Source organism: Ceratotherium simum, chromosome 20, assembly GCF_057802395.1.
Source record: "Ceratotherium simum simum isolate JZ-2026a chromosome 20, ASM5780239v1, whole genome shotgun sequence".
Lineage (NCBI taxonomy): Eukaryota > Metazoa > Chordata > Mammalia > Perissodactyla > Rhinocerotidae > Ceratotherium > Ceratotherium simum.
In genome coordinates, this window is record NC_141919.1 from 7,474,565 (window position 1) to 7,579,527 (window position 104,963).

Consider the following 104,963-nt stretch of genomic DNA (forward strand, 5'->3'; position numbering starts at 1 on the left):
AGCATTTACAATCAATAGACTTGAGTAAAGCAGTGACACTCCGTAACATGGTTGGGCCTCATTCAATCAGCTGAAGGCCTTAAGAGCAAAGTCTGAGGTCTCCAGAAGAAGAAACAACTCTGCTTCAAGATTTAAACACAGAAACCCTGCCTGAGTTTCCCACTTGCTGGCCTGCCCTGCAGATTTTAGACTCAAGCCTATAACATCAACTCTTATCTGAATTTTCAGTTTTTGCTAACTTGCCCTACAGATTTTGGACTTGCCAGCTCCCACAATCACACAAGCAAATTCCTTAAAATAAATCTCTCTCTCTAGGTGGATGGATGGATAGATAGACAGATAGATAGGTAGAGATTATAGGTCTGTTACCAAAGCAGGCTAGTTTTGCCCACCACACAATATGCCAGTTGTGGAGACAAGTTTGCAGCAGAGAAATGGTTTATTCCCAAGGCAGCCAAATGAGGAGATGGGAGAACAAATCTCAAATCCATGTCCCCAAAAATGGGGATTAAGGATATTTATGGGATAAAGGGGCAGGGTGGTCTGAAGTGGGAATAGATGATTGGAGGTAAGGAGACGTGAGGTAAGGAGATGATCTGCACAAGCATAGTCAAACTTCATGGTTCTTCATAGGAGGCATGTTCACAAAATAGCGACATTAGCACAATATGAGGGTGGAGTTTTCAGACTCCTGATGTCAAAGGGTCATCTATTGGTCATCCACATAGGCCCAGTTGATGAGTCGGTGGTGTTAACCTGCCTGAATTGGACAAGGAGTTGGCTCTCGATACCACGGTGACTGAAGCATCAGAGAGGTTATCTATAGGGTGGGCTTTAGTAATGCATTATCTAACTACTTTTGCAAACAGACAACTAACTGAGTATAGTTAAAGCAAGTTGGCTGCTGGTTTCAAGTCTATAGATAGATCTATATCTATATCTATCTCTCTCGATATGTTCTATTGGTTCTGTTTCTCTGGAGAACCTTAATACAGGTATGAATAAATAATATGGCAAAATACCTTTTGTCTAACTCAGGAATGTTGAATATAAAATAAAAAATAAATGTATGGTGGGACTAAATAACTTGTAAGATTCTTTTCAGATATAAAATTCACTGACTAAAATAAATGCAAGTTTGGAGAAATATATCATTGTGGCATTCAGCTGATTAAGTTTCTCTTTTCCCCATACACTACATTCCTTCTTTTCTTTTTCCTTTCTGTTTTGATTTCTCTCATTGGGTTAAGCATATTTTAGTTTTAAGTGAAAGAAACCAGACTGAAACTAGCTTAATGAAAAAGAAAACGTAATGATCAAAAAAAAAAAAAAAGATAAGTCCAGAGAAAGAGCTGGCTTTAGCCATACCTAGTTATGGTCCAGGGATTAAAATGCACAAAGACCACACCTTGTTTTTCTTTTTGCTCTGTTGGAAGAGATGACTCTAATAGTTCGTGATTCCAGCCAACAGAGTGCAAATCTTGACCAATAGCCCAAGCAAAAATCTTGGGCTTGCCCAATGAGTCTGGCGAGTTCCAGGCTCCCCTCCTCCCCATGGCCTGGGGCAAGGCCAAGTGATTGGCTGGCCTACCAGGTGGAGCAGGAGCCTTCTTAAAGAAACAGAGGAGGTCTGCTTATAGAAAAGAAAAGGAATGGTAGGCAGCCAAAACTACCTTGTCTTCTACACCTTTGTGTGTTCAGAATTCTGCAGCAGTTGGGGATCATTTCAAGTTGGGAACTGCTGAAAAAGAGCTGGGAAAAGGGTAAGGATACATTCTGACTTGGTCCAAAGAAAGAACTAATTCAATTTCCTGTCTGGAGGTGGGAAAAACCCATAACTCTCTCCCTTCCTTCACCATTCCTATTTCAACATTCTCAGGATAGACTAAGGGTTGGTTAGCATATGAATTGATCAGTATTCTTTGGTTGCAGGAATGGAATTCAATTATTAAGGCTCAATAACCATGATGAAGCCTGAGGTAAAAATGAAAGGAAACAATAGGTCACAATGCCATTTAATAAGTCTAGAAATACATACTTTAAGGAGTGAAAATGGTATTTAGAAAGCAAATAAAAAATATAAAAATCTATGAGTTCATAATCACACACACCCCCAACTCCAAAAAAAGAAACTGTATTGGTTGAATCTGAAGTTTGGTGGGGACCAATTCATTATTCTCAAAATTGATGAATAAAAGGGGAAAAAATCAAGCATGTATCCCGCCATTCCTGTACTAACTGTATTTCAGGATAACCTGATGAGGGGAAGCTCTTCTTTATAGAACAATTCCAGCTAATAAATGCAAAAAGGAATATTAGAATTAGAACATTATTGTTTTGGAATCCCTAATGATATAATAGATCTGGACAATGACCATCAATGGCTGTTAAAGCCATTACGTAAAATGTTGATGAGGAACTTTTTTAATGGATGTATTATGTTGAAAACACCTGAACTCACTAATAATCTTAAAATCATGAAAAGTGGGATATGCAGACATTATGCGCCTCCTAGTGTGTTGCAATAGGAAGTACACAGCCCCATCTATGAATTATTCTTGCCAGAAAAATTGAACCTGAATCTAATCAAGAATCTAGATCTAACTACTAGTTTACAGGAAATGTAGGAAATAGAGGAACAAGTTAAATGATAACACAAAGATGTGATCACCAAATCTAGAATGTGAGACATTCTAGAGGATAAATGGCACCATTTCTTCAAAAAATAAATGATGAACAAACAAAAAAAAGGTGGGGAATGGTGAGGATGTGGAAAAATGGGAACCCTTTCACACTGTTGGTGGGAAGGTAAAAGTGGTGCAGCCACTATGGAAAACAGTGTGGCAGTTCCTCAATTAATTAAAAATAGGATTACCATACGATCCAGCAATTCCACTTTTGGGTACACACCCAAAAGAAATGAAAACAAGATCTTAAAGAGATATTTACACACCCTTGTTCATAGCAGCATTAATCACAATAGCCAAAACTTGGAAGCAACCCAAGTGTCCAATGAGAGATGAATGGATAAACAAAATGTGGTATATCCATACAATGGAATATTAGTCTTAAAAAGGAAGGAGATTCTGACATGTCACAACATGGATGAACCTTGAAAACACTATGCTATGTGAAATAAGCCAATCACAAAAGGACAAATACTGTACGATTCTACTTCTATGACATACCTAAAATAGTCAAATTCATAGAGCCAGAAAGTAGAAGGTCAGTTGTCAGGTTCTGGGGAAAGGAGCGAATGGGGAATTGTCGTTTAATGGGTATAGAGTTTCAGTTTTGCAAGATAAAAAGAGGTTCTGGAGATCGGCTGCACAACAATGTGAATGTACTTAACACTATTGAACTGCATACTTATTAATGGTTAAGATGGTAAATTTTGTGTTATGTGTATTTTACCACAATTTTCAAAAAGGTGAAGGGTAACTGTTATTGATTAAAAGAGAATTAAGGGACATATCAACCAGAAGCTACACGTGGAGCATGTTCGGATCCTGACTTGAGCAAAAAACTGTTAGAGAGAGAGAGAGGAAGGGGGAGAGAGAGAGAGAGGGGTGGCACTGTGTAGAAAGCTATCCTTCAGCTCAGTCTCTGGGAGGCAGTGCTGACTTTGTCGTCTGACACACATAGGCTTCAGTCTCACATTTGCCACTTAGCAACCATGTAGCCTTGAGCAAATTACTTGTTTTCTGGGTTTTTTTATTTCCATAAACATTTACTGAATCTCTGCAATGAGCTTAAGATTTACTATGTATTAAACAGTGACTATGCTCAACAATGGGGACATAAAAATAAATAATATATTGTCTGCTGATGCTGGAGAATAAAATATGAGGCAAGAAATAGCAGGGATGAGTCTGGAAAGGTAGGCAAAAACTAGATTATGGAAGGCCTTGTATGCCATGTAAAGAAGATTGGACTTTATCATAAAGAGACATTTTATCTTTATCAGAAAGAGCTATGAAGCTCTTACTTTTAAAAATTTGTCCTTTATGTTTATAAAAATAATATATTTATAAATTTTAAAAGATTTAAATGCAATCCCAATAAAAAACTCAATGGAACTTTCTTCTGGAAATTGTCAAACTGATTCAAAAGTTCTGGAAGAGAAATGCCAAGAATAGTAAAAAAAAAAGAAATAGAACAGTGAGGAAGGGCTTGCCCTATCAGCAAAATATCACAGAAAGCTATAGTAATTGGAGCAGTGTGGTATTGGTAAAGGAATAAATAAATTGATGGATGCAAAAGAGTTGAGGCCCCCTCAAATAAACACATGAGTATATAGGAGAATGTCCTATTTCATTGATTTTAAGACATAATTTTTTTCACATTTCACTTCAAGTTATAGGAGCTGAAGTATATTTTCTTATTCAAGATAATCTGACTTGGGGTTTCTATTACTTGTAACATAAAACACTTTATTGATAAACTTTTCAACAAAGTCTTCTTTTTTTTTCTTAAGTAGTCCAGAGTTAGTTTCCGTTCCTTGGAACCAAGATCCTAATTGAGTCAACTGTAGAAAGGACCTGTAACCCAGTGTTGATGATGGTTATCATTCTGGTGAACTTTGTCGAATATTTTTACTATCTTGTTTTTATATGTAAGAGAATTGAGAAAATTATCATCATCATTCTAGCTACCTAATAACTTTTGAGTACTTACTTTATACTTGAGTATAAAGCACAATAATTATGTGCTTTATAATTATTTCCTCTTTCAAACCTCACAACAACCCTATGAAGTAGGGACAATTTTTATCCCAATTCCTCAAGTGAGAAAACTAGATACTATTTTGTACCCTTAATTTGTAAGCATTCTCCTATACCAAATTTTTGTAAACATGAGTTTCAATGAGTACATAATATTCCCTTTTATAAATGTACCATTGTTAATTTATCAATCACTTTCATTGAACATTGTCGGGGAAGAGGGAGAATCCCCCTCCACCCTTTCCCTCAAGGTTCTTGTGGCTGGCCAAATAATTAACAAGACAGGTTAGCAGGAGAAAATAATACCAAGTTTAATAACATGTGTACATGGGAGAAACCAGGGAAACTGAGTTTCTCAACACAATAGCAGAGATTCTCATCTTAAATACTATCTTCAGCTAAAGACAAAGGAGGATGTTGTGGGTGGGTGGTGTTTTGGGATTTCAGAGGGGAATTAGACAATTTACATGAAGAGGAAAATGTAAACGTTTGTCAGACAATGCTTTGCAGGGCCACCTATAGAGAATGTGGCCGGAGAGACAGGAATTATAGTAATCAAGAGTATGTAGATTTAAGTCTTCTTCTTCTGTCCTGATAAGAGTTTTCACAGATAAGGTCTTCCCCCACTCTTCCCACTACACAGAGAGAGACACCTTTACAAATGTAAATATTTGGTAAACAGAACTTTGTTAAGAATGTGCTTATCGAGGATGCTGCCAGTCTGTCTACACCCAGAGTTAAATTCCTTTAGACAGTTTTGGGGGCGGTCAAATGTCCATCAGAGAAAATAATCAAGGTAAAGAGATATATTTCAGGGTGGCCAATTTTGATCTCCCATAACATATATGCAACTTCCAAGTTTTTGCTATTACAAATAATACCATAACGAACTTCCTTGTACGTGATTCTTTATCCATATCTCTATCTTCTTAGGAGAGATGACAAGAGGTAGGATTATGTATAAAGCTGTCTGTCTCACTGAATGCTTGCTGGTATTACATTATGAAAAGTTGTTGCCAATTTTGTAGGTGAAAATGGTTTATCATTTTAATTTGCATTGCTTGGTTTATTAGTGAAAGAAAACATAATTGACGTGCAAGCCAGACTTCAGCTTTCTTCTAATCCTCTGCCTTCATGGTCAGTCTCTGGTTTTGTCCAGCACCAGACTGGACTTGGGGACAGGCACATCTTTAAATTTCTACAAGTAATCCTCTGTCACAAATGCTTTGGTTAGCAACGTAGGCTTTACTGAAGATTTTGCAGGGGAGAGAAAGGAAGGGGTATACACTGCACACCTCACAGCATACATCCTAAAGATCTCCATTAGCCATTTCCCTTGTCCCTGGAATTCTCTTATCATCCATCCTCTCCCTCCTCTCTGATTCAGAGTCCTCCCAACACCTTCCCCTTCCTCCATCTTCCTCATTCATTCTCAAGAGCAGTCAAATAACTCTTCTCCTGGTCTCATACGAGCAACACCATCCTCTTTTCTGAAGCCTAGGTACCAACCAAATCAAACCCAGGAGGCTTAGCTTCTACCTGGGTGTTGGCTAGCAATGCATCTTCTCAGCAAAATTGCGTCTCTCATACATGGGTTTCTCATTCCAGCTGCTAAGTAATATTCTCCAAGACGTTACTGAAAAGTTACAGGCAAAGGACTGATTTATGGTCAGATTTGTGTCCTAGATAGATCCCTACGGCAGGTGTGGTGGATGGATTTGTGAGGGCAAGATTGGAGACAAGGGAAGATCACAGGTTCTTGCCCTGCCATAGGGTGGGAGTGCAGGCTGCTCCTCTCCAGGGCCCTTTCTGCACTGCCATTCAATTGCTCTGCTTCAGTCTACAGAGGCAAAGAAGAAGATCAGCCAGCCTCTTCCCCACCAGAAGGCCATTTTCTTCTCAGTGCTGCTCTCCTAGGCTCTCTGGGTCACTCTTAGAGCCTCCTTTGACTTAGGAGAGAAGCCTCTTACTTGTGAACCCTCTATTTCCCACCCCACAAGGCCCAAGAACCCATGACTCTCTCCCTTAGCAACCCCAAGTTCCTCTTATAAGAAAGACTTTAAACAGAGATAGGGTTGGAGTTGGAATGGAATTAGCTTTGTTCTGCTGTAAATACTGGGAGTAGGTGACAATGACTGGTGTCCACTTCACAATGTGGGGAACTTAAGTGACCCCTTCTCTTCAACTTTGGACTCAAGACACCAATTGTTGCTGGGGGCAACAGGAAATGTCCCATTCCAATCTTGTTATGCGTTTACTGACCTCCTCTGCAAACATCTGGCCTCCTGAGACCTGCTGCAGAGACTTCCTGGGAATTCTCCAATCTAAATTGTTACTGTTATTCATTGAGGTTTTGTCAGCAGGCCAGTCTGACTTATCAATTTACAGTCACCAAAGGCAACTTTTTTTTTTGAGTTCTAAAAATGCACCATAATTAACAAATTCATATGTTTGGATTTTTAAAATTCAAAATAATTCAGCTTAATAACTAAGCAGTTATTAAATTCACCTTCACTCCTAAGTTTCATGAGAGACAGAACGCTTTGTGAAGATGTTTACATTGTGCTACCCACATGTCCATCAACTGATGAATGGATAAATAAAATGTGATATGTCCATATAATGTAATATTATTCAGTCACAAACAGGAATAAAAAGTACTGATACATGCTACAACATGGGTGAACCTAGAAAACATGGTTTAGCAAAAAAAGACAGACACAAAAGGCCAGATTGTATGATTCCATGAATACAAAATGCCCAGAACAGGTAAATCCATAGGGACAGAAAGCAAATTAGTGGTTGCCAGGAGCTGGGGGAGCTGGGAATGGGAGTGACTGCTAACTGGTACAGGGATTTCCTTTCCACGTGATGAAAATGTTTTGGAACCAGAGAGAGGTGATGGTTGCACAACACTGTGAATGTCTAAAACGCCACTGAATTGTACACTTTAAAATGGTTCATTTTATGTTATGCGAACTTAAAAAAAAAACTGAATTGGTAGGTAAAATAATAAAACGCGTTGTGAACCTTTCTCACATTCATTTTACAAACCCGTAGGGAGTTACTTCGGCTCAGCACTCCGATAGGGGTCCCTGGGCGACGGTTTTGTAATCACGCTTGGGGGAGGACCTCTGGGCTGCCGGCGCTCCGCTCCTCCGCGGCGCGGCGGGGCGGGGCGGGACGCCGGGTCGGGAGCTGCGCGTCAGCGGCGGGCTTCGCGGGTTGCCCGGAGAACCCGAGACAACAAAAGGCGCGGGCGGCGGCGGCGGCGGCGCGAAGCTGAGGAGTACTGCGCTGCGCTCGCCGCCGGACTCCGGGGCTTTCTCGAGCCAGTCAGTGGATGGCCGGCGGGCCTGGCCGGGCTGGCGGGGCCGGGTGCGGGGCGGTGCTTTCCTGCCCTCCCGCCGGCTGCGCCCGCGCCCCCTTCCAGCCGTTGGGAGGAGGGCGCGTCGGCCGGGGAGTCGGGGGCCGCCGCGGCGTGGACTTGGGGGCACCTGGGGCGCCAGCGAGGCCGAGGAGGGCGTCCGAGGGGTTCTGGGGTGGGTGCTGGGACCCCGGGCGAGCGGCCGGCGGAAGTTGGTCTCCTTTGAGGTAGAAGGGCCGCAGGACTAGGGACGCGCGGGAACGCTGGGCCGGCGGCCACTGGGTCGGGTCCTGTGTATTTCTCGTGTTCGTGCTTCCATCTGCGGGGGCTGAACGGGGATGGGAAGGCCCACCCTCAGCGGGGGTTTCGTTTTGTGGCAGGCCTCCTTTTCCATTGCGGATGTTGAAACTTGGCTGCATTCTAAGCGCTGTAGGAGTCTGAAAGCCCCTCCCTCAGAGGCAGGTGATAATTGAGAAAGAAAGTGTGCCCAAATTCTTTCTTTGAAACACCTTTTAAATAACACTTCGCCCCTTCCGAGTTTTTAAATATTTGTTTACTTACCGTCTTTATTCTTTAATTCCTATCTTCTCTACTTCTTTATGCGTTTGGGGCCTTTACTGAGCTCCTTATGCAATCCACTATCCATTTGCTGGGAAATTTCTTACGAAAATATTAACAAACCACAATTTTTAGACAACCACTACTTTTGAAAAACCAAGGGCACAGGATGGCAACGGTATTTGGAGACGCTTCTTTCTGATCGGTGACATGGCATCACTGATGAAATATTTCTGTTGCCTTTGCTCATATTTCAAAACTCCGTTGAGTATACCTAAATATTACCAGCCAATTAGATTTCGCCTTTCTTTACATTTCTTGGTGACGTGATACACAGGCTTCTGATGACTGTAATTGATGAGAATCTGAAGTATAAGTGCTATGAATTTTTTTAAACTTAAATTCTTGTATATTAATGTTTTGCAAGCCATATATTTATGGGCCCTTATTGTTTATTGATTAAAATAGGTGAATTTCGATTGCCTTTGTAGCCAAATTGTTTATAGATATTCCTATTATAAAAAACAAGAAAGTGAAAATATCCCAGTTACATTTTTTTTTTTTATAAAAACGAGAAAGTGAAAATATCCCAGTTACATTTGGCACCTTTTATCAGGAGTTTCGTTGGAAGTAATTAGATTTAACATAGACCCTGACTTTTGTTTTAATGTGATGGCATAAGAAAAAGAAAGAAACTAGTCTGATAAAAACTTAATATGTAGGTATTCAGAGACATTTGGAAGAACCAGCTCTTACAGCATCTCTGTAGTTTCTTTGGAAAAGTTACCGGTGTGGTATGATTGTAGAGTGCTTTAGGATCCAAGAAAAGATTTGCCATACATATGAGTGTTTGTTTTTTCAGTGCAAATTTCACTACAGTGATTAAACTGCCAAGGTTGGGTGCATTTCTTTGTTTTGCCACTAAAAATAGTTTGTTGACTCTGTTTTGGGATTTTACAGCTCAAGGGAGCTGATATTTTTTTTTTACTCTCATGGGCTCTTTGTAGAGTGATATAAATGTTTTTTGTTATTGTGATCCTTTTCAGACTCTCCACTCACAAAATTATAAATGCAGAGTGCTGCTGCAGAGTTTTTTAAAGTCTAATGAATGTTAAATATGTCTTCATTAACATTTCCATAGCAGGTAGTGCTGAAAATGTTATTTTGGTCCATTGGTCTATAGATTACTTAATAATAGTGTTCAAGACTTGTCTTCTCCAAAGACCCAGCCCCACCCCAAACTGATTATTTTTCATCATCTGCACTTAAAAATTACTATAAATTACTTGTTACATTCGTTTTTAGCTTTTATATGATGTAAGCTTTATCCTACGAACATTCGTGTACAAATTTTTACGCGAACATGTGTTTTCATTTCTCTTGGGTATATACCTGAGTGGAGTTGTTGGGTCAGATGATAACTCTCTGTTTAATTTCTTGAGAAACTGCCAGACTGTTTTCCAAAGTGGTTGCATCATTTTACATTCCCATCAGGAGTGTATGAAGGTTCTGTATTCTCTACATTCTTGCCAACACTAACTATGATCTGTCTTTTTGATTATAGCTGTGTTAGTGGGAGTGAAGTGGTATCTCGTGGTTTTATTGCATTTCCCTGATGGCTAATGATGTTAAGCATCTTTGCATGTGCTTATTGGCCATTTTTATATCTTCTTTGAAGAACTGTCTTTTCAGATGCTTTGCTCATTTTTAAATTGGGTTGTCTTTGTACTACTGAGTTGTAATAGTTCTTTATATATTCTAAGTACAAATCCTTTTTTCTTTTTTTTTGAAGTGTTTTTTTGTTTTTCCTGAGGAAGATTCCCCCTGAGCTAACATCTGTGCCAATCTTTCTCTATTTTGTATGTGGATCGCCACCACAGCATGGCCGCTGACGAGTGGTCTAGGTCCACGCCTGAGAACCGAACCTGGGCTGCCGAAGCAGAGCATGCGGAACTTAACCACTAGGCTACGGGGCCAGCCCCCCCTTCTTAATTTGCTAACTCCCCAATTATTCAATATTTAGATGAATAAGCTGGGGAAAGTATTACCACTATAGAATGAATGCCACAATGGAATCTCATGTACTTATCACTTATCTTCATCATTTGCCAGCTCATGGCCCCCGCCTCCTAGATTATTTTGCAGCAAATCCAGACATCATATCATTTCATCTATAAATTATAAGTGTACTTTTACAAGGTGGATTTACTCTTTGTAGCTATCTTATGTTGGAACAAAACCTGCTCTAATTGACTTTGCTTTAGAAGGTGGTTAGATTATTAGGATAGAGGAGTCAGTAATTAAATTTTGTTTTTGTTTGTTACACAGGAGTCCAGGTCTTACGTAAAATGGATGTTTCTCACACTAAATACTGAATGTTAAGTAGAAAATCTATTTAGTAAAATCTAAGCTGCCATGGAAGAAATACCAGTAAAAGTTGCTGTAAGAATTAGACCTCTGCTGTACAAAGAAGTTCTGCATAATCATCAAGCTTGTGTGAGAGTTATTCCAAACACTCAGCAGATTATCATTGGGAGAGATAGAGTCTTTACTTTTGATTTTGTTTTTGGCAAAAATTCCACTCAAGATGAAGTTTATAATACGTGTATAAAGCCACTGGTGTTGTCACTCATTGAGGGCTATAATGCAACCGTTTTTGCCTATGGACAAACTGGATCTGGGAAGACGTACACCATTGGAGGAGGCCATGTTGGTAAGATTCTCATACTCTTTGACTTATTTGAGACACTAGAAAGAAGCTAAAATGTGACAGTACCTGACACACAGGTGCTAAGCAAAGTGATTGAATGAAGTAATGAATAAGATAATCAGATGTATTCCTAAGATCATCATCTTTGAAAGATTTGTTTTTAAATATTGAAGTTTTATTAAACAGTTTAATTTATGATTATGTTTGCTTGAGGAAAGAAGTTTGAGTGTTTAGTGTTCAGCCCTTTGCCTCGTTTTCAGTTTTATTGAGATATAATTGACTAATAACGTTGTATTAGTCCAAGTTGTACAACATAATGATTTGATATATGTATGTATTGCAAAATGATCACCCCGGTAAGTTTAATTAACATCCATCACCTCACATAGTTACAAAATTTTTTTTTCTTGTGATGAGAACTTTTAAGATCTATTCTCTTATAGCAACTTTCAAGTATATAATACAACATTGTTAACTACAGTCACCATGCTGTACATCACATCCCCACAACTTATTTATCTGATAACTGGAAGTTTTCATCTTTTGACCACCTTCACCCACTTCCCCCACCCACGCCTCTGGCAATGCTTTGTCATTTTGAACAGAATTTAAAATAGAGAGAAATGAGTTAACATGATCAGATTTTGCATCTTTTAATAGTCCACTTGTAAATATTAAGAGTCCCACAACCAGGACTTAGAGGCAGGGGGAGAAATTTATTATGTAGTTTAAAGTGTCTTTTTAAAAAATTTCTAGCCGGATTTCTATTTTTTGTTTTAGCTTTATTGAGGCATAATTGACAAATACAGTTGTAAGATATTTAAAGTGTACATCGTGATGATTTGATAAGTGTATCCATTGTGAAAGAATTCCTCTCATCTAGTTAACACATCCATCACTTCACATATATTTACAGATTTCTATTTAAAATACTGAATATTTTAGGATATAATTTCTTCTGCTTGTAATTCTAGTTTGGAAAAGGTAGAATCAGAAGATTTCTTTTTTTTTTTTTTAATTTTTTGTTTATTGCAGTAACATTGGTTTATGACATTGTAAAAATTTCAGGTGTACATCATTGTACTTCTATTTCTGCATAGATTACATCATGTTCACCACCAAAATACTAATTACAACCCATCACCACACACATGTACCGAATTATCCCTTTCACCCTCCTCCCTCCCCCCTTCCCCTCTGGTAACCACCAATCCAATCTCTGTCCCTATGTGTTTGTTTATTGTTGTTATTATCTACTACTTAATGAAGGAAATCATACAGTATTTGACCTTCTCCCTCTGACTTATTTCACTTTGCATTATACCCTCAATGTCCATCCATGTTGTCACAAATGGCTGGATTTCATCGTTTCTTATGGCTGAGTAGTATTCCATTGTGTATATATACCACAGCTTCTTTATCCATTTGTCCCTTGATGAGCACTTAGGTTGCTTCCAAGTCTTGGCTATTGTGAATAACGCTGCAATGAACACAGGGGTGCATGTACCTTTACAAATTGGTGTTTTCAGAAGATTTCTTTTAGAGCCGGAAGGAACCTTGAAAATCATTTCTCTTCATCCTTAAGTGAGGAGCTCCAGCTGTAGAGTGATGAAGGGCTTGTTCAGTTAGGTGGCTAGTGACAGAGCTGCCACTGAAAGCCAAGTCCTCTGTTGAGCTTGTTTACTGTATTGGTATTTTTCTGCTAAAAGCAAACTTTTGAATGTTGTGTATATGTATCATTGTCTAAAATGATCATTAGTATTCTCTATAATGACTCAGTATGTTTTCTACTTGCACACTTCTCAAATATAGAATCTATGACTTTCAGAAACATCTCTCATTATATGCAGGGATTGGGGGCAGGGAGGGTTGGAGGGTGCCTCTGTGGTTTGAGGAAGACCTCGTTCCAAAGATTACAGGGAAGGGCCGTAAGTGCCCAATATCTCCCATTCCCCATTTTTTAGAATCACTATTATACACTATTAGGAGATTAAAGATACTAGATTATTTTAGGGTCTCACAATTTAAAAAAATTCAATTTTTGACTATAAGTTGTGGTTTTTCTTGAGGATTGTAGCGCTTTTTTTGTTTTTGATTGGCAAATGTTTTATAATCTTTTAAGACTCACTATGTGCTTTGTACTAATAGGAGTTATAAATGTTCAGAGCTTGGTAACTTAATTATAGCTCTATTGTTTTTTATTAAGAGGCCATGAATACAGTTTTAATTCTTTAAAGGAAAACATTATTAAAGTTATCTATTGTCCTAAAATATTTTAACTGCTCTAAAATACTTAGTACCAGAAGTAATAGACCACCACTAGGAACAGTTTTTGATATTTTTTCCCCTAGTTTTTTTAAAAAATTAATGTTCATTGTAAAAAGAATTGCAAGTGATGCTTAAGAAATTAAATTAAATTAAAGCTCCTCTCATCCTCACGGAATAACGGTTTGATGTATACTATTCTAGAGTCCTCTAGACATTTTTCTAGGCATATTACAAATACACATGTAGTTTTTGTTTGTTTAATGAGATATTATACTTGTGGTTCTGTAACTTTCTTTTTGCACTTAACAATATAAAATGTCATTTCATTTCTTCCCATTTGGGTCATAGAATTTCACCTCATATTTTTTGGCTCTGTAATATTCCATAGTTTGAATGGATCATAGTTCATCCATTCCAGTATTAATGGATGTTTAGGTTGTTTCTGATTTTTACTATTATAAAAAAGTTGCAGTGTATATCTTTGTACATTTAACTTTGCACCCATGTGTTAGTATTTCTGTAGAATAGATTCCTAGAAGTGGATTTGTTGAGTCAAAGGGTATGCACGTTTAAAATGTGGATAGATACTGACAAGTTACCCTCCAAAAAGGCTGTACCAGTTTATCTTTCCATCACCAATATATGAAAGCCATTTGCTCATATCCTTGCCACTTACTGGATATTATAAATCCCAAATATATATTTTTTGCCATCTTATAGGTGAAAAATTGTACTCTGTTGTTTGAAGTTACATTTCTTGGTGTGTTAGTGAAATTAGTGAGCATTTTCAGTTTCTCATGCTATCTCTGTAGGACACCAATTCTGGGTTAGTCATCTGCTGTTTGATTATTGACTATGCAAATAATGTTGTTTTTTCCCCCATTAAAATTTTATTGAGCATTTGTAGTGTCTAGGCTACCATGCTAGGCACTATGGCAGAGTGAAAATCTCTTATTTTCTATATTATGCTTATTTGTACTAATATTCATTTTCCCTGCTTTTCAGAACCTTGGATTTACTGACTTAATCAGGCTTAATCTTTGAAAACTTTTATTTGTGTACTCTTTAAATAGTGTATAATAGCTAAATGATACAGTTTTCTCTCTGAAGTAGTCTAGTTCAGGAGTATAAGCGTAATATTGAAAATGTGATATTTAGGTTACTGAGATTTGAAGCTTTATTATAAATATTATTTGAAATTCAACTTTTTGATGTCTTTTGAATTATTGTGCTTTGTTATCTGTTGAAGTGGGAAATGAATGAGCTATTTCTTTTTTTTTTTTTAAAGATTTTATTTATTTTATTTTTTCCCCCCAAAGCCCCAGTGGATAGTTGTATGTCGTAGCTGCACATCCTTCTAGTTGCTGTATGTGGGACTCGGCCTCAGGATGAACGGAGAAGTGGTGCCTCGATGCGCACCCGGGATCCGAACCCAGGCCACCAGCATCGCAGCGCGCGCACTTAACCACCAAGCCACAGGGCCGGCCCGAATGAGCTATTTCTGATCAGCCTTATATTCTGGCTAATCTAGAATGCATATGTATACTGTATATTTATAGATAGTACTATTGGCTACTGCCTGGAAGCTCTCAGAAGGGAGTCTTCACTTTTTCCCTTGTATTTGAAAAACCTACAGCTTCCTTTTACTTGCCACATGATGGCAGTCTTACATCTTAAATTAGGTGAAAGGCAGCCCAAGTTAATAGAAGTTCAGATTTTCAGGATGTTTGTTGCCAAAATCTGAACATTGGGAATCTTCAACTTGGAAGCAAGTTTGGTTTTTTTTTGTTTTTTTTCCTGAGGAAGATTCGCCCTGAGCTAACATCTGTTGCCAGTCTTCCTCTATATTGTATGTGGGTCACTGCCACAGCATGGCCACTGATGAGTGGTATAGGTCTGTGCCCAGGAACCGAACCCGGGCTGCCGAAACAGAGCGCACTGAACTTAACCACTAGGCCACTGGGCTGGCCCCAGAAGCAAGTTGTTTTTAAGGTTCATTTGTAAGCCAACTTTTTGTGGCTTGGAATATATTTTCCATGGAACAATACTAAAAATGATAAGCAGGTTTCTTTTTTTTTCTTAATTTTTTTTTTAAATTAATTTATTTTTTCCCCCAAAGCCCCAGTAGATAGTTGTATGTCATAGTTGCACATCCTTATAGTTGCTGTATGTGGGACGCGGCCTCAGCATGGCCGGAGAAGCGGTGCATCGGTGCGCGCCCGGGATCCGAACCCGGGCCGCCAGCAGCGGAGTGCGCGCACTTAACCGCTAAGCCACGGGGCTGGCCTGATAAGCAGGTTTCTAAATTGACCTACAGAAAATTTTTTAACCTTAAGTCCCCATTTATTCTTTCACTTATTTTAAATTTTATCTTGTACATTTTTTTTTACTGTTTTTAAATTGTGGGTAAATAAATAAGTAAAAAAATAAAATTTGCCATTTTAACCATTTTTCTTTTTTTTGTGTGTGTGTGTAAAGGAGATCAGCCCTGAGCTAACATCCATGCTAATCCTCCTCTTTTTGCTGAGGAAGACCGGCTCTGAGCTAACATCTATTGCCAATCCTCCTCCTTTTTTTTTTTCCCCCAAAGCCCCAGTAGATAGTTGTATGTTATAATTGCACATCCTGCTAGTAGCCATATGTGGGACGCGGGCTCAGCATGGCTGGAGAAGCAGTGCGTCGGTGCGCGCCCGGGATCCGAACCCGGGCCGCCAGTAGCGGAGCGCGCACACTTAACCGCTAAGCCATGGGGCCGGCTCCCATTTTAACCATTTTTAAGAGTATAATTCTGTGACATTAAGTACATTCACAGTGTTTTGCAGCCATCACCACTGTTTCCAAAATTTTTCATCACCCCAAATAGAAAATTTGTACCCATTAAACAATAACTTTCCTCCCTCCATCCCCTGGTAACCTCTAATTTACTTTCTTTCACAGTGAATTTGCCTCTTCTAGATGTTTCATAGAAGTGGAATCATACATTATTTATCCTCCTGTGTCGGGCTTTTTTCACTTAGCATAATGTTTCCAAGGGTATCTTCCATGTTGTAGCCCGTATCAGAACTTCATTCCTTTTTATGCCTGAATAATATTCCATTGTATGTATGTGTCACATTTTGTTTATCCATTTGTCTGTTGATGGACACTTGACTTGTTTCTCCCTTTCGGCTATCGTGAATAATAATGAACACTGGTGTTCAAGTATCTGAGTCCTTCGTATGCATTTCTGTTCATTCATAATGTTATTGTGCTGATCTGTGTTCTGGGTTCTGGAAGTGATGGAGGGAAGAGGTGTAGTGATGTTCCCTTCCTCGTTCCTGGACTGAAGTCTAGCCGGGAGCAGAACTGGCCTTTCTTTACCTCTCTTCTGCACACGTGTCTTCTGTTGCCTTTGGATTCTGGCTTGTTCCCCTGTCCCTTTCTTATGCCTTTCCACCCTCAAGCTACCTGCACCTATCTACCCCACCCAGAAAAAGTGAGTTGAATTCCAGTGATTGGGAGTCTACCCAGACCGTAATACATGATCTAAGGAGAGAATTTTAGTGCAATTGCATTCCTGGGGCTTTCAATAGTATATTTTCTTATTAAATCTTTTATTTTTACCTTAAACTGTTATATAAATATCATTTAGTTTTGCTGATTGTCTTGTCATTTGATTGTAAGCTTCTTTGCTTTATGCTTCCTCCAATTCTATACATATATTTACTTTATTTTTAAGCTATCTACATTTAAAATTTTAACTTTATTTTTAGAATACATGTATTTTTCAAAATTATTTCTAATGTTAAAAATTCAAATAGTACGACTATAAGATAAAAGTAAAAGTTTTTCTTTCTTTTTCTCTCCCTATTCTGACTCTGCAGAGGTAACCATTGTTTTTGTGTACTTTTTCAGAAGTATTCTTTACATAGATATGTATGTTTTCTTTTACCCAAACGAGATTTGCTCTGCAATTGCTTTTTTTACTTCACAGATCTTAGACATCTGTTTAACAGTAGGTGCATGGTATACCATTGTTAACTATTCATTCTCCTACTAATAGATTTATTAGATTATTTGGAATTTTTTCACAATTACAAGCAATCTTTATTGATCCTTATACAACATCTTTGGCTATGCGCATATGTATTTCTTTAGGACTATATCTGAGTCAAAGGGTGATCACATTTAAACTTTTGATATTATTGATACTAATGGTTCTCCAAAAAGGCTATACCACTTTACATTCTCATAGTGGTTTAGAGGACCAATTTGCTCACCTTGAGGAAAGAGCGCATTATCAAATTTAAAAATCTTTGCTCAGATGGTATTTATTTTATTTTATTTTATTTTTATTTTTATTAATTTATTTTTTGTGAGGAAGATCAGCCCTGAGCTAACATCCAGTGCCGACCCTCCTCTTTTTTGTGGAGGAAGATTGGCCCTGAGCTAACATCCATGCCCATCTTCCTCTACTTTATATGGGATGCCGCCACAGCATGGCATGACAAACGGTGCATCGGTGTGTGCCCAGGATCCGAACCCACGAACCCTGGGCTGCCGAAGCAGAGTGCGTGCACCCAACTGCTTGCGCCACCGGGCCAGCCCCAGATGGTATTTTAAATAGTGAATAATCATAAATAGTGATCAGATCATTGTGAATGTAATTTTCATCAATTACAATGATGTGATTTTTTAATAGTATTTTAGTGTTAATAATTGAGAGAATGCTGGATAAATCAACTTTTACTGAATCTTAAAATAATTAATAACCTTTTTTTTACCCACTTCCCCTGCCATCTACTATCCCACTTCTCTTTGCAGCAGAACCCTGAAGGTGTCATTTGTGACTCGCTGTGTCATTTCTTCTCCCAGTCTTTCTTAAACCCACTCCGTTCAGACTTTCACCTTCACTACCATTGAAACTGCGTTTGTCAAGATGTCTTAAATGACCTTCCCTTTACTAAATTCCGTGGTCACTTCTCATTTCTCATTGTTCTAGCCTTTCAGCAAATTAGATACACGTTCTCCGCTTGGTTTCCAGGCCACCATGTTCTCGGTTTTCTTCCTACTTAACTGGCTGCTCCTCAGACTCTCTTGCTGGTTCCTTATAAGTGAACTAATAAATGATGAAGTGCCCAGGCCTCAGTCTTTGGTGCTCTTCTCTTCTGACTCTCTTTTTTTCCCCTTGATCTTGTCCAGCCTTGTGGTATTAAATACCATCTATGTATAGCTAACTTTCAATTTTTTATCTCCAGTCCAGACTACTGTCTTGAACTCTGGACTCATATATCCAACTGCCTATTCAACCTTCGCAGTTGGATGCCTAATAGACATCTCAAACTTAATAGGTCAAAAAATGAACTTCTGCCATTTTCCCCTTAAACCAACTCAACAATCACTCTTCCCCATATCAGTTGATGGCAGCTTCAGTGGCTCAAGACAAAACCATGGAGTCATCCTTGACTCATTGCTTTCTCACACATTCCACATCCCATCTGTCAGAGAATCTTAATGGCTCTCCCTTCAACATAAATCCAGAATCTGGTCACTTCTCACTCTTCTCTGTTATCAGCCTTGTATGAACCATCATCACCTACCCCCAACCCCCTCGACTCCTGGATTACTGCGCTGGTCTCCTAAGTGGTCTTCCCACTTCTGCCCCTGCCCTTCTATGACACATGTTAAACACAGCAGCCAGAGTGATCTCTTTTAAATCCCAAGTTACTGCTCTGTTCCAGTGGCTCTCATCTCACTCAGAATAAAACCCAAAGTCTACCGTGGTCTACAAGGACCTACATGCTCTGGCCTCTGTCACCTCTCTGACCCATTACTCTCCCCTTGCTCCTTCTGCTCCAGCCATGCTGGCCTCCTCGTTTATGGATCACACCAGTTTAGCGCCTTTGTACTGGCTATTTCCTCTGCCTGGCGGGAAATTCTTCCCTGAAATACCCCCATGGCTCCTCCACCACCTCTTTCAAGTCTTTGCTCAAATGTCAGCTTCTCAGTGATGCCCACCATGACTTTCCTACTTAAAGTTGCAAGCACCTCCCACCTAAATAGACTCACACTTCCAGTTTCCCCACTCTGCCCTATTTTTTTCTCCACACGTACTTATCACTTTTAAAATACCATATAATTCACTGATCAGTTATTCTACTTTGCTATTGTCTGTCTGTCCTCAGTACAGTCCCGTAAGGGCAGAGATTTTTTCCCCCTGTTTTGTTCACTACTGGTTCCCAGGGTCTTAGAATACTGCCTGGCACGTAACAGGTACTAAATAAATATTTGTTGAATGAATGCATGAATGAATTTTGAATAAGGGCATGCATGTGCAAACTTTTACCTATGAATTTTATAGTTAAGGGTTTTTAAAAATTTTATAATCTAAAGAAATATAAGAAAATAAATTTATTGATTGTAAATTTTGGGTTGTAGCTTTTCTTGTATTTTAAGTTTCAGATGTGCTTTCTTTTTCTAAATTTTCAGCTTCAGTTGTGGAGGGTCAAAAGGGTATCATTCCTCGAGCTATCCAAGAAATATTTCAAAATATCTCTGAAAATCCTAGCATTGACTTTAATATAAAAGTGTCTTATATAGAAGTATACAAGGAAGACCTAAGAGATCTTCTAGAACTGGAGACATCTGTAAAGGATCTTCACATCCGAGAAGATGAAAAAGGAAACACAGGTAAAGTAGCCTACTTAATCGATAGCTTTCATTAGCAAATAGGTATGATTTAATTCAGTTTCTGGGTATAATCCAAAAATCTTTAAAAACAGACATAGAAGCAAAATGAATTTGTTTTTACTTTAAAATTGAATAGCTTATTGATTACCAGTATCAGTTAAATCACCCAGGTGAAAAGTAGAAGTTCAGACTGGTTGGTAAGATGAAGTTATTAAGTTGTAATTCAAAATACTTATTTCCTGTAGTTGTGCCCCTCCCCCCCCCCCCAGCTGAACTTAAGCGAGACTGTGAAATAGGCTAAATTAGTTTTTATATATTTTTTTCTCCCAGAGGTACCCCAAGATTGGGGATGGCTTCTCCCTTTGCTGTTCATTCAGGTTGATCCAGAACTCTCCTTTCTTCCTCTTTGATTTTTGTCCTAGCACACCTATTGCTTCTTTTTTTTTTTAAATTTAGAGAGTTTATGTGTTTGCTTCCCCATATTGACATTTACCTGTCTTTTGTTGTGCTTCTCAAGGTCTGACTTTCTGTGCTGCTAACCTGTTAATCTCATTAAATATCCATTTATTTGGAAATGGGAAAAGGTTAGAATGGTAGGGTCAAAATGCAAGTATTTTAAGAAATGATACTTTCTGCTTTTCTGATTTAAAAGGTAATATGTCCAACTTAGAACATTTTGAAAAAATAGAAAAGTATAAGGAAGAAAGTTAAAGATCATCTTTAATCCCAGAACCCAGAAATAGCAACTTTTCTTTTTGGTGTGTTTCCTTCGAGACTTCTTTTTCTGTGCACATATAATTTTTTTTAGTATACTTGCAGCTCCACATATAGTATTGTATCTTATTTTTTCACTTAACATTTATATTGTGAGCATTTTCATACGTCATTATTTTTCAAGCTTATCCATGTCATGTGGTAGTTTGTTTTCTGAATGTATTATAATAATTTATTTAGCTAATAGTCCATTGTTGGACATTTAGGCTGTTTCCTGATTTTCACTGTTATTAATAACAATGACTGTTCTTAGATGTCTTCCTCTCCTAGAAAACACATTTAGTAGAACCATCCTGGAGATACAGGATCCTGTCAGAGGAGTGACTCCCTGGAGGACTTGACTAGCAGTTAGGAAAGATGGCAGTCATCCTTCAAACAGCAGCCTGCAGAGGGCAGTAAAGCTTGCCTCCTTATAGGCCCTGTCCTGGCAGCCCTGGCATTCCTGGGTGTTGGAAGAAATTGGTTTCTGTTTTGTTTTTTAGAAAGAAAGCATACATGGTAGTTTATGGTCTTATTAGGTAATTCACTGTAGTTTTATCTTTTCTGGACAGAATTCAGACTGATGTTTTGATCTTCTGTATCTTATGAAATGTAATTATTGAATGCTTTTATCTTTTATTAAAAGTTACAAAAATAATACGTTTATTATAAAATAGTCAAACAATGCAGAAGTATACACTGTCACTCCCGATAAACTTAATGATCAAAATATGCCATGGCTGATATCAATTCTGCAAAAATTTTGGAAGGATGTAACAAATTGTCTTAAGACAAATTGCCAAATATCTTATATAATGTTCCACTCACAACAAAACGCATTTATTTGATATATTTATTTAGTTCCTCTGTGTGAAGCAGTGGTTGGTATCCAACGTGGATGCTGCACAATTAGCCTCACCCTGGAAGCTTTTTAAGAAATATTGATTTCTGGGCCCCACTTTTCAGAAATTCTGATGAATTAGTCTGGGATGGGGCCTTGGCATTGGTACTTTCTTTTTTATACAGCTACCAGGTGATTTGCAGGTGGGTTTGAGGACCACAGATAGTGCTCAGCTATAGCCTAACGTTAGAAAGATTTTAGAAAAGTTAATACTATGATTTACAGTTACATCGTCATATTTTATAATTGCTGATATTTTAGCACTCTCTGTTTTTAGTACAGGTACTTGAGAACTTTAAGTGAACTAGGTTTGTTAAAAAAGGTGTCATGATGGAAGTAATGCAAGCAAAATGATTATTTTTGAAAGAAACAGTGACATGACAGGACCTGATTAAACAGGAAGCATGGCACTGTAATTCAAGCACAGAATCAGGAGCTTTACTGCTCTGATTCAAATCCCAAATCCACCTACTCCTTTCTGAAATATTTTTGGATATGAAAAAATACTGTGGGTATTAAACTTAGGTTATTTTTAGTTCTTATTCTGCCATTGAAATAGAAACTTTTTTTGAATTGCCATCTCATTTGTTTTACTCTGATAGTATACCTACATTTCTGTTTTTAAAATGAATAACCAACTTTATTTTACTACTGTAATTTTCATTTTATCATTGGTTATGACCCCACAATACCAAAAACCTTAAACCTAAGATGGCTTGAGTATTAACAAAACTCAAACGAAACTAATTTCTTTTAAGTAATCTACTCCTGATTAAGTCATCTGAATTATATGTTTAATTAACCTATTATTTTTTAATTAATCTGTTAAACTGTACAAATAAAAATACTGGTATAAAGAGTTTTTCTTTTGTCAGCCATCTTAAAGAATTGAATGTGATATGTAACTTTAGAGAAACCAGGTTGTTTAAAAAATATATATATATTACATCTTTTAGAATTTAAACATCAAAATGAGTGCTTTCCATTAAAATAGTTCCTTTGGGAGATTATCTAAAATTATTTAATGATGTTGCTGATGTTATTGTATTTGAAATGCTATTGATTTTTTTTGAAGGGACTGTCTTACCTAGGCAGTTTAGCAAATAGTACCTGTTGTGTGGTTAATTTAACTGTACTGGATTTTGATTAAAACTTGCTTAAAAACTTGCTATTTTAAGTGATTGTTGGGGCCAAGGAGTGCCAGGTGGAGAGTGCAGATGAAGTGATGAGTCTCCTGGAGATGGGGAATGCAGCCAGGCATACAGGTACCACCCAAGTGAACGAGCACTCCAGTAGATCACATGCAATTTTTACTATCAGCATTTGTCAAGTGGAGAAAAATGTAGAGGCGGCTGAAGATGGATCGTGCTATTCCCATCGGCATATTGTCTCAAAGTTCCACTTTGTGGATTTGGCTGGATCAGAAAGAGTAACCAAAACGGGGAATACTGGTGAACGGTTCAAAGAATCCATTCAAATCAACAGTGGGCTGCTGGCTTTAGGAAACGTAATAAGCGCTCTTGGGGACCCACGCAGGAAGAGTTCACATATTCCATATAGGGATGCCAAAATTACCCGGCTTCTGAAAGATTCTCTGGGAGGCAGTGCCAAGACTGTCATGATCACTTGTGTCAGCCCATCCTCCTTGGATTTTGATGAGTCCTTAAATTCTCTCAAATATGCCAACAGAGCACGCAACATTAGAAACAAACCCACCTTAAACTTCAGCCCTGAGTCAGACCGTATGGACGAAATGGAATTTGAGATTAAGTTGCTTCGAGAAGCTTTGCAAAGCCAGCAGGCTAGTATCAGCCAAACCAGCCTGATCCATCGAGAGGAGACTCCTGATAAAAATAGGATCCATTCTCTTGAGGAGCAAGTAGCTCAGCTACAAGGAGAATGTCTGGGTTACCAAAATTGTATAGAGGAAGCCTTTACGTTCCTGGTGGACTTAAAAGATGCTGTGAGACTAAACCAAAAGCAGCAACACAAACTACAGGAGTGGTTTAACATGACTCAGGATGTCAGGAAGGCGATTCTCACCTCCTTCAGAGGAAACCAAGGCAGTGGAAACCTGGGAGAGGAACCACAGCATATTACAGTTCTCCAGCTGAAACGAGAGCTTAAGAAATGCCAGGTACTTAGACACCCCTTTCATAAGTTAACTTGCTTAAGGACTGAATTTATGTGGGCAAGTGTCATTTTGGAATTTCAGAAGCTTTTTTTTAAAAGGATGATATGTAAAATCTCGTTTGCCTTTACTCTGCTTCTCTCTCCCTTCTCTTTCCTATTGCTTTCTCCTCATAATTTATACCTTTCTTGGCTCCTCCTCCTTTCTCCTTTAGTTAAAATGTATTTAATTTGTTATATTTATTAAACAGAATTTTGTGGATCCTGTCAGAGGATGAAAAGAAACACAATTTCAGAAACAAAATTAAGTTATACTTTAATGAGTTTTTATCCTTCTATGGGTCAGTGGTTCTTGAAAGAAAAAAATACTTCATCCCTTGAGTTTAGAGTATTGATTTTTTAAAAAAACAAACAAATCATATATTTGATAATATTTAAGGAATGTAGATATGTACATGTGTATGTATTGCATATATGTATATTGAGTTCAGAATTACATTTCCCCACTTTTCATTCAAAAGACATTCATTGAGTGAAGATTATGTGTCACGGAAGAAATAGTGGAGAACAAGACATACCTAGTTCTGCTTATGTGGAGTTTGCAATGTGGTGGGCAAATGGGTGTTCTGCCTGGTTTTTAAAATAGGAAAACATAGTTAAAAAAAGAAAAATCATTAAAAAATAGCTGCCTAGTTAGAAATCTTTCCTCAATACCTTTTTATATGTATTAGAAAGAAGCCAGTTGTATTATTCTCTGTTACAGCAGTTCTCGAACTTTTTATTCACAAAGTTTCTTTACATTCTTAAAATTGAGGTCCCCAGTTGTATCTATTGATATTTACCATATTAGAATTAAAGCAAAAAATATAAACTATTTATTAATTTATTCAAAACTAACATAATAACCTGATTATATGTTAATATAAAAAACAGTCTGTCATGAAAAAAAATTTTCCACAACAAAAAAATTTAATAAAAGTGGAATTGTTTTACATTTTTGCAAATGTCTTTTAATGTCTGGCTTGATATAAGACAGGTGGATTTTCTTATCTGCTTCAGCGCTCAATTTGTTGCAATATGTTGAAGTATCTGAAAAAAATCCAGCCTCATAGATTTGTAGTTGGAAGGGAAGAATATTTTAATGACTTTCAGATAATTGTGAATATTCTTCCTTGACATTACACCAAAACTCAACAAGTAGAAATTTCCTAAAGGTTACTTGCAATGTGGGCTTTGAAACTATTTTGTTACATTAAGATCTATGCATTAAAATACACTGGTCTCTGTCTTGTACTTTGAATGGATCTTTTATCTACACATGATTTTGAATCATCATGCTTTGGTAATTAGGGAAATATTTGTTTACTAAATTATGGAGATGTTCCAAATGTTGACACATTTCATTATACAATATAAAAAATTCATTTTCGTTAATATCACCACTGATCTCAGCAAAGTCTTTTAGGTATGAAGTCTGAAGCTGTCATGCCCTCAGTAGTAGAAATGTTTTCCAAAATTCCAAAATTTTTGCATGAAACTTGAATTTTATCCTTTGCAATGAATACCTATTGTTAGTTGTTTTCCTTGAAATGACTGTTCTCGTTTTCGAGAAAATGTCTCCCACATACCCAAGTATGAATAACCATATTTGTCAGTCATTCTTTAGAGTAAAAATAGTGCCCTATGAAAAAAATGGCTAGTTCAGCTTGCAGCTCAAACAATTGCACAAGATATTTTTTCTCACAGACAACTATTGCTCTTCAGTATACAGCAGAACTACTTTATGCATACCTCCCATTTTCTCATGTAGAATACTAAAAAGCAAAAATGTACTCAAGGGTTGAGATTTAATAAAATAATTTTTATTGCTTTATCAAGATATTCTTAAGTAAAACTGGCATTTGTTTGTTTTTAATGTGAGTGCACAGCAGTGAAGAATACAGTGACTACTAGTAGTTTGGTGACACTTCATTTGTGCTGAAAACCAGCAGTTTTACCCACCATTGCTTTCGCACCATTGGTGCAAATGTCAACCTAGTGAAAAAGGCAAATATCATCTTAGTATTATTAGGAAAATAGTTTTGACCTCAAGGACACCCTGAGAGAGGATCTAAGGGACATGCTGAAAGGGTCTCTGCTGAGCACACTATGCTGAGCACACTGTGAGAACTCTGGCTCTACTACAGAGCTTTTGATATTTAACTATACGCATTTAAAGTTAATACTTTCTAAATCATGGATTTTTTTTTTTAAAGGCTGTAACTCTGTCCTGCCTTCTTCCTAGTTAGAGCAGGCCTGGCCCTTCCTCACTGGTACAAGAAACTGGCGTAGGGGTTACTGGAAGCTTGAACTTTGGGACACATATAGGAGTTGGCGACAGGAAGCGCTTTTCCTTCATGCTTCTAAGTGGCTGAAATTTGAAACCCACAAAACCCACTCCTTGGGGGTGGGGTGGGTAGTAACTTTTTCTGTGCATCTGTGGGAAACTCTAAATTTAAATTTGCTCTAGATTATGATTTCCCAAAGATATTAGCAGTCATGATGAGAAGGGGTACCGTGATCAGATTATTTGGGGCAATGCTAGATTGCAAAAAGCAAACAGGTTTCCTAAGGCCAAGACTTCTCAGAACTTTAAAAGTGCTAATGTATATTATGAATCTCAAAGTGAGAGACATAATATTCAGTGTTTCCCAATTTAAAAAATGGATTCCCTTTTTTTGATTTGCTGTCTTGCAGGACTAGTAATCTTTGGATACCATGAAACAGCAAATAAAGAAATGATTGGTGTCATTTCTCACCCTGTATGTCTCTTTAAAAAATTGTTTTAAACTTCCTTTTCTGTTCTTTCTTTTTCCTGTGAGAAACAGAATAACATCGTAGTTAAGAATACGGTTACCAAACTCCCAAGGTTTGAATCACGGCTCCTCTGTTTACTAGCTCCTTGACCCGGGGCAAATACTTAACCTCTCTAAGCTTCAGTTTCCCCATCTGTAAAATGGAAACAATAATAATAACCACTTTGTAGGGTTGTTGTGAAGGTTGTTAAAGCCTTACTTCCCATAAAACGATGAGAACGATGCCTGGCCTGTAGTAAGGCTCAATAAATCTTAGCTTATTTTTATCTCCTCTCATTTATTTTTCACCCGCCTGTGCCTGTGGACTCGGTGGTTGTATGGGGGTCCACATGTCAGGGCTTACCATGAAGGCAGCTTGATAAACTCATCTGCTTGAGGAGACAGCGGTCTGTGCGGGGAGAGGCACCTCCCCTGCTCAGCCCTGCTTCTTTGAGCCTATTAGGCAAGCAGGTAAATACTTTTTAAAACAATTCCTAGTCAAGAGGAGATCATGGGCCATGTCACAGGTAGAATAGTAGCTGGATTGTTGTTAGGGAAGTAAGTGTCGTTTTGAAGTTACCATCTTCTCCTTTTTAGATGTTGTCAGATGGTGTTGTAACCTTGATTTTCACCTTTGGTCAATTATTGGAACACTCCATCTCCTCTTAAATACCTCTTAAGGAACTTTGTTGCTTTTTTATTCCAGATTTTGAGCACAGGAACAGTATGTGAATGTGAATATACTCAACAGTTAAACACTCTTTTAAATAAATAATAAACAATAAAAATGTAGTTTATAAAGCATATGTAAAAATATTTAAATATGCAGTACTAGGAGAGCAATTACATTTTAAGCTTCTCAAATGGACAATTAATTGCCCATAGAAGAGCATATTAACTAATGAGAATTACAGTTATATCTTATTTTAAAAAGAGAAAGGTCACATAGCTCATATAAACATATAGGGTTATAAGGACCATCAGGGTCATGCGTCCTCTCCTCATTTGGTCATTTGAGGATCCCAAGCAGAGAACAGAAGAGACTTGCCCAAAGCCCCAAGGTGGCAAAATCAAGGCTGGCCTCAGTCCATGGGTTCCCAGTGCAGGGGCCCATCCCCTGCATGCCACTGCCCTAGGAGTCACACACATACTCCATTTTTTCTGTGTGTGAGGAAGATCAGCCCGGAGCTAACATCCATGCCAATCCTCCTCTTTTTGCTGAGGAAGACCTGCTCTGAGCTAACATCTATTGCCAATCTTCCTCCTTTTTTTTTCCTTTTTCTCCCCAAAGCCCCAGTAGATAGTTGTATGTCATAGTTGCACATCCTGCTAGTTGCTGTATGTGGGACGCCACCTCAGCATGGCCAGACAAGCGGTGTGTCAGTGCGTGCCTGGATCCGAACCCCGGGCCGCCAGCAGCAGAGCGCGCGTACTTAACCGCTAAGCCACAGGGCGGGCCCCCACATACTCCATTTTTGTGAATTAAATCTTATTTTTAAAGTGAGCATTGTTTTTGTAAATCACCTACTAGTTCTGTCTTTTCTTCTGGCTTAGTGGATAGAGTATAGGCTTTGGATCCAGTTGGGCCCTGGGGCTGACTGTCAGGAGTTTGGTTTATCCACCGTGTCATCTTGGGAAGAGGTTTTAATCTCACTGAGCTTTAGTTTCTTCATGAAAAAGGAATCATGTCTATTCAGTGAGATATTTTTAAAATCCCAAGTCACTGTCTAGCGTAAAGTAGATCCTTGACAAATGTTAATTTTCTTTTTGTTTATTTAATTTAAAAATTATTTTAAAAGTATTTGCATAGCCCAAGTTTATTTGAAAACACGTATAATTTACTAGAAACTAAGAAAACTGTTTAACCACATTTTCATACATCTTCAAAATGTATCTCTTCATGGTGAAAGTGTACAAAATTAGCATTATGTTCTTTATTTAAACATCCAAATGCATTCTTGTACTCTAAGGTCAGTTTGGAAAATGTGACCTCTTTGATTTTGGAAAATGTGACCTCTTTGATTTTTAAAAACCCATATTAAAATCTCATGGCAGTTCTAGCAAACTTGTAAAAATCTTATTGAATGTACTCTAGAACCTGAATAACTGGATTTCATTTTAAAATGCAGGAAATAAAAATCAGGAAAATCTTCCTATCTTTATGGTAATTAATTCTTATTTTACAGCAATGATAAGTCCTCTCAACTGTTTCTGCCTTTTTTTATAAAGAAACAAAAAAAAAAGTTGAAAATGAATAGGATAAGAAAAATTTTGAGACACATCCTCAAGCTGTCATGAAATCACTGTTTGCGTGGTATTATGTGGGCTCTCCGGGGTGTTTTCCATGGTGACTCTCCTGTGCTTTCTCTCCCTCCTCCCAGTGTGCTCTCGCTGCTGATGAAGTAGTATTTAATCAGAAGGAGCTGGAGGTGAAGGAACTAAAGAATCAGGTGCAAACGATGGTACAGGAAAACAAAAGACATGTTGTATCTTTGAAAGAAGCACAAAAAGTGAACATATTGCAGGTAGAGTTTTTTAATGTATTTAGCTCTGTAGATTTAATTGAAATAGTACCTAACTAAACAGAATAGCATTTTAATTGGTAAATGGGAATGTTTATAAAAATAGGGTTAATTAAAGAGTTCTGAACACAAGCACCTAAAATTTTGAGTTATTATAGTTTTTCCCTTAAGTCAGTATAAAGAGAAAACGTTATTGTTAGCCTGACTTATATTTCACAAGTATAAAGATAATACCTAGGAACTTAATTTGCAGATCATCTTATGATTATCTTTTCTCTATGCTTTCTTTCCCCTTCTGTTGTTTGCCAAGGTAGTAGGCAATGTGATATTGTTAAGAGTTGGAAGGTAAACACATAATTTAAACTTTTTAATTTATTACTTTATCTTTTGTTACTCTATCAGTAATTTGCTCTTTAACTTTGGTTAAATCTTTCAAATTCTGTACCTTAGCTTTCCTGTTATTAACATGACTATGCGTACAGTGTAACATAGTATGTCCCTAAATATTATACTCCCTGGCTATGAAAGCCCCTCACCCCTCAAAACAGTTAATTTCATTTAAAGCCTTTAGCTTCCTGTCAGTGAGTAACTAATGCCCTGAGAAGTAATCTGATCCAGCACAAATTGCATTTTGATTTTCACATTATTTTATTTTTGTTTTCTTTTTATTTTTTTTATTTTTTTTTCAAGATTTTATTTATTTTATTTTTCCCCCCAAAGCCCCAGTAGATAGTTGTATGTCATAGCTGCACATCCTTCTAGTTGCTGTATGCGGGACTCGGCCTCAGGATGAACGGAGAAGTGGTGCCTCGATGCGCACCCGGGATCCGAACCCGGGCCACCAGCATCGCAGCGCGCGCACTTAACCACCAAGCCACAGGGCCGGCCCTTGTTTTCTTTTTTAACCTTTCTAATTCCGTAATAATTTTAACATATAAAACATATACAAAACAAAATGTATTGTTCAGTGATTTCTCACAAAGAGAATGGCTGGGTAACCACCACAAGGTCAAGAAATAGCAAACTGCCAGCCCCTTGGAAGTCCTTAGTCCCTCCTGCTCAGAGAGACCCGGTCTCCTTACTTTCATGTATCATTTCCTTGCTTTGCTTTCTGGTTTTACTGATGTATCCCTGAACACTACAGTTTAGTTTTTGGAATTTTTATAAGTTTCATCAGTATATATTCTTCAGTATCTGGTTGCTTTTATTGAACATTTTGTTTGTTCTGATTCACCCATGTTGTTGTGTGTAACTAGCTTGTTTAGTTTTATAACTATATAGGTTTTCATTGTATGAATATACCACAATTTATTTCTCTGTTCTACTGTTGATGGACATTTTTTTTTTCTGTGAATTTTCTTATACATGTCTCTTGGTGCACACACATGCACATACACACATTTCTTTCAGATTTGTGCCTAGGAGTTGAATTGCTAAGTCATAGGGTAGGTAAATCTTTAACTTTAGTAAATAATACCAAACTCTCTTCTAGTTTATACTCACGCCCGCACTATATAAGCATTCCTGCTGCTCTATATGCTTGCCAATGTTTGTTAGTGTTAATTTTTAAAACTTAGACAATCTGGTAGGTATGTAGTGTTATTTTATTGTGGTTTTAATTTGCATTTCTCTGATGACTAGTGAAGTTGAGCACTTTTTCATGTTTTTTGGCTATTTGGATATCTTCCTTTTTGAAAGGCTTGTTTAAGTCTCTGGCTTATTTTTCCATTGGACTGTGTCTTTTGAATTAATTTGCAGAAGTTTGTTATATATTCTGGATATGAATATGGTTCATATGAATATGGATTTATATGGTTCCAAATATTTTTTTCCCTTTCCGTGGCTTGCTTTTTACTCTCAATGATGTCTTTTGATGAAAAGATGTGTTGTAAATCAAATTCAACTATCTTTTTTGTTGTGGTCAATGATATTTGTGCTCTATTTAATAAGCCTTTCCTTTTCCCACTCCTTTCCTTTGAGGATACTTTCTGTATTATCTTGTAGGAACTTTATTGTTTGGCCTTTCGCATTTAGCTCTACAGTCCTCCTTGAATTGATTTTTGTGTATGGGGTAAAGTAAAGATCAAATTTCATTTTTTTCCGTATAGATATCCATTTGTCCCAGCTAAATTTATTGAAAAGACCATCTTTTTACCACTGTTCTGAGTGCTGTCTTTTTCGTAAGTCATGGTTCCTTTGTGCATGAATCTATTGTCTATTTCTGGGACTTCTGTTCTATCCTATTGTTTTGTCTATCCTTGAGCCAGTATCACATTTCTTTCTTTCTTTTTTTTTTTTTTTTGTGAGGAAGATCAGCCCTGAGCTAACATCCAATGCCAATCCTCCTCTTTTTTGCTGAGGAAGATTGGCCCTGGGCTAACATCTGTGCCCATCGTCCTCTACTTTATATGGGACATTGCCACAGTGTGGCTTGACAAGCGGTGCCTCAGGGCGCGCCAGGATCTCAACATGCAAACCCTGGGCCGCCGCAGTGGAGCGCACGCACTTAGCTGCTGCGCCACTGGGCTGGCCCCTACATTTCTTATTTATGGTAGGTTTATAATAAGTCTAGATATTTGGTAGAAGCAAGGCCTTCTGCTCTGTTCCCCTCCTCCCCAAGAATGTCTTTGTTGTTTCATATAAATTTTAGAATCAGCTTGTCAAGGGCCACAAAAAAAATACTTTTTGTGATTTTGGTTGAGATTGTGTTAAATTTATAAGCCATTTGGAAAAAATCGACATCTTTCGATTATAAGTCTTCTAATCCATAAATGTGATATATTCTTCCATTTACTTAGGTTTCCTTTGGTTTTTCTCAATAATGGTTTTGTGTGTGTGTGTCTGTGTGTAGAAGTATTGCACATCTTTTGTTAGATTCATTCCTAGGTACTTGATTTTTTTGTGTGACTGTAAATGGAATCTTTTTAAAATTCCATTTTCTTAATTGTTTGTTGGTATATGTAACTATTGATTTTTGTATATTGATATCTTATACCCAGCAACCTGACTGAATTCAGTTTTTAATTCTAATATTTTATGTAAAATTATTTTGGATTTTCATTTATAATTGTGTCATCTGCAAATGACAACAGTTTTATTTCTTCCTTTATAATCTGTATACCTTCTATTTCTTTTTCTTACCTTTCTTCTTTGGCTGAGATCTTCAATACAATGTTGAATACAAGTGGTGATAGCAAGTGTTCTTGTCTTATTTCCAATCATAGAGGAAAAGCTTTCAACATTTCACTAAGTGCCATGTTTGCTGTAGGTATTTTTTTATTTATCCTTTATCAAAGCAAGGAAAATTTCTTTGAGAATTTTTATTGTGAATGGTTATTGAATTTTATCAAATGATTTTTCTTTATCATGATTTTTCTCTTTTATTCTGTTAATGTGATAAATTATATTGATTTTTCTAATTTTAAACCTATCTTGTATTCCTGGAATAAACCTTTTTTTTGTCCTGATGTATTGTCTCGGGGGTCCCCAAGACCACCCTCAAGTTGAATGATGCACTAGGAGGATTCAACATATAGTTGTGCTCATGGCTAAGATTTATTACAGTGCAAGAGCAATGGTCAGCAAAGGGAAGAGGCACATAGAGTGAAATCCAGGGGAACCCTGAGCAAGCTTCCAAGAGTTATCGCCCAGTGGAGTTACACAGATGTGCTTAATTCCACCCAGCAATGATTGTTACAACACATGTGAAATGTTGTCTACCAGGGAAACCCAGTAGAGACTCAGTGCCTACAGTTTTTATAGAGGGCTAGTCATGAAGGCACTCTCTGTCCAGCATGTACCAAAATTCCAGACTACCAGACGGAAAGCAGGTGTTCAGCATAAAACCACAATGTCTGCACAAACAGTTTGAGCACAGTGAGCCACTCTTATCAGTTAGGGTGTTGGGAACCCTCTCAGAATCCAGGTTCCCAGACACCAGCCAATGGACAACCTCGTAAGCAGGTCTTTCAAAGGATAGCAGTCAGGTCTGCTATGTTAACTCTTCTACAGATGTCCTTGATTTGGTTTGCTATCATTTTGTTTAGGGTTTTAGCATCTATATTCACATGTGAGATTGACCTGTATTTTCCTTTCTCAAAATATTCTTCTCAGATAATGTAACAAGTTATGTTAGCCTCACAATATAGGTTAGGTAATATTCCCTCTTTTTCTGTACTTTAGAAGAGTGTGTGAAAAATTAGTGTTATTTCTTAAATGTTTGGTTAAATTCACCTATAAAATATTTGGGACTGGAATGTTTCTTTGTGGGAATATTTTGATTATGAATTCAATCGTATTTTCTTTTTGCCCTTGTTTTGATAAAGTTTATTTTTCTAACAATCTGACCACTGCAGCTAAGTTTTCATATTTATTGGCATAAGTTTATAATAGTCTCTTATCTCCTTAGTGTCTTTAGATATATAGTGATATCTCCTTTTTCATTAGATATATAGTGATATCTCCTTTTTCATTCCTGGTCATTTGTGCCTTCTCTCTTTCTTTTCTTGATCAGCTTCACCGGGGGTTTATCAATTTTATTAGTCTCTTCAAAGAGGCAATTCTTGACTTTGTTGATGTTCTCTAGTATATGTTTGTTTACTATTTCATTAATTTCTGCCCTTACCTTTATTATTTAATTTTTTCTGCTTTTTTTTGGGGGGGTGGGGTGGGATCTTATGCTCTCTTTCTAAAGTCTTTAGATGGATGCTTACATCATTGATTTTTAGCCTTTCTTCTTTTATAATATATGCATTTAAAATTATGTATTTCCTCCTAAGCTTATCTTTACCTGCACTCCACATTCAGCTCAAAATATTTCCTATTTTTATTGTGACTTTTTTTCTTTGATTTATGAGTTATATAGTTATTTCATTTCTAACACATGGAGGATTTCTTTTTAATGTTTTTTTCTTTATTTGATGAGGAAGATCAGCCCTGAGCTAACATCTGATGCCAATCCTCTTCTTTTTTGCTGAGGAAGACTGGCCCTGGGCTAACATCCATGCCCATCTTCCTCTACTTTATATGAGACACCGCCACAGCATGGCTTGACATGTGGTGCATCGGTACGTGCCTGGGATCCGAACCTGCGGCCTCCGGGCTGGCCCCTCTTTTTAATTTTTTAGCTTAATTGCATTCTGGTCCATATGATTTCAGTCCTTTGAATGTGTTGAAACTTGCTTTATGGGTCAGCATAAGACCAATTTTTGTAGATATTACAGATGGGCTTGAAAAGAATGTGTATTCTGCATTCCTTGGGTGCTGTGAATTCTGTTATTCAAATCTATATTTTTAGTGACTTTTTTGGGTCTTTTTTGTTATATCAGTAATTTAGAGTGATGTTAAAATCTCCCACTATGATTTTGGATTTGTCTTACTTCTCCATGAAGTACTGACAATTTTTGCATTATGTATATTGAAGCTATGTTATTAATTATGTAGAAATGTAGAATTATTACATCATACTGGTGAATTGACCTTTTTATCATTTTTTACCTTTTTTAAATCTCCTCTAATGGTTTTAGCTTTAAAGTCTACTTTGATATTAATATAGCTATGCCAGCTTTCTTTTGATTAATATTTACATGATGTCTCTTTTTCCATCTTATTTTTAAAGATTTTATTTATTTATTTTTTCCCCCAAAGCCCCAGTAGATAGTCGTATGTCATAGCTGCACATCCTTCTAGTTGCTGTATGTGGGACTCAGCCTCAGGATGGACGGAGAAGTGGTGCCTCGGTGCGCGCCCGGGATCCGAACCCGGGCCGCCAGCATCGGAGCACACGCAGTTAACCACCAAGCCACGGGGCCGGCCCTCCATCTTATTTTTAATCTTTCTGTCTATTTTAATTGTGTTTCTTGTAAGCAGCAGGTTAGATAACTTCACAGTCCTCTCCAACAGTCTTTATCTTTTAATTGGATTACTTTGTTATTATGAATTATGATTATAAATTTAACATAATTACTATTATATTTCAGTTACAATCCCACCATTGTGCTTTTTTACTTATCCTACCTGCTCCATATTCCTTTTTCTCTCCTTTCTTACCTTCTTTTGGACTAATTGTGTATTTTTCATTTTTCTCTTTTTACTTCATTAGCTTAGAAGTTGTAGTTTTGCTCTTTTTAGTGGCTATTTTAGGAAGTACACTGTGCACCCTTTTAATAAAGTCTAATATTAATTGGTATTTTTACCCCTTTCCCAGACAATATAAGGTCTCCATTTAACACCCCCCTTCAACTTATATACCATTGGTTTTGTGTATTTTAATTATCTGAATACATGACTTTTTAATAAAGTTGAATTTTTATAGCTCAGCATTAACACAGTGAAACTTTAGGGTTTGTTTTTTTTCCTATTTGAACATTGTAGTACATGTGAGGGTTAAGATGAATGACAATTTCTTGTGTCCATAATTTTGTGGTTGTAAAACAAAGATTGATGTTAGGAGCTTTCCAGATTAGATATACTTCAAAAATTTTCTTTAGAGGATACTTAAAAAGCTAAACCCCATACACACACACATACACACTCTCACACTCACATATGCGCGCGCACACACACACACACACACACACACACACACTCTCACTCCTGATATACAATTTGTTCTGCCTTTGATTTCCAAGTTCTCCTTTCTCCCAGGACTATCAGTTGCCTATCTTCCGTCTCTTTGTGTTTTTGGCTTTCTTTTCACTGAGTAAAGGCTTTCGCTTCATTGCATCTATTACACTTTGTCTCCTTGCTGCTGCCTCTGTATTTGCAGTTCATTCTCCACTTTTCAACTTTCTTGTCTCTTGTTACTTTTTGGATTTCACTCAGAAAGTCCAAACTTTTGTAAAGATCAGCTATTCAGAGTGCTTCAGTTTGGCAAACTAACCAGTCAGTGTGTGGGGCATGTTCTTTGGGTATTTAACTCTTTAGGCTGTGTTTATTGCTGCTTACTATTCAAAGTTTTTACCACTCAGAACAATCCTAGCTACTTGTGAACAGCAGAAGGCTAGTCTTTGGATAAATGAGGTTTTACTGTATTGTTAAGGTAGTTGTGATTTTGGTCAATGCACAATTTATTTTTAATCATTATCTACACATGTACTGAGCTTCTTTATTTTTAAAATTCTCATCTCTCTTCCATAAAGAATGAAAAAATAATAGAGCAACAACTTCTTGTGGATCAACTGAGTGAAGAACTAACAAAACTTAACCTATCAATGACTTCTTCAGCTAAGGAAACTTGTGGAGATGGGCCAGATGCCAGGATACCTGAAGAGAGACCATATACTGCACCATTTGATACTCGTTTGGGGCATTATATTTATATCCCAGCAAGATCAAATTCAAGGAAGGTAAAGTCTAAACATTAATCTCTTTCTTATTTTGAGATTTTTAAAATACTATAGATAATATAATATCATAGTATGTACAGTCTCAGCAGGATTTTTTCTGTTTGGTTTCATGGACTTTTGTGTATACTCTTTCTTTTAATTAGGTTTCTTTTTAATAAAAAATTCATAAATAGAAGAATGTATAGTTATATTTAGAAGGTATAGTTGAAGATAATGTCTACATTCATCAGGGAGAAAAAGCTATTCTCTGCCATCATATTTTCTGACATGACTAAATCTGATATCTTAATGAATTTTTTTCTTTCTTTAACCATACCAAGTTGAGATGAGGTGGAGAGTATTTATTTCAACTTATTTGGTCTGTGTTATTATTTTAAAAATGATATTTATGTATTATTCAGTCTTGCCAAGCTGACATAATCAAGACTGTATAAAGATCAGTATGAAGTTTTGTTTTAATTTTTATTTATTGATAAATATGTGTGTGGGTGGTAAATATATGCACACAGATATCTCTTGAAAAATCATGAAGGAATCTCTACTATGGAAAAGACTAATTAGCATATTTATGAATTTTTGTTTCTATTTATTAATTTTATGAAGAGAAACGATTGGTTTGAGATCTTTGTGATAGTTACAGTCAAAGGGATAAGAAATTTGAGAGACATCCTAGACTTTGCAGACAGGCAGGCTTGCGTGTGAACACCAGTTCTATTGTATAGGCCTGGATGTGTGACTAAACCTGTGTGAGCCCCGGGTTCCTTATCTGTCAGAATAGGGGAAACATGCGGGTGTGTAGAGCATTTACATGAGATGCTGACTCTAAAGTGCTCGGCACACTGCGTCCTCAACACATGTCCATGGGGTGCCTCTACCAAGTTCCAGGCTCAGCACCTCAGAGTGAGTAAGACAGAAGCTGTCCTTACCTGTATGGTTTTCAATTTTGAGTGGGTTTTAAAATTTAAATCATCGTTATTATTAATTTCAGCTTTACTTTGTAGAGTTACTGACATTTTCTTTAGGTAGTTGAGTACTTCGTAAATTTTCATAGGACATTTGGGAAGAAACATAAATTCTTTGCAGGATTCAAATTTAGTATCTATTCAACTTAATAATTATGTTATATATCAAGTCTTCTATATTTAAGTTTTTTTTTTTTAACTATTGGCTAGTAATGTGAAAGAATTTCCTATTTCTGTCCATTCTTTTATTTTTTAAAAATAACATTTTTTCCTGATTACAAAAGTTATACATATATATTCTCTCACTCTTCGTCTCTGTTTCTTTCTCTTTTTTTACTAGACACTCACACACACACATTCTCTGAGGAGATAGAGCTCCATGGGCTCTTGAGAAGAGTTAGACCCCTTTGTTCTTATCTCTAGTTGTTTGATTAGACCTGAAGCACACGTGACTAAATAAGTCTTCCACAGTTATTGTTCCAAATTAGCAAATTCTTAGTTTTGTTTTGTTCTTAAAATTTTCCTTCTACCCCAAAAGAACCCTTCTAGCCACTAAAAAAAGGGAAAAAGAAGATGCAAAGGTCATATGATCAGCAGTTTGGAGAGTTCTCTTGTTTCTACTGTGTGTCCAGGAATCCTGGCCACCTGTCTTGTTTGGCCTGGTTACTCTAGCAGACTTGAAAAGGCAGACTTGCCTGGGAAGACACAGAGCATGGCAAGCCATGTTCAAGTCCTGTTTGCTGCTCCATTGTGCTAAGAGTGAGGGGAAAGTTCATACTGAATACCAAAACTAGCTAAATTAAGCCAAAGAGGACATCTGAAATACCATTTCATTTTCTCCTGGATTTCTGTCTCCTTGGCAGAAATCTAGCTAAGATTTTCCAGCTCTAATATTTTCTTTTAGACTTTAGCTCTACTATTTTCTTGAAGTTAAAATAGTCTGACAAGAGAAATATTTCCTCAACTTAAAATACTTTCAAAGGAAAAGGGGGAAAATGACTTAATCAGGAAAAACTTAATTTCAGAAAGAGTTTGATTTTATTTCTTATATGCTTGTTTATACATATTAGGGGGAAAGAGTGAAAAGATCTTATTTATTTTAAAAGTGTATTATTTATGTTATATTTATACATACACTTTCATTACTAGCTTTTCTATATATATCATGAACATTTCACAGTCATTAAATATCCTTCTCTAATACATCATTTTTAATGGCTGAATAATATTTATCATAAGGGCATGCCATTGTGTATTTTCTGTTGTACACTTGTTTTCGACTATCATTTAATCTGAAAAATTAAACACCAAAATGGAATTGTAGAACATATGCACTTATGCAGAAATCCTAAAGAAATTGCCCCTCACAACTAAATAGTATACAGGTAAATGAGAGGAAAAGTATTAATATTATTTACCAAATTAATAGGAAAAAAGAGAAAATTCATTTGTCTCAATAGATATCAAAAACTCATCTGATAAAATGCAAAATTGAATCTTAGTTTTAAACTTAAAAAATCTAACAGGTTTCTGCTTTCTTTTTTTTTTTTTAAATTTTTTATTGCAGTAACATTGGTTTATAACATTGTATAAATTTGAGGTGTACATCATTATACTTCTCTTTCTGCATAGATTACATCATGTTCACCACCCAAATACTAATTACAACCCGTCACCACACACATGTGCAAATTATCCCTTTTGTCCTCCTCCCTTCCCCTCTGGTAACTACCAATCCAATCTCTGTCTCTATGTGTTTTTTTATTGTTGTTATTATCTACTACTTAACGAAGGAAATCATATGGTATTGGACCTTCTCCCTCTGACTTATTTCACTTTGCATAATACCCTCAGTGTTCATCCATGTTGTCACAAATGGCTGGATTTCATCGTTTCTTATGGCTGAGTAGTATTCCATTGTGTATATATACCACATCTTCTTTATCCCTTCCTCCCTTGATGGGCACTTAGGTTGCTTCCAAGTCTTGGCTATTGTGAATAACGCTGCAGTGAACACAGGGGTGCATGTATCTTTATGCATTGGTGTTTTCAGGTTCTTTGGAAAAATACCCAGCAGTGGAATAGCTGGATCATATGGTAGTTCTATCCTTGATTTTTTGAGGAATCTCCATACTGTTTTCCATAGTGGCTGCACAGGTTTGCACTCCCACCAGCAGCGTATGAGAGTTCCCTTCTCTCCACATCCTCTCCAACACATGTTGTTTCCTGTCTTGTTAATTATAGCCATTCTGACGGGCATGAGGTGATATCTCATTGTAGTTTTGATTTGCATTTCCATGATAGTTAATGATTTTGAACATCTTTTCATGTGTCTGTTGGCCATCTGTATATCTTCTTTGGAGAAATGTCTGTTCAGGTCTTTTGCCCATTTTTTAATTGGGTTGGTAGTTTTTTTGTTGTTGAGATGCATGAGTTCTTTATATATTTTGGAGATTAAGCCCTTATCAGATGTATGGTTTGCAAATATCTTCTCCCAATTGTTAGGTTGTCTTATCATTTTGTTGATGGTTTCCTTTGCTGTGCAGAAGCTTTTTAGTTTGATGTAGTCCCATTTGTTTATTTTTTCTATTGTTTCTCTTGCCTGGTCAGACATAGTGCTTGAAAATATGTTGCTAAGACCGATGTCGAAGAGCGTACTGCCTATGTTTTCTTCTAGAAGTTTCATAGTTTCAGGTCTTACATTCAAGTCTTTAATCCATTTGGAGTTAATTTTTGTGTGTGGTGTAAGGTAAGGGTCTACTTTCATTTTTTTGCATGTGGCTATCCAGTTTTCCCAGCACCATTTGTTGAAGAGACTGTCTTTTCTCCACTGTATGTTCTTGGCTTCTTTGTCAAAGATTAGCTGTCCATAGATGTGTGGGTTTATTTCTGGGCTTTTGATTCTATTCCATTGATCTGTGTGTCTGTTTTTGTGCCAGTACCATGCTGTTTTGGTTACTATAGCTTTGTAGTATGTTTTGAAATCAGGGAGTGTGATACCTCCAGCTTTGTTCTTTTTTCTCAGGATTCCTTTAGCTATTCGGGGTCTTTTGTTGTTCCGTATAAATTTTAGGATTCTTTGTTCTATTTCTGTGAAAAATGTTGTTGGAACTTTGATAGGGATTGCATTGAATCTGTAGATTGCTTTAGGAAGTATGGACATCTTAACTATATTAATTCTTCCAATCCAAGAGCATGGAATATCTTTCCATTTCTTTGTGTCTTCTTCAATTTCTTTCAGCAATGTTTTATAGTTTTCCATGCACAGATCTTTCACCTCTTTGGTTAAGTTTATTCCTAGGTATTTTATTGTCTTTGTTGCAGTTGTAAATGGGATGGTAGTCTTAATTTCTCTTTCTGCTACTTCGTTGTTAGTGTATAGAAATGCAGCTGATTTTTGTATGTTGATTTTGTATCCTGCAACTTTACCATATTCGTTTATTACTTCTAAAAGTTTTCTGGTGGATTCTTTAGGGTTTTCTATATATAAAATCATGTCATCTGCAGATAGTGACAGTTTCACTTCTTCCTTTCCAATTTGGATCCCTTTTATTTCTTTTTCTTCCCTGATTGCACTGGCTAGGACTTCCAGTACTATGTTAAACAGGAGTGGTGACAGTGGGCATCCTTGTCTGGTTCCTGTTCTTAGAGGGATGGCTTTCAGTTTTTCACCATTGAGGATGATATTAGCTGTGGGTTTGTCATATATGGTCTTTATTATGTTGAGGTACTTTCCTTCTATACCCATTTTATTCAGAGTTTTTATCATAAATGGATGCTGTATCTTGTCAAATGCTTTCTCTGCATCTATTGAGATGATCATGTGATTTTTATTCTTCATTTTATTAATGTGGTGTATTACGTTGATTGATTTGCGAATGTTGAACCATCCCAGCATACCTGGAATAAATCCCACTTGATCATGGTGTATAATCTTTTTAACGTATTGTTGTATGCGATTTGCTAGTATTTTGTTGAGGATTTTTGCATCGATGTTCATCAGTGATATTGGCCTGTAATTTTCTTTTTTTTGTGTTGTCCTTGTTTGGTTTTGGTATCAGGGTAATGTTGGCTTCGTAGAATGAGTTAGTGAGCTTCCCCCACTCCATTTTTTGGAAGAGTTTGATAAGGATAGGTATTAAGTCTTTGAATGTTTAGTAGAATTCACCAGGGAAGCCGTCTGGTCCTGGACTTTTATTTTTGGGGAGGTTTTTGATTACTGTTTCGATCTCCTTACTGCTGATTGGTCTATTCAAATTCTCTACTTCTTCTTGACCCAGTTTTGGAAGGTTGTATGATTCTAAGAATTTATCCATTTCTTCCAGATTGTCGAATTGGTTGGCATATAGCTTTTCATAGTATTCTCTTATAATCTTTTGTATTTCTGAGGTGTCTGTTGTAATTTCTCCTCTTTCATTTCTGATTTTACTTATTTGTGCCTTCTCTCTTTTTTTTCTTAGTGAGTCTAGCTAAAGGTTTGTCAATTTTGTTGATCTTTTCAAAGAACCAGCTCTTGGTTTTATTAATTTTTTCTATTGTTTTTTTAGTCTCTATTTTATTTATTTCTGCTCTGATTTTTATTATTTCCCTTCTTCTACGGATTTTGGGCTTTGTTTGTTCTTCTTTTTCCAGTTCCTTTAGGTGCATTGTTAGATTGTTTATTTGAGATTTTTCTTGTTTGTTGAGTTAGGCCTATATCGCTATAAACTTCCCTCTTAGAACTGCTTTTGCTGTATCCCATAAATTCTGGCATGTCGTATTTTCATTTTCATTTGTCTCCAAGTATTTTTTGATTTCTTCTTTGATTTCTTCGTTGACCCAGTCGTTGTTCAGCAGCATTTTGTTTAATCTCCACGTATTTGTGGCTTTTCTGATTTTCTTCCTATAGTTGATTTCTAGTTTCATACCGTTGTGGTCAGAAAAGATGCTTGGTATTATTTCAATCTTCTTAAATTTATGGAGACTTGTTTTGTGGCCTAATATGTGATCAATCCTGGAGAATGTTCCATGTGCATTTGAAGAGAACGTGTATTCTTCGGTTTTTGGATGGAGTGCTCTGTATATATCTACAAGGTCCATCTGTTCTAGTGTGTCATTTAAGGCCAGTGTTTCCTTATTGATCTTCTGTTTGGATGATGTCTCTGTTGGTGTAAGTGGAGTGTTAAAGTCCTCTACTATTATTGTGTTACTGTCTATTTCTGTTTTTATGTCTGTTAATAATTGCTTTATATATTTGGGTGCACCTACATTGGTTGTGTAGATATTTACAAGTGTTATATCCTCTTGTTGGATTGTTCCCTTGATCATTGTGTAATGCCCTTCTTTGTCTCTTTTTACAGTTTTTGTTTTAAAGTCTATTTTGTCTGATATGAGTACTGCTACGCCAGCTTTCTTTTCGTTGCCATTTGCGTGGAGTATCTTTTTCCATCCCTTCACTTCCAGTTTGTGAGTGTCTTTAGGTCTGAAGTGTGTCTCTTGTATGCAGCATATATATGGGTCTTGTTTTTTTATCCAGTCAGCCACCCTATGCCTTTTAATTGGACCATTTAGTCCATTGACGTTTAAAGTAGCTATTGATAAGTATGTACTTACTGCCATTTTTTAACTTTTTTTTTTCCTCAGTGTTTCAGTAGTCCTTCTCTGTTCCTTTCTCCTTCTATACAGAATTGATGGTCTCTTTAGTTTGACCTCCGTCTGAAAGCTCTACTCTTTAACTCCCCTCCTCCCTCATTTTATGTTTTTCATATCATATCTAACCTCTTTTTTGTGCATTTGTATCCATTACCCTCTTAGCATGGAAATAGATAATTTTTCTATTTGTGGTCGTCTCTTTTACCCTTAAGTCAGTCCCTTTGACATTTCTTGTAGCACTGGTTTCTTGGTGACAAACTCCTTTAATTTTTGCTTGTCTGGGAAATTTTTGATCTGTCCTTCCATTTTGAATGATAACCTTGCTGGGTAGCGTATTCTTGGCTGTAAGTTTTTTCCTTTTAGCACTTTAAATATATCGTGCCACTCTCTTCTAGCCTGTAAGGTTTCTGCTGAGAAGTCAGCTGATAGCCTTATGGGGTTTCCTTTGTATGTAACTTGACTTTCTCTTGTGGCTTTTAGGATTCTCTCTTTATCTTTAATTCTGGACATTTTGATTATGATGTTACTTGGTGTGGGTCTCTTTGGGTTTATCTTGTTTGGGGCTCTCTGTGCTTCCTGTACCTGGATGTCTGTTTCCTTCCTTAGGTTAGGGAAGCTTTCATCTATTATTTCTTTTTTTTTTTTTTTTTTTATTGATTTATTTATTTTTCCCCCAAAGCCTCAGTAGATAGTTGTATGTCGTAGTTGCACATCCTTCTAGTTGCTGTATGTGGGACGCGGCCTCAGCATGGCCAGAGAAGCGGTGCGACGGTGCGCGCCCGGGATCCGAACCTGGGCTGCCAACAGCGGAGCGCACGCACTTAACTGCTAAGCCACGGGGCCAGCCCTCATCTATTATTTCTTGACGTCGATTCTCTGCCCCTTTGTCTCGCTCTTCTCCTTCCGGGACACCTATAACACAGATGTTAGTGCACTTGATGTTGTCCCAGAGGTCCCATAGACTGTCCTCACTCTTTTTAATTCTTTTCTCTTTTACCGGTTCAGCTTGGGTAATTTCTTCTAGTCTTTCATCCAGCTCGCAGATCCGTTCTTCTGTATCCTCCACTCTGCTTTTGAGTCCCTCTAGTGAATTTTTCATTTCCAGTATTGTATTCTTCATTTCTGATTGGTTCTTTTTTTATATCTTCCATTTCTTTGTTGACATTCTCACTGAGTTCATCTATTCTTCTCCCCAGATCAGTGAGCATCCTTAACACTCTTTGTTTGAACTCTCTGTGGGGTAGGTTGCTCATTTCTGTTTCACTTAGTTCCTTTTCTGGGGTTTTGTCCTGTTCCCTTACTTGGAATGTATTCCTTTGCCTCCTCATTTTGCCTCTTTTCCTGTGCTTGTGTCTACATATTAGGTAGATCAGCTACGTCTCTTGCGCTTGGATAGGTGACCTTATATAAGTGATGCCTTAGGAGGCCTGCAGTGTGCTTCCCTCAGTTCTCAATGTTCCAGGGGTCACGCCTATGTGGGTTACGTGTGTCCTTCTGTTGTGGCCTGTTTGCTCTCCCTGTAGGCGCCCAGGGAGGCCGAGTTATGCTCCTGGCCAGCTGTTGTAATGCTCAGCTGCTTGTAGTTGTTGTGGACCCTTCAGTCTCTTTATCAGGTGTGGGGAGCCCCAGAACAGTTGGCTGCAAGTTCTAATACCACATTTGTGTTGCAGTATTTCTTTTAAGTGAGTAGGCCCCCAGCGTGGCAGGTTGTTAGGCTCAGGGGCTTACAATTGCTATAAGCCTCCAGCCTTTAGGTCTCTTGTCAGCTCTCTGAGGATTGCAGCTGGGTGGGGCTGGCCTCAGGCACGGGAGCACCCAATTGTTTCAAGCTTTGGAAGGTGGGGCAAACCCCCATGTGGGTCTTTGAGAAGCACAAGTCTTCTGCAGCTGACAAGCCCTGCTGACCACGGGTCCACACACACAGTCAACACAGTCTTGCCCCGTGCGCATGCCCCGACCTCCTGAAGTGGACCCAGTCTCCCCATGGCGGGAGCCCCACACACTCCACCACTGCCCCACACTCTCCACCTCCTCCTTGTGCACGCCCTCACCCACTCCTTGTGCACACCCTGCCCCACTGAAGTGGGCTCAGTTGCCAGGCTGCAGAGATTCCAGTCACCAATCTATGCAGGCCCACAGGTTGCCTGAGGGCTTGTTGTTGGGTGGGGCCAGTCTCTAGGGTGGGCTTCCCGCCCTGGCTGAGCTGGATTAAATCGGTGCTCTAGTGGGTGGGGCAGACCTGGGCCAGCAGGCCCCAGGGAGAACTTCAATGGCGTCTGTGTCACCATGCCCACACCAGGCCCCAACAATGGCCGCCGCCAATGTCCCCGTCCCTGGAGAGGTCTCATCTCTCACCGAGATGCACTCAGGGCCTAGCAGGTGAGTCTCTTTTCACCAAAGCACTGTGCACCTTTCTTTCTGGTGATTTTAGGTTGCTTTCTGAAATGAGTCAGTTTGCGCGTGGCCCTTTTAAGAGCTGGTTTTAACTTCTTTGTAAACCAGCTTTTCTGGGGGTATTCCCCAATGTTTTAGTAGCAGGCAAAGTCAGATATCATGCCACTCGATTGTGCTGGGTCCACAAAATGCCCACAGCAGGGGCGCTCCCTGGCTCAGGGCCCCGCTCCTCCAGGGAGGGCTGCATACCTGTGGGCTGCTCCCCGGTGGCCATGAAGCTGGCAGCTTGCGAAGGCGGCGTTTTTCCTCTCCAGAAGGGAGTTTCTGCCTCTTCCACCTCAATTAGGATTGTCCTTTGTTGCAGGAGTTCCTCTTATCCAGTTTTCAGTTCTGTCTTCAGGGGTAATTTTTCCACGAGTAGTTGTAAATTGGCTGTGTCCGTGGGAGGAGGTGAGTTCAGAGTCTGCCTAGGCCGCCAGCTTGACTTGTTTCTTCTCTGCTTTCTTAACATGGTAGATATTGATATAATTAAAGCCAAGAGTCAGTGTTATACATACTAAAAAGGCACTTTGGAAAGAAAAACATTACAAAGGTGGTCCCAGTCATTACCTAAGTTTAATATAATACCACAAATGCTGATGAAAATCTACCACATTTCGTTGATTGTAAGACTCACATATTTTTTTCATGTTTTATCATCTTTAATGGCAGGATATGTTTTACAATTGATGTCATGTCATAGTTTGACAGCTTTTTTCCTTCTTGATGGCATAAAAATAATGGTGTGTCTTAGAGTTGATCGCATTTTATATTTGATGTAATATGGTATTATGAAAAAGAAATAAAAGCAATAGGTAAATAATATCACTTTCAGTAGTTGACATAATGTGTACTAAGAAAACCAACCAAAATATTCTTAAGGGATATATTTTAAAAACTTTCTGGAATCTCCAAATTCAGAAAAGTGGAAATATTTGTAAAATCTTTTTGCTTTTTCCTGAATGAATTACATTTTTGTTGAGTTACAAAATTTCTTTGCATAATCCCACACTATAGGTTAACAGTTTCTTCCGTTTTCACTAAGATTTTATCTTCACACAAAGGCCTTTTTTTCCTCACAACAGAATTATTTTTTGTTTTTGTTTTTTAATTACTTCTTTGCATACATAGTTGTTCATGGTGAAGAGCGAACACAGCAGAATGTGGAATTGTGTCTGCTGAGCTTGACCAGGTTCCCTTGCTCGATAAGCAACTCATTCCAGCAGAACACACCAACTTCGCAGTAGCAAAACAACACATTACAGTTCGTGAACCTTTGCAGAACTCTCAGTTGAAATGACAAAGTTAAATATGTGAAAGCCACAATCTATGGTGAATGAGTTAAGCAAAGTTGCAGCACAGCTGATGAAACAAAATCAGATGCATCACTAGTGAGAGATTATCTCATTGTATGGCGATTTAGAATATTATGTTCAGGTCTGGGTACAACACTTTAAAGTCAAATTAGATTATTTTCAGAGAACAACCAAATTGCTGAAGGACCTTGGGGAAAATCTGAAGTAATTCTAGATTCAGTCTGATTCAGAGGGGACATGATGACTGTTTTCAGATATTTGAAGGCTTATCATATTGTTAGACTTTGTCTCTAGAATTAGGACCAATGAGAAGAAATGCTAAGGGAATATAAAGGAGGACATATTAGTAAGAACTGCCAAAGATGATATGGGAGGCCCCAGACGTTGTGAGGGCCTCCACAGTAAGTGTGTTTCAGCAGAAGTTACATGATGATTTGCAGTATTACAGAGGAGAGTCAAACATGGCATGAGTAGTTGAACTCAGTGACCTTTAAAGTTCTGTCTAGCCTTGTGGCTATGTAATTCTAGGAAAAAATGGTTAGAATAAAAAAATTGGCTTCTAGTTCTAGACACCTCAGTTATCTGAATTACTAATCAGCTGATTTGAGTACTTATATTGTGCTCAGTACTGTTTGGAGTGTGGTTGAAAATGCTAAAATATCCCTAGTGGGGAGCTATGGAATACAGAAGCAACTGAGGGGAAGCAGGACCCAACACCTAGGTAGGAAGGGGCTGGATTATAGGAGGCTTTATAAGCCTGGAAGGGGCAAAGAACCATTGTGTTGCGTGGAATGACTGTTAAAGAATTAATTTGCTAAGTGTTGCTCACTGTGGCAGAATTTATTTCCTGTTCGTTATTAAGCTGGGTCATTTGGTTTTCTTTGTAAAAAAGAAATTTTAAAAGAAAATTACAATCCCGAAAAACAAAGTTTGCACAAAACTTTATTTGTTCCTGAAATAATTTCCACTCCCCTGACAAAGAGAAACCTTGATCCCTGTCAGTTATGGGGCAAAATGGCCATGCTGCGTACATTGTGCCTGTTAAATAAATACTTCTTGAGTTGGTTCTTCTGTTAATAATCCCCAGAATTGGGAGGCCACCTAGAAAACTTTACCCCCCATTCATCATGGTGCTGACATGACAGATGGTCTTATTAGGTGACCAACAGTGGAGGCACAAAAATCAGATATCAAGGAATCTTTAGTACCAGCTAGGCTTTTCTGGGAGGGGGTACGTGGGGGACCTACATCAACTGAATCTTGAATACCATGTGATACACACATTCCACTATATGTTGTAATTTTAATAGCTTATAATGATTTATATTAATAAATTGAATGTTTCCTCTAGGATTTTATTATTCACCTTTTTTGAGAAATTACCCTGAGGTTTGGTTACAGAGAGGTGGTAAAAAAAGGAAATATTCGGTAACAAAAACTAGAGTAAAAGTATAAAGCCAATTTCTAATTCATTATTGTTGTTTTCCAAGGTCATTTTTTGAGAACTTAAGGTGCAATGCCAATAGAAGCATGTTATAATATAGAAAGTTCCCAGGCTAGCCCATGAAAATCTATTTATCCTATGATACATATTAAGTATGTCACTTAGAACATTAATTCAGCTATCCCTAACCACCACATTTAAAGTGTAAGTAGATACATTTGGATTTCCAAATTGGGAATATTTTACCTTGGCAGAGGGAGTGGCGATGGCTCTGGATTTCTTCATGTGGTAGGATGTAGATTGGAGGTGGTTGCCGACCCGTAGCAGCAACACCACAGTTATCCGAGTGTTCAGAACTGGGAAGATTGGGGTGGTGGGGTACAGTTGCCTCCTGTTACACTATATATGGGCTTCACATTTGTTGGAGAGTGCCTGTGCTCATTTAAGAGCTGTGATGTTTTCACTCAGGCCTCTCTTTGGTTTCATTTTTGGATACTATTTTCCATGAAGCTACAACTGAAGATAGAAGAGCTTTGTAGATTCTGAAAGAAGTATGTGTCCATGAGGCACAATAGTATTGTGAAATGAATTTTGACTTTTTGGGTGGAGGGGATGCATATTTTTAGTGATTGGCTAGTTTAAGAGTACCTATCTAGTAGCTTCTTTTTTAAAAAAATTATTGAGGTCATATTGGCTTTTAACATTGTGTAAATTTCAGGGGTACATTATTATATATCAGTTTCTGTATAGACTGCATCATGCTCACCACCAATAGTCTAGTTTTTATCCGTCACCATACATATGTGCCCCTTTACCCCTTTAACCCACCCCTCCACTCGCTTCCCCTCTGGTAACCACTAATCTGTTCTCTTTATCCATGTGTTTGTTTATCTTCCACATATGAGTGAAATCATACAGCATTGTCTTTCTCTGTCCGGCTTGTTTCTTTTAACATAATACCCTCAGGGTCCATCCATGTTGTTGCAAATGGGACGATTTTGTCTTTTTTTATGGCTGAGTAGTTTTCTGTTGTATGTGTATACCACATCTTTATCCATTCATCAGTTGATGGGCACTTGGGTTGCTTCCATGTCTTAGCTATAGTGAATAATGCTACAGTGAACATAGGGGTGCATAAATCTCTTTGTATTGTTGATTTCATGTTCTTTGGATAAATACCCAGTAGTGGGATAGCTGGCTCGTATGGTATTTCTATTTTTAATTTTTTGAGAAATCTCCATACTGTGTTCCACAGTGGCTGCACCATTTTGCATTCCCACCAGCAGTGTATAAGGGTTCCCTTTTCTCCACATCCTCTCCAACATTTGTTATTTTGTGTCTTGGTAATTATAGCCATTATGACAGGTGTAAGGTGATATCTCATTGTACTTGTGATTTCCATTTCTCTAATAATTAGTGACGTTGAACATCTTTTCATGTGCCTGTTGGCCATCTGTATATTTTCTTTGGAAAAATGTCATTCATATCCTCTGCCCATTTTTTGATTGGGTTGTTTGTTTTTTGTTGTTGAGTAGTATACGTTCTTTATATACTTTGGAAATTAACCCCTTGTCGGATGTATGATTTGCAAATATTTTCTCAGAGTTGGTGGGTTGTCTTTTTGTTTTGTTCATGGTTTCCTTTGCCTTGCAGAATGTTTTTAGTCTGATGTAGTCCCATTTGTTTATTTTTTCTTTTGTTTCCCTTGCCTGAGTAGACCTGGTATTCAAAAAGATGCTGCTAAGACTGATGTCAAAAAGTGTACTGCGTCTGTTTTCTTTTAGGAGTTTTATGGTTTCAGGTCTTACATTCAAGTCTTTAATCCATTTTGAGTTAATTTTTGTGTATGGTATAAGATAATGGTCTACTTTCATTCTTTTGCATGTGGCTGTCCAGTATTCCCAACAGCATTTATTGAAGAGACTTTCATTTCTCTGTTATATGTTCTTGGCTCCTTTGTCAAAGATTAGCTGTCCATAGATGTGTGGTTTTATTTCTGGGCTTTCAGTTCTTCCGTTGATCTGTGTGTCTGTTTTTGTGTCAGTACCAAGCTGTTTTGATTACTATAGCTTTATAGTATCTTTTGAAGTCAGGGATTGCGATGACTCCAGCTTTGTTATTTTTTCTCAAGATTGCTTTGGCTATTCAGGGTCTTTTGTTGTTCCATGTAAATTTTAGAATTCTTTGTTCTATTTCCATGAAGAGTGTCATTGGGATTCTGATTGCAATTACATTGAATCTGTAGATTGCTTTAGATAATATGAACATTTTAGCCTTGTTTATTCTTCCAGTCCATGAGCATGGAATATCTTCCCATTTCTTTATGTCTTCTTTGATTTGTTTCAATAATGTCTTATAGTTTTCAGTGTATAGGTCTTTCACCTCCTTGGTTAAGTTTATTCCTAGATTTTTTTTTTTTTTGGGAGGAAGATCGGCCCTGAGCTAACATCTGCCCATCTTCCTCCACTTTATATGGGATGCCGCCACAGCATGGCTTGACAAGCGGTGCGACGGTGCGCGCCCGGGATCCGAACCGGCAAACCCCAGGCCGCCGCAGCAGAGCACGCACACCCAACCACTTGCGCCACCAGGCCGGCCCTATTCATAAATATTTTATTCTTTTTGTTGCGATTGTAAATGGGATTGTATTCTTGAGTTCTCTTTCTGCTAGTTCATTACTAGTGTATAAAAATTTTTATACTGATTTTTATACTGATTTTTATAAGTTGATTTTGTACCCTGCAACTTTGCTGTAGTTGTTGATTATTTCTAAGAGTTTTTTTGGTGGATTCTTTAGAGTTTTCTATATGTAGAAGCACATTGTCAGCAAACAGAGTTTTACTTCTTCCTTTCCAATTTGGATACCTGTTACTTAATTTTCTTGCCTAATTGCTCTGGCCATAACCTCCAGTACTGTGTTGAATTGGAGTGGCAAGAGTGGGCACCGTTGTCTTGTTCCTGTTTTCAGAGGGACGGCTCTCAGTTTTTCACCATTAAGTATGATGTTGGCTGTGGGTTTGTTATATGTGGCTTTTATTATGTTGAGATACTTTCCTTCTATACCCATTTTATTGAGAGTTTTTATCATAAATGGATGTTGGATCTTTTCAGATGCTTTCCCTGCATCTATTGAGATGTCATGTGATTTTTACTCCTCATTTTGTTAATGTGGTGTATCACATTGATTGATTTGCGGATGTTGAACCATCCCTGCGTGCCTGGAATAAATCCTACTTGATCATGGTGTATGATCCTTTTAATGTATTGCTGTATTCGATTTGCCAGTATTTGTTGAGGATTTTTGTGTCTATGTTCATCAGCGATATTGGCCTGTAATTTTCCTTCTTTGTGTTGTCCTTTTTTGGTTTTGGTATCAGGGTAAATGTTGGCCTCATAGAATGAGTTAGCATTCCATCTTCTTCAATTTTTTGGAATAGTTTGAGAAGGATTGGTATTAAATCTTCTTTGAATATTTGGTAGAATTCTCCAGAGAAGCCATATGAGTACCTATCTAATAGCCTCTTAAAAAACATTTTGAGTAATAGGATAAAAATAGACATTTTAAAAATCACTTTTTTTGTTGTTGGGTGGGGGAATCACTTGTAAGGTCTACACAAGTCCTTCTGTGTACTCTCTGGATCGAGTAGTTGCCGGATTTCGAACACGAAGTCAGATGCTGCTCGGTCACATAGAAGAACAAGATGAAGTACTCCACTGCCAATTTTCTGATAACAGTGATGATGAAGAATCAGAAGTCCAAGAGAAATCTGAAATTAGGTATGTTAATTATAGACTGATTTAATAAACATAATTATATGATACAAATATATACAGATGTAGGTTTTCTTCATTAAAGTGTATCTTTTTCATTTAATATAAGAGTAGGTAGTTTTTGCTAAATGTACTGTCAACTAATGTGTTATGAAACCAGTGTTTGAACACAAGTCATCAGTCTTACAATTGAAAAATAATTTTGCTTTTAGAGCTTTTATAGTTGTTAGATTTTAATTTTCAGAGAGAATGTTTTTCGATTTTCTGATTCTGCTGCCACAGTGGCAACAAACATGATGAATTTTCCACGAGGTGCAACATGGTGGGGGACATCCTTTCATTTTGAGGAATATTAGTAAAATTCTGTTTATTTTATATAATTAATACTTTTTTAACGTTACTGTCACTTTTTGGGGAAACTAATTTGAGGGCAGATTAGAAAACATTAACAGACAAGTTACCTTTCATCTTGATTTGATCTTTTTTTTAGATGTAGAAGTCACTCATGGATTCAAAAGCCATTCAAAAAGCCAGACTCTGTTTGTTCTCTTGTTGAATTGAATGATATTCAGGATCAAACACAAAAGTCAAGTTTGGGGAATGAAGGTACACAGACTTTCTCAAGTAATGTAGATCTAATGTTTATAAGATACTTCTCTTTTTCTTCAGTCAATAATTTAAGAAGCATCTAGGAATTCTCAAAGATGGGAAGTTGGTAGGAGTGCTTTCCTGGTTGGTAGAACTTCCTTTATGTTATCTGTTGTACCTCTAATTTTTCACTCTTTTTTATTCCTTAATAAAAAAAATTTTCCACCAATCAATTCTGGCTAGAGTTATAGCTAAATCTTTCAGAATGGGGATTTTATATTCAACCCTGAGTTGATGTGCATTGTACTCTTTACTACTTTAAAATACATCTTAAGTAATTTATTAGGTGTCTTTTATGCTTCACTGGCACACATGCCTACCATTAAGTGATGTATTTGGCATTAGAGCCAAATTAGTCTACTGGGTAGTCGTAATGTTCTAGTACACAATTGATGAGAATTTTTATACATCAAATAACAGCATCAAAAATGTTTATGTTGCAAAAACTATAGTAGGAGATTTTAACTCATTTCTCTTGGCCTATGAGTGGCCAAAACAAAAAATAAGAGTATAGGGCATTAAATAACATGATAAATAAGTCCCACATGATGATAATAGAGAGCATCTTTGTAAGATCCTATGCATGTAATATTAAAAAATTGACTATATGTCACGAATAAAACAAATAAATTAAAAAATGTATAAGTAGTATAGATAAGTGCTACTCAAGTAGCCATCCTTGAACTGTTTGTTACTGGTCTACAACCAGGTAAGAAGCTTATGCCAGAGTGTAAATCAGTGCACTAGTTCCTTCACTGAGGGAGTCTCACTGTGAAAAAAGACGGCAGTTGAACTAAAACAGTGACATAGTTGATTTATGTTCTGATGCAAGACAGTAATAAACAGTGCTGGACCATACGCTGAGTAATCTGGTGTAGATTACAATTAAACTACAAGTTAGTAGGGAAAAAATTCAACCCTCTACCCACCTGGAGATTTTACACCTTTCTTAAATAACTCGAGTTACGGAAAAACTCAAATTGCAGAATATCTAAGGCTGTGTATCAGAACCTACAGGATATGACTAAAGCGTTTATATATTTTAAGGAAAGCAAGACTTGCTGTAAGCTAGAGAACTGAAGTCTCAATTGCCATGTATTTTCTTCTTTCTTTCTTTCCCTTTCTGTTTGTCCCTTCCTCTGCTATCTCTAAACTACTTCTGTGTCTTTTTAACTCTTCTTTTTAACTCTACTTCTGTTGAATATTTTATGAGCAGATAGTTTTCTCAGTTTTGTTTCTTTTATTTTAAAGATTTAAAGATTGACTGTCTCCAGGAAAGTCAAGAGTTGAATTTGCAAAAATTAAGGAATTCAGAACTCATACTTACTGAAGCTAAACAAAAGATGAGAGAACTTACAATTAACATCAAGATGAAGGAAGATCTGATTAAAGAATTAATAAAAACAGGTAGTGGTATCCTATGAACCAGCTTATATGAGAAAGAAAAGCTTCTTTTCTTCAAAGTTTCTTCAAAACATTGCATATGGTGTTGTAACATTTACTTTAGTTTTTGATGCTTAGGGCTATCCAGTGTAGCTTGGAATTTGGTATAACAAGGTGTGTTTTAGAGGCAATATGTGGAGGTTACTTATCAAAAGAACTTTTGTTATGTTGGGATTTTATCTATGAATTGTTCGAACCAGTGTGAACTCTGTGTTGTGCTGAAACTCTGGCAGTTAATGTTTTTTGCTGCTTTTTAAGAAACATTAGGGCCGGCCCCGTGGCTTGGCGGTTGAGTGAGCGCGCTCCGCTGCTGGCAGCCCGGGGTTCGGATCCTGGGCGCGCACCGACGCACCGCTTCTCCGGCCATGCTGAGGCCGCGTCCCATATACGGCAACTAGAAGGATGTGCAGCTATGACATACAACTATCTACTGGGGCTTTGGGGGGAAAAATAAATAAATAAATAAAATTATAAGAAACATTATACTAGGCATCTGGGAATATGTCTGAGATGTTTTTCTAACTCATTTTAACAATTATTTATTTTAAATTATTAGTCTTCATTCTTTGAGTTAGTTCATTTTTAACATTAATTATAAACTTTATATTTTAAATATAGATAATTTTTATTTTTCTAAAGATGTAAGGATTTGTCTTTGAGAGCTATTGTTTTAGTGAGCCAAGCTTTTAGCTCTTCCCCTTAGTCTCAGATTCTGCCAGGTTGGGCGTATGTAACACATCTCCTCACCTTCAGCTACATTAGGCTTGCCTTAAAAAGCACATCTCAGGCTTTTGGGATTTTTTTTTCCCCCTAATACACTAGGGTGTGGGCCTTGACTACTTTGTAATTTTATATATTTATTTATTTTTCCCCCAAAGCCCCAGTAGATAGTTGTATGTCATAGTTGCACATCCTTCTAGTTGCTGTATGTGGGATGCGGCCTCAGTGTGGCCAGAGAAGCGGTGCGTCGGTGCGCGCCCAGGATCGAACCTGGGCCACCAGCAGCGGAGTGTGGGCACTTAACCGCTAAGCCACGGGGCCAGCCCCTTGACTACTTTGAAATTCAGTAAAGGATTGAAGGAATAAAAGACATCAGCATTTCTTTTCTCCAACTCCAGTGAAAAAAACTCACTGGTCATATTTAGGGGAACTGAAGGAAACATTGTCTTCCTTTTTTTCAAGCCCGAGGCTATAATCACAATCACACTCAAACCACATGAATTATGGTGGGTCCCAACTCCTCTGCCAGCAAGGGGAAACCTGCCTTCCGACTTCCTTCCTCTTTCCCGCAAGCTTGCTTTCTGGCTGTCAGTCCTCCTCTCTCAGCCTCCTCTCCCTAGCTGCTGTCCCGAAGCGTTTTCCTTCCTCATTCTTAGTGATGTATGTGCTGTGCGTCATCCCAGCTCCAGTTGTCCCAGATGTTTGAGTTTGACCATGCTCCTTGTAGGCAGGGTCATTGCCAGTAAACCTCTCTTAGGAGTATCTAGGAACTGATTTAGGGGTTTAAATAGCTTCTCCATCCTCAAGGTTTCAGGGTACTGCCTGTGGAAGTTGAGGGTATTTACCCCTCTGGAATAGATGATTTTCTTTCTGGTAGGTTATCCCACCATGGGATATCTCACTCAACAAGCACACTTTTGAGCCTGGTTTACCCATCCTGGTTGCCTTAAAAATGGAGGATACCTAAACACAGAGAAGGTTCTCTTCTTGCTCATTAGCACCAAGGGCAGTTTGGAGCTTTCCTAAAGACCCTTAGAGATGGTGACTAGCAAAAGGATCAGTGCGTGCCTTTCAAAGCCCTCTCACTGATGACTTCTCCCCAATAGCAGCTACTTCAATCAACAATAACAGTGACAACTATACTGCATTTCATCAATTCTAATATACATTTTAATATCTTTGGAATTAAGATGCATCCTAAAATCAATAGCATCTCAGCATTTTATCATGGTATAATTGGCATTGTATTTTTTTTATTAGTGGTTCATAAAATATTGGCATGTTGAACAATTTATGGATCTTAGATTCATTAAAATATAATAGTCGTATGTATTTTCAATTAGTCAGAATCATAGACTTGTAGAGCCAGAAGACAACTCACAGTTCAATAACTCCGTTTTATTAAAAAATGAAGAGATTTTCAGTATAGTAGTATAACAAACTGTCCCTGGCAATTATTCATCCTATGAGCTCTAGAATCTGATTTCCCACTGCCATGAGTTTGCTAGTTTAGTTCAAGGACAGTTGACCATTCAGAACAAATCAAAACCAAGTTTTTAGCGTCAGTAGCTGGGCTTAGAATGAAAAGAGATATAGAAATACCTATATCCTATTTTTCTCTATGTTCTAAATATTCACAAGAAAAGCATTTAAAAATAATTCATCTCGGGGCCAGTCCCGTGGCTTAGCGGTTAAGTGCATGCGTTCCGCTGCTGGCGGCCCAGGTTCGGATCCCGGGCGCGCACCAACGCACTGCTTCTCCAGCCATGCTGAGGCCGCATCCCACATACAGCAACTAGAAGGATGTGCAGCTATGACATACAACTATCTACTGGGGCTTTGGGGGAAAAAATAAATAAATAAAGTTATAAAAAAAAAAAAATAATAATAATTCATCTTTAACAAGTTCAATGGAATGAAAAAGGAGGGGGCCAGCTCTAGATTAAAAGATGCTTAGGAGACATAACAATCAGATGTATGGTGGACCTTGTTTGGATCATGATTAAAATAAACCAATTGTAAAAGACATTTTGAGACAATTGGGAAAGTCTGAATAGGGACTGATGGGTATTAATATTGTTAGGTGTGATAATGCCTTTTTGGTTATGTCCATATTCTGTATAGATGCTTATTGAAGTACGTATGGGTGAAATGATATGACATCTGGAATTGCTTTACAATTTTTTTTTGCTGGGAAAGATTCACCCTGAGCTAATGTCTGTTGCCAATCTTCCTCTTTGTTTTTGTTTTTTTTTTTTTTGCCTCCCCAAAGCCCCAGTACACAGTTGTATATTCTAGTTGTAAGTCCTTCTAGTTCTTCTACGTGAGCCGCCACTACAGCATGGCTACTGACAGTCGAGTGGTGTGGTTCCTTGCCCAGGAGCTGAACCTGGGCTGCTGAAGCAGAGCATGCTGACCTTTAACCACTAGGCCATCAGAGCTGGCTCTACAATTGTTTTTTTCTTTATTGTGAAATTTTTGTTGTACATTATTGTTTGTCAGTCACCATATAAATGCATCCCTTCACCCCCTGTGCCCACTCCCACCCTCCTTACCCCAGGTAACCACCAAATAGTTCTCTTGTCCATGTGTTGGTTTATCTTCCACTTATGAGTGAAGTCATGTGGTTTTTGTCTTTCTCTTTCTGGCTTATTTTGCTTAACATTATACCCTCCAGGTCTATCCATGTTGTTGCAAATGGGACGATTTTGTCTTTTTTTTATGGCTGAGTAGTATTCCATTATGTATATATACCACATCTTCTTTATCCACTCATCAGTTAAGGGACACTTGGGTTGCTTGCATGTCTTGGCTATAGTGAATAATGCTGCTATGAACATAGGGGTGCATAAGCCTCTTCGGATTGTTGATTTCAGGTTCGTTGGGTAGATATCCAGTAGTGGGATAGCTGGATCATAAGGTATTTCTATTTTTAATTTTTTGAGGAATCTTCATACTGTTTTCCATAGAGGCTGTGCCAGTTTGCATTCCCACCAGCAGTGAATTAGGGTTCCCGTTTCTCCACAGCCTCTCCAGCATTTGTTGTTTTTTGTGTTGGTAATTATAGCCATTCTAATGGGTGTAAGATGATATCTTAGGGTGGTTTTGATTTGCATTTCCCTGATGATTAGTGATGTTGAACGTCTTTTCATGTGCCTATTGGCCATCTGTATATCTTCTTTGGAGAAGGGTCTGTTCATTTCCTCTGCTCTTTTTTTTTTTTTTTTTTTGTGAGGAAGATCAGCCCTGAGCTAACATCCATGCCAATCCTCCTCTTTTTGCTGGAGAAGACTGGCCCTGGGCTAACTTCTATGCCCATCTTCCTCCACTTTATATGGGACGCCACCAGAGCATGGCCTGGCAAGTGGTGTGTCGGTGTGCGCCCGGGATCTGAACCTGGGCCGCCAGCAGTGGAGCGCATGCACTTAACTGCTACACCACGGGGCTGGCCCCTCCTCTGCTCATTTTTTGATTGGGTTTGTTTTTTTGTTGTTCAGTTGTGTGAGTTCTTTATATATTATGGAGATTAATCCCTTGTTGGATATATGGTTTGCAAATATTTTTTCCCAACTTGTGGGTTGCCTGTTCATTTTGATCCTGGTTTTGTTTGCCTTGTAGAAGCTCTTTAATCTGATGAAGTCCCACTTGTTTATTTTTCCTTTCGTTTTCCTTGTCCAAGTAGACATGGAATACGAGAAGATCCCTTTATGACCGATGACGAATAGTATACTGCCTGTATTTTCTTCCAGGAGTTTTATAGTTTCAGGTTTCGCCGTCAGTTCTTTGATCCATTTTGAGTTAATTTTTGTTTATGGAGAAAGAAGATGGTCTACTTTCATTTTTTTGCAAGTGGCTGTCCAGTTTTCCCAACACCATTTATTGAAGAGACTTGCCTTTCTCCATTGTATGTTCTTTGCTCCTTTGTCGAAGATTAGTTGCCTATAGATGTGAGGTTTTATTTCTGGGCTTTCAATTCTGTTCCATTGATCTGTGTGTCTGTTTTTGTACCAGTACCATGCTATTTTGATTACCATCACTTTGTAGTATGTTTTGAAGTCAGGGATTGTGATGCCTCCACCTTTGTTCTTTTTTCTCAGGATTGCTTTAGCTATTCAGGGTCTTTTGTTGCCCCATATGAATTTTGGTGTTCTTTGTTCTATTTCCATGAAGAACGTCCTTGGGATTCTGATTGGGATTGCATTGAATCTGTAGATTGCTTTAGGTAGTATGGACATATTAGCTGTGTTTATTCTTCCAGTCCATGTGCTTGGAATATTTTTCCATTTCTTTATGTCATCATTGATTTTGCTCAATAATGTCTTGTAGTTTTCATTGTATAGGTCTTTCACTTCCTTGATTAAATTTATTCCTAGATATTTTATTGTTTTTGTTGCAATTTTAAATGGGATTCTCTTCTTGAGTTCTCTTTCTGTCAGTTCATTGTTGGTATATAGAAATGCAACTGATTTCTGTAGGTTGATCTTGTACCCTGCAACTTTGCTGTAGTTGTTGATTATTTTTAATAGTTTTCCAATGGATTCTTTAGGGTTTTCTATATATAAGATCATGTCATCTGCAAATAGCGAGAGTTTCACTTCTTCGTTGCCTGTTTGTATTCCTTTTATTCCTCTTTCTTGCCTAATTGCTCTGGCCAGAACCTCCAGTACTGTGTTGAATAAGAGTGGTGAGAGTAGGCACCCTTGTCTCGTTCCCGTTTTCAGAGGGATGGCTTTCAGTTTTTCCCCATTGAGTATGATGTTAGCTGTGGGTTTGTCATATATGGCCTTTATCATGTTGAGGTACTTTCCTTCTATACCCATTTTATTGAGAGTTTTTATCATAAATGGATGTTGGATCTTGTCAAATGCCTTCTCTGCATCTGTTGAGATGATCATGTGATTTTTACTTCTCCTTCTGTTAATGTGGTGTATCACATTGATTTGCGGATGTTGAACCATCCCTGTGTCCCTGATATAAATCCCACTTGATCGTGGTGTGTGATCTTTTTAATGTATTGCTGTATTTGGTTTGCCAATGTTTTGTTGAGGATTTTTGCATCTATGTTCATCAGAGATGTTGGTCTGTAGTTTTCCTTCTTTGTATTGTCTTTGTCTGGCTTTGGTATCAGGGTCATGTTGGCCTCGTAGAATGTGTTGGGAAGTGTTCCATCTTCCTCTATTTTTTGGAATAGTTTGAGAAGGATAGGTATTAAATCTTCTTTGAATGTTTGGTAAAACTTCTCTAGAGAAGCCATCTGGTCCTGGACTTTTATTTTTTGGGAGATCTTTGCTTACTGTTTCAATCTCTTTCTTGTGATTGGTCTATTCATGTTCTCTATTTCTTCTTGATTCAGTTTTGGGAGGTTGTATGAGTCTAAGAATTTATCTGTTTCTTCTAGATTGTCCAATTTGTTGGCATATAGTTTTTCATATTTTATAATCTTTTGTATTTCTGTGGTATCTATTGTAATTTCTTCTCTTTCATTTCTAATTTTATTTATTTGAGCCTTCTCTGTTTTTTTCTTGGTGAGTCTGGCTAAGGGTTTGTCAATTTTGTTTATTTTCTTAAAGAACCAACTCTGTTACATTGATCCTTTCTACTGTTTTTGTTTGTTTCAATATCATTTATTTCTGCTCTACTTTTTATTATTTCCCTCCTTCTGCTGACTTTGGGCTTTGTTTGTTCTTCTTTTTCTAATTCAGTTAGGCATAGTTTGAGGTTGCTTATTTGGGCTTTTTCTTGTTTGTTAAGGTGGGCCTGTATTGCTATGAGTTTCCCTCTCAGGACTGCTTTTGCTGCATCCCATATGAGTTGGTATGGTATCTTTTCATTTTCATTTGTCTCCAGACATGATTTGATTTCTCCTTTAATTTCATCAATGATCCATTGGTTGTTCAGTAGCCTGTTGTTTAATCTCCACATCTTTGTCACTTTCCCGGTTTTTTGCTTGTAGTTGATTTCTAGCTTCATGGTGTTATGGTTGGAAAAGATGCTTGTTATGATTTCAATCTTCTTAAATTTATAGAGGCATGCTTTGTTTCCCAACATGTGGTCTATTCTTAAGAATCTTCCATGCGCACTTGAGAAGAATGTATAATCTGCTGTGTTTGGATGGAGTGCTCTCTATATATCTATTAAGCCCATCTCATCAAGTTTTTCATTTAAGTCCATTATTTCCCTTTAGACTTTCTGTCTGGATGATCTATCCATTGATGTAAGTGGGGTGTTAAGGTCCCCGACTATTATTTTGTTGTTGTTAATATCTCCTTTTAGGTTTGTTAATAGTTGCTTTATGTACTTTGGTGCTCCTGTGTTAGGTGCATGTATATTTATAAGTGATATATCTTCTTGGTTGGTGGAATGTCCCTTTTATCATTATATATTGCCCCTCTTTGTCTCTCATTACCTGTTTTATCTTGAAGTCTTCTCTGTCTGATATAAGTACGGCAACACCTACTTTCTTTTGTTTGCCGTTAGCTTGGAGTATTGTCTTCCATCCTTTCACTCTGAGCCTGTGCTTGTCTTTAGAGCTGAGATGTGTTTCCTGGAGGCAGCATATTGTTGGGTCTTGTCTATTAATCCATCCCAGCACTCTGTGTCTTTTGATTGGAGAGTTAGTCAATTTACATTTAGGGTAATGATTGATATATGAGGGCTTATTGTTGCTATTTTTTTGTTCATTTTCCAGTTCTCTTGCATTTCTTTTGTTTCTCGTCCTGTGTGTTTCGGACTACCAATTCAGTTTGGTAGTTCTGTATGGAGGTTCTCTTAATTTTCTCTTTATTTATTGTGTGTGACTCTGTTCTGGTTATTTGGTTAGTGGTTACCATGAGGTTTGTATAAAAAATGTGGATGTGATAGTCCATTTTTTGATGGCCTCTTATTCCCTTAGACTAAGTCGATTCGATCCCTTTCCTCTTGCCCTTCTAAGTTATTGTTGTCACAACTTATTCCACCTTGTCTTGTGAGTTTGTGTTTAAAGTGATGAGGTTATATTTATTTTTGGTGTTTTCCTTCCCTTGATCTTTGGTTTTACAATTGAGTGTTTGCTAATCTATTCTGATAGAGAGCTGCAATTTTTTTGGTTTTGTCGACATGTTTTCTTCCTTGTTCAAAATTTTGTATCCCCTTTCTCTTTTTTTCCTCAGGCATGAGGGCCTTCTTGAGCACTTCTTGTAGTGGGGGTCTTGTAGCAATGAACTCCCTTAGCTTTTGTGTATCAGGGATAGTTATTATTTCTCCATCATATCTGAAGGATATTTTTGCTGGATAGAGTATTCTTGGCTAAAAGTTTTTGTCTTTCAGAATTTTGAATATGTTGTTCCACTCCCTCCTAGCCTGTAAAGTTTCTGTCGAGAAATTGGCTGAGAGCCTAATAGGAATTCCTCTGTACGTTATTTTTTTTGTCTAGCTACCTTTAATATTGTTTCTTTGTGGCTCTACAAGTTTTAAACAAATTAAAGCAAAAGAAAAAAGGCATAGATGAAGCAACTGTGGCAAAATCTTGATAACTCTTTTTTTTTTCTTTTGTGAGGAAGATCAGCCCTGAGCTAACATCTGTTGCCAATCCTCCTCTTTTTGCTGAGGAAGACTGGCCCTGGGCTAACATCCATGCCCCTCTTCCTCTACTTTATATGGGACACTGCCACAGCATGGCTTGACAAGCAGTGCGTCAGTGCGTGCCTGGGATCTGAACCCTGGGCTGCTGCAGCGGAGCATGTGCACTTAACCGCTACACCACCGGGCCAGCCTCAATCTTGATAACTCTTGAATCTGAGTGATGAGGGTTCATTATATTATTTCCCTACTTTTGATATGTTGAAAAGTTTTCATAGTAGTTAAAAAAAAAAAAAAGAGAATTCAAAGAGACAGATTATGGGTAGCAGGAAGCCAAAGTGTAGTAAGCAAGAGGCCAAAGAGTCATCCCAAATACCCTACTTAACTGGAGTTTGATGCCAGCCAAGCTAAACTGCAAATTCAGAAGATCAGAAATATCACACTAAAACACAAGAGATGAACCACGAGAAGATTGAATGGCACCAGATGGGAACGATCGTTAAGGAACTCATTGTTAAGAGGCCAGGTGGCAGGTTGTGTTTGATGGGGATGGGTGGGGACAACTGTGTGTTTAATGCTATGCCTTAAATAGTTAACAGCCAGCTGGATTTTTAAGAGTAGAGCATTTTTATGTTTTTGATGTTTTACTTAGTTTTTCTTTTTTACATAATTTATAATTGTTATTACTATTATTATTATGGTAAAGGTAACGATGCCAAGTCTGTAAGCAAACAGTATTCTCTGAAAGTAACAAAACTTGAGCACGAAGCAGAACAGGCGAAAGTGGAATTAACTGAAACACAAAAGCAGCTACAGGAACTGGAAAACAAAGATCTTTCTGATGCTGCTTTGAAGGTAAAATTACAGAAGGAGTTCCGTAAAAAGATGGATGCTGCAAAGCTAAGAGTCCAGGTAATTTTAAAAATGTAATTGAGAAGACTTATTTAAGGCTTCCTTCTTTTGAGGACTTTGTACCTGGTTAGGAAAGAAGTAGGATTCAGTTTTTACTAGCAAAAGAAACTGGATGGCAACTTTTCTTTTCCAGTGTGCTGGTAGGTTTGTATAATTTCAATCTGGGTAGTATATTTCTTCATTCAATAAGTATATTATTTTAATCTTTTTATCAAAAACCATATGGTAAGAAATAAAGATAACCACAGAAATATTTTCCTTTCTGAAGGACAGAAGATTAACTAGTGATTAAATAATCCATATAAAGCATCTGGTACCTGTATGGCACTTTGTAGACACTCAACAAATGGTAACTATTTCAGACAGTTTTCTGAAACCATAACCGATTGGTTTAATAAAGGTTAATAACTTAATAACTACATACCATTCTTAATTTCCTAATGCTGGATTTAGCTATAACCTCAGAAATAGCTATAATTAAAAATTCTATTCTATGAGAAATATTCCATTACAGAGAGATTTTGTGTACTGAAGCCATTTTCAGATGCTTTTGGATGTCAGAGTGCTTTGTTAGTCTGATAATAATGAATTTGCCAGAATGCCTTCTCCTTTCTTTTCATTCATAATCTGTTGCCATCATATTGCTTCCACCGTAGGTAGAATGGAATTGTAGTTAACCTGTTCAGAGCATTATTTATTCATTTTTGAAACCATGCCACAGTTATTTTCTTTCAACAAGGTAAGTGTTGACTACACACCTCCTGTGCTCCAGGTCCTATTCTAGGTGGGAATGCAGAGGTGAACAGACCAAAAAGTCCCTCCTCTTAGGGTTTTTAATTCCTCCTCAAACATCTGGACATCTCCACTACAATGTTTTACCTCAGTAGCCTCTCAAGTCAACACCAAGATAAACTAATATGACTTCAATGTTTGAACTGCTTAAAGGAGGACATGGTGGTAGTATATGTCACACCTTCTACTTTCCTTCAGAATACTTATTTTCAGAATACATATTTTCACTTAGCCGTTCACCTCAGTGTCTTGAGATCAGTTCTTTTTCACTTCTTCACCCTTTAAATTAAGGCTGCAATGTCTTACAAAGTACTCATTTTAACATAACATTAGTAGAACAAAACAATTAAGAGTTTTCCTTTGTGTTTATTATGAAATTTTATTTATACTATCATAGTTTTATATCCTAGCTTCAGTTCTGATTGTAATTTTTATACTCAATAAGTAATAACCACAATTATTGTTTTTCTAAGGAGGTTATTATATTTATCATATACATCTATAGTTTAAGCCTTATTTGTGGATTTAGCAAAGATTATTTTTTTATGTTCTCTATCTCACACAACTAAAATGGTTGAGATTAAAAGATTAAATGAAAGATTATTAATAGGGTTTGTGAATTACCATGTTCTTTTTGTTTTACATGTTTCTTTCTGCATATCTTTTTCTGCTAAGGGTACTAATAAGGAAAGGAAAGAAGACACAGAATTTAATTAAGCTCAAAAAAACATCTCGTACAACCCAGGAGTAAAACAAGATTCCCATGTAGTTTTAGAAATTTCTGTGCCTTTGACATATTCCTGCACAACTGATGGGATGGGGATGATAAAGATGATGAGGATGGTGGTGGGGATGAGGAGGTGGACAATAGTTACCAGTCGTTAAGTGTCTACAAAGTGCTATATATGTACCAGATGTTTTATATGTATTATTTAATCATTATTTAATCCTTTGAAGTGGGTATTTTTATCCTGTTCTACAAATGAGGAAGCTAAGGTTTAGAAAGGTAAAATAATTCATTCAGAGTCACATAGTTTTGATGACACTAACGGTTTTCAGCACTCTTAACATCTCATACCATTTTTTTTCTTTTGTGAGGAAGATTAGCCCTGAGCTAACATCTGTTGTGAATCCTCCTCTTTTTGCTGAGGAAGATTGGCCCTGGGCTAACATCCATGCCCACCTTTCTCTACTTTATATGGGATGCCACCACAGCATGGCTTGATAAGCAGTGCGTCGGTCCTCGACCGGGATCCGAACCTGCAAACCCTGGGTCGCCGAAGCAGAGCGTGAGCACTTAACCGCTGCGCCACCGGGCCGGCCCCAATCTCATACCATTTTTTTTTTTTTAATTTTATTTATTTATTTTTTCCCCCCAAAGCCCCAGTAGATAGTTGTATGTCATAGGCGCACATCCTTTTAGTTGCTGTATGTGGGACGCAGCCTCAGCATGGCCGGAGAAGTGGTGCGTCAGTGCGCGCCTGGGATTGAACCCGGGCTGCCAGCAGCGGAGCGCACGCACTTAACCGCTAAGCCACGGGGCCGGCCCACATACCATTTTTAAATATTGAAATACTACCATTTTTATTGGTATAATCAAGTTATTTTAGTTTTTAAAACTTAAAATTTTTTTTAATTTTAAAAATCTAAAATCTGTATTCTATATGTCTTTAGGTACATATAGAGAGTAATATGCTGCATTAGTATTTTAATGCTAACAGAGGTGCACTTCTGAGCGTCTGGAATAAGTGCTCAGATTAAGACAAGGACAATCTATCTCACTTTTAAATAGGATTATCAATACTTATACTGATGTTTTCAATATTATGTGGAAAAGATACTAAAATGCTCCAGTATTGCAATTATTGTCAAAAGTAAGTGGCAAAGCCAATGTCCAAATCCAGGGATGGGAAAATGCAGAGGCCTGTGACCTCCAAGCCAGTGGTCCTCAAAGTAGTCCGTCTGCTGATTGTTCGTTATTGGTCTGTGATGAGATATAGGTAAATGGGAGCACAGCTTCCTTCATCGAAAAAGTCTGGAATGAAAACAATGTCAGCTGAATCTAATAGGGTGCTTAGTGGTACAGGCTGACGACAAGTCTGTGGCTGGCACTGGTCCACAGAGCACACTTTGAGGAGCACTGCTCTGAGCTATGATGTCTCTGTGAATACTTAGTTTAATTAAAATAAGATGTGTTTATGTCAACAATTTATTGCAAGATAAAGGAAATAATTAATTATAGTCTGAATAATTTACAAATGACCTCACCTTAACCTTTTTATGTCACCTAAGAGGTACTTAGTGCAGTGCTAAAGCACATAATACAAGTGTAGTGTTTGTTTGATCAGGATTCAATTGGAACACTCTGGTATTTTATATTAGTAGTGTAAATCCTTTAAAAATGATCACGAGTTTTTAATGCTATCTATAGATAATTTTAGCTAGATGAGGGGAAGCTTTATTTAAGATAGTTAAAATAGTAATTATAATGGTTGGTCACTCAGGAAAAATAGTATCAATTCTGAGTGTCTTAACTCAGGGATTAATGGTTTAGGCTATAGCTGGATGTAAAAGAGGAACATGGTGGAATACTATGCAGTCACATAGACAGAATAAATCTATGTGAAAAGACCTCTAAGATGAGTTAAGTAGGAAAAAAGGGAGGTGGAGAATAGTCTATCTAGAATATATATGAAGTGACTTGCATGCATATAAATTATTTCTGGAAGAATGTTTAAGAAATAGGTAATTTTGTGTTGGAAAGCAGGACAGGAAAATTAGGGGGTTTGAGATAACAGAGTTTTTAAAAATATAAGTTCAGTTTTGTATTTTAATTTTTATCATGTACATATAATATTTTTAAATTACTTATTAATAAAAAAGCAAAGAGATTGATTTTGTTCTATTTGGTTGTCAGCATCAGAAAGAATCATCATTCTTTATATCTAGTGAAAAGTATGATGGTTGCCTGGTTGTAAAAGTAGAAATGTGGAAAACAGTTGTGAACCTATCAAAAATAAGTTAAAATTGAGGCAAAATGCCTACCCTTGCCATTGAATGAAAAGTTTAAGTTTACTTGAAGTTTGTGAGAAATGCAGTTTTTCATTTTGAAATGTCCCACATGATCCCAGGTCTTACAGAAGAAGCAACAAAATAGTAAGAAATTGGCATCACTGTCCATCCACAATGAGAAACGTGCTAATGAACTAGAGCAGAATATAGATCACATGAAATTTCAAAAGGTACAGCTGCAAAAAAGACTTCGAGAAGAAAACGAAAAAAAGAAGCAACTGGATGCAGAAATTAAGCGGGATCAACAAAAAATCAAAGTAATATTGTCATACTTTCCTGCTAAGCATAATAAGAAATGTTAAACAGCTCAGAGCTAAGGAAGCCAAGGTCTTGATTCACTTGGCCTGTGAGGTATCTAACCTTGGCCTGTCCTGGGCTACTGTCTTCATTCACTTTAAAGTTTTGTTCATCTACATAGTAAAACCTATTTATTGAATTCTGAGTACTGTCTTCAAGGCTTTGACTTCACAAAAGAAAGTACAGTGATAATTTCTCTACTAGGATCTTAACTGTAGTTGAGGCTGTCAAAAATATAAATATATAAAGCTGACTTTCTAAAAAATATCTAACATTTGAATAGGATTTCCCATTGTCAGAGTGCTTTGACATGCATGGTCCATGTGACAGCATGGAAAAAAGTGAAAGGTAAAATGGTACCATTTCATTCGTAGTGAGCAGAAGAGTGATCAGACCTGTATGCACAGCAGTTCTGTAGAGTGGATTGGGCTGGGGAGGAACAGGTGGTGTCAGCTGGGGCTATGGAGCCAGGGCAGCATAGGTTCAAATCCCAGCTCTCTCACTTCCTGGCTGGATCATTTGTTGAGAAAGTTACTTACCCTCTCTGAGTCTGTTTATTCTTATCTAAAATGGACTTAATCATACTTGCCTCACAGGGCTCTTTTGAAGAAGAGGATGATAATGATCATAATAAAAACAATAACAAACACTTATCTAGCACTATGTACCAGGCTCTGTCTTATTGAAATGTTACGTCAAATCCAAGTCTTGGAACATAAGTGGAGATTTCCTAGATTCTTCATTTTGGAATATAATCTATTCCTAGAACTTAAAAAACATCACAGAATTTAGCGATAAAAGGGTCCTTAAAGAGCATTTAAGCCAAGTTACTGATCCTTTTTTTTTAACAGCTTTATTGAAATATACTTCACATACCATACAATTCACCCATGTAAAGTGTATAATTCAATGGGTTTTAGTATATTACATTATTAATTTTTATAAGTTTTGGTAAAATACATATAACATGAAATTTACCATTTTAACCATGCATAAGTATACAGTTCAGTGACATTAATTACATTCACAATGTTGTGCAACCATCACCACTATATGTTTCAAAAACTTTTTCATCACCCTGAACAGACACTCTTTAACCATTAAGCAATAACTCTCTATTCCCGCCTTCCCCCCGCCCTTGGTAACCTCTAATCTACTTCTGTCTCTATGAATTTACCTATTCTAGATATTTCATAAAAGTGGAATCCTACAATATTTGTTGTGTCTGGCTTATTTCACTTAGCAGAATGTTTTCATGGTCATCCATGTTGTAGCATGTATCAGAACTTCATTCCTTTTTATGGCTGAGTAATATTCCATTGTATGCATATACCACATTTTGTTTATCCATTCATCTGTGATAGACACTTGGCTTGTTTCCACCTTTTGGCTATTGTGAATAATGCTGTGATAAACATTGGCATACGAATAACTGTTCGAGTCCCTGCTTTCAATTCCTTTGGAATTGAAATACCTAGTAGTGGAATTGCTTAGCTTTTGGAGAAACTACCAAATGTTTTTGATAGCGACAGCACCATTTTACATTCCCTTCAATATACGAGGGTTCCAGTTTTTCCACATCTTTCCAACACTTACTTTGTTTCTTTTTTCTTGGTCATCCAAGTACATGTGAACTTGTGTCTCATTGTGGGTTTGATTTGCATTTCTCTAATGATGATGTTGAGCATCTTTTCATGTGCTTATTAGCCATTTGTATATATCTTCTTTGGAGAAATGTCTATTCAGGTTCTTTGTCTACTTTTTAATTAGATTGTTTGCCTTTTTGTTGTTGAGTTATGGGAGTCCTTTATGTATTCAGGACATTAAACTCTATCAGATACATGACTTCCAAATATTTTTTCCCATTCTGTAGGTTGTCTTTAAAGTTTCTTGATAATATTCTTTGATGCACCAAAGTTTTAAATTTTTACAAAGTCCAATTAATCAATTTTTTCTTTTGTTGCTTGTGCTTTTGATGTCATGTCAAAGAATCCATTGCCAAATCTAAGGTCATGAAAATTTACCCCTATGTTTTCTTCTAAGAATTTTATGGTTTTAGCTCTTATATTTAGGGCCTTGATCCATTTTGAGTTAATTTTTGTATATAGTGTGAGGTAGGGGTCCACCTTCATTGTTTTGCATGTGAAAATCCAGTTGTTTCAGCACTGTCTGTTGAAGAGACTATTCTTTTCCCATTGAATGGACTTGGTACCCTTGTCAAAAATCAGTTGGCTATAGATTTATGGATTTATTTCTAAACTCTCAATTCTGTTCCATTTGTCTATATGTCTGTCCTTATGCCAGTGCCACACTGTTTTGATTACTGTAGCTTTGTTGTAAGTTTTGAAATTGGGAAGTAAGTCCTCCAACTTTGTTCTTCTTTTTTAAGATTGTTTGGCTATTTGAGGCCCCTTGCAATTCCATATGAATTTAAGGATCAACTTTTCCATTCCTGCAAAAAAGGCCATTGGAATTTTGATATGGATTTTGTTGAATCTGTAGATCTCTTAGAGTAGTATTGACATCATGACAATATTAAGTTTTCATATCCATATGCCTGGGGTGTCTTTCTATTTATTTAGATCTTTAATTTCTTTCAGCAGTGTTTTATAATTTTCAGTGTACTAGTCTTTTACCTCCTTGGCTAAATTTATTCCCAGATATTTTATTCTTTTAGTTGTTATTGTAAATGGAATTGCTTTCTTTCTTTCCTTGAGTTACTCATTTTTAATAATAATAATTATTATTATTGTAGCAGTAGTTAACATTTATTATTTGTCTTCAGTCAATACTATGCTAAGCACTTATGCGCTTTATCTCATTTAATCCTTTTTTCTCCTTTTTTCAACTTTTCTTTTTCTCCTAGATTCTTTATTTAAACATCTTAGATTTTTCTCATGCTAAAATTATCCTTCTTCAACTTTATACTACTGTCTCTCTCTTCTCCTCTTTATAACCAAACTTCTTGGAAAAGTTTACTGCGTTTGTTTCGGTTTCCTCTGTTTCCTTTCCTTCTCTGATCCTCTCCAGTCCAGCTTCTGGCTCCTGGCTTGACCATCCACTTCAAAACTCTTGAGAAGTTCACTAGTGCTCTCTCTGTCACTAACGTCCTTATTTTAACACCTCAGTTGCATCCAGCGTAGTTCACCACTCCCTCTATCTTGAAATATTTTCCCTTTTGTGAATTATTTGCCTTTGTGAAATTATTCTCTCCTTGTTTTTTTCTCTTTCTGATTGCTTATTTTCTGTCTTTGCCGGCTCATCCTACACTGTCAGTCCTTTACATATGGAAATTCCTCAAGGCTGTAGCCTCTGCCCTCTTTTTTTTTTTTATTGAGGTAACATTGGTTTATAACATTATATAGATTTCAGGTGTACATCATATTTCAACTTCTGTATACACTGCATCGTGTTCACCCCCAAAAGTCTAGTTTCCACCCGTCACCATACAAATGTCTGCCTTTTACCTCTTTCGCCCTCCCTCTACCCTCTTCCCCTCTGATAACCACCAATCTGTTCTCAGTATCTATGTGTTTATCTTCCACATATGAGTGAAATCATGTGGTATTTGTCTGTCTCTGTCTGACTTATTTCGATTAGCATAATACACTCACAGTTTATCCAATGTTGTCGCAAATGGCAAGATGTCATCTTTTTTATGGCTGAGTAGTATTCCATTGTCTGTATGTATATATCCCACATATTCTTTATTCATTCATCTGTCGATGGGCACTTAGGTTGTTTCTATGTCTTGGCTATTGTAAATAATGTTTCAGTGAACATAGGGGTGCATATATCTTTTCGAATTGGTGTTTTTGTATTCTTTGGATAAATACCCAGAAGTGGAACAGCTGGATCATTTGGCAATTCTAGTCTTAATTTTTGAGGAATCTCCATACTGTTTTTCACAATGGCTGCACCAGTTTATACTCTCATGAGCAGTGTATGAGGGTTGTCTTTTCTCCATATCCTCTCTAACGCTTGTTCTTTGTCTTTTTTTTTTTTCTTGAGGAAGATTGGCCCTGAGGTAACATCTGTTGCCAATCTTCCTCCTTTTTCCCTTTTTTATCCCCAAAGCCCCAGTAGATAGGTGTATGTCATAGTTGTACATCCTTCTAGTTGCTCTATGTGGGACGCCGCCTCAGCATGGCTTGATGAGCGGTGTGTAGGTCTGTGCCCAGGATCCAAATCAGCGAACCTCAGGCCACTGAAGCGGAGCACACGAACTTAACCACTATGCCACTGGGCCGGCCCCTCTTGTCTTTTTAATGATAGCCATTCTGATGGGCATGGGGTGATAATCTCATTGTGGTTTTGATTTGCAATTCCCTAACAATTAGTAGCCTCTGCCCTCTTATCTTCTATATTCTTCCTGTGTGACCTCATCTTTTTCCGTGGCTGCAGTTAAATTCTGACAACTCGCAAATTTAATCCTTAGTTCCAGATTTGTCCTGTGAGCTCTGGATTCATATATCAAACCATTGACCTCTTCATTAAGTTGTCTTATAGATGAACTCATGATCTTCATTACTTATCTCCCCACTATTCCCTGTCCCTTCTCCTTTGATGAGGAAGAAAATATAGTTTTCCAATGTGTCTCACATGAAATTTCAATCCATTCAGTTGGGTAAACTAGAAATTAAGGAGTCATCCTTAACTCTGCCATCGTCCTCATCACCCATATCTAATGAACCACTTATATCTTGAGTCTGTTCAATTCTCATTTTTACTGCCAACAACCTAATCTCTTTGTTACAGTCCTTCTTCCAATGTGAGGATCAGGCCTGCCTGTCAGTCTTATGGTCTTTGAGTCTCAGATTCTCATCTCTCATAGACCATGACTTAACCTACTAAGATGTAGCACTCTCCAAGTCTATACTTAGGGAAAAGAAAAAACTCTTTTTGTCAGAATGCACAATCTGCTGAAATGCAACTCTTCCTGTAACTTAAACTTTTTACATTCTTATCTAGGGCAATTGTGTTCCTTCTAGCCATATCTTTCATTAGAAGGAAATGACGCATTTAAGGAGGAAAATGAGTATTCCAGAAAAAGGAACAGTCTGTCCCAAGTTATATTGAAGTTTCTACTACTTCATGCAAAAACAGAAAACCTGCTCACAGTTCTAAAGGACAGCTTGCCTGCTGTTTGGAGCTAACTTTCTGACACTCCTTTTTGTCCATTTTCCACTTGACTGAACCATTTCCAGAGAATACTACAACTTCTGCATAGATTCTCCTTAGAGCAGCAGTTCTTAGCTGAAGTCCGTGGATGATCTATAAAGAAAAGGTATGGGAACCCCTGAAATTGTGGGCTATAGTGTGGTGGGGCTCTTTACTTCTCTAAGCACAATTTCCTCATCCATAAAATGGAGTTTAGAATAGTTCTTGTCTCATAGGATTATTGTGAGGATTGGATAATTAAATAGATTTTAAAAACCTAGCACAGTGCCTGGTAGATAGTTATTTTAATATTATGCAGGATTACAATATAAGATAAAGGCAGTAATGTCTAGAGCAACATGTAGAAGAGGGGATTAGACCTACTGTAATATACTTTTAAAGCATTTGTGGGAGAATAAAAATAGTGGAAAGTCAGCTCCAAGTATAAGGTGCCTTTATTTGGGCATCCTGAAGTTGCTGTGACGGTGACAGGGGCTAAGTTACAACTATGCACTGGAACTAGGGTAGCATGAAAAATTGATGACTAGTAAATATAACAGGGTCCAAATTCACTCATAATACAACTCCGATGGGCGTGAGAAATTTCTTTATTTAGCTTATAGCAGACCTCTCTTCTTTATGAGCTCCCACACCCCCCGCCCAATCCATGTCATGGTAATTGCTGGAAATATGGTGGGAACTCAGCAAATGTCCTGTCTGTTCACACTTATTCTGATTCTTTAAAAATCTTCTTTAAATAATTCTCAGCTCTCTTGAATAAGACTATTCAGTCTTGGGGCCAGCCCAGTGGCACAGCGGTTAAGTTTGTGCATTCCGCTTCGGTGGCCCAGGGTTCGCTGTTCGGATCCTAGGCGCAGACCTACTCACCACTCATCAAGCCATGCTGAGGCACCATCCCACATAGAAGAACTAGAAGGACCTACAACTAGGATATACAACTGGGTACTGGGGGCTTTGGGGAGAAAAAAGGAAAAAAAAAAAGAGGAAGACTGGCAACAGATGGTAGTTAGCTCAGGGCCAATCTTCCTAACAAAAAAAAGAATATTCAGTCTCTTGGCTGCTTCTTCCCTATACATCTCTCCCTTTGCATCTTGGAATCTGGTATATGTGGTGGTCAGGTGTGTAGCTTTTGTTGGTTCCATGGAGTCGAGGGGGAAGGGACTTCCTGAGTTGCAGTTGGTCCTTGGATGTGACTGCCTGGAATCTGCTCTCCCTCGTCCACCTTTCTCTGCTGGCCCCTGCTGATGAAGCTCATGGCTGGTATAACTCAGTCTGATCTCGCTTTCAGCGTAGAGCTTGGAGGTGCTTTGGCTTCATCTCATCTCCTAATGGCATTATAAACCCCTCTTTAGGCTACTAGGTCTTCCATGTAGCTTGTTAGCCCAGTGGCCTGTCCTCACCTTCAGTTTTGGCATCAGTTCCCCACAATAACTGACCCCCGTTGGCTCTCAACTCAGGATCCATGTCACCTGAGGCCAAGGAGTCCAATCAGTTTCTTTTTCCTGACTGTACTTCTCTGCTCCTTCTCAAGGGTGGGCAGCCCTATGTTGGTGTGGGGCCTCTGCACTGCAGTCTACATTCTCTCCCTCTGCCCTCAGTGATACCTTTACTTATCACCCCCTTTCCAGGCCAAAACTCAAGAGAGGAACATTGAGACACACATCTTACTGTCTCTTTTCTCCTTTCTGCCATTCCCAGGACTGTAAAATGGTAGATTTTCTTTTTACTTCCTCTATAGCAGTACTTCTGAAATTAACTGTGGAGAAGGTACAGTTTTAATTTTATTACTAATTTGTCACAGCTCAGTACCTTTGTAAAACATGAACGAGTAGAAAAATGAAACAAAAAATTAAAATATCCTATAAAAGTCCATCTTTTAATTATTAGATTCAACAGACATAAAAATTATTTTGTCAAATTGCTATAAAAATTTCTAAAAATTTTCTTTTAATTTCTGTACTTATCCATGATGGTACTAGTAAGATAGTATGTGGACTGGCCCACTTCGATTCACGGCCTCCTTCCTGATTCCTGCTAAGCTTTAGTGGTGACAGTGGCATTTTCTCTAAGCCCCAGGAGAGTGCCATGAGCACTGGGCCTCTTGACTTGTCTCTTAAGATGTGGATGGAAACTAAAGGAATTTGGGAATACTCTTCACAGGACCATGATCTGTCTTGCAAGGCTATTCACATGCTGCAAAATCCAATTTTTGAATGCCAGAAACGGAATATTACTTTTCTTTTTACATTTCTACTGTCATAAATTTTAATATCCCTGTGGCAGATGGGTGCCTTGGATGGACTAACTGAAGGTAATGAACTCAGAAAGGCAGAAAAGCACATTTAGAATTTTCAGATGCTTATCCCTGGTATGTAACAGTGGCAAAGAATGAAAAAAAAAATACTTAGTTTTCTTAGTAAACCCTGATTTTTTGCTGTGAGAATTGATTGCTTTAGTGAGGGGCTAACATTATTTTCTCCTCAAGTAGCTCTAACCTTCATCTACTTATTTTCTTTTGTTTTGCAACTAAGAAAGTAAATGTTAAGAAAATGATTATCTGCATAAATATTTAATGATGGCCAGGTAGTAAAAGTAATAAGGTGTTTTCAATTTCTGTTTTCTACAGGAACTAAAATTAAAAACAGAACAGGAAGAAGGTCTAAAACTGAAAGCTGAGGATCTAGATGCATTGAAGATGAAAAGGAAAAAAGGTTCGTTTGGAAATATAGACCAACTCCAGGTTTGTCGATTCTATTTAGTGTTTCCTGGTTTCTCTTCCATTTGATGATTGTCTAAATAGAGGTAAAGAGTGCTGGACTCAGAATAAAATCTTCGAACACTAGACTTTGCCACTAGAGTGCAAAATTTCCAGTATTTCTTCTGAAACCTCTGTTATTAAAAAATTACTTTATTATCCAGAAATGTGCTATATTTTTATTTCATTAGAAATGGGTTTATTTGAATGTTGTGGAATATAAGCATGAAATCCTTATTCACTAGATTCTATTTATTCCCCCCAAAACACTTCGTGTTTTTTAATGTTGCAAAACAAAACCCATTTTTCAGAATTTGACTCTAAATAAGGACAAGATTATAAGTTAATGAATATAAGTATGCAAAGAGCTTATAATAGAACATTGATTTGATAGAAAGCTTTTTTTTTTTTTTGTGAGGAAGATCAGCCCCGAGCTAACAACCGTGCTAATCCTCCTCTTTTTGCTGAGAAAGTCCAGCTCTGAGCTAACATCTGTTGCCAATCCTGCTCCTTTTTTTTTTCCCCAAAGCCCCAGTAGATAGCTGTATGTCATAGTTGCACATCCTTCTAGTTGCTGTATGTGGGACGCGGCCTCAGCATGGCCGGAGAAGCGGTGCGTCAGTGCACGCCCAGGATCTGAACCCAGGCCACCAGTAGCGGAGCGCACGCACTCAACCGCTAAGCCACAGGGCCGGCCCAGATAGGAAGCGGTAGGAACTTTTGCTATAAGAAGAGAAAAGACAAATCAAGAAATTTTCAGAACACGTACTTAGATACAGTGAATCACACAAATCATAACCTTTATTATATCAAATGAAGATAAATTCATTCATTTATTATTGGTTTCCCTGGAAACCTGTATTATGTTAGCAGACTCCTATCCATTCTTCAAAGCACAGCGAGAATATTGGCTACTCTGACATTTCTTCCATTTCCCAGACAGAACCGATCCCTCTCTCCATTTTTGCTTACATGGTATCTAGGAATTAGCTGTATATAGCATGTATTATCAAACAATCATCATTTTTATTTCTCTCTTGTTGGAATGGAGCTTACAAAAGATCCTTCATTCATCTTTCAAACCCCACTCACAGTGAAGGAATGTGTGTAGAATACGTTTAAGTTAATTGCTAGACTTCACAGGGTCTCCTATATGAGTTTCTAAAGTATAGTTGGATATAACAAAATTAAAGTATTTCTGTAGTTGCTCTGGGATATCCTTCCCATTCCTAATATTATAGAGCTACTGTTTTAAGTTTCAGTATTATTTGGATGTGACAGTGCTTATAAGGCCGTACTATCCAGGTCTGGATGGAATACTGCATAGCTCTGGATCTACTTTGTCTTGGCCACTTTGCTCTCTTATGCATATTCAGTCTTATTGTCTTAATGTAGATTTTTGGGAATGAGTTTATCAAGTTTGAGAAGAACTGGAAAATAGTGCGATTTTGATTTGTTTTCCTATTATTTGTTGTTGAGGGGCATTGCTTCATTATTATGTCCACAATACAGATGGGCACTTGGTAGAGTTCATCTTGGACAGTCATATTCCATTCATATTTTTGTTTGTACTTGTTTCTGGGTATCCTTAATTTAAAATAGTATTATCATGCTTGTTTTGGAGATCTTTCCAGCTCAATTTATTTTATAATTATTTGATGTTGACAGTCTACAATGCAGATTGGATTTCCATGCTCTATCATCTATGTCTTCCACTGTGTGTATTCATTTATTCACTTCATTGATTAATTGATTGAATCAGGTGCTCATTCAGTCATTCATTTAACATTTTATTGAAGGCCAGTCATACCAGGCGTTGGAGATAGAGAGGTGAACCAGCAGTGTAAGTGCTGTGATGGAAGTATGCACCTCTACAACAGAGAAAAAGATTCCCAGCATGTTCTCAGAACTAACTCTTATTACATATAAAGAAAATTGTCAGCCCTTTGTCAGCCTAAAAAAATCCCAGATTCAAACATATTTGGGGAGTAAATTTCAGTTCCTTATAAAAACAATACAGCAAGATGTTAACTATAACCACTTACTTCTTGACGGTTTTAGATAGCAACACTATTTTGTTATTCACACTGGTAGTTTTTATTTTTTTATTTTTATTTTTTTCTTTTCTTTTTATTTATTTTTTATTTTATTTTATTTTTTTGTTTATTACAGTAACATTGGTTTGTAACATTGTATAAATTTCAGGTGTACATCATTATACTTCTATTTCTGCATAGATTACATCATGTTCACCACCCAAATACTAATTACAACCCATCACCACACACATGTGCCGAATTATCCCTTTCGCCCTCCTCCCTCCCCCCTTCCCCTCTGGTAACCACGCATCCAATCTCTGTCTCTATGTGTTTGTTTATTGTTGTTATTATCTACTACTTAATGAAGGAAATCATACGGTATTTGACCTTCTCCCTCTGACTTATTTCACTTTGCATAATACCCTCAATGTCCATCCATGTTGTCACAAATGGCTGGATTTTAAATGTTCATTTAAGGTGTTTTCAGCCAATCTGAAATTATATTATTACCATATAAGTTTTATGGCAGAAGAAAACCAAATGATGATATTTCTTTGGAATTTTAATGTAGAAATTGGATGAGCAAAAGAAATGGTTAGATGAAGAAGTAGAGAAAGTTCTGAACCAACGCCAAGAATTAGAAGAGCTGGAAGAAGACTTAAAGAAACGGGAGGCTATAATTTCTAAGAAGGAGGCCCTGTTACAGGAGAAGAACCACCTGGAAAATAAGAAGTTGAGATCTAGTCAGGTATTCTGTTTAATATGCTGTTTGATTCTGGTTGTAAGCCATATAAACTAGGATTTTTTTCTCTAAGAAGTAAATCATACCATTGTGAAGTTAGAAATCAAAAGAAAATTATTCTTCTGGTTTTCAGTGTGTTTTTCTTATTATTGCTTATCTAATGACCATCACTAAAATCTATTGCTGTTTTTAAGTAAAATGTTCAATGTTTTTCCAAGTATGATTTATTTATTATTAACTTTTGTTTAATGTTTTTAAAATTGTGGTAACATATATAACATAAAATTTACCATTTTTTAAGTGTACAGTTCAGTGGCATTAATTATATTCACAATGTTGTACAACCATTACCACTATCTATTTCCAAAACTTAATGACCCCAAACAGAAACTGTAACCATTAAGCAATAACTCCATTTCCCCTGGCAACCTCTATTATTAACTTCAGTGGATCTTTTTAGAATAAATTGTACTATTTGATGCTGTAGAGTGAACATTGGTAATTTGGAAAAATAGACTTGAAAATGATTTAGCTATTACTGCCACCCCAAGTGAGGGGTTTGCAGGGTTCTTAGAAAAGAAAGAAGATTTTTTTGTACAGAACATTTATTTTTCAAATTATAAAGATTTGGAGACCTTTATAAAAATTTTTGCTGAGAACTTGGATTTTATGAGCCAGTGAAAGAAGTGGTTTTATGAAGGAATTTGCCTCCATTTCAAGTTTTGAAAAAAGAATGATTGTGGAGGGAGTAGAAGGACCAAGAGATACTTTTCTGGATATATCTATATGTATTTTCAACAAGAGCACCAGCATCTAAACATGAAGCTGGCTTGCCCCAGACTCAAAGAGGACTTTCTGCCCAAACCTTTGCCTCCAGCCAGCCTTGAGTCTGAGGTCAGTCTGTACATTGAGTCATGGAACAGAGAGGATCAGTGACCTGCCTCTTCATTAGATCTGCCTTACAGCTAGCAACTAGATCAGTAGGACCTGAGTTGATGGTGGTGTTTTCTTAACCTCTCCACCTCAAAATAACAAGTAGACAGGCATTACTTACCTCTGCTCTGTCCTCTGTTCCCAATCACGTTGAAATAGCTATTAGCACCAGGCTGTTGGACACAGGGGTAGGGGCAACCCTCCAACCAGCCCAACTGCTGGTGCTATATCCAGGTAGCTTGCTCACACTGGCTGTCAGGGTCAAGTCTTAAAAGCTGCCCCTCAGGGCCGGCCCCATGGCTTAGCGGTTAAGTGCACGCACTCCACTACTGGTGGCCCCGGTTCGGATCCCGGGTGTGCACTGACGCACCGCTTGTCCGGCCATGCTGAGGCAGCATCCCACATACAGCTACTAAGAAGGATGTGCGACTGTGACATACAACTATCTACTGGGGCTTTGGGGAGAAAAAAAGGAGGAGGATTGGCAATAGATGTTAGCTCAGGGCCGGTCTTCCTCAGCAAAAAGAGGAGGATTGGCATGGATGTTAGCTCAGGGCTGATCTTCCTCACAAAAAAAAAAAAAAAAGCTGCCCCTCAAAGCATGTAAATGTCAGCAGAGGAGATTAACAAATTAAAACATCAAGTGAGTAAATAGAAGAAAATAACCTGGGTACTTTATGATGCATTCTGTATCACAAGAGGAAAAAATAAAAAGGAATGAGGAAGAAAATCTCTTTTTCCTGAAATAAGTTTCCTTCATGATAAAGGAAAAAAAATGAAAATAGCTGTTTTCTAGTTGCAACAAGATGTAATATTTAGGAAGAAAGAACATACTGAGATAAGTAGAATGCAAATAAATGAAACCCACAATAGATCAAAGCAAAATTGATTCTTTGAAGATTGTTTTAATGAAACAAAAGAGAAACTTGAGACTATTATACTGCTGGGTTCTTTTCTGAACAAAAGGCATAAAAAGATTACGTCTTTTTTCAGGGTTTAAGCAATACTTATAAGACTCAATCATATACATTTCAGACAAGGAACATGATATTAAAAAAACTATAATCATACCATATACCAGTTTAACTCAAAATGAGTCAAAGACCTAAATGTAAAAGCTAAAACTATAAAACTCTTAGAAGAAAACATAGGTGTAAATCTTCATGACCTTAGATTAAGCAATGGTTTCTTGATATTACACCTAAAGCACAAGCAATGAAAGAAGCATTAGATAAATTAGACTTCAGAATATTAAAACCATTTGTGATGTAAAGGATACCATCAAGAAAGTGAAAAGACAACCCACAGGATGGGGGAAAATATTTGCAAATCATATATCTGATAAGGGGCTTATATCTAGAATATATAAAGACTCTTACAACTCAATTATAAAAAGACAGCCAAATTAAAAAATGGGCAAAGGATCTAGTTGACATTTTTCCAGAGAAGATATACAAATGGCCAATAAACACATGAAAAGATGCTCAACGTCATTAGTCATCATGGAAATGCAAATCAAAACTTAAATGAGATACTATTTCACATGGCTGCAATCAGAAAAATAGATAATAAGTGTTGGTGAGGATATGAAGGAATTGGAACTTTCATACACTGCTGCTGGGATTGTAAAATGGTGCAGTTACTTTTTGCAGTTCCTCAAAAGGTTAAACATAGAATTACCACATGACGCAGCAATTCCACTGTTAGGTATATATCCAAGAGAAGTCAAAACATATGTCCACACAAAAACTTGTACATGAATGTTCATAACAGTGTTATTCACAATAGCCAAAAAATGAAAACAACCCAAATGTCCATCAACTGATGAATGGAACGAAATGTACTACATCCATACAATGGAATATCTTTCAGCAATAGAAAGGAATGAAGTACTGATACATACTACAACATGGAAGAACCCTGAAAATATTATGTTAAGTGAAAGAAGCCAGTCACAAAAGAACACATATGATTCCATTTATATCAATGTCCATAAGAGGCAATTCCATAGAGACAGAAAGTAAAACAGTGGTTACTTAGGGCTGGGTAGGGGTTGGGGAGGAAATGGAATGACTGCTAGTGAGTATGGGGGTTTTTTTTGGGGGGGGGGGGTGACGAAAATGTTCTAAAATTGACTGTGCTGATGGTTGCACAACTCTGTGAATATACTAAAAACCAATGAATTATACACGTTAGATAGGTGAATTGTAGGGTATGTGAATTACATCTCAATAAAGCTATTACTCAAAAACTACAAACCCATAAAGGGGAAAAAACAGTAGAGGAGACAACAGAGGAAAAAAGATTACCCAAAAAAAGTGTAAAAGCAAATAGAGAGTTGTTACTGACTTGGCAGAACAGAGGAAGCTGAAATCCAAGTGCCTAGAGAGGGACACCAATGAGAGCCAAGGCTTTGGCGTTAGCTTTTTTTTTTTAATAACAGCTTTATGAGATATAATTCACATAGAACATGAAAAAGACTCAGACATGAAGGGACCAAGATTTTCAGAAGGCAGGAGTGAGGCAGAAGGATAAAAACAGTGTGTGGTCAGGAAACTATCCTTTTCTCACTCTGGAACTAGATGGTTTATTTTCTGAAGATTGAACTAAGCACAGCAGAGGGTCGAGTAAGTCAGAATACTCAAATCAGGGAATGAGTGCAAGTCTACATGTGAATCCTGAGACATCCATTTCCTAACCCCCACTTGGATCCCAGAAATGCTGGCAGCCAGATTTATACTTCCCAGCAGGAAATTGGTGGATTTTCTGAAATAGTCCCTGAAAAAAGACGAGTAAAACACTTACATTTGGGGTAGAGCCTAGATATATCCTATGGTGACAAATCTTACCCACCACACAACTTATCAGCTTTTTAATACCTGACTCTTAAGTGTGATGGACATTTCAGGAATGCTGCTAACATTCAAGACAGAGACCAAAACGAATGGAAAAAAAGAAGCTCAGAGAAATTAGAAATAGAGCAAGGAGCTGAAAAACCTCAAAAAAACCTTAATATATTCAAGGTGGTAAAAGCTGATTATCCATAAAACAAGAACTACAGGTTATTAAAAACATGAAAGAACTCTTGGAAATTAAAAGGATTGGAGGATAATTTTGAGGAAATATCCCAGGAAGAAATAAAAAGATAAATTAATAGAAAATAGGAGAAAAATATCTTTAAGTAGATAAATCCAGGAAGCTCAACATCCAAGTAATAAGAATTCAGAAAATACAACAGAGAAAACAGCAGAGAGGAGATTATCAAGAACATAATACAAAGAATTTTCGCAACACTGAGGATGTGTGACTCTGGATTGAAATAGCCCATCAAGGGTCCTGCAAAATGAGTGCTGAAAGCATATCATTGTGAAGTTTTGAGTGCACTGAGGAAAAAAAGATCCTGAAAGCTTCCAGGTAGAAAAGACTAGTCACTTGTAAATCTCAAGAATCAGAACAACATTGGACTTCTCAGCCTTTTTCTAGAAGTTAAAAGACCTGATGCAATCTTAAAACTCATAAGGAAAATGATTTCCAATCAAGAATTCTCTCTTTAGCCAAACTCAATAAAATGTGAAGTTAGAATAAGGACATTTTCAGGTGAAAAAATTCTCTCTCACCTAGCCTGTCTCGGGAAAATACTAGAGGATGTGCTTCACAAGAATGAAGGCATGAACTATGAAAAAAGGAGACTCAGGATCCTGAAAATGTGATCCAGTATGGAAACTCCCAGGGTGATACCAAAGGGAAGTCCCAGAGCAACTTGTCCAGTTTGGAGCAGGAAAATGGAGGCTCCAGGCAAAATGTTTCCAGAAAAGAATGGAATGAAAAAATTGCCTGATTTAAGTTTGATCAGATGAAAAAATAGTGTTAAGAGGAATTTTATAGTTCTTTTGGAGAAGAATTAGTTATAAAGTACCAAAAAAATTGTATCAGGTGGAAGTATGATCATTTTATACTAGATAGTTCAGCTATGAATAATATTCACAAGGTCATGTAAACTGAATATTGATTTAATGAAAAACTGTAATAAATATTGGGAGACTGGAGGGAGAAGAAGTAGGAAAGAAGAGGCATAAGAGCGCTAAATCCATGTTAGCTCAGAGCCGGTCTTCCTCAGCAAAAAGAGGAGGATTAGCACAGGTGTTAGCTCAGGGCTGATCTCCCTCACAAGAAAAAAAAAAAAAAGAGCGCTAAATCCTTGTCTTCCATAATAGACAGTCAGTAGACAATATCTAAAATTGATAATGTAATTTAGAAACATGGCCTAAACACCAGAAGAAATAGCTAAAAAATTGAAGATGGTTGTTTCTGGGGAGTAAGACTCAGGTGAAAGGGTGGGGTAGACAACTGCTTTTTTTAAAATTATAAACCTTATAGTAGTATATACATATAATTACTTTGATGAAAAAATATTTTAAGAATTATCTTTAATTAGGCCATAATGAAGATCTAACTGGCCATATTTTCTGACCAGAATGAAATAAGAGTAGAAACAAATTATATGTTTGAACCACAACAAACCAAATCTTAACCTTTAGGAAATTTTAACATGATTAATTCTACTATGTAGTAGGCCAAAGAAGAAAATTTCGATTTAGAAAATAATTTAAAAAATACTGCCTCTCCAAACCTATGTTGAATTGTCTGGTGTGGCTAAGCAAGACTTGGTAGTAAATTCATTGAATCTCTGTAAATCCATGTGCAAAAACAATAATGCAGAAGCTAAAAATATATTCATTTAGTAATTTTTTCTATTTTTTTTCTAATTTATATGCAGTTTGGATTTCTAGTAACTGTTTTTGGGGTGTCTGGTTGATTGTGTCTTTTTAGGCCTTAAACACGGATAGTTTGAAAATATCAACTCGCCTGAACTTGCTGGACCAAGAGTTGTCTGAAAAGAACGCGCAGCTCCAGAGCAGCCCAGCTGAGGAGAAAATAAAGATTTCAGAACAAGTTCAAGTCCTCCAGAAAGAAAAGGATCAGCTACAGAGACGAAGAAACAGTGTGGATGAGAAACTTAAAAATGGTAGCGTGTTATCACCTGAAGTAAGTCTGTATTCTCTGGAACTGGAAGTGCTGTGCGATGGATCACTTGGATGATTTCCTCCATCTTTGTCAAACATAAAAATGATAAATCTGGCAAACTTTGTTTCCTTGAGACTTCGTCAGATGTAATGGCACCTGTTTGGTGCCATAAGCCATGCTTGACTAGAGACTGCGATGTCCTCACATAGAGGTCCATGAACATGGCCCCTTCCTGGCATTGCCAGGGGTTGGGATACTAACACTTTCCTTGAATATGGCCTTTCTCCACTGGGGTTTCTCATCTGAAATCACGGAACACAGAAAATGATTTGAAGGACTCTTGCTCAGTTCTTCCAAAGGGCGCACCTGCCTTCTCTCTGTGCATCTATCTTGAATCATCCTAGGTAATTCCTTATATACAATGGATGCCTAGAGCAGTAAGGGTCAATTCTTTCATATTGCCTTGGTTGAGAAAGGCCCAATGTTCAAGAGCACGTTCCACACTAAGTCCCAGCCAGGTAGATGCACAAAATTCAAATCCCCATAAAAATACCTTTTAGTTGGAGTTTTCATTGTGACGGGGCATATGGCTTTATTTTTTTAAACTATGTAAAAGATGTTTCATTTATTACCTATCAAATTGCCCCAGACTTTGTCTTTTTTCAACATTTTACTTCAGTTGGCACTGGAACCAATACCTTACCTTTGTCAGACGAAGTTGAATTTTTGAGCCTGACTTTTCTCTGCAAATATTTATTGTTGATGTCCTGTCATTACCAAAGCAAGAGAAAATTGCTAACAGAAAGTGAGTAGCTGGGAATCATGCACGTTGCTGAATCTTGTAGTGTTTTAGATTGGAGCAAGCGTGAGAGGAAGCGAAGGAGGCTGGTTAACAAGGAACAGGAGAAAGAATTTCATAAAATTAGATTATTGCTCACTGAGTTGATGAAAGGAATCGAGACTAACTTGATTGGGGGCTATATGGCATAAAGCGTCTACTGCCCTGTTTTATAACTTAACTTGGGTAGCTGTACAGAGGATCACAGAATCAGACTGTCCTCCTGAGACTGTTAAATTGGAGCCCCAAACTTGTAGATTTGAATGTATGAGAGTCTAAGATACTGCAAAACATATAAGTATTTGAGGAATTCTTGCCTGCCTAGGATGGTTACCAGGCCCTATGGAAGAAACAAAAGAAGTAAAAAAGCATTATTATGCTTCTCTTGAGAAATTCATACTCTGGGGAAAAAGACACAGAAATATAAGAAAACTCTAAACCCTGAAGAACATGAAAAAGCAAGTTACAGACAATGTAATAAAGCTATACTTATTACGTTATTTATACAAAGCAATGCAGTGATCATTTAGGGGAAGATTCATTAAGGCAGGTGGATTGAAATCTTGAGCTGGATTGTGAAAAACATGATATGTATTAGTAGATATAAGAAAGAAGGCTATTTTAGATAAAGTACCCTTAACTAAGGCGTAGCGATGGGAACGAGTAAATGATGTTTGCAGAAGGGTTAGAGGGTCCATTTTTATCATCAAGAAGCATTTAAATTTCTATTTCATGTAGAATTCTTTAATTAAAAACATTATATAGGGTTTTGTGGTGAAAATACAGCACCATGCGGGATACCTACTTAGCAGCCACTCTGGATTAGTTTGAGGGAATGATGAACCTCCTACAATTGATAGGGTTCCATTTAGTCAGTTCTTCCACCTGGTTGGTTCTTCTTAGTGTAGCTCTGAAGTGGGCTCTGCTCTCACCACATTTTAAAGCCAAGATTAATAATAGCAGGTGATTGGGAACATGAGATTCTGATATGACACAACGTCAATAAAATCTAAGTGGAATGGTTTACTGTTTTGATGTCTTTAAAGTAGCTTCGAATTATTTTCTCTTTCTACAATAAACTAAAATATCTTTCCTAATTGTATTACTCATGGGAAGAGATAGAAAGATTTTAGATCACTACAGTAGTACAGGTTTACCCAACAATTTAATATAGACAAATCACCTCCTTTTTTTGGTAAAATCCAGAAACTAAAATTTAAAAAAAAATACTTGAACTCTTTTTCTAATAATGCAGAGCAGTTGCCTAGTAAGTAGGGTATAGGAAGAAAATACAGGAACTGTTATATCTATGTTTATTTCATCTTTTAACCTTTCAATTTGGTGTTTTATCATTAGAAAATGCATATAATTTATAGAGAAATCTACAAATATGTAGTTGCTTGCTCAAAAGTTTTTTTTTGTTTTTTTTTTATTGATAGGGATGTGTAATCTAAAATGTTTGGAGACCATTGCTTTAGGTCCTTGTTACTGTCAGTGTGGTCTCTGGACCAGCAGCAACAGCATCACCTGGGAGCCTGTTAGAAATGCAGAGCCTCAGGCCCCATACAGACCTGCTGAATTAGAAATCTGCATTTTAACAAGATCCCTGGTGCATGTTTGAAAAGCAGTGCTCTATGGTAAAGGATAGTCAACTCTTGATAATCTGTGGCTTGAGTGTGGCAAATTTTTCATCCTGGGACAGTTTCTCCTTGCCTCTCATCTTGTCAATCCGCACCTTTTGCTGGGTTAGAGGGAACCGCAAATATTTATATGCAGCAGCTTCACTGGAGCGGGCTATCCTCAGGGTTCTATAGTCACACTACCTTATATTGTCTCAGTGCTTCCTTAACTTAGATCTAAAACTTTAGAAACTAAATTTGTACCAAATTGTTCTCAGCCATATATAAAGGCAAACTCTTTCTACATTTGTTTTTGATAAAATATAATCACAGTATGCATTCAAAAGCCAAATATGTTCTTTGGATAATTCATATTTGTTTTCTGGTTCCTCTTATTCATTCGCCTAAGTACCTTTCAGGATTTAAGTTTGTTTTCCTTTTTTTTTTTTTAAAAAGGTGAACATCGGGGCTGGCCCCGTGGCCTAGTGGTTAAGTTTGGCGGGCTCCACTTTGGTTCCCGGACATGGACCTACACCACTTGTTGGTGGCCATGCTGTGGCGGTGACCCACACACAAAATAGAGGAAGACTGGCATAGATGTTAGCTCAGGGTGAACCTTCCTCAAGCAAAAAGAGGAAGACTGGCAACAGATGTTAGCTCAGGGCTAATCTTCCTCAGAAAAAAATAAAAAATAATAACAAAAATAAAAAATAATAATAATTAAAAAGGTGAATATTATTTTTTTCCTTATGGAGCAGTTATCAAATCATCAAATTCTTCTTTTTTTTTTAAAATAATTTTATTTATTTATTTATTTTTCCCTCAAAGCCCCAGTAGATAGTTGTATGTTGTAGTTGCACATCCTTCTAGTTGCTGTATGTGGGACGTGGCCTCAGCATAGCCGGAGAAGCAGTGCGTTGGTGCGCGCCCGGGATGCGAACCCAGGCCGCCAGCAGCGGAGTGCGCGCACTTAACCACTAAGCCACGGGGCCGGCCAAAATCATCAAATTCTTGATGGTTAATGATTGCATAGAGAAATAAAATGGCTGTTGAACATTTTTTTCAAAGTGGCTCTTTCAGGAGATTTTATAAAATGGCTTTTAAAAATAAGTATTATTCAACTTCCCACTGGAGTAGGTTATTACATACCTTTTCCTGAATTCCAGAAAAGGAGTTCTGGAAGTTATTCTAACTATTCTTTAGGTAGATCAGAAATATTAACATTATTTTCCTTTGAAATGCTGGAAGCAGGAGTGGAGAGAAATATTTGGGTCATGTAACCAAGGTGTATAAAAATATGTTTTTCTCCTCTTCCTTCATTGACTCATTTAGCAGACGCTTACTGAGTGTAAACTAGGTGATGTGTACTGTGCTAGGCAGTAAGGACAAGAGTATGGGCAAGACCGTCTGCCCGCAGGAAGTTAGAGTTGAGGCGACCTCCACCACACATACAGGTAGACAGAAATGTATATCCAAGTCTCACCAAGTCCGAAATAATTTCTTACCAGAGATTTGGATGCTCTCAAATAACATGTTATTTGGATAGTTCAAAGAACTGCTAGGTTTTCTGACAGTGACTCATCAGATTTTTTTTTTCCTACAAAGGAAATTGTCTCTGGCATATGAAAAAAATGGTATGCTACCACCATTTTTAATGCCTATATTTTCCCTCTAATAACATCTTAGAGGAATCTTATGAAATGTTTCATGTCCTTAAATCCTCACTACTCTTTTTTATGCCATACTGTGTTTTTTCCCTAGAGACTCTCCTCTGATTACTAGTTCTTAATAAGTTATTCTAAATTTATTTCTTCTTTTCCTCCTAGCAATGGAGGAAAAGAAGTTTTGATAGATCCTTGTTTTGATAGATCCTATGTTTTGATAGATCCTTGAAGGGACATCAGGAGGTCTCCAGATTTCACTGAAACATAACATGCACTTTAGGAGCAATGGAGGGAGATATATGACAATACTGCTAATCCTATGGGCTGAGGTTTGTTCAAGTGTATTCCTTGGTGACAGCATTTGCTGTATGACCTTGGGACATTTCATAACTCATCTAAGCTTCTGCCTCTTCCATTTTACTACTCAAGGTTTATTGCGAAGATTCAATGATTATATGTTGTATATATATGTATTGCATTGTGTAGCATAGGAAGTACTCAATAAATATTATGTTCTTAAAATTTAGAAGAGTAGTAATGTCGATAAGACTCAAATGGCATAGTGAGATCTTAGTATATGACAAAGTGCAAGTTATACTAGTTCATGTAAAATGAATAATTTCTATTGTATCTAGGAAGAACATGTTCTTTTCCAACTTGAAGAAGGAATTGAAGCTTTGGAAGCTGCAATTGAATATAAGAATGAAAGTATCCAGAGTCGCCAGAACTTGCTCAGAGCTTCATTACAAAACCTCTCTCATAGTGAAGCAGATGTCTTGGAAAAACTAATTTGCCTGAGTCCTACTGAGATTAGAGCTATTCTTTTCAGATATTTCAATAAGGTTTGTTTTTTGAGGGACAGAGTATTTTCTTACAAAGAGGGTCAAGATGCTTATATATCCCACATTTATTTAGAATTTTTAAAGAAATTGAAAGGCCTTAAGATTTGATGGTGTCACTACAAGTTCAAGCATGATTTCTGTTTCCAGTACTGAATGTTGCCGTGTGAAAGCTTTGTGGTCATGCAAACATGAGACCTAACTGTGGGTTTCTTCAAGTTTAAGGGCCACTTGAGAGAAGGGCTTTTTGAAATAGTTTTAAAAAGCAAGGAATTTAAGTTATATTCCTCAGTCACTATTTCTTTGATATTTTCTAGATTTGGTTGTTGCTACTTAGCATTCATGAACAATCAAGGGCCCTCCAAGTTTGAGTTCCCTTTCTCTCCTTCATTGCTGTAGGGTGGGAGTACCTGTCCTTTCTCATCGTAACCTGTGAAGTGAAATGGAAATGAAGTGGTGCATCAGTGGCAAAGACAGTAATAGATTTTAGCATTAACCTGAATGCTTAATATCAATTAAAATATTATATTTTATACAAATTTGACAATTTACTGATGCAGAGATGTTTCATAGCATTGAGAACTATATCTTTTCTCTAATGTCCTCTCTTAAGATACATATTATGAAGTGTTAAACAAGTAGATAATTTTTCCTCTGAAAAGTATATTCAATTTAAGGGAATATCAGACAATTAATGAAAAAGAAAACACTGAAGTTTTAAAATAAAGTTCTAATTCTGTTAGACAAGTGAAATAAAAATGAAAAAATTAATGGAAATGTTATGCACAGCCCTCCTCTTGGATTATTACTGTCAGTAGTAAGTTACTATTATTGATGAGAGTGCTCCTATTGCCAGGTGTATGGAGGGCAGAAAAATAGTGGAGTACTGTCCAGGGCTTTGATATAGATGACTCTTGTGGTGTTCTTAGAACAAGGGTTCTTAACTCAGAGCTCCGAGGCCAAGGTCAGCGGATTTTCTGATCCTGAGAACCCTTTGTAGAAATGAGTATTTTTCTGGAGAGAAAGTCAACAACAAATTCAAAAGGCCGTTAGGTTATTTTGTGGGTATGTTACAAAGCACTGCCTAGTTATACCATGGTGATTAAGGAAGTTCATCTTATATAGTCTAAGAGAAGTAGATTAATCTATTATATTAAGCTTTCTAACACACACTTAAAGGGTCAAAAAATGTCTTTTCTAGGTGGTTAATTTGCGAGAAGCTGAACGGAAACTACAGTTACAGAATGAAGAAATTAAAATGCAGGTTCTGGAACGAGATAATATAGTCCGTGAGTTGGAATCTGCACTGGAACATCTGAAATTGCAGTGTGACCGGAGACTGATGCTCCAGCAAAAGGAACATGAGCAAAAAATGCAGTTGCTGTTACATCATTTCAGAGGTACCTGTCCCTTCTTGTTCATGTGTAAAGGTCATGTGTAGGAGGGGATTGGAGAAGGAAGTGGACAGAATTTGATCACTTAAAAGCCCAACCTGGATAAACAGCTACTGCTTACATGTTTTTGTGCTCTGCGTGTTTTGGTTGCCACATGTTGGCACAGTTGACTTTGATGTAGGGCTGTTCATGCTTGAAATGCCATCCCTCCTGCCTGTCCCAGCACACACATAAGAACTGCTGTAATCCCGTTAGTTTGTTGTTGGTCTAGTTTTTGTGTACAAATGTGGGATGACTGTCATATTTCTAGTTATAGTTCTTGTTATAATTTTTAGTTGATTGTAAATTTTGTGCATTAAGTTATATCTTAGGTCAAAATTACTCTACCATTGATGGGCACATACTGTATATCAGTGCACAATAGTTTAGCTGTCAACTCTGATGTAGAAAGAGCTGTCATATTAGTTGGTCCTCACATTACCTGGGCATATGGCCATATATAAATAGTTGTTATGGCAACAAAATCACTGCCAGGCAATACTGGTACTACTTCAGTCCAGGCTGCTTGGCTACTTAGTCTTGATTCTCATGAATCTGTTACTGGAAATGGGCTAAAAGGCATCTGGAAGAAACAACCTGAGTAAGCAGAAAATTGGAAAATATATGAATTTGAGTGTTGAGGCAATTTGCATCTAAGTTAATCCTATAACCAATTAATTAGCAACCACTTGCCTGATGACAGGATTTCTTTGACATGGTCCCATAAATCATTTCATTCAAACATGCTCTCCTTACCTTATTTTAGTTCTATCTTAAGTCTGTAAAAGTAATATCCTACTAGAGTTTTTAATGTATTTTTCAAGTAATTGACATTGTACCATAAAAGCTCATGCTATAGCAAAATGAGAACATTTAAAAAATCATTCATTTCTATAGCTGTACAAGTTTTTCATAACAGAGTTGTAACTGAAAATGTTAGCAATTTATGAATTTTCTAATTTCAACTAAATATGGGACATAAAATTAAGTTGATTTATATAATATACTTTATGGGGATTCTGATTTACGATGTCATTAATTTAAATTATTTTTTTAAACAAGATGATGAGGCCGGCTCCGTGGCTTAGCGGTTAAGTGCGCGCGCTCTGATGCTGGCGGCCCGGGTTCGGATCCCGGGCGCGCCCCAAGGCACCACTTCTCCGTCCAACCCGAGGCCGAGTCCCACGTATAGCAACTAGAAGGAGGCGAACCTATGACATACAACATACAACTGGTGCTTTGGGGGGGAAAAAATGAATAAATAAAATCTTAAAAAAAAATAAAAATAAAAATAAACAAGATGATGAGTTAATTTAAAATATACAAATATTCTTAGGTCAAAGTTTACAAAACAGCTAATTATAACAAGATTACAAACCAGTAGGACCATTTTATTAATTTACCAATAGGAAAGAGTAGGTCTGAAACTATGTATTTTCTGAAGGCCAGTAAACTAGGGTTTACTGATTCTAGAACCTCACCTAATGAGGACAGTTTTAGACATTCATAAATATTAATTAGAAGCTTTAAGTTATATTGTAGCATAAACTAGAACTTTATGCTATTTCCCCTCTTCTTTTTTTGTGATGTTTTCCTTTGTAATTTAATCTTTCTAGCCTGTTTTGAGGAGTTTTTGGTTTTCGTGGAGGTTTTTTAGCTGTATATTTCTTGGGCCTATAAACCTTAGGCTTATGACTTTCCATATATCCACAGTTCCTGATATAAACTTTAAATAAGATAAGAGTTCCCAGCTCTGTGAGCTTTTTATAGAAAACACCTTTCTGCTGTTCTAAGGATAAATCTAGTTAGTAGCTACTCAGAAAGTGCTTATGAATCATGAAAATGTGTTTGGTACAGGGTAGGGTACACAAGGTGACTAAGGGCTCCATCGTACTTTGAAAAATTTTAAAGGCAGAAGAATCCAAATTGTAACTGAAAACAACTCCATTCAGATAACAGGTGTGTGTAACATACTCTTGACCCTTTAAACTTAGTCTGGGGGCTACGTTTGAACATTATTTTCATTTATATTAAGCTAATTTTAAAGGTAAATTTCTGTTTTATAGAGCAAGATGGGGAAGGCATTACGGAAACTTTAAAAACATATGAAGATAAAATACAGCAGCTAGAAAAAGATCTTTATTTTTATAAGAAAACCAGCAGAGACCTTAAGAAGAAACTTAAGGAACTGGTAGGGGAAGCAGCTCGGCGGCAACTGGTACCATCAGAACGTAAGACATTTAGTGTTACTTGTCATGCTAACACAGCCTGGTTTGTAGTGTAGCCTTTCCCAATTGATTGGGTTATTTAGGATTAGATATTTAACTTCTATTTGTCTCTGTAAACAAAAATAGTTGTCTATTCTGTGTGTGAGACAGAAAGAACACAGGAGAAGTGAATGAACAAACAAATGTATGTGTGTGAAGGAAATGATCATTTCTTGGGTTGCCTGCAATGTACCAGGGACCCTCGTATTCCACTAACTCATTAAATCCTTAAAATAACCCTGTAATCTAAGATAGCTGTTGTTTTCCTATTTTATAGTAAATTAAGCTTTCTGATTATCACAAAAAAATGTAAAATAAATAGAGAATAAGAAAAGTAAAGATAAAATAGTATTGTATATATTTCTAAGATCAATCAGGTCTTTTCATATCATGACCTATGGAAACTCAAAATATAATAAAACGCATTGTTGAGACAAAGATATTTTCTTACATAATTATATGTAGATATGTATAAGTAGCACCTCCCTTAATGAAATGATAAAACATGACAAAGCAGTTTGCAAAAGTAAAAAAGTGCCGTGAAGGTAATATATTAATTATTATATATTATTATAATGAAATTATTATAACTAAATATAATATAAATTATTATAATTTAATTATTAATATATTAAAATATATCCTCTTTAAGCCCACCAAATAGAGAAGAATCAATATTTCTAAAATAACATATTCTACATTTTCTAAAATAATTAGCCTTCCTTTAGAGAAAGTATTCTAATAATTTCAGTGCAGCTCTTGAAAAATTAACTTTACAGCCTTTTAGGAACACACCTATTTTGTACCTGTAAAGAAAACTGCTTAAAGATGGGTACAACAAGATGTAAAGAGTACACCTGAAACAATATGTGATTTGTCAATTATATCTCAATAAAAAAAGATAATTATAAAAAGAGAAACCATAAAAAAAGATATAAAGAGACCATTGAAAAATTACATGTATGCACAATCAAAAGATATATTCTGAATATATAATATAAGCAGAATTAACATAGTTTTAAATTTTAAAACTTAGTAATATTTTAGAAAAGTAGTTCTAATGCTACCTTATATCTATGGTATTTATCATGTACAGACATTTTCACAAGTAGTTCCATTTAACCCTCAAACTCAGAGTAGGCCAGTGTCTACTAACCCCATTTTTATTTTATTTTTATATTCAGGTTATAATAGTTTACAACATTGTGAAATTTCAGTTGTACATTATCATTTGTCAGTCACCATATAATTGTGCCCCTTCACCCCTTATCCCCACCCCTCAACTCCCTTCCCCTCTGGTAACCACTAATCTCTTCTCTTTGTCCATGTGTACAACCCATTTTTAGATGAGGGAATTGAAGCTTAGAGAGGTCAAGTGATTCTTGAACAGAACAATAATTAGAAATGATCTAAGGTCCCTTGTCTTCTGACTCCTGGTCCTGTGTGCTAAGATAAAAGTTGTCTTAGGATGCAGATGTGATACAAACATACAAGTCCTGCCAAAGAGACTAAACTTTCTGATTTTTGGTGTAGTAATGCAGAGATACTTACTGATGTAATTAAAACATTTGAAACACTACCTGCAAAAAATTAAAATGTAAACAGGTATTATGTAGGAAACAGAACAATTGGCATCAGACCATTTTAGCTTTTAAAAAAATCCACTTTCAGAAATCGATGATGACATAAAGAAATGGAAGGATATCCTATGCATGTGGATTGGAAGAATAAACATAGTTAAAATGTCTATATTACCTAAAGCAATCTACAGATTCATTGCAATCCCAATCAGAATCCCAATGACATTCTTCACGGAAATAGAAAAAAGAATACTAAAATTTATATGGGGCAACAAAAGACCCCGAATAGCTAAAGAAATCCTAAGAAAAAAGAACAAAGCAGGAGGCGTCACAATCCCTGACTTCAAAACATACTACAAAGCTATAGTAATCAAAACAGCATGGTACTGGTACAAAAACAGACACACAGATCAATGGAACAGAATTGAAAGCCCAGAGATAAAACCACACATATACGGACAGCTAATTTTCGACAAAGGAGCTAAGAACATACAATGGAGAAAGGAAAGTCTCTTCAGTAAATGGTATTGGGAAAACTGGACAGCCACATGCAAAAGAATGAAAGTGGACCATCTGCTATCGCCATTCACAAAAATTAACTCAAAATGGATCAAAGACTTGAAGGTGAGACCTGAAACTATAAAACTCATAGAAGAAAATATAAGCAACACACTGTTTGACATTGGTCATAAAGGAATCTTTTCGGATGACATGCCTACCCAGACTAGGGAAACTAAAGAAAAAATAAACAAGTGGGACTTTATCAGATTAAAGAGCTTCTATAAGACAAATGAAACCAGAATCAAGATGAATAGACAACCCACCAGCTGGGAGAGAATATTTGCAAAACATACATCTGACAAGGGGTTGATCTCCATAATATATAAAGAACTCACACAACTGAACAACAAAAAAACAACCCGATCAAAAAATGGGCAGAGGAAATGAACAGACACTTCTCCAAAGAAGATATACAGATGGCCAATAGGCACATGAAAAGATGTTCAACATCGTTAATCATCAGGGAAATGCAAATCAAAACAACACTAAGATATCACCTCACGCCCATTAGAATGGCTATAATCACCAAGACAAAAAACAACAAATGTTGGAGAGGATGTGGAGAAACAGGAACCCTCATACATAGCTGGTGGAAATGCAAACTGGTGCAGCCTCTATGGAAAACGGTATGGAGATTCCTCAAAGAATTAAAAATAGAGATGCCCTATGATCCAGCCATCCCACTACTGGGAATCTATCCAACGAACCTGAAATCAACAATCCAAAGAGGCTTATGCACTCCTATGTTCATTGCAGCATTATTCACCATAGTCAAGAAGTAGAAGCAACCTAAGTGTCCCTCGATTGACTACTGGATCAAGAAAATGTGGTATATATATACAATGGAATACTACTCAGCCATAAAAAAAGACAAAATCGTCCCATTTGCAACAACATGGATGGGCCTGGACGGTATTATGTCAAGTGAAGTAAGCCAGAAAGAGAAAGACAAACACTGTATGATCTCACTCATATGTGGAATATAAACCAACACATGGATAGAGAAAACTGTATTGTGGTTACCAGGGGCAATGGGGGGGGGGGGTGGGCACAGGGGGTGAAGGGAGTCATATTTATGGTGATGGGCAAACAAAAATGTATAACCCAAAATTTCACAATGTTAAAAATTATTAAAACATCAATAAAAAAAATCCACTTTCAAATTTGAGATATCTGAAATTATAGATCTAGTGTTTATTTTTTTGTGTGTGAGGAAGATCAGCCCTGAGCTAACATTCATGCTAATCCTCCTCTTTTTGCTGAGGAAGACCAGCTCTGAGCTAACATCTATTGCCAATGTTCCTCCTTTTTTTTTCCCCCCAAAGCCCCAGTAGATAGTTGTATGTCATAGTTTCACATCTCTCTAGTTGCTGTATGTGGGATGCGGCCTCAGCATGGCCTGACCAGTGGTGCGTCAGTGCGCGCCTGGGATCCGAGCCCGAGCCACCCGTAGCGGAGCGCACGCACTTAACCACTAAGCCGTGGGGCCGGCCCTAGATCTAGTGTTTAAATGGCCCATGTTTATACTACTGAGTCTCCTAAACATCTCTTAGAATGACAGTGCGGTATGGTGGTATACAGTTTTAAGAAACCTGGATCCTCATCTTGCTCTTTAATGAAACAAACATAAAACGCTTAAAAAAGTTAAATAATCTTAGAGGTATGTAAAGTGAGGGTAGCACCCATCTGACCAAGTTACCTGGGAAGTCTAGTCTTGATAATAATATTGAAGGTATTACTTTAGCTAATTTGCTATTCTACCTCGAAACATCTTAAATACTTTTATTTTTTGGCTATAAAAAGTAATAAATAGACATTAGAGAAAATTTTGAAAATATAGGAACAAAGCAGGAAAAAAGCACCCATAATCCTACCCACAACTAATAACATTTTAGGATAATTCTTTTCAATATTTTCCCCATGCTTTAAAAAAAATACAGTTGGAATCATAGTGGGGATATAATTTGTACTATATCCTATCTCAAAATGCTGCTCTAATATAATGACATTAAACAAAATTTGTTTGAATTATAAAATACAGAAATTTAAATATATCAAATTCTGAGTTCCTTAAAATGTATTTATGTTTAATAATCAGTATCCTAGTTAAAACATAACTGTTTTGGTATTCAGTTTATTGGTTTTTGATAGTAGTCTTTTCATTGTCTGCCTACCATACTTGTATTTATCTTCTTTGAATATTTTTTAGCATTTTCAAATAGAAAAATTAATCTTTTGACCAAAATATCTTGGTCACTTCTGGATCGTGCTTTTGTTATAGTGCATGTGTTTTCTAACATATTTTGTGAGGATAAAATCAGTTTATATGGACATGCAATCTATACACTTAAGTATTTAAAACTTGATCCTTGTTTCAATTTAAATCACAATAAAACTCTGTGTGAGGATACAAGAGTCAGAAGATCTGGTTGGGATCCTAACTTCTTTTACTAGCAGTGTGACCTTGGGTGAATTAATCTTTCTCTAGTTTGTTCCCTCAATTGTAAAATTCTGAGAAAGGGAAACTTTCTATTGTGAAGAATCCAAGTGGGCTTGGGAGTGAGCCTCTCCAATGAGCCCATCTCTGCTCTTTCACATATGATCTTTAAAAAATAAGATGCCTGGCTCTCTCTCCAGACACTGTGACCTGGGCATCAGGATTTTTAAAAGCTTCCCAGTGACTCTAATGTGTAGCCAAGTTTGAGAGCCACTGTGACCACTATGGTCAACTTTGTGAGGATCTGCTAATTCATGTGAGGATCTCTGTCATTTGCTACTTCAGGATTTTTGTTTGTGAGAAGAATTTTAAAAACTAGAAAATCAATTATGTGTTAAAGCAGGGGTCCCAAACTAACATGCCTGCAGGAGCCAGGGAAGCCAGAGTGAGCAGTGGGGACTGCAGTAGTTGTCTAGCTTGGCAGGAGCAACTCTGCCCCAGGTGCTGTTGCCAGGCAGAAATTGTTAGTTCTTCTCATTTTTCTATAAAAGCTGGAAATCTATATTTTTATATGAAACTTTCCACTTTTTAAATGTTGGGTCGTGTATTATTTTATAGCCTAAGTAAAACATATCTGTGGGCCAGATTTAGCTTGGGAGCAGCCAATGTGTAACTTCTGTTTTTAAACTTGGTATTTGCAGAACTAGAGGTGTACTAAGCACGTATCAACATATGTTAAAGTAAGCATTTTTCACCATATTAGGTCTAGTACCTATATGGACTTCCCTTAACAAGTTTTTTTCTTCAGTATTATATGATTCTATGATTTGAGGACCTCGAGCTTCGATCTCTTCACTCACTCCTATCACTCATTGCAATGGAGTGTCCCCCACTGAGGGGGTGTGCTCTCGTCTCCCTTTTGATGGTGGAAGTTGTGGCATGCACCCCAGAATACATTCAGAGAGCAGAACCCTGCTCTCAAGCTGGGAGTGCCAACCAAGACTAGATTTTCACACACATAATGCCAAGTCCCAGAAGATTCCCTGGACATATGAGGCAAAGCCAGTACTCTCCAGTGCTGGCTTCACTTAGCTAGGATTTGGAATGTGATTCCCCACTGGCAAGCCCAATGGAGGGCAGGCTTGGAAAGGCACCTGAGAGGCCCAAAGCACTTCTGTGTTTCCAGGGAGTACTGAAATCACTAGAAGACTGTTTCTCAACTTTGTTCCATGAATTAAAAGTTCTCAATTATTCACATGCAGGATGCCTGTAAGTGAAATAAGAATAATTCATATTCACACTTCTATTTGTCTAAAAGAAGTCATTTAACAAAAAAAGCTATAAGGCGTAACTTATATTGAGTGATAATAATGTAGTTATGTTAGGATATCATGATTAAAATACCTGTTTCTGAGAAAATCTCTAATTTTTTTTGTTTTTTGGATTATTTTTAGATCATGATGCTGGAGATGGAGTCCTGAACCCAGAAGAAGCAGGTGTGGTTTCAGAAGAATTAAAATGGGCCTCAAGAACTGAAAGTATGAAATTAAGTGGAAGGGAAAGAGAATTAGACAGTTCAGCAAGCAGCTTAAGAACACAACCAAATCCTCAGAAGCTCTGGGAAGATGGACCAGAATTACCTCCAATTTACAGCTCTTTAGCACCCACTAGTGGATATTTGTTAAGCACTGAGGATAAAACAGAAATAGATGAAAATCAGTTTACAAAATCTCATAATCGACCCTCGCCCCAAATTCAGCCAGTGGGAAATGTGGGACAGCTTCATGGTGTCACACCTGTAAAGTTGTGTCGCAAAGAATTACGTCAGATTTCTGCCTTGGAACTATCATTACGACGTTCCGGTCTTGGAGTTGGGGTTGGATCTATGACTGCTGATTCCATCGAAGTAGCTAGGAAACCGAGTGACTTAAAAATTTAGGCATTTAATAATAGAACTTTTAATTTAGTAGATGTGTAAGATTCCTTTTTCTAACCTGTTAAAGTTAAAGCTTAAGCTCACTAGCTCTTCCCTCAGGATAAAGGAAGAAGGGAAGGAAGGAATCCCTAATCCTTTGTACACTATAGATGTATATATCTTCTGTAGTACATTTGAGGAGTTTTAATGAGCATTTACCTAATAACCAGACACACTTTCCAATACTATCAAGTAATGGAACATTTAAATATTTCCACTTATAAATTTGCTTAAAATGTTTTCCAGGTGTATTTGAAGAACAAAACTAAGAGTAGAATAACAAACTAAAATATCCATCAAATGCATATTATTATATAATATAAAAGTATATTATAAAGTATATTATAAAAGTATGTTATAATACAATAATATAATATCTTATGTTTGTATTATTGTTATTCTCAAATACAGGTATGTTTTTGTTATTTTAAAAAGATCCAATTAAATATTGCTTGTATCAGAGAGAGAGGCACCTGCTGCATATGTTTTGGCACAGCTGAAAATTTATGCCAAAATACAGTCTGTGGGCTAAGGCAACTGGCTGGGTTTATGGATTAAAGTTAATTTATGGTCCTCAGAGACCACAGAGGTTGAGTGATTCAGTTTTGACTTTTTAAACATGGTCTTTGCTCTTTTTCTGGAATTGTTTTTAGAATATTATTGGTTTGCTAATATTTGGAATATATGTTTTCATCTCTCTCCTGCCCTGTCTATTCAACATCTCTCTCATTGTGCTAAGATTGGGGGAAATGGATGCAGCTCCATGGAACAGAGACACGATGATAGAATAACACTAAAGCATTCTAACATTTCAAGGGAAAGGTGTCTGCCTGTAAAGCTTGAAGTCTAGCCAGAGGATCTTTAGCTAATAAGCTGATGGGCTTAATCTGAAATTTTTCTCTACAACCTGCTTAGTCAGGACTTGCACACAGGCCAGATGCTGCAGCGGTAAATATGTAAATGAACATTTTTCTTCAAGATTTTTTTCATCTAAATCTTATAAACTTCAATTTGGAATTAAGAACTAAACATTGATTTGCCCCACAAGTACAGTTTGTACTTTTTCCTCATATTTTTCAATCATAGAAAATATCCCATTATAATGACCGGAGGTTTTATTTTGTTACTTATGTTTTGTTACTTTTCCAAACTTTCACTTGTAAAATAAAATTGTTTCTTAAACTGATTAATGTTTGTGTGGGACAGTAGCCAAACCACCCTGACTTATGGATGCCTACTCAACTAGAGTTACCCACTTCCTTGCTGACTCCATTTTTTTCTTATCTGATGTTGCTACTAATTTTTTTCTTTTGTCCTTTTCTCTGTTGCTGTTGACCCTGACCATATTACCTAAGACTCAAACAGTCACCCTGTGCTCAAAGTTTTAAGGTTTTGTTTTGCTAGTTTCTAGCCCGTGGAGAGTAGGGTTCCTTGGTCCCACTGCTAAAAACCAGCTCCTGTAGGAGAAGAGAACCAAACCAAAACAAACTTCTAAATTGGTGAATAGTTTTTGTCTCGCTCTTAAGCATGGTACTAAAATTCACTTAAATTGTGGCTTAAATAAATTTCTATGGACTTGGGAACTGAACCACAATTTATAACATCAGCCCAGTGAGAAACTGCTTCAAACAACAAATTTACAAACTAACTTGGAAATTTTATTTTTAACAGGGACTATTTGAAGTCAGATTCTGGTTTTAAGCTAGTGTCCTCTTTTTGCCTTTGGTTTGTGTGATAGCTATAATATGTATCGTATATAATGTGTATATATATAATGGCAAAAGGCCAGCGCCTTAACAAATCACAGCAATTATATATTTATTAATAAATACATATTTATTAATGAAGGTCCTAATTGTAAATTCCTTATGAGATTAAGTAATAATTTAGAAATAATTCATAAGAGTATATTCTGACACTGGAATCCTAAGAAATTGACACATATTTGTTTTACTTGTGGACACATAAACATATTTTCTAAAAACCAGCTCAGTAACAAAGCAAGAAAATTTATATCAAACTAACAATGATTAGATTTGATAATGCAAATGTGAATTGACTGCTAAATAACAAAGGTACAACTTTTTTCTTCCTTTTGGTTAAACATATATCCTTTGTATGCTCTGATAGATTTCATATACATACACAAACACATAGATGTAAATAATGTCCTGAATAACATGTTCTGGAAGTGAACCTCTTGTCATTCTAGTTTAGTCAGTGTCCTCACAAAGGAAAGAAAAAATAAGGCCCCTCCCCCAAGGCAAGTAAAATTAATTTTTTACATATACTAATAATAAATTTTACTCTTGTTTCACATGCTTTCCTTAGTCTCAACATTTTGTCATTGTTTGCCTTTTTGCCTGTATATAAAATAAGTTTGTGGGTTTCTTTTATTATTTTTTTTTTCCACCTATAACAGAACATTTGAAAGGAAACATATTTGCCTCCATAAAGTACTAGCTCCTTCCCTGTCTCGAGAGTGTTATAGATAACCGAGTTCAAGAATTCTATAAGTTTGGGAACTATCGGTGGCGAGAACATCAATGAAGGTGCTTTTGTGCTTTAATGTTGATTTTCTTTTGCTAATGGTTTGGGTTTTTTTGTCTCTCACTTCATATTTTCAGGAACTCAGGGTCCAAGGAGTCAGCAAAAATACATATGATCTTCAAGAATGTGGACTTGATTGCCACTAGCCATTGGCTTCTTTGTATTAGTCCAGGTCAATAAAGTGATAAATGCTTATTTAAGAACGGGTGTCTTATATAAAAAAAATAATAAAGGTCTTATACTAAGTCTTAGAATGAATTGCTAAGGAGTCAAATCCTTAGCGGGAGCTTGGTTCTAGAGTCGACACAAATTCTCACGCTTTAAATGCAAGTATGACGTGTTTTTTCTTTCAGTTATTTCTTTTTTTTTTTTTTTTAATTCTTTTTTATTTTTTTTTCCCCAAAGCCCCAGTAGATAGTTGTACGTCATAGCTGCACATCCTTCTAGTTGCTGTATGTGGGACGCGGCCTCAGCATGGCCAGAGAAGCGGTGCGTCAGTGCGCGCCCGGGATCTGAACCCGGGCCACCAGCAGCGGAGCGTGCACACCCAACCACTAAGCCACAGGGCCGGCCCCTCAGTTATTTCTTTAGGCACCTACTTGTGACTTTTTAAAACACTGGAGCATCAATATCTGAAAGTTCAATGTCCACAATACGTGTAAGCTTGATGTCCACCCATGTCCACAATTCCTCTCTCAACTTCACTGGAATTTTTAAAAATATTCATTATGTATATTTTACATTTAAAGATATAACAAAGGTATCACACTCCCTGATTTCAAAATATACTACAAAGCTATAGTAACAAAAACAGCATGGTACTGGCACAAAAACAGACACACAGATCAATGGAATAGAATCGAAAGCCCAGAAATAAACCCACACATCTATGGACAGCTAATCTTTGACAAAGGAGCCAAGAACATACAATGGGGAAAAGAAAATCTCTTCAACAAATGGTGTTGGAAAAACTGGATAGCCATATGCAAAAAAATGAAAGTAGACCCTTACCTTACACCATACACAAAAATTAACTCCAAATGGATTAAAGACTTGAATGTAAGACCTGAAACTGTGAAACTTCTCGAAGAAAACATAGGCAGTACGCTCTTTGACATCAGTTTTAGCAACATCTTTTCAAACACCACGTCTGACCGGGCAAGAGAAACAATAGAAAAAATAAACAAATGGGACTACATCAAACTAAAAAGCTTCTGCACAGCAAAGGAAACCATCAACAAAACGAAAAGACAACCTAACAATTGGGAGAAGATATTTGCAAACCATACTTCTGATAAGGGCTTAATCTCCAAAATATATAAAGAACTCATGCATCTCAACAACAAAAAAACTACCAACCCAATTAAAAAATGGGCAAAGGACCTGAACAGACATTTCTCCAAAGAAGATATACAGATGGCCAACAGACACATGAAAAGATGTTCAAAATCATTAACTATCAGGGAAATGCAAATCAAAACTACAATGAGATATCACCTGACGCCCGTCAGAATGGCTATAATTAACAAGACAGGAAACAACATGTGTTGGAGAGGATGTGGAGAGAAGGGAACTCTCATACACTGCTGGTGGGAGTGCAAACTGGTGCAGCCACTATGGAAAACAGTATGGAGATTCCTCAAAAAATCAAGGATAGAACTTCCATATGATCCAGCCATCCCACTGCTGGGTATTTATCCAAAGAACTTGAAAACACCAATTTGTAAAGGTACATGCACCCCTGTGTTTATTGCAGCGTTATTCACAATAGCCAAGACTTGGAAGCAACCTAAGTGCCCATCAAGGGACGAATGGCTAAAGAAGCTGTGGTATATATACACAATGGAATACTACTCAGCCATAAGAAACGATGAAATCCAGCCATTTGTGACATCATGGATGGACATTGAGGGTATAATGCAAAGTGAAATAAGTCAGAGGGAGAAGGTCAAATACCGCATGATTTCCTTCATTAAGTAATAGATAATAACAACAATAAACAAACACATAGGGACAGAGATTGGATTGGTGGTTAGCAGAGGGGAAGGGGGGAGGGAGGAGGGTGAAAGGGATAATTGGGTACATGTGTGTGGTGATGGGTTGTAATTAGTATTTGGGTGGTGAACACGATGTAATCTATGCAGAAATAGAAGTACAATGATGTACACCTGAAATTTTTACAATGTTATAAACCAATGTTACTGCAATAAACAAAAAATTTAAAAAAATAATAATAAAGTCAGAAACTAGTGCCAAAAAAAAATAAATAAATAAAGATATAACAGGCTGCAGGTTTGCCTTCGTTGGTACTGATAACACATTCTTCTACGTTTATATTTTCAAAAATTGAAAATAAAGTTGGGAGTGAGAGCCTTCTGCAATAAATATCTCAAATGCATTGGGTATGTAGTATTTCTGAGCTCATATGGACAGTAAGTAGTATTCAAAGGTTGGGGTAGTGGGAGCATCCGCTCAATGGAGAGGAGTACTTTATCACTTTCATTGTTTACCTTGATGCTGATGACAAAAAGCAAACTGACTTTTCTTAAGTTTTATTGTTTTTGAATTCTCTACAAACAATGCACCCTTGTTGCCTGCACCAGAGGTGACTGCTTCCATTCCTTGTTCTTGGAATGCAGTGCATACATGGCCCCAAATACTGGAATGATGTTTGATTTTCATAATGACCTTCATGTTGACGCCAACATGGAGGTAATCAGAACAAGAGAAATTATAAAAAGAAAG

The 104,963-nt window shown here is 37.0% G+C and overlaps 1 protein-coding gene across 3 annotated transcripts; it reads left to right on the top strand.

Moving 5' to 3' along the window:
- Nucleotides 1–7,939: 7,939 nt before the first annotated feature.
- On the top strand, nucleotides 7,940–100,854 carry KIF27 (kinesin family member 27). Of its 3 annotated transcripts, none has more exons than XM_087444390.1 (18): nucleotides 7,940–8,059; nucleotides 10,978–11,362; nucleotides 20,096–20,296; nucleotides 23,129–24,087; nucleotides 29,296–29,439; nucleotides 36,576–36,782; nucleotides 52,176–52,345; nucleotides 52,830–52,945; nucleotides 54,239–54,394; nucleotides 63,414–63,619; nucleotides 67,543–67,740; nucleotides 75,588–75,701; nucleotides 78,327–78,503; nucleotides 84,261–84,476; nucleotides 89,212–89,418; nucleotides 90,617–90,815; nucleotides 92,915–93,079; nucleotides 99,148–100,854. In XM_087444390.1, exons 2-18 carry the CDS (start codon nucleotides 11,065–11,067, stop codon nucleotides 99,630–99,632), a joined length of 4,218 nt encoding a protein of 1,405 aa, XP_087300516.1. In that variant the 5' UTR covers nucleotides 7,940–8,059; nucleotides 10,978–11,064; the 3' UTR covers nucleotides 99,633–100,854. The 3 variants fall into 3 exon arrangements, with proteins under 3 accessions (XP_087300516.1, XP_087300518.1, XP_087300517.1); XM_087444391.1 differs by lacking the exon at nucleotides 7,940–8,059 and adding an exon at nucleotides 8,073–8,553; XM_087444392.1 differs by lacking the exons at nucleotides 7,940–8,059; nucleotides 92,915–93,079 and having other exon boundaries at nucleotides 8,072–11,362.
- Nucleotides 100,855–104,963: the final 4,109 nt, after the last annotated feature.

Excerpts from the sequence above, each read along its gene's own strand:
- KIF27 (XM_087444390.1), top strand. The coding sequence starts at position 11,065 with ATGGAAGAAATACCAGTAAAAGTTGCTGTAAGAATTAGACCTCTGCTG. Across the intron at positions 52,346-52,829 it reads CAAGAGAAATCTGAAATTAG|ATGTAGAAGTCACTCATGGA; the intron begins GTATGTTAATTA and ends TCTTTTTTTTAG. Across the intron at positions 90,816-92,914 it reads GCTGTTACATCATTTCAGAG|AGCAAGATGGGGAAGGCATT; the intron begins GTACCTGTCCCT and ends TCTGTTTTATAG.